This window comes from Schistocerca americana, chromosome 1, assembly GCF_021461395.2.
Source record: "Schistocerca americana isolate TAMUIC-IGC-003095 chromosome 1, iqSchAmer2.1, whole genome shotgun sequence".
NCBI classification, from domain to species: domain Eukaryota; kingdom Metazoa; phylum Arthropoda; class Insecta; order Orthoptera; family Acrididae; genus Schistocerca; species Schistocerca americana.
Window position 1 is genome coordinate 60,162,035 of NC_060119.1, and position 144,179 is coordinate 60,306,213.

Sequence of the window (144,179 nt, forward strand, 5' to 3'; positions counted from 1 at the left end):
AGTCAACCAGATGCATGACAATGCCTTACAAAAGAGCATGCACACCTCGAACTGCTGAACTAAACATGTTTTGATTATCTCAACAGCGGCGTACGGACTGCACAAATAACATGAACACCATTCTAATACGATGTAGAGGCTTCTAATCTACACATATATCTGTACTCAACCGGTCACCTTAAGGTGTGTGACGGGGAATACTGTTGGTGTCACTACCTTTTCTACCCTTTCCTTTCCCATTCGCGATTGGTGCAAGGGAAAGATGACTCTCGATAAGCCACTGTGCCATCTCACAATTTTCTTGCTGTGGTCACTTCGCGAGACGTATGTGGGAGGAAGTAATATGTTGACCGGCTCTTCTCGGAACCTACTCTCTCGGAATTCCAATAGTGATCCACAACGCCTCTCATGTAGCGTCTGCCACTTGAATTAGCTGAGCAGCTCCACAACGCTTTCCAGCTTTCTATGAAGGCCTCCGATTTTTTGTGTGCAAACTCTTTAGGCTTTTTAAATAAAACAAATTTTATTAACATTCTACATCTTTATTCTTCATCCCTACATATTTATTTCTCAACATAGCCATCCTGGTGAAGAGTATTCCTCCTAACCAGAGACCAGTTCGTTGATACCGTCACTGTAGAATGTTTGACTTTGTTGATGGAGGCACAACCCCACCTCTCATTGCTCCACTCCAAAACTATCAAAGCGAAATCCTCAAAGGTATTCTGTAAGAATCGGACGGGGCCAAGTCGTTACCGTATCGAGGATAACCGATGACGGTGAATCCAAGGCTTCGGATTATTGCAGACGTCTCAGCGCTCACGTGTGGTCTGGCAATGTCGTGATGAATGAGACGATGCTCCACGCGTGGACAAACTCTTCGAATTCGTGCTTTCGGTTTTCTGAACTGTCTCTCACGCATTGACACACAAGTTACGTTACACGCTACAATTCAGAACCCCTTAGCATCAGAGGGTTGCAACTTGCGTCAATGAAGCGGCAAAGTCACCGAGTAATATGCTTGACATCTAATACCTCAACCGATATTCAGAACCTAATAAAAAATTCGGAGTCATCACTTTTCAGCACTCACTCATAAATAATCCCATGACGAAACCCGCTGCTCCTCGTTGGATTTTCTCTATTCACTCTATTAACCCAATCGGACAACAGTCACAGACTAATGAGTAATCGCCAAGTATCTGTCTTACAACTTTTATGTAAGCCACTTGTTTCATGAACGAATTATAGTTCCTTAAAACTCTCAGACTTGCGTCCACTTTTGTCAATATTTGTTTTGTATGGTGATTCCACTTTAGATCACTCCAGATGGCTACTCCTAGGTATTGTACGGTAGTTACTGTCGCCAGTAGGGTAATAGAACACTACTGAATTTTTTCACCCGCTTATGCGCAGCCCGTTACATTAATTTATGTCCAGCTTCAGCTGTCACTCCCTGCACCAAACGCCAAACCTCTGCAGGTCTTCCTGAAATGTGCCGCAGTTTTTTGCTGTTACAATCCTGCCAACAGCATCGACCGCGAATAGCTTCACATTGCCTGTCACTTTATCCACTACATCAGTTTATGCATCGTACAGAGTAAAGACACTACCACACTCCTGTGCGGTACTCTTGAAATTACCTTCTCATCTATCGGTTTCGTTCCGTTAAGAACGACGTCTTGAGTTCTGCCTGCAAGGAAATCCTAAATCTGAGTCACACATCTGATCCAATACTCGGAAGCTTGTATTTTGCTCACGGAACGACAGTATGGAACTGCATAGAATGCCTTCCGGAAGTCAAGTAACACCTTTGACTACGATGGCCTTGCTGTCATGACGAACAGATGGAGATGAATTCATCAAGATAACTGTTTGCGGAATCCCTGGTGACTTCTATGGAGAAGACTTTCGTTCTCCGTACACGTCAGAATACCAGTGCACACAGCATGTTCCATAGTTCTACACCAGAATGATGTCAGTGACATACGCCCATAATTATGTTCAGAAGCATCTTAAACAATCTAAATCCTTCCTGGTTATCATCACATAAGAATTCTTAATGGTGCTCAATAAGGTATATACCATTCCTCGAACAGAAACTACAATTCCTCGAAGGGTACTTGGGAAATCCTTACGGGCCGTAATTGCTTTTGAAGTGCGGATTATAATGGACTGGCGACCCAACCCTCTGACTGTAGAGATAAGGGATGACGTATAATTTCATCCTCATCACCACCGATCTAATCTGGACATTACTTGTTGCGTGAGTGGACCATCATCCTCCAAAATAACGGCTTGCCGTGCTGGAGAGCAAACTTCCGCCACTGAATGCGGTCAGCTCCACCACCAGTGCGACCGCAGGATCCACTGAAAAGCATTACTATATTTCCACCGTGATTTTACAATTATAACTTCCCGCTGGTGTTCTGTATTCAAAAACCCGTCCTGTAGTAAGGAACATTAATAAAGTAGACTCAACGGATCGTACAAGCTTGCATTCGACCATGGAACATATTTTGTAAACGTTCCACAACTGAAACTACATTTACATGTTGTTTGACAGTAGAAACTTAAAGATGAGTATTTTACTAAGCACACTACTGAGGCTGTGTTTTATCAAGTACATTAAACTCAAAAGTCACATTTTTCTTTGAAGCGGTAGGTCTAACAACAATCTCTCCTGTCTGTCAGCGATAGTTCACACTGACATCCACTGTTCTTGATTGCCTATAGGTACTGTGGTGTCACCGCCAGACACCACACTTACTAGGTGGTAGCCTTTAAATCGGCCGCGGTCCGTTGGTATACGTCGGACTCGCGTGTCGCCACTGTCAGTGATTGCAGACCGAGCGCCGCCACACGGCAGGTCTAGAGAGTCTTCCTAGCACTCGCTCCAGTTGTACAGCCGACTTTGCTAGCGATGGTTCACTGACAAATTACGCTCTCATTTGCCGAGACGATAGTTAGCATAGCCTTCAGCTACGTCATTTGCTACGACCTAGCAAGGCGCCATTATCATTTGCTATTTATCGTGTGATGCATGTACCGTCAGACCGATGTTCACCAATTATGGATTAAAGTTAAGTATTCCAACAGCTACGTACTTCATTTGCTAGACTCAAATCCTTTAACTGTTTCAGACCTCACGCCAGCCTGAGTGAGCTTAAACGCGTGCCTTTCGGCTTCACCTCCTAGTGGCTTGGCTGTCTTGCCAAGTCACAACAGGTACCAGACATTGCAAGCATATTCTGGGAAGGGGCTCTGTTTGATTAACGGACAATTGTAATCCCTTCGTAGAACAATCATAGGAGAATTGCAATAGTAGACAAGCTTAGCTGCTTGATTTCGTAGTGCTTGGCTAAAAAGTTTCCCATAGCACATTTGCTACAAAAATTTGTCAAATATGTAACATTAATGATGCGTGAATTTCACATTCTAAATTGTTAATACTAAAACACACCAGTTTCAAGTGTATTTTTCTGGTAAAAGTACTCTATACAGAACTTGATGGAAGGACAGGTCAAAATTTCACGAGAGTACATTATATTCATATATATCAAATAACTTGAGTTCAGAAATGACTTCTTTTGTTTGAGAATTTGGAACAGTATTCCATATATTTTCAGTAGGCCTAACTATATGTACTTTGCAGAAGGGTTATACTCATGAAGTAATTATGGCAGAGATACTTTCGTAGGTAGTTTCGAAGAACAATAAACAATAATACCTATGAATATTTTACGTATAACATCTACTCACTGATTAACTTTCCAGTCGGAATCAATATCCTTTCCACCTTCATGCCCTTACGGTTACGGCTACTTGCGACCAGTAAGGTTTTGATGACAACACGATGTGGCATAATAGTTACAGGCGCTCCTGATTCGAGAACTTGCTAGTCGTCAAAGAACAGAGAAAATGCACACATTCAGTATGCTTTTATGTTGAGACATAATTACATAACCTTAAAACAACTGAATACTTTGGTACACATTAACGCGCCTCCCGCAGCTACCGGGTAGTTATAATTAAAGTGCAGCTATTCACAGAGGAGCAGTGCGGGCTGTAATTATCGTATGCAAAAGAAACTTGGTAGACATGCTAATGGGTCAATGCGGAAGCGATTTACACTGAAAAAGTTAATTCCAGTTTTGGCCACCAGGCGCAAATCTGGCGTTGTACGCTTTATGACGGTATGACTTTCACGCTGTCATTTGACAAGCCATAACCTGAGTGGACGGTATGGCTATCGAGAAGAGAGTCCGTGCGCTGTTAGCGGAACTATTTTATTAGAACGACAGCAATTACAGCGCTACATTGAGAATGAAAGTTCTGAGGCCCGAAGTCATTAAATGATTTAAACAAGATGGCAATGAAATTCAAAAACAAGGGTGAGCTTGGTGTGGCATCTGGAAGAGGAGGGCGTCCTATACCGGTGGCAGTTAATGACGAGTTTTTGTTAATGTAAGAGACATGGGTAATACCTCATGTCACTTGCCCGGTGAAAGGTCTGCATAGTGGAAGCTTAAAATGATTCATATTGCTCTGAAACACTATGGGACTTGACATCTGAGGTCATCAGTCCCCTAGAACTTAGAACTACTTAAACCTAACTATCCTAAGGCCATCACACACATCCATGCCCGAGGCAGGATTTGAACCTGCGACCGTAGTGGTCTAGTGGAAGCTTCTACAGACGTGTTATCTCCAGAGGTTTTTCAGATGCATGGGCTGTAAGATCACTTTATCTGAATCCATGTGGCTATTGGTTGTGGGGATATCTAATGGAACGCGTCTACCAGGGACATGTTCGGTCAGTACCTGATCTGAAGGCCAGTAGACAGAAAAACGTTGCTCAGATTCCACCCGAACTGCCGTGAGCAACTGTCGATCACTTGTTTTACGTACGCAGCATCTCGTCGAAGACTCCGGTGGTCATACTGAACAAATCGTATGGGCGTCGATTAATAGTAAAATCAACATTATGCCTTTCTCAGTTGTCCACATTTTTCTGCCCATGTCCTGTTCCTAATCAATTACATATGGAACCATTTCTGAATTTCTTTCTTGCATTCACAGCATCAGATTTGCACCTAGTGGCCAAGTTGGAACTAACTTTTTTCTAGCGTGAATCAGCTTCACCTTAACGCATTAGCATATCTACCAGGTTCCTCTACCATACGACAATTATAGCTTTCGCTGGACCTCTGCTAGTAGCTGCATTTCAATTACAACCATCCGGTACTTCCTATATTTCACTTTGCCATGTGCGCTCGCTCAGTACATCCGCATGTTTGAGTGCACGATAAGTTAAGTCTTCTTCCACTACTGTGTGAAGCAGACCAACTAATTTCATCAACTCTGTGTCACGTCTTGTCACGAGGCGCAGTAGCTACGGATGCCAGAAATTGGTATGCGATTGTTGTGGCGGATGCGCTAAGTAAACGGGCCCCCAGTACTCGTCATCTTCGGATATCTGTAGGGTTCGAACTCGGACGGATACTGCCGCAAGGATCGTAGACCTACTGGCAGCTCATCTCAGATGCGATCCAGAGAGGTTATAATGCGAGGGGCAGTCAGCGGGTCTCGAGAGGATCGGGAAACGAGCTCCGGTATTTACGCCTCACCGAGGCCTCCTCTTAGTGGTACGTACTGGCCGCGTCTTCTGCTGGGAGCCGGCGTGGGGCGTGGGCGGGCGGCGCGCTGACCCAGAAGCGGCCAGCCGCGGTCCACTTCCCTCCCCAGCCGGGACCTTCCTTTGTTCTGCCGCAGACAACTCTCGCTCTCCGCACACACACACACAAGTGTACTGTCCCACATACCAGCGCCGAAAACAATAGTCGACAGTTAGCGCCTCATTCTGACGCGGAAATCATTCTTGATAAAGGATTACCATGTACAGTAACTGTTTCCCTAATTACACTGCTGCACTGTTAATAACGGTGTGTAAAGTCAGTCATCTGATGTTTGTTTTCTCTCGTCGCCTCTTACCGTGTCGAGTGAGCGACGATCGACCACAAGTAACTGTGAGAACGCCTAAAGCTGCTCGCATAGGCTACCAGCACAGCGAGGCCGTCGCGAGAGTGGCGTGTATCGCAGGCATGTACAGTAGTTGCAGTCATTTGATCATGTAATAGGCAACGTCGCTCTCGAACAAAATTAATTTCTGGTAGCCACTGTACGAGCAGCTGGAGTCCAAGCGCCCGATTCGTACTACTGATGAAAGGTGAAAAATGATCAGAACTTTGGGTTGGCACATGTTGCCACATCTGGCTTCCAGTCTCGATCTCACAAAGGGTGACTACTGTGCGTGCATCTCACCCAAAGACTGAGATGCCACAAGCGAGTGGCTCGGACACCAAAGTCAAGAACTCCTAACAGCTGGGAATAAAAGGCTCACAGAGCGCTGGAATGAATTTTTAAATGTTGGTAATGATCACTTTTAAAAACTCTTAAATTTAATTTCACTCATAAGTTTGTGTTTTTAGAAATTACGCTCGTTAATTATTGAAATTCCGTCGTTACATAGTAATAATAAATAACAATAATTCTGGTGTCTAGGAAGCCTCCATACTCGGATCGTTAGACAAACATTCAAACAAATCGTATTAATGAGATTTATTACAAAAAGAAAAGATGCTATACTTAACTTTTGCAATTACACAGATGTGTCGCAAGCAAAGGGCGGCATACGAAATATTATATCTTCTTCTGTATAAACACTTCCAACTCTGTGCTACGTATAAGGTACAAGCGGAGTAACCGGTGTAAACGCTTCTATCTAAGTTGCTAGTCTTGAAGCTGCTATTCATCTGGGCCGTCAGCAGCCGGTCGATAGGAGCCGCTGCTGTCACGTTGTCGTCCTGGAGAGGGGTCGGACAGCGTGCGATTGGCTGACGACTTCTCACGGCCATATCTCTTCTATAGTTCCCTACTGGCGTGCCGGCTTTTGACTTTTCGCCGTAATAATAATAACAATAATAATAAATATTACAGAAATTTAAAAAAGGGAAATATTGAACCATAGGAGCGTCATACGAAGAAAACCGCAAAGCCATGGCGAATGTGTTAACAAACTGCTTGGTTAGAAATAAATCCAATAATATGTAATAAATTAATAGACCAAAATGGGCCATATCCTCCCCGGATTGCACAATATCTGCAGTCTAAAAGTCAACAGTACTGATACAGAAGACTACATAACAGTAAAATTACAGAAGCTTATGCATGAGTGATCAACAGATAATTTGCGTAAATCTGTAGCAAACGTATTTGAGAGAAGGACTACAAAGTTCATCCTCTGCATAAGAAAGGAAACAATGCAAAGGCGAATAATTATGATGGCCTCTCATTACTCCCAGCAACTTACAAGACCATTTCGCTACACCTCTTAACATGACCAGCCGAGCATAAACTAGTAGAACGTAGAGCAGGATACCGAGATAGTCAGTCGTCATCAGAAAAAGAACAGAATCTCAAAACAATAATACAATATTTATTGCCGAGAGGATAATTTTAAAAAGGCCTAAGACTCCTTCAACAAAAATACTCTACTCAAGATACCGTCAGATGTGGGTGTTGGTGAAAAACCTACTGGGGTTTATAAAAGCGACCATGACTACACAAGGTCTTAAATAAGTGGCGCAGTGGTTAGCATAGTGGACTTGCATTTGGGAGGACGACGGTTCAAGCCCGCGTCCGGCCATCCCGATTTAGATTTCCCGTGATTTCCATCAATCGCTTCAGGCAAATGTCGGGTTGGTTCCTTTCAAAAGGCACGGCCAACTTCCTTCCCCATCCTTCCCTAATCCAATGGGACTGATGACCTCGCTGTTTGGTCCCCTACCTCAAATCAATCAGCCAAATAAAATTTCAAGGATGTTTCTCGAAACTCTTTGAAATCACAGCAGGATGTCAGAAGGGAGAAGGGCTCTCGCCACTACTCTTCAGCTGCTTATTGGAATAAATAATACGTCAACGGCGCACAGAATTAAAACTTCGGGACACGCTCCACCCTGTACGGATTGTGAGTAAGTAGAATGGTGTGGGAATAAATTGCTTAGTTTTTGCAGACGATGTAGTCATAATAACATAAGATTTTGAAACAACAATTGAACAATTAATCTACTGAAAGAATTAGCAAAGCGAATTGACTTGCAAATATCTTTTGGGGAAAAAAGTAATGGCAAATATCAGGGACAATACGATGGCAGTTAGACACCAAATACGCAAAAATAAAACGTGTGACTAGCTTTAAATATCTAGGCGAGTGCATTTCAGCCAGTCGGCTATACGAAGAAAAGAAGTCTTGAAAGAGCCAGAAGAATGGAAATAGCTTTTGAAGACAGACGAAATATTTGCAGCAGAAAGTGCTTTTCTATATATACCAAAATTCATCATTCTAAGAATGTCGTAAAAGCATATGCATCCTTTATCTCACCCTCTCTGACAGACGTATACTATCGGTTTTAGAAAGAAAGGAGAGAAAGATCTTAGACAATACACTTGGCCAAAATGATTTTAAAAAGCTGTATCTGCATAAAACTGTCGAAATAAGAGATCTGTTGTAAAATGGAAAAAAATATGGAAAGAGTGCACAAACAGAGAGTTCGGTTTTGTAGGTACGTAAGAAGAATGAATTATTCATAATGGACTTATTTGAATCGAAATCAAAACAAGAACAACGTGGGACACGAAGGTCAAAAAAGATCTAGAGGAAATGTGTACACAGCCGGAAAACAAGCAAAACCGAAACATCTTCGGAACAACTACAATTATGTCTGACATAATCTCCGGTGGTACACACTGTGCACTGATGAAAAAGATCTGGCTGAACACAAGCGTCGTCATGATTGTAAGCTATATGCCCAACAAGAAAATCAGAACATAAAATTTGACCTTAAATTATGGAGATAAAGAATACAGGTGCTCGAGTAAACTGGCTGGTTTTCCCTTATTATCGTGTGTGGCAGTCTAACGAGTGCGGAGGTGCAAAGTAATCTCTAGGAAGTGGCAGCCAACAGAACATGCTTAAGGATCTCTGTAGGAGAACAAAATTTAACACAAACATAATGAATTCTCCAAAAATTTTGGCCACTGATTTTGGTTAAATAGTAAAAGTAAAAATAATTTAAGTATTTCAAAGAAATAATCCGTGAAAGGGATTTAGAAACATCTGCTTAAGAGGAAGAGGTTCAGAAAACAGAAACCATTTATGGTACCACCAAGAACATTTACAACAAAAAATGTTTCTGTAAGAACATTAATATAAAGTACTCCCTAGAGCGCTGAAACCAGGCTGTCTGTATGCCATAGAATGCCCGATACTGAATTACATGTTGGACAAGTAGAATCAATGGAGAGAAAAATTATAAGGAAAATATTCTTGATCATGTATACAGAACGGGTGAGAACAGATTAACTAAAAAGATCCTAAAATATCTTTGATGAAAGAAGTGAGCAACCAACTGGATTCAAGGGATCAAGAAACATTTATAGATCCTGAACATAAAAAAGACGAAAAAATTGATAGGAACAGCTTTAGAAAAAGAGATGTGTTAGTCCCTTTTGAACCTATTTTCTCTTTCCCTGCTGCTTTCAATCTCTGAGGAGAAGATAAAGCAACATAGTGAAGGATGAAGGAGTACTGAAGGGAAAGGAAGAAACGACAACAGGATAGGAAGAATTAAAATTGATCGTGGTCCTCTGAAGGCACACAAGAGTGAGAATAATATTAGTTTGGTGCATAAGTTCGAAACGCTTTTTTTTTTTTTTTTTTTTTTTTTTTTTTTTTTCATGTCGTGCTTCGGTTGCTATGGGTTTATGGGTTTATTTATTGACTGTCATTTTTTTTATTTGTAATTCTTAGTTGCTGTTTGAGTTTACATATTATCGTTTTATCATTTTGAGATAGTAAGTGGAACTGTGGACGCTGGAAAATGGAGTACCAAGTGGAGAAATCGGAATATTTCCAACGTACTATGTTTGAGTTCAGTAGAGAGGTGACAGGAGCGGTGACAGCCAGAAACATTTGTGCTGTGTATGGGGATAATGCTATGAGACAGAGCATACCAAGAAAATGGTTTTCTCCTTTTAAGGAGGTTCGTTTTGTCATTAGTGACTCTCCACGTTCAGGAAGATCTTCAGGGTTTGATGAAGATCGTTTAAACGTATTAATGCACAATGATGAAGGACAATGCAACATTTGTTTGCAATGGGGAAAAAAGTTAAAAAATCGGGTGTATAGGTCTGCATGCTCTAAGGCAAAATTACAGGAATCAGCGGGTGTCAATACGTGCGTCTCTCGCTGCTCGTCGTCAAATGGCTCATGAACAACACCGACCATTCGTATCCTGTGCTGTTAGTGCTGACGATAATCAATGTCTTTACGCTAACATCAGGAGAAGAAAGGAATGGTTGAGCCCAGACAGAGGAGAAACTTCCCGTACAAAGAACTGCGCGTCCACAAAAGATAATGTTACGCATCTGCCAGAGCAGCGATGATGTGGTGTTATACGAATTACTTCCTCGAGGCGTAACCGTCACTGCTGGCATTTGCTGTCAACAACTGAGACGTCTTGCAGGCGCAGTCCAGGAGCGACGACCTGGAACACTGAGCGGAGTGAGGCTACTCCACGATGATGCCCGCCCGCATTCTGTTAGACGGACAAAAAACGCTACAAAGGAAGTAATTCCGCACTCACCTTATTCACCTGATTTTGCGCCTCAGACTGGAGAATATTTTATTGATAACTAAGATTCCCTTATGTGTATCTGTTGTGTTTATTAGATTTATGGAAAAACGCTTCGAACTTATACACCAACCTACAATACTAATAATAAAATAACGATAATTATGATAATGATAATAATAAAAACCTTCAACAGTTGTGTGTACTTAACCTACAGGAACATATATTCAAAATAACTGCGAAACCGTCCGACTTGATCGGGATGCCTCATGAAACTGTGTATGGTGTCCCCCGCCTCCCAGGACGCGATGTAAGCGCACCGTGCTCAGGAGGACGTACGTCATCTTTGTGTTATCTACGAAATGTTTGCAACACGAGCATTCATCGGGAGCACAACAGTTCCTCTATGATGTAATTCGCTTCACACGGTGTTGAGAAATGTGTGCGTAATCTGATTGTGCGTGCAGTTGTTTGGGAGCGCGACTAGAAAGGCGCAGAGGGTTTACAGAGCCGCGCTGCCTAATTAGGGACGCCCGTGCAGTTGCTCTATCTGAGCGGAGAGCGGAGAGCGGAGAGAGGAGATCGGTCACGAGCGCGGCACAGTGGCAGCCGAGGCCCCTGGGAACGCTCCTCGTGACGAAAGCAGGAGCAGCAAGCATCCCGCGATGCTCGCAAGTCACGCGCCGCCCAGCTGCGGGAAGGCCCGTCCAGCTGGCCCTGGGCGTCACTTCACAGGGCGTTACTGCCACAACACGCGAGCACAAATTTCGTTCGTTTCGTCTTGTTTCGCTCACGAACCATAAAGTTACTTCGATGCAGTTCCCAATACCTACCACTTGCCAGCTATCATCTCCATTCTACCATAACTGCTGCATTCAACATAACCGATGACATGGCTTGTATGCGCACATCCAGGTATGCCGCCTATCATTCCTCCAGCTATACTTTTCAGTAGCGATTCGTGTCGTGACATGACCTCAACCATTCTATCCCTTCGATGCTTTATGATTTTCACTGGGGACTTTTTCTCTATGAAGCGTTTCAAGAATTCTTCACCCTTAACCCTACCGATCTGTCGAATATTTATCAGCCTCCTGTAACTCCACTTTTAAAAGGATTCTAATATTTTCAGTTCTGTCTTTCCCACTGTCCACGTCCCTCTATTATACAGACTGTGCTCCAAACATAGCTTCTCATGCATCTTTTCCTGGTCGCAAAGTTTATAATTTTTGGAGATTACCGGCTGCTTATTTTTATACGAAGTCCTTTTCCCTTTTGGAGTCTCTGCTACTGCGTCTGTCTCGTTCCTTCCTTCCTTATCTACACTATGTGATCAGTAGCATCTGGACACCTATTAGCGGACATTAACACGGGGTGCGTCCGCCATTCACCTTTATGACAACTTGAACTCTGCTGGCAACACTTTCAATGAGGTGTCTAAATATCTATGGGGGAATTGCAGTCCATTCTTCCTGAAGAGCCGAAACCAGCAAAGGAACTGATGTTGGGCAGTGCGATCTGGAACGAAGTCTATGTTCTATCTGATCTTAAGTGTTCCATTGGCTTCACGTCGGAACTCTCGGCAGGCTAACCCATTTCAGGAATAACAAACGATTCCCACGCAGGAGATGATTTATGACAGTGCATTTCCTTGCTGATACAAATAATCATTTCTCCGAATTCTTCCTCCACAGTAGACAGTGCACAACGCTATCAAATTTGTTCATATCCATCGCATCCAGCGTCTCCTTAAGCGCAATAACAGGATCACATCCTAATCTCTTCTGGTAGATTGGACCGAATCGAGAGTATTACGATTATGCTTCGTGTACTCAAACGGGAGTCCCTGGAATGAAGACGGCGCTCTTTTCGCGAGATGCTATTGACATAGGCATTGATATAGGAATTGACAGCTAAATGTAGAACGATTCTACTGCCGCCAACGTACATTTAACATAAGAACCACAAACAGAACATAAAATAAGAGAAATTAGGGGTCTTATGGAGGCAACTAGGCAGTCGTTTTCCCTTCTTTCTATTTGCGAGTGGAACAGGAATCGAAATGAGCAGTAGTGGTACAAGGTATCACGCGCCACGCACAGTGGGGGTGGCTCGTGCAGTGTGTGTGTAGATGCAAATGTAGAGGAAACCACACCCCCCACACCGTAACACCACCACCTCCGTCCGTCCTCTTTTTTTTTTTTTTTCTTTCTTGGTCATCAATCTACTGACTGGTTTGATGCGGCCCGCCATGAATTCCTTTCCTGTGCTAACCTCTTCATCTCAGAGTAGCACTTGCAACCTACGTCCTCAATTATTTGCTTGACGTATTCCAATCTCTGTCTTCCTCTACAGTTTTTGCCCTCTACAGCTCCCTCTAGTACCATGGAATTCATTCCCTCATGTCTTAGCAGATGTCCTATCATCCTGTCCCTTCTCCTTATCAGTGTTTTCCACATATTCCTTTCCTCTCCGATTCTGCGTAGAACCTCCTCATTCCTTATCTTATCAGTCCACCTAATTTTCAACATTCGTCTATAGCACCACATCTCAAATGCTTCGATTCTCTTCTGTTCCGGTTTTCCCACAGTCCATGTTTCACTACCGTACAATGCTGTACTCCAGACGCACATCCTCAGAAATTTCTTCCTCAAATTAAGGCTGGTATTTGATATTAGTAGACTTCTCTTGGCCAGAAATGCTTTTTTTGCCATAGCGAGTCTGCTTTTGATGTCCTCCTTGCTCCGTCCGTCATTGGTTATTTTACTGCCTAGGTAGCAGAATTCCTTAACTTCATTGACTTCGTGACCATCAATCCTGATGTTAAGTTTCTCGCTGTTCTCATTTCTACTACTTCCCATTACCTTCGTCTTTCTTCGATTTACTCTCAAACCATACTGTGAACTCATTAGACCGTTCATTCCGTTCGGCAGATCATTTAATTCTTTTTCACTTTCACTCAGGATAGCAATGTCATCAACGAATCGTATCATTGATATCCTTTCACCTTGTATTTTAATTCCACTCCTGAACCTTTCTTTTATTTCCATCATTGCTTCCTCGATGTACAGATTGAAGAGTAGGGGCGAAAGGCTACAGCCTTGTCTTACACCCTTCTTAATACGAGCACTTCGTTCTTGATCGTCCACTCTTATTATTCCCTCTTGGTTGTTGTACATATTGTATATGAACCGTCTCTCCCTATAGCTTACCTCTACTTTTTTCAGAATCTCGAACAGCTTGCACCATTTTATATTGTCGAACGCTTTTTCCAGATCGACAAATCCTATGAAAGTGTCTCGATATTTCTTTAGCCTTGCTTCCATTATTAGCCGTAACGTCAGAATTGCCTCTCTCGTCCCTTTACTTTTCGTAAAGCCAAACTGATCGTCACCTAGCGCATTCTCAATTTTCTTTTCCATTCTTCTGTATATTATTCTTGTAAACAGCTTCGATACATGAGCTGTTAAGCTGATTGTGCGATAATTCTCGCACTTGTCAGCTCTTGCCGTCTTCGGAATTGTGTGGATGATGCTTTTCCGAAAGTCAGATGGTATGTCGCCAGACTCATATATTCTACACACCAACGTGAATAGTCGTTTTGTTGCCAGTTCCCACAATGATTTTAGAAATTCTGATGGAATGTTATCTATCCCTTCTGCCTTATTTGACCGTAAGTCCTCCAAAGCTCTTTTAAATTCCGATTCTAATACTGGATCCCCTATCTCTTCTAAATCGATTCATGTTTCTTCTTCTATCACATCAGACAAATCTTCACCCTCATAGAGGCTTTCAATGTATTCTTTCCACGTATCTGCTCTCTCCTCTGCATTTGACAGTGGAATTCCCGTTGCACGCTTAATGTTACCACCGTTGCTTTTAATGTCACCAAAGGTTGTTTTGACTTTTCTGTATGCTGAGTCTGTCTTTCCGACAATCATATCTTTTTCGATGTCTTCACATTTTTCCTGCAGCCATTTCTTCTTAGCTTCCCTGCACTTCCTATTTATCTCATTACTCAGCGACTTGTACTTCTGTATTCCTGATTTTCCCGGAACATGTTTGTACTTCCTCCTTTCATCAATCAACTGAAGTATTTCTTCTGTTACCCATGGTTTCTTCGCAGCTACCTTCTTTGTACCTATGTTTTCCTTCCCAACTTTTGTGATGGCCCTTCATAGAGATGTCCATTCCTCTTCAACTGTACTGCCTACTGCGCTATTCCTTATTGCTGTATCTATAGCGTTAGAGAGCTTCAAACGTATCTCGTCATTCCTTAGTACTTCCGTATCCCACTTCATTGCGTATTGATTCTTCCTGACTAATGTCTTGAACTTCAGCCTACTCTTCATCAGTACTATATTGTGATCCGAGTCTATATCTGCTCCTGGGTACGCCTTACAATCCAGTATCTGATTTCGGAATCTCTGTCTGACCATGATGTAATCTAATTGAAATCTTCCCGTATCCCCCGGCCTTTTCCAAGTATACCTCCTCCTCTTGTGATTCTTGAACAGGGTATTCGCTATTACTAGCTGAAACTTGTTGCAGAACTCAATTAGTCTTTCTCCTCTTTCTCCTATCCGCTACTCCGCCCTCTTTGACAAGGCCGTTGGCAGAATGAGGCTGACTTCTTATGCCGGAAGTCTTCGGCCGCCAATGCTGATTATTTATTAAAATTTAGGCAGTGGCGGGGATCGAACTCGTGACCGAAGACGTTTTGTTTATGAATCAAAGACGCTACCCCTAGACCACGGGTAACCTCCGCCCTACGCTGTTGGAACTACCTGTGACGTAGATAGCGTTCTTCACGTATTCGCCAAACGCAGACAATTCCACCGTACCGTCGCAGGGTATAGCGTGATTCACCACTCCGTGTCACTCGTTTACAGTCATTCACTGTCCAGTGGCGTCACTGTTTACACCGCCTCAAGCGTCGTATCATTGACTACAGAAGTCCCTCGCTTATGAGAAGCTGCTAGACAATTCCACCCTATTCCTTGGGCATAGTCATTCTGCTAGTTGGACTGCTGGTAGATTTTGGTACTAACGACTGAACCCCTCCGCTGATTTCAAGCGATTTTTTACAACCACCGTCCGTAACGCTCGGTATCAGCAGCCTTTTCTTAAGTTTCGGCGGTAACAGTATAGATGGTGGCTGAGATGGCCTTGTAAAATTAAACAATTTTGTGTTGGTACTGCAAACGTCTGAAGCAAAGGAAAACAGCAGCCATTGTTTTTTCCACGGGCATCAGCTCTATTCTATGATTTAATGATGATGACATCCTCTTGGAAAAAATATTTCGGAGGTAAAATAGTCCTCCATTCGGATCTCCGGGTGAATACTACTCAGGAGTTCTCATCAGCAGCACAACCAAAACTAGTGTTCTACCGGTTGGAGCGCAAAATGTTAGATCCATTAATCTGGTAGGTAGGGTAGAGAACTTGGAAAGAGAAATGGATGGGTTGAAGTTAGATATATTGGAGATTAGTGAAGTGCAGAAGAAGGAATAACAAGACTGCCAGGCATGTGAGCATACGAGTATCGCCACATTTAGCACCCTGTCGATAATTCTTTCGGTGTTAGTTGTTTGTGTACATAGCTCTGAATGATTAAATTGTGTTACGAACAGGAAGAATACACTACTGGCCATTAAAATAACTACACCACGAAGATGACGTGCTACAGACACGAAATTTAACCGACAGGAAGAAGATGCTGTGATATGCAAATGATTAGCTTTTCAGAGCATTCACACAAGGTTAGCGTCGGTGGCGACACCTACAACGTGCTGACATGAGGAAAGTTTCCAACCGATTTCTCATACACAAACAGCAGTTGACCGGCGTTGCCTGGTGAAACGTTGTTGTGATGTCTCGTGTAAGGAGGAGAAATGCGTACCATCACATTTCCCACTTTGATAAAGGTCGGATTGTAGCCTATCGCTATTGCGGTTTATCGTGTCGCGATATTGCTGTTCGCGTTGGTTGAGATCCAATGACTGTTAGCAGAATATGGAATCGGTGGTGGTGGTGCTGGTTAGAGTTTAACGTCCCGTCGACAACGAGGTCATTAGAGACGAAGCTCATGCTCGGGTTAGGGAAGGATTGGGAAGGAAATCGGCCGTGCCCTTTCAAAGGAACCATCCCGGCATTTGCCTGAAGCGATTTAGGGAAATCACGGAAAACCTAAATCAGGATGGCTGGAGACGGGATTGAACCGTCGTCCTCCCGAATGCGAGTCCAGTGTGGTAACCACTGCGCCACCTCGCTCGGTGGAATCGGTGGGTTCAGGAGCGTAATACAGCATGCCTTGCTGGATCCCAACGGCCTCGTATCACTAGCTGTCGAGATGACAGGCATCTTATCCTCATGGCTGTAACGGATCGTGCAGCCACGTCTCGATCCCTGAGTCAACACTTGGGGACGTTTGCAAGACAACAACCATCTGCACGAACAGTTCGACGACGTTTGCAGCAGCATGGACTATCAGCTCGGAGACCATGGCTGCGGTTACCCTTGACGCTGCATCACAGACAGGAGCGCATGAGATGGTGTACTCAACGACGAACCTGGGTGCACGAATGGCAAATCCAAGTTCTGTTTATAAAAACAAATGGCTCTGAGCACTATGGGACTTAACTCCTGTGGTCATCAGTCCCCTACAGCTTAGAACCACTTAAACCTAACTAACCTAAGCACATCACACACATCCATGCCCGAGCCAGGATTCGAACCTGCGACCGTAGCGGTCGCGCGGCTCCAGACTGTAGCGCCTAGAACCTTCGACCACTCCGGCCGGCTTCTGTTTACAGCATCATGATGGTCGCATCCGTGTTTGGCGACATCGTAGTGAACGCACATTTGAGGCGTGTATTCGTCATCGCCATACTGGTGTATCACGCGGCGTGATGGTATGCCATTGGTTACACGCCTCGGTCACCTCTTGTTCGCATTGACGGCACTTTGAACAGATTTTTGATGTGGTACGACCCGTGGCTCTACCCTCCATTCGAGCCCTCCGAAACCCTACATTGCAGCAGGATAAAGCGCGACCGCATGTTGCAGGTCCTGTACGGGTCTTTCTGGAGACAGAAAATGTTCGACTGCTGCCCTGGCCAGCACATTCTCCAGATCTCACACCAATTGAAAACGTCTGGTGAATGGTGGCCGAGCAACTGGCTCGTCACAATACTCAAGTCACTACTCTTGATGAACTGTGGTATCGTGTTGAAGCCGCATGGGCAGGTGTACCTGAACACGCCATCCAAGCTCTGTTTGACTCAATGCCCAGGTGTATCAAGGCCGTTATTACGACCAGAGGTGGTTGTTCTGGGCACTGACATCTCAGGATCTATGCACCCAAATTGCGTGAAAATGTAATCATATGTCAGTTCTAGTATAATATGTTTACCCAATGAATACCCGTTTATCATCTGTATTTCTTCTTGGTGTAGCAATTTTAATGGCCAGTAGTGTAGAAACGCGGGTAAGCTGTTATGAACAGAATAGTGAACGTATTATCATAGTGAAGTTTGATACTAAGCCAACACACACGAAAGTAGTACGAATTTATATGCCTACTAGCTCCGTAGATGATGAAGAGATTGGAAGAATGTATGAGGAGAAAATAACTTATTCAGGTAGTTAAGGGGAACTTGAATTCGATAACAGGAAAAGCAAGTGAAGAAAATTTTTTAAGTGAATTTGGACTGAGGGTTGGCGATGGAGGAATGAAAGAGAAAGCCACCTGGTAGAATTTTGTAAAGAGCAAAGACTTGGATTAAGAATCATGGAAGAACGTATATGTGGAAGAGACCTGGAGATACTGGATTACGTGATGGTAAGAGAGATTTCGAAACCATATTTTAAACTGCAATACATTTCCAGGACAAATGCTGGCCGTAACTTACTGATTACGAACTGCAGATTAGAGCTAAAGAAATAGTAGAAAGGCACGAAATCAAAACGATTCCTGTATAAATTGGAAGAACCGCAGGTCGTTGAGTGTTTAAAAAAAAAACAGACAACAATTTAGTGAATCGTCCTTCCTAAGGCGAGTCTAATGCGCTAACCACTGCGCGAACTCGCTCAGTACTAGCGGGGATTTCTGCATCAGATCAGTCGTAAGACTTCAGACTAAAGGAACAAAAACTGTCTCCGTCGTTCCGTAAACACGTCAATGGAAGGGCTTCAAAGCCTCAATACCGAACGGTTTCTGTTCTCCAGGATCAAGCCCTGTACTAGCTTTGAAAGGATTCGCACGGAACTGAGGTGCTTGCACGAACCATTATTTCGAGTACTGCAAGTTGCCTTCGGTCCACTGGGAAGCCTGATTAACGGGATTTCCCCTCCGCTGGTCCTTGGCCTTTCGTAATGGTACTGCCCGACATTTGCTGCGATGAGTTAAGCCCGGAGAGGAAGCGGCGGCTTTGTGAAACAGCGTCCTTGAACTTTTGTCGCGGTGACCATCTTCACCAGATGCAAATCTCCTCCTGATGATGTATTTCTCGTTCCGCAACCTGAACGTCGTAGTGTGAGTCTGCGTGGGAGACGGCAAGGCTAATGTACAATAGCAGCTGCAGTTCCGTCGCTGAACGGTTGTCGGACTCCAGCGTTACCTCAAGAGGCGACGAGCGAGTGTTCAGCAGTTATAGTTTCTTAAAGGACTCATTCCCATCATTTTCCTTTAAACTGGTTAGTAGGTGTAAATCAACGGACAGTTTAAGAAATTGTTTGCATAGCTTGACACGTGCTCGCAAATAATAACTTAACCATAAATTACACGTAAAAAAAAATTCGCATAGAAATTATGCGTTCTCTGTTGCCTTACACTACACATTTAGCACCGTGTCGATAATTCTTTCGGTGTTAGTTGTTTGTGTACATAGTTCTGAATGATTAAATTTGTGTTACGAAATGTCTGTCGCAAGAACGCGGTGCATTTTGTAAGTATGGTGGTGAAAATCAAAACAGCCTGAAGTGCGAGTCGTATAGTTACAAAGCGTCTTCCCGTATCTTCAGCTTTTACACTGCTGATGACCTTATTTGCAGGACCATACAGCGACACAAATTTTGTCTTGTATGACTTCGGTTCTTCTTTCTCTCTTCTTCTTCTTCTGCGCAACTCTCTTCATCTCAGAATTGCAGATACACCCATCATCCTTAATTATTTGTTGAAGACATTCCAGCCTATGCAAAACTGCCACACTTTCAAGGAGGATAGCACTATCCTCAGCGAATCTTATCTCTGATATTCGTACACGCCAGTTCTGAACCATTCTTTCACTTCCTTCTTTGCTTTTTCGCAAACAGGTTGAACACTATTGGAGGAGGACTACATCCTGTTTTACGCCTTTTTTAATCCGAGCATTTCTCCGTTGGTCTTCGACTCTTGTTGTTCCCTCTTGGGTTTTGCAACTATAGTATATTACCCGTCTTCCCCTACAGTAGAGCACACATCTATGTTTTCTAAAGATTTCAGACATCTTCCACCACTTTAAATTCTCGAGCACTTTTTCTAGCTCGACAAGTCGGTTCACCGTATATTCATTTTTCTTAAGTCTTCCTTTCATTGTCGAGCGTAACGTCAGAACTGCATCTCTCGCACATTTAACTTTCTCAAAGCCGATCTGGTTGTCATCTAACAGAGCCTTAATTCTCTTCTTTATTCTTCTGCACATTATACTTGCCAGTAACTTGGATGCATGAGCTGTCAGCTGAATGTGCGATAGTTCTTGCTTTTGTTGTCTTGTTAATTGTGTAGATGATGTTCATCCAAAGTCCACTAATCTCTCCAGTCTCATAAATTCTATACCCTAAAGTGAATAGCCGTTTGGTTGATACTACAAATATTTTAGAAATTTGCGAAGGGCTGTAATGTATCCCTTCTGCCTTCTTTGATCGCAAGCCTTCTAAAGCTCCTCCTGGTCTCTAAATAGATCTTCGTTTCTTCTTATCACTTCTGCAGACAGTTCATCTCCTTAGCACAGGATTCTAATGTACTCTTGCCGCCTAAGCGCTACCAGTTCTGTGTGTAACAGGAATATCCTTCCGCACTCTTAAAGTTGAGTTCTTTGATTTTGAGTTTTATGAAAGTTATTTTCAGCTATATGTATGCTGAATCTGTCCTGTCCTTTTCAATTTCTTCGAATTTTTCCTGCAACTATTTCGGTTTATCTTCTTTACTGTACTGATTTCGTATCTAAGTGACTTACATTGTTGTGCGCCATATTTTCGCTCCAAATTTTCGTGTTACCCTCTTTCATCGATCAGCTACAGTATTTCTTCTGTTATCCAGAATTTCTATGTTGATACGTTTGTGATACCATAACCAATAAACGACAGAATCTTTAAAGCATCGAACTCGCATGTATAAAACAGATTCAACAGTCTGATCAGTTCAAGAATGAGTTAATGTGTTAAATAGTGGGATTTAAGCTTGTAAGCGAGAAAAAGTTTAGGCAGTTTGCTCTCCATTTTAAGCAAAAGGTAGATTTTCGCACATTTACATGTTTATGGAGTCATATGTTGTGATCTATATGTGCGTAGTTACTGTGTGCAAGGTGTGTTCCGAGTAGATTCGGTAAAAGAAGTAATAAGTGAAAACGTCGATTGTGATAATGAAGTTTTACTGTATAAACAGTGAAAGCGTAGCAGGCCAAAAACTATATTCCTTTTCACGATTTTGTGAAGGCCGTCAGCGAAATAAAGTTTCGTAAATGATTGAAATTGTGGAAAGTCTGTTGGAAGATATTAATCACTCTTAGTCTCAGACACTGGCTGAATACAGACGGTGTATTAGCGAGCCGTCTGTTACGTTGCCTCGAGGCAAACACACGTTTTGTAACTGTAATACTTCTCTTATTGAGTTAAACTTTTAACACAAGGTTATCTCTTAGAGTGAAGGTTATGACAGCATTTAAAATTTTTGAATTCGCTCAATAATTATGTGAAATATTGAATATTAATTTTTTATTGCTCCTGGAAGCCGTTGGATAGACATCCTGCAACTGGAAGCTGGTTCGTGGATAGCAGTTTAGTAACAGAGTCGTGTAACTTCCGTGATTACCATTGTCGGCCGTTATTCTTCACTTAAATTGCCTAATGTGAAATGAGGTTCTTATTCTAACATCCAAACTTCTAATCGTCATAGACTAAGATCGATACCAATGACAGTGTGTGGGTGTTATGTTGACGAGTTGCGCAATGGATTGATCTGACAAGTACCCTTTGGCTCGTGCAAGAAGCAATTTCCACCCCACACTACTACAGAAGTCAGACAGACGCTCCTAACGTACCAAAAAGAAATGCCTGAAAAACTTTCAGCAATAAATATCTTCTGGAGTCGTCCGCTGTAAGGAAAAGACACAAAAATATTCTATTTTCTTACGTAACTAGCGGGATACTTGCGTACTGGAGTATTGCTACTTAGTGTAAGAAAAACATTAAACGAATGGAAAACATTATTTATTGCAAAATTTAAGAAAAATCAAATGAAACTTTTATTTACAAACTGATACACAAATTTCCAGGTTCTTTTCGGAATAGGAGGTTACCTCTTGTGGATAGGAATCCTGTTAATGACATTTATACCGGGTGTTACAAAAAGGTACGGCCAAACTTTCAGGAAACATTCCTCACACACAAAGAAAGAAAATATGTTATGTGGATATGTGTCCGGAAACGCTTACTTTCCATGTTAGAGCTCATTTTATTACTTCTCTTCAAATCACATTAATCATGGGATGGAAACACACAGCAACAGAACGTACCAGCGTGACTTCAAGCACTTTGTTACAGAAAATGTTCAAAATGTACCCGGTAGCGAGGATACATGCATCCACCCTCAGTCGCATGGAATCCCTGATGCGCTGATGCAGCCCTGGAGAATGGCGTATTGTATTACAGCCGTCCACAATACGAGCACGAAGAGTCTCTACATTTGGCACCGGGGTTGCGTAGACAAGAGCTTTCAAATGCCCCCATAAATGAAAGTCGAGAGGGTTGAGGTCAGGAGAGCGTGGAGGCCATGGAATTGGTCCGCCTCTACTAATCCATCGGTCACCGAATCTGTTTTTGAGAAGCGTACGAACACTTCGACTGAAATGTGCAGGAGCTCCATCGTGCATGAACCACATGTTGTGTCGTACTGGTAAAGGCACATGTTCTAGCAGCACAGGTAGAGTATCCCGTATGAAATCATGATAACGTGCTCCATTGAGCGTAGGTGGAAGAACATGGGGCCCAATCAAGACATCACCAACAATGCCTGCCCAAACGTTCACAGAAAATCTGTGTCGATGACGTGATAGCACAATTGCGTGCGGATTCTCGTCAGCCCACACATGTTGATTGTGAAACTTTACAATTTGATCACGTTGGAATGAAGCCTCATCCATAAAGAGCACATTTGCACTGAAATGAGGATTGACACATTGTTGGATGAACCATTCGCAGAAGTGTACCCGTGGAGGCTAATCGGCTGCTGATAGTGCCTGCACGCGCTGTACATGATACGGAAACAACTGGTTCCCCCGTAGCACTCTCCATACAGTGACGTGGTCAACGTTACCTTGTACAGCAGCAATTTCTCTGACGCTGACATTAGGGTTATCGTCAACTGCACGAAGAATTGCCTCGTCCATTGCAGGTGTCCTCGTCGTTCCAGGTCTTCCCCAGTCGCGAGTCATAGGCTGGATTGTTCCGTGCTCCCTAAGACGCCGATCAATTGCTTCGAACGCCTTCCTGTCGGGACACCTTCGTTCTGGAAATCTGTCTCGATACAAACGTACCGCGCCACGGCTATTGCCCCATGCTAATCCATACATCAAACGGGCATCTGCCAACTCCGCATTTGTAAACATTGCACTGACTGCAAAACCATGTTCGTGATGAACACTAACCTGTTGATGCTGCGTACTGATGTGCTTGATGCTAGTACTGTAGAGCAGTGAGTCGCATGTCAACACAAGCACCGAAGTCAACATTACCTTCCTTCAATTGGGCCAACTGGCGGTGAATCGACGAAGTACAGTACATACTGACGAAACTAAAATGAGCTCTAACACGGAAATTAAGCGTTTCCGGACACATGTCCGCATAACATCTTTTCTTTATTCGTGTGTGAGGAATGTTTCCTGAAAGTTTGGCCGTACCTTTTTGTGACACCCAGTGTACAAAGTTTGGGGAAGCTCTTTTATCCATTTTCTTTAAGAATCTTATTTACTCGGCAGAATGGCTGAGAGCCGTGCCTACTCAACTTGAATAATTATCCGACTGAATTTTTCTAAGTACGGTCGAGGTTCTCGCATGAGAAATGTAATGGAGTGACGTGAATGAAGTATGTTATTTCTAATGGAGAAAAGATGGGGCTCGTCTACGCTGTAGCGCACAATACCGTGAGCTGCGACGACTGCTGCCTGCGTCGTTGCCGCTGAAAAATAATAAAACTATATCTTTCTATCTGGATTGACCTTTGCCAATCGAACTCTCACTAAGCCTTGATCAAGCCAAGGACTCCTATCTGCCCCTAGTGTAACTATTGGTGTGGTACACCGGTCACATAACCAGTCCACCTCAATGCCACTCAATGTTCGCACTCAGGCGCTAACTAATACTCTGTCTGTGTTCACACCACACATTAAGTGTTGCTGCCAACACAGTGAACAAACGCTTAATCGCAAGCGACTCAATATAGAGTATCACTCCAATTCGCTAGCGACAGAGGTGATCTCTCAGTGCAGTAGTGAGTAGAGACTTTGTTCCTCGCTCTCTGCATACACGCACGAGCGCACTCGCTCCCGCTACAAGAGCGTCACCGGAACGACATCCCTCCATGCAAAAAGCGAAAGGGTATATCATCCTCTGTCCTTCCCTCACTCCTCTAGCTCATCGCGTCAGAAATAGTCCACCAATCAGCGTTGCTCTTACAAACAGGAGAATGGCTGAGCCAAACAATCTGGGAATATGTAGCATCTGCGTTAGGCATTTACTGTCCACTAGTGAGAACTCTGAAACTGCGCACTAGGTCCGTCAAAAAATGCGTATGCTGGGGCTCTCCCAAATAATACAGCGGGTTTTGCTTTTAAGGTGAACACGCAGGCCATTATCCCTTTTCTCTGGCGAAAACTTTTTTGGTCTGTGGGTGATTGGCTGGTTGTGTGCTAACCCACCCTCCTACGGACTTCCCAGCGGGCTCGTTGCCTCCACCAAACAAAAACTCCTGTGGCCATCGTGTCTTGAATGTTTGTGTACGCCAGCCTCGACTTTTTAATCTCGGAGTGCACTTGCGATTTATGTATTAGATTTGCATATCGATTAATAGGAAATACGTAAAATTGACTCTACCCCATCGAGTTTGGGCTCGAATGAAACGTATTGATACGCAGAATACAATGGTGAGGTGGGAATATGTAAGAAATGGTCAGGAGACCACGCCACCTTACACCAAACGTTGTTTGTCGATAGAGTATCAACCAAAAACTCCGGTTTATTTCGTACTAGGTGCTCTCGTTCAGCAGAACGGGCGTAAACGTTAATTAAAAGCAATCCCAGAACTACAGAGCACAGGAGAAGCATAACTGTGGGTGAATAATATGTATAGTTTCTGTCAGGAAGTTGGTACAGCGTTAGGTCGTCGTACCAAGGGTGCTTGGTTCTACCCCAATGATGACCATTTTTGCTGTATTATGCGTGAGAGAGTTACACGGGACTGTTAATACTTCCGCAAGTGTGATGTAATTGTTACTGTATTCTACATTCCACTGATTATGTTTATCCTGTGAAACTAAAAATGCACCAGCTGTTTCATCACAGGTGCTGTCTTGTGTTGCACACGTCAGACAAAACAGCACACCTATCTAGACAAATGTATTCTATATGTTTGCTACTTTTAACTTGTTGTTGTTGTGGTCTTCAGTCCTGAGACTGGTTTGATGCAGCTCTCCATGGTACTCTATCCTGTGCAAGCTTCTTCATCTCCCAGTACTTACTGCAACCTACATCCTTCTGAATCTGCTTAGTGTATTCGTCTCTTGGTCTCCCTCTACGATTTTTACCCTCCACGCTGCCCTCCAATGCTAAATTTGTGATTCGCTGATGCCTTTTAACTAACGAAGTGAAAGCAGACTGCCAAAAGAACAGTGCTACAAACACCGTAGCGTCCTTTTACATGCCAAGAAAATGTCCTCCCATATAAGAGTTTCATGCGTAAAGAGTTAAAACAAATTTTCATCAGTGCCGTACGAACGCGAGACTCTCGGTACGACGACCGCACGCTCTACCAGCTCACCCACGCGAAATCTACGAAACAGTGTCTCAGAAATACGGTTTTTCTGTGCTCCGTAGTTCTGGTGTTACTTTTAATTACCGTTTACACATGTTGTACTGGACGACAGCACATAGTACGAACCAAGTCGGTGTTTCGGTTAATACTGTATACACATACAACGTTTGGTACCGGTCTGAGTGTCTTACACCTGCAGGTTTGGGTGTAAGATCGAGCACTGTGTGTTTGTCTTGGCGACGCCTCCGCGGTGCAGAGCAGCGGGTGTACAGACAGGTGGTGTTGCAGGTGGCTGCTGGTGGTGATGGCGGCACTGTGGCCGCTCCCCTTGGCGGGCGCGTCTCCGGGCCACACGCACACGCAGCACCTGCACCCTCCCGTGGAGATCGCACCGCTGCCGGCGGCGCCGCGCGTCCTCATGCCGGCCATCCCCGCCGCCGAGGTGGCCGGACACGTGGCCAGGGCCGGCGCCGCGCTCGCAGACCGCTTCGACCGGCTCGAGCCCGCCATACACTCCAGGGGTGAGTCCGCCTGCGGCTGCCGCTACACCCAAGCTCCATCGACAAATTATAGGGCGGCTCTTCACAAATATTACACGATGTCTAGTAGTAATGGACATTAAACTGCCTCTCGAAATTGCCCTGATTAAACATGCCCTCTCTACAAACGGCTACAACCCAGAGGAAGCAAGACTGTTACGTGATCTGACTACTCTCAGTAACGATTCGTCACAGCCACGCATACATAGCTCAACGGTAATTCTCTTGACATCTGAAATGATCTACTACTGATTATTGTGACCTAAAATGTGTCGCTGTCGTGGAACATAATGGGGACACATAATGGGGACTCAAATATATACCAAAAGTCAGGCGTTTACAAAATAATATGTAATGACTGTGAGAAACAGTATATCGGCCAAACTGGCCGTAACTTTCTAACACGTTTCAAGGAACATTCTACTGATACTGCACGTACCAAATCAATATTTGGCCAACATCTTGATGGATACAAACATTCTGAGGGTTGCATTTCTAACAATTTGAAAATATTACATACTGTGCCAAAAGGACTACTGCTAAATACTTTAGAAGAAATTTAAATCTTTTCACTTCACAAAAGTAATCCATTCTCTGTTTTTAAAGAACAACTTCAATTCAAAGACAAACATTTCCGATGATCTACTTTAAAATGTTCACTCTTCTGTCCTTTGTTTTTTAAAATTTTTTAAAATTATAACGACTTTTAGACTGCATAATTGCTATTTCACACCCTTTTATTTTTGACACTATGGCTCATAGTATTATAATTTTAAATTCCTTCCATTTTTATTATTTTATTTGTTTATAAGACTGGCATACAACTTAAGGAATAGCAAAGCTTTTTAAAAATTGTCACATGTATTTTACATACGAACTTCATAGACCATATTTCATTGATATGGACAACTACTTCGTATTGTATTTGTGCAGCATTTAGTATACATGTCAGCTAAAGATTATTGCAGCCTACTCATTGAAAATCGTTTCATGACATTTGCTGCTCAATAATACATCGTCTCACGTGACAGTCTTCACCATTCCACTTTCGCAACAACTTCATTAGAAAGAAGCCTGCTGCCACATCTTTGCACTGGCGTTTGTCCTCACAATGGCAACCACTAGTTTGCCTACCGAATTTACAACAACTTCAGTGGAAAGAAGACTGCTGCCTCATCTTTGGAACGGCGTCCAACTTCACCATGGCAATCAGTGGTTCCAAATGGATCACTAACAGGCCTTGAGAGGGCAACCCATGTACTGCCAAACCGAAGTTCATTTATCTTACATATTTAAATACACTCCTGGAAATGGAAAAAAGAACACATTGACACCGGTGTGTCAGACCCACCATACTTGCTCCGGACACTGCGAGAGGGCTGTACAAGCAATGATCACACGCACGGCACAGCGGACACACCAGGAACCGCGGTGTTGGCCGTCGAATGGCGCTAGCTGCGCAGCATTTGTGCACCGCCGCCGTCAGTGTCAGCCAGTTTGCCGTGGCATACGGAGCTCCATCGCAGTCTTTAACACTGGTAGCATGCCGCGACAGCGTGGACGTGAACCGTATGTGCAGTTGACGGACTTTGAGCGAGGGCGTGTAGTGGGCATGCGGGAGGCCGGGTAGACGTACCGCCGAATTTCTCAACACGTGGGGCGTGAGGTCTCCACAGTACATCGATGTTGTCGCCAGTGGTCGGCGGAAGGTGCACGTGCCCGTCGACCTGGGACCGGACCGCAGCGACGCACGGATGCACGCCAAGACCGTAGGATCCTACGCAGTGCCGTAGGGGACCGCACCGCCACTTCCCAGCAAATTAGGGACACTGTTGCTCCTGGGGTATCGGCGAGGACCATTCGCAACCGTCTCCATGAAGCTGGGCTACGGTCCCGCACACCGTTAGGCCGTCTTCCGCTCACGCCCCAACATCGTGCAGCCCGCCTCCAGTGGTGTCGCGACAGGCGTGAATGGAGGGACGAATGGAGACGTGTCGTCTTCAGCGATGAGAGTCGCTTCTGCCTTGGTGCCAATGATGGTCGTATGCGTGTTTGGCGCCGTGCAGGTGAGCGCCACAATCAGGACTGCATACGACCGAGGCACACAGGGCCAACACCCGGCATCATGGTGTGGGGAGCGATCTCCTACACTGGCCGTACACCACTGGTGATCGTTGAGGGGACACTGAATAGTGCACGGTACATCCAAACCGTCATAGAACCCATCGTTCTACCATTCCTAGACCGGCAAGGGAACTTGCTGTTCCAACAGGACAATGCACGTCCGCGTGTATCCCGTGCCACCCAACGTGCTCTAGAAGGTGTAAGTCAACTACCCTGGCCAGCAAGATCTCCGGATCTGTCCCCCATTGAGCATGTTTGGGACTGGATGAAGCGTCGTCTCACGCGGTCTGCACGTCCAGCACGAACGCTGGTCCAACTGAGGCGCCAGGTGGAAATGGCATGGCAAGCCGTTCCACAGGACTACATCCAGCATCTCTACGATCGTCTCCATGGGAGAATAGCAGCCTGCATTGCTGCGAAAGGTGGATATACACTGTACTAGTGCCGACATTGTGGATGCTCTGTTGCCTGTGTCTATGCGCCTGTGGTTCTGTCAGTGTGATCATGTGATGTATCTGACCCCAGGAATGTGTCAATAAAGTTTCCCCTTCCTGGGACAATGAATTCACGGTGTTCTTATTTCAATTTCCAGGGGTGTATTTTTAACGCTTCTTAATTGACAATAGTTGTTTGATAAGCTAAGCTTAGTGTGTATTTATTTTTAATTCTTGACAATGATCTTTTAACTAAGAAATTTTACATTGTTATTCGACTTATAACTCATTGGTTAGTAATAACATCACGCCGTCAAAAGTGGACGAATTCTCCTGTAACTCTTGCGTCTTTACTAGAAAGTTCCAATCATCCAGGCCATTACATCTTTTTGTCTCCTTTTACATACTGAATTATCTGTACAATTCCCTCGTTCACTCATTCTATCTTGCTATCTGCTGATTGTAAAGTAGGACTGTACAGCTGATAATCTTCCGCTTGGAAATCCCCTCCTGCAGATCCAGATGGGAGACCAATCAGCGATCTTTTGCCAAAAAAGAGATCAACCTCACAGTTCTTGAGCTACAGGCCACATTTCCTGAGACACGCTTCACATACTCTGCCTGACAGAAAAAAGTGAAGCACCCAGAAGAGGCGGAAGAAATGAAATGAAACTTCACAGGTAGAGAGGGTATCTGATGTTCTTTCAGTGATTAAAAAATCGAGTGAAATTTACAAAGAACTAGTCAGTATGCGCCCGCTTATTAGTATGGCGTTGTACACACTCTAGCTTAGATGCGTGCACTGTTTCGATTGTGAAGGGCGCCATAAAGCTATTGTATCCTCTCTTGAGGCTAGCTGGCCCACAACTGTTGTAACTGGCCCTTGATATCCAGGATAATGGCAATGGGAAGGGCTGACGTCGGAACTGGTCCCACACTCGATCAATTGGGGACAGATCTAGAGATATTGCTGGCCACAGGAGTACCTCAACATCACGCGCTGTTCAAACAGACACATGCCATGGGTGGGACTGCATTCTTCTGTTGAAAAATGGCACCATGATACTGTAACACATGAGGACGCAGGAAGTACGTGAAGACGTAGCGTTGTGCCCTCAGCACTACCAGCCGTGTGATCTGAAGTCTTACCCGATGGCTCCCCACGCCATGACACCAGAAGTTACACTGCTGTGATTTTCCAAACATTGAAAAAAATTGGGCCGCTCCCCGAATCGCCACCATATGCCACAATGATTGTCATCCAGAGTAGAGCAGAACTTCGATTCATTGCTCAACACAGTGCGACGCCATTCATCAACAGCCCACGCTTCCCTGTCACGGCAGCACTCCATATGCAGTCGTTTGTTTGTATTTCATGTTAACAACAGCCTATGGATGGGACGGTAATTCCCTCTACCGGTTGTTACTATCGCAGGATGATACCGAAAACTGCAGCGAGTCCATTACTTGCTCTTGGGTGACAGATGCAGATGTGAAGGGGTTACGATGAAATTGGTGCACAACACGATGACCCTCTCTTGTGGTGGTCAGACGTGGTCGACTGGAACCCTGACAACGAGTACACCTGTCACCACGTCCCGAGCTGTCCAACATTGGGCCACTGTCACATCTGAATGCCCCACAAATACAGATATTGCACGTTCGACCAGCCGGCTGAAACGAGAACACAATGGATCGCCTCTGAAACTTTGTCTGGTGCTGTCAACACTATCTCACAGGAGTAGATGGCATCTCCGTGTCCTTCGCAGTGATCAGTCAATATCTGACGCTGTTCATGTCCCTTGTATACCTACCAGGCCTTGTAACAACGCGAACAACATTAATGCACTCATGTGACCGTTACATCTGTCACAGAGAATTGCAGCTCTAATCATTTATGTATCTGGTGATGATGTGTACGAGTCCAAAGTTATATTGACAAACAAACATGTCTTCTGGATCCTTCACGTTTCTTATCAAACAGTGTATATATAATACAGTGGTTTCCATTGGCTTCTGCAAACTCATGCCGTAGATCATTGCTTTTTCTTCGTCCTTTATGGGTAGTTTCCCCGCCAAAGAGCAAGTAAATTCCCTGACAAGGCGTTGGTGACTGAGGATGGCCCCTTGTACTGGCAGTAATGGTTTTTATTCAAAATCTAAGCAGTGGTTGGTACTCAACCAAGGATCCACGACTTTGTTTCATTGTCAACGACCCTACCCCTACACCATGGTTACCAAATATATCACAATACACCCCAATACTTGTAGTTCCTTTCTGCCTGCTTCTGAGACATTACACTGGTCCAAAAGTTGCCTTCAGGTAGACAAAAAATGCTTTTATATTGTTCTGTACCAGAACGTATATTTTTGAAACGTATCATGTCAGAATAAATTTAATGCTTATCAGTATACAGGATGTCTCTCCTAAGAGTAGTCGGGCTGATTTTTCTCTGGTGTTTCGGCAGATATCTGCAATTTAGTTTTTACAATGTGTAGCTGGAGCCGGCCCAAAAAAATACTGCTCGTGACGCGTTTCATGCGACCGCTAGTGTCAGTGGAAAACGTCAATTTGTTTCCAATTACAAACAACATGATTTTTAAACCGCAATTTTATGCCCCCATTCGATAGAGCGATCCTAAATTAGTCTAATGCGATATCTGGTTTGTCGATACCTAGCTATTAACAGGGACAGTACAGCACGAAGAATAAAGAGCAATCCAGCAGCGATTCTGGACCGCTGCATGCTTGGCGGTAGCAGTCAGCGCTATCCAGCGCGGTGTCTCGCTGCTGGAGCACTGGACACTCTCTGTGTTTTAGTGTCCCTATTAATACATATCTACAAAACATAAATCAAAGTAGACTAACCTGGGATCGCTCTATCTTAGGGGCACGTAAAATTCCGCTTTAAAAATCATTTTGTTTGTAATTGGAAACAAACTGACGCTTTCCGTTGACACTAGCGGTCGTATAAAACATGTCACTAGCAGTATTGGTTTGGGCCGGCTCCAGCTACACGTTGCAAAAACAAAATTGCAAATATCTGCCGAGACACCAGAAAAAGTGCGCCTGACGATTTTTAGGAGAGGCCAACCGAAAACTGAATGTTGGGAACATTTCAGTTGTTCTAGTTTTATGAAACAGGTTGGATGATGATTGAAATGATGATGATGGTGATGATGGATGAGAGTAAATTAAATCGTTGTGGCAAGCAGCAGACTAGTTTTGAAGTCCCCGTTACGACGTGCGCTGTATTTGCAGGTGTGAGGCAGCTGCCAGGAAGCGCGGCCTGGTTCATGGGCGCCTCGCACGCCAGCAAGAGCTGGGCGCGGAACCTCACCAAGGTGGCGCTGGTTGCCGAGGAGGCCACCAGATACGTTGCGCATGCGTAAGTACCGCAGCCTTCGTTTGTCTCTCTGTGACTGACTCCGCCTGCACCTCGCAGTTTACGTGTCATTATTGCTGATGTGATCTTTCCGGTACCATATTTGTATTACAGTATTTTTTAGGACCTATAATTAAAAAACGTCTTTCCATTAACAAAGAAGCGAAAGCAAAAGTCGTTCACCCACTGGATGATGTGGAAATGTAAGGATGTAGAACAATACAAGAGCTTATTTCCAAACTGTCTTCAATTAAAAATCTTGAATTCGTCTATTTTTTTACATTATGCATTCCACATTGTGTTCAATATGGTGTTACTCGCCGAATTGTCCCATTTCGCGTGTTATATCTTTTAATTTTTAATCCAACTCGAGCAACCGCTACTTTTACTTTCAATGTGTCTTAAACCCACTTGAGCAATCTATGGGCGCACGTAAATAACAGTCGCCCTCGATCACCTACTAAAAAAACTGCTTAAGGAATTTGATATTGTAACTACAGTATCGCAGTACGTACACTGATAAGTCAAACATTATGACCACTGCCCACCGCGACATCTTTCAACAGTATAACTGTCCACATCTCGGAACCAGAACCGTGCTACACTGGTTTGAGGAGCATTACACTGAACTCACGTTGGTGTCTCGGCGACCAAATTCGACTGATATAAATCCTAAGGCGCTCATCTGGGACGCTATCGGGCGCTGCCATCGCCTACACAAATCAGCGTGTCCTACGAGTTGACGTCTAATGCCACACATCCCCACAAACTTACCAATAAACTGTCGGATCCCTGATACACAGAGTCAGAGATGTATTTCGTTCCAAGACGGACAAACTAGCTATTAAGCAGGTGGCTCATCAATGTACTTCCTCTCGTCAAATTTGATTCAAATAATCCATTTAGAGACCACATTCATAATTCCAATATTAGAAGAATAAATGACCTTCATTACTCTTAATTCAAAACGACTTTAGCTCAGAAAGCAGCGAATAACGCTGATGGTGATATTATCAATCACTTACGCAATGATATTAAATGCTCACTGACAGGAAAGTTAAATTTGAAAGTAAGCCCTAGCAGTTCCCTCTGTAGGACTCGTGTTATTCCGTAGACGAATTTTCATTTAGAACTTTTACCTTTTTAGTGCACTAAATATTGTTTTCTGTTACGTGAGTTCATCTCTAAATGGTCAGCATGCAGCCACATTTAAATACCAACTAAGTTAACATTCGATAAACTAACTAGTTCCATGTCATTTTTATATAACGTGCAGCGTGACTAATGCAACATGTAACTGCATACTAGCAAGTGTCCTGACTCAGCATTGCTGCCCCACCGTCTCTCGTTAGTGTGTACTGTAAACAGGTGGCGTTGTACTGTTAGTGCACTGACTTATTTTCTTTATTTACGTACGAGGGGGAATCATAACGTTTTGATTATCACTTCGAAAAAAACTGCTTTACTGAACTTGGCGGTTCTCTAAATGTTCACATTGCAATGCAACACATTTTTGACAACGATGGATGGCTCGGCCGGTTATTATGGTTGTACGAGGTTGTACTGAAAAGTAATGTCTCCGAATTGTTTGCATGAAAACTCTTAATGCTTTTTAAATAAAATAAACGTTTTTAACACTTTACATCTTTATTCTTCATGTCACCATAGAGAGCTCCGAATTGTAGAGTGTAACATGGCGGTGTGGAATGTAACTATGAGTGCTGTAATCGAGTTTCGAATTTGAAAAGTTCGTCCACACGTGGAGCACGCTGTCCTTCAGCATGACAATGCCACACCACACGCGAGCGCTGCACAGCTGCAACAATCCGAAGGCTCGGGTTCACTGTCACCGATCATCCTCCATACAGTCACGACCTGGCACCATCCGATTTTCGTTTGTTTGCAAAACTTAAAGAGCATCTTCGAGGACTTCACTTTGCTAGTGATGAAGTGGTGCAAGCAGAAGTGAGAGTATGGCTCCATCAACAATGTCAAACATTCTACAGTGATTTATCAACAAACTGGTCTCTCGTTGGGAGAATTGTGTTCGTCACAAGGCCAATTTTGAGAAATAAATTCGTAGACATGAAGAATAAAGATGCAGAATGTTGATAACGTTTGTTTAATTTAAGAAGTTGACGTCCTGGCACTCGCCCCAGTTGTACAGCCGACTTTGCTAGCGAAGCTACACTGACAAATACTCTCTCATTTGCCGAGACCATAGTTAGCATAGCCTTCAGCTACATTTGCTACGACCTAGCAAGGCGCCGTATTCAATTGATATTTATTATGTGAAGCATGTATCATCAAGGGAGATGTTCTACAATTGTGGATTAAAGTTAAGTATTATATCAACTACTTACTTTATTTGCTACTATTAATTCCTTTAACTGTTCCAGACCTCACGCCAGTCATCGTGTAATTAAACGCGTGCATTTCGGCCTCCTCTAGAAAAACAGTGTTGGCTTTTCTGCCAACACTACATATACACCGTTCGTGGACGAACCGGAGAACTTATTTTATTGCCGTCACGCCTATATATTGCGCATAAAATATTGATTTCCTTTAAAGCGTTCCCGCATAATACAGAGGAGTCCAAAAAAATGTATCCACTGTTTAAAAGTCCATAACTTGCAAACTAATTGACGGAGTTGTCTCATTTTTGGTGAAAGTGTACCTTAAAGTTCAACTTAAAGATATCACTGTAGGTGTTCGAAATGGTCACCATTAACATCCGCACACAAACGATGCCGCCGAAATGCAGCACGAACTACTGACTGCAAGGTGTTCAGTTGGATATTTGCACTTGAATGTACGATGGATTCTCGAAGTTTATCCAATGTGCGTGGCTTTTGTCGATAAACGACGTCCTTTAGTGTTACCCACAGGTAAAAGTCCAGAGAAGTTAGGTCTGGGGAACGTGGTGGATACTCCACAGCACCTCTACGGCCTATCCTCTTCCTGGTTGATTGTCGTCGAGATATGCCCTGATACGATTTTGGTAGTGGGCTGGGGAACCATCTCGTTGAAAGTAAACTCTTCCGTCTCCATATAAGTCTCGGATGGCATGTAAAATGGATGTTTGAAGCTTCTGAATTTACACCTCACCGGTAACTGTGCCGTCAAAGAAGAATGGCCCAATCAAGCCCCAGTAGGACAACCCACACCACACATTTACTCCTGGCAAATGCACGGCTTTGTCTACATGGACGTTCGGACTTTCGTCGGCCCTGTAGAAGCAATTGTGGCGATTTACTGTACCACTGAGTTTGAACTGTGCCTCATCAGACCACACAATCATCTCCGCAAATTCTTCATCGTTGTGCACCATGTTAGTAAACCACTCGCAGTACTCCATTCTACGATCTGGGTCGTCCTCGTTCATTGCGTGTAGCAATCGTGGGGCGTAGCACTTCCACTTTGCTGTCTTCAAAATTCGCCAAACACTTGAGCGACTCACTCCAGTTTCACGGGCACACTATCCCACAGACTTCTGTGGTGAGCGAGTGAATTGTTGTAACACACGACGGGAGTTACTGTTACCGGTCGTCCAGATCATTGTTTGTGTACATCTTTAACACAGCCTTCGGCTTCAAATTTGTCTCGAATGCGACGAATCGTTAAACGTGTCGGTGGCTCTGTTTGATATTCATTTCGCCATTGCCGTTGAACCTCATTAATGTTTTCGTACTCAAAATACCACTTCAAAACTGACTTCCTATCATCGAATGTAAGCCTTGCGCCAACCATGTTTACTCGAGTAACTAGGTGCGCCTAACAACGAAACACTACCTGGCGACTGTCATCTGACAAAACAAAACAACGCAATACAACGCTTGTGTGGCGATTGCCGGAACTACAAACTATTACACTGGCAAAGATGAGACAACTCCGTCAATTAGTTTGCCAGTTATGGACTTTTAAACAGTGGATAATTTTTTTTGGACCCCTCTGTATATGGCTGAGAAACGTGTAATACCTCTATCATTTTTGTTACTGCCAGTGCTCTTTTGTTTTATCTGTCACTGTAGTTTCCACGATTATGGAACCTTACGACAGCATGAGATAAACTGCAATAAAACTCTTTTTCGTTAAACAACACAAACAACGTCCGCCATCTTGCCACATCTGTTGCCAATCAAAATTTTTCTCCATCACTTCAACCATGATCTATGGTTGGCAAACCCTTCAGACAAAGCGTCAAATATTTGACAAGATTAGTGAAGTTTGACAAATGGTTTGATATTTTACAGAAGCCAGAAGACAGACTGAAGACAAGCCCTACATCTGAACTCTGCGAACGACAGAAAACTGCATGGTACAAGGCAGTCCGATTGTACTCCTTATTGCTAAGGCTTCTTCACGTTTCACTCGCGTGTGGAACGGGTATTGCCGTTGTGGGCGATATTAATCTAATCCATTCTTCACGGTCTCCACAAGAGTGGGGAGATTTACTTCGGGGGTTGTAGTATATTGTTAGATTCCTCACATAATGCAGGCTTTTAAAACTTTGTAAGAAGACTATCGTGCGATCGTCAGCGATCATGGGCATGCCATTTTAGGTTTTCAGCGTCATCCTGACACTCTCCCGTGGTTCAAACAAACCTGTAACATATTGAGTTGCCCTTCTTTCCATAGATTAAATAAGGCTTGATAGTCCTATATGGCATGAGCCCGACATATTTAACCAATTTTCTAATAATGGGCTGTAACGCGTCCTCTTATATTATTATGTTTTGCTATTGTTGTTGTTTGAAAAATCTTTATTCAGTCGGACGTCGAAATTTTGAAATAAAAGTTATTGTGGATGTTGTGTCATAAATATTTCGCGTGAAGCGCTGTTGCGACACAGGCAAAGATCAAGTGTGGAAACTAACCCACTGAATATTACAAATAATATTATTAAAGAATACAGCCGACTGCCTACATCAAATAAGAGGACACGTACATTCGCGAATGAGTGCTCAATAATAATAATAATAATAACAATAATAATAATAATAATAATAAACGTTAATACTGTGTAGGAAATATAGATGCGCTTGTACATACTCAAATGTATGTGAACATAACGAACGGGATAGAGGCACGTACATTTTGAGTGTAATGATCCCCGTGGCCTGGATAAAAAGAACTACAGTTAAATGCATTTATTCATCTTAAAACGTACATGCGTGGACTTCGAAATTAAATGAAAAGAAAGACTGCAGGTTCTGAATGTCGCGGCAAATATATTGAAATTGACGGTAGCGGCCACGAAAGGAAAAAGATGAACACATTCACGTACCTCTACTGTTGAGCAGCGTCGCCGTGAGGATCGTCGCCTCCATCTAAATCCTCTACATAAAATTAAAATAATAGTAATAATTTTCCAGAATTTCAGAAGCTGGGACTCATGGTATCACAAAAGACGAAATCGCTCTGCTTCAAAATCACTTCATTATTTAACCTAATGTTATCAGTAAGAAATGGCACAACACTTCTTAACACTAGGACAGGATAACAGCGAAAGATAACTTATTCTAACACTAATAAACGAAGAGCGTAAAGCTTCTTTTGTTCAGCAAATGCTTTACGCATTAATCTCTGGTAGTTGAACTAGTATCTATATATTCATAAAAAAAATTTATATAATTCCTTTACATTGCCCCCTTGGGCGAATCGTCCGAAGAAATGTCGAATTCCGGGCAATGAGCCCAACCGCTTTACACACTGGTAGTTCTTGACTCCTCTACACACGTACTTAAATGGCTTTGTTCACTTCTTTAATGGAGTTCTCTTCATCACTTAGTTTATATAGTTCTGCTGTTGGCACTGGTACTTAGCAAGGAAAACAAAACGTACACACTAGGGCACACAAAATACTGACATACTAGGTACAAAAATTACAACATCGTCCTTTACATTAAATACATGGATGTTACGTTACATCACCTTTTACATCGAATACATGGATATTACATTACATCGTCTTTTAGATACAAATACATGGATATTACATTACATCGTCTTTCACATCAAATACATGGACATTACATACATCGTCTTTTTGATCAAATACCTGGAAATTACATTACATCGTCTTCTAGATCAAATTTATAGTTCAGTTCTTTACGACGATTCACAGTGTCATTGTTCCTACGTACAAAAAACATCTTCAATCGCACGTTGACAATAACATTACATTTCACAAAGTTTTACAAGGACGTCATATATTTTAGTGTATCGATCCAGGCTGTATGGCTGCAGGGTATCTGGAGTAGTAAGAGGGGGAAATTCTTCCTTATAGTTGCTTATGCTCTCCACTTCCTCTTTTATACCAGGATCTATTTGATAATGCCCTTTCTGGGTTTCATAGTTGTCTCATCATGGGCAAGATCAACATGTAACAAATGAGATTCACAGAGATTAGTACTTATTCTAGCTTAACACTAACATGAGTACTGTTCAATGAACATGGGTGTCGTTTATTATATTTTGTTTTGTAACGTGGGACTTAAAGCATGAGCTGTAGTGGTAAGACTTTATTTAGAAGGTCAGAAAATCGAGTGTCTACGCCTCTTTGCACGATGGTGAGCGTCCATTTGAACGTAGATTTTTGCTTCCTATTCAAATTGCCCTCCAGCTTCACGCTGTCAGTCAATAATGTGTCAGTTATAAGCAACCGCACGCACAACAATGAGTCTGGCGGCAGGCTACGCGCCGATTGGAGTCTGGTAGACCTGCAAACAGCGCCGGATAGCGATGTCGCACGCGACGAACAATACATTTCCGTGAAGCGTTTTGTACAGCGTTCGTAGAGTTTACGAAACTACCGCGCTTTATCATTTAGCTTGCCAACGGCACACTGCCCTATACTTTGCACAAACACTCGTGCCGTAACAGGCTTTCTCGATTTACCAAATCTTCTTTATTTCGAAGGAGAAGGCTTGTGGTATAATAGTATTCGCACTGGTTCCTATGCGTGTATCTCAGATGTCACTGACACTGAATAACTCACTGTCGTTGGGTAACTATACACCGTCCCGTTGATTTTCTTTCTGTTCCCCCCTCCCCCCCCCCCCCCCCCCAAAAAAAAAAGAAAAAGATTATAGCTCATTCCTCAAAATATTTCGTTATAGAAGTTCGTATGTGAATGTGTTCACAGGACATCGTGCCTCTAGTACTACAGTTCGCAATCGCGATACTATCTGACATCTCACAGGGCATAAGAGAGGCAAGAAGTGCTTTTAGAAATTGTCTCCAAATGAGGCAAAATCTGTTCATTTACTACCTGCGAGTTACTGTGGGGGGGAGAATTTCATCTTTACGTCACCCAAGATTGTAACAACGCATGGTACACATCAAAAACAAGTAGAAAGAAATTAAAAAAAACATACATAAATAAATCACTATACTAAGGTTCATACATAAATATAAAAATTAAAATGTTAGGCAGTACGAACAACAGATTGATAATGAAGCTTGGCCGTAATACGCTATACTGATTTCAGAGGCTATGTCTGTGTTTGTTCATGTTTACTTGTGTGCATCATTGCATCACCGGCACGTGTACATTATATATCGAACGTGACCTAAGTCCTTTCTTTCTCTAATTCTTCACAAAACGTTTCCAACTCGGATTGGACAAAATATTGCAAACATAAGAGAAAATCAGTGCATACATTGCTCTAAAATCAGCATAGATTCTTGGTACTCTCATGCCAAAGATAAGACCAATTATTAAAACTTTCTGGTGTTGCTGAGCGACAAGTAGTGTACTTCTAAGTGATCTTGGTAATATTCTGTAACGTAGATCGTAAGTCGTAGTGACATAAGAGTAATATAGTTGCTTCTCTTCGCCGGTTGAAGTCTCGTAGCATCTCAATGAACGCCGCCTGTAAAGAATTAAGGTTTTTTCGGCATTTTCCAATTTCTCTGCCCGTCAGTTTCCTTTAACTTACCTCGTACATATTTCTTTTACTTTATTCTAGAAGACACGTTATTAAGTATGCCTCATATCATGTTTACAAATCGTACCTCAGCAGTGTACTTGCACTCAAACGTGTGTATAAAGTTGAAAAATTATTTTTATTTCAGTAAGATCACTAGTTTTTTTAAAATTATTCCTAAACTCTATCTTTGGATGCACTTTACTTAGATCAGGTTGTCGTGCGTATGGTGTATGACACGCTAAACTTTCATTAGCAGCCAGAAATCATATTACCATCGGCACATAAAAAAATTAATATCGTTTTGCTCGATATATTCATAAGTAAAGCCTAGTGGTGTAGACACGTAAAAAAAATATATACATTCTCTCTGCAACATGGCATGTACTTGCGTGGCCGTATACTTATGTACCTTTGGGAGTCCAATATTTTCTGTAACTTACCCTCTACCTTATGATCATGAAACAGAAGCAGCAAAAAAAAAAAGCTTACATCTACTTCGTTCCGAGGTCTGTGATAATTGTTCGCTCCAGAAGCCCTTGTACATAAACTTAAAACTAAAATACCACTGTGATCAGAAACTATTCAGTCAACCTTCCAAGTACATCCTATGTTAACATTGATAGTTATCAATTGACGTGTATGTCCTAGTCTACCGTATCTTTCTTCGTCGTCGGCGTTGTCGTTGTTACCGTGAGGCACCGTTATACCAAGTGGAAAGGCGCGTCGATCTTAGAGCATGAGATATGGTAACACTAAGTCATTGACAACACACAACGGTCACGGTAGCACCCGATTCCAGAATAGCTGCAGTAGTTAGGATCTACGAACTACACCTTCTTGACCAGGTCCCCAAAACATAACTCGTGACGAGATCCCTTCGAAGCAAATTGTCATAAAGATCATCTATAAAGGCTTCGTACAACGGTAAGAAATGTTGCAGTTTATGGAATAATAACAGATACGACCAAACTGTCTTGTTTCTTCTGTTTTATTTAACGCAACTTTGTTCACAGTTTCATTTCGCATTGGAGTATATGCGAAACCCTTTGATGAACAGTTTTGGTTGCTCGACACCAACAGTCAATGATAATAATACAGCATTTTGTAATTGACACTTCTAGTTTAGCCACCGCCTCCACGAATGTTTGTTAGGCGTAAGACAATTACACACTTTTCTCTCCGATCCGCAATTATTGAGAGTTCGCGTAAAAGTTATCGCGTCCCTCGTGGGATGCGTATAGATTTATCCCGGAATTGACCGCCCTGTAGATGTACTCAATTTAATGACCACACTTCACTATCTGCGATTTCGTGTAACTAAATGTCCTTTTGTTACTCCGATTGTATACCATAGTTATTTAAAACTCGCCCCTATATTTTTTCACAATGCACAATTAGCACTTCTTTAGTTGTTTTTTCTAAGAGTAAACGAAAAAAATGACGCCGTGTCATCGGCTTCGTCGATATAAAACAAAAGACCTCAATGCGCCCAATTTTACCTCTTCTTATAGGATCGGCTACCTTACTCATTAATTTACTACATATTATTTCCAATAACACTAAACAGGTATCGCCTTTATATTTTAATTGTATTCAAAAGCATGTTATTATTATTATGACCGAACAAATCGCTCGGCGTGCGTTTTTAACGATAGCTTTACACTCGCCCAGCCTTTATTCATGCAATATTATATAGAAATATACAGACAGGACCGAAAGATCGATCTCTCTACCGTTACCAATAGAGGCAAATACGCTATTCAAGTTCCGTTACATCTATCTTGACTCGTATTGTTACACTAGCTTGCTTGTGTATTGAGTCCACAATCACTGACAAATGTAAACAGAAGTAGTGAAATGCTCTGATTCACCTAACTGCATAGGAAGATATACCTACTTTAACCTAATCATATTTCTTCTTTTTACCATAGTTTACTTATTTCACTCGTGTGCATAGATAGATATAAAGTGTGATACTTAAACATGGTGGAATTTCCTCAAGTCTGTGTGCACAGAGTTCTTTGATTTTACCATTGTGAGGATACGCAAGTAAATAACATCCGTCATGCGGAATATGTACAATAATATACGGAACCACAAATCTGGTAACACCATGTAGCTGTTTGTCAAAATGTTTCTTGTGGCGTTGAGCTTGTTCTGTAATAGAGATCAATACCTGTCTTACCTTTTCATTTAAATCTCCAGGTTGTCTTGGAACAGATGGGATGGGGTTAACCCATACATACTTTTCTTTCATATTGTATATTAATTCCGACCGTGTAACTGTTGTTTCGTAAATCGGAAGATTATTTACTACCTGTTCAAAAACCTTTACGTATTCAATCCATTTAGACTGTTTGTTAGCTACATACGTCCTCATAAACCTGTTCAATTCACGAAAAACTCTTTCTATGAGGTTGGATTGCGGGCTATATTTGGATATCAAAATTTGTTTCACCTGCTGCTCTTTTAGAAATTGTTTCCAAGCATGGCATGTAAAATTGGTTGCATTATCCGATAAGATCGCCTGCGGTTTCCCAACAGACGGAAAGTAGTCATTTAGCATACGCCTAATAATAGGCTTAGCTGCGGTTGTTTTTGTGGCATACAGTTTCACATAATTCGAAAATACATCATATACACCAATTGTATATTTCACCCCTCCTCTTGCAGAGGGTAAAGGACCCATAGCATCTATGCATACCAGCTCTAGAGCGTTTTTTGGTAAAATAGGATGTAACTCTGTCTCGCAGTTCAGATCGACAGGCTTAGCTTTTTGACAAACAATACAAGTTTTCAAAATTTGTTGTGTGCGTCGAAGCATATTGGGAAAATAGCAGTACACATTCAACTTTTTACAGCACTTGCGGGCACCGTAGTGTCCCCAAGTGAAATGAGTATGCCAAATTAAACTTTTCTTACACGCTTCGGGTACACAAACACACCACACATCGCTGCTTAGGTTTCTCCTATAGAAGAACACATCTTTATACAACTTGTAATGCTGTCGTACAGGTGCAGGTGGGTTATTGTTTAATTGAAATCTGACTTACTTCCACCGCTCATCTTCTTCCTGCAATTTCGCCATGTTGTTACACATGTCCAACAAAATATTTTCTAATTTTAGTCTCTTTTATGAGCATACCCTCAAATTCTGTGTTTTGTTCTATCAACTCTTCAAACTGGGTAATCCTTGGGGTAACCGTGACAGTGCATCGGCGATTACGTTGTCTTTGCCCTTCACATGCGTTTAAGCTCACGCAGGCTGGCGTGAGGTCTGGAACAGGAAAAGGTAATTCATATAGCCAATAACGTACGTTTCTGCTGGAATACTTAACTTTAATCCACAATTGGTGAACATCGGTCTGGCGGTACATGCATCACAAGATTAATAGCAAATGATAATGGCGCCTTGCTAGGTCGTAGCAAATGACGTAGCTGAAGGCTATGCTAACTACCGTCTCGGCAAATGAGAGCGTAATTTGTCAGTGAACCATCGCTAGCAAAGTCGGCTGTACAACTGGGGCGAGTGCTAGGAAGTCTCTCTAGACCTGCCGTGTGGCGGCGCTCGGTCTGCAATCACCGATAGTGGCGACACGCGGGTCCGACGTATACTACCGGACCGCGGCCGATTTAAAGGCTACCACCTAGCAAGTGTGGTGTCTGGTGGTGACACCACAATTTCAAAATCGTAAGAGTGCAAAAACAAAGTCCACCGCACATGGCGATTATGTAGTAACTTACATGTGAGTAAAAAGCTTAAGCCTAGTGGTCACTGTAGACTCTTATATGTTTGCCAAATAGATAATAATTAAATTTCTTGAATGCCCACACAATAGAAAGGGCTTCTAACTCTGTGGTGAAATATCTGCGTTCGCATTCTGATAGTGTGCGGCTAGCAAAACCGATAACTTCAACATTGTCTGTGCCCCCACGTTCGTCCAGCTGAAACAGACAGGCTCCTAATCCCGAAAATGAATCATCTGCCGCTATACAAAAATCTTTGCTCATGTCAGGATGTTCTAAAATATGGGAGTTTACCAAAGCATGTTGTATAGTATCAAAATCAGCTTGGCACTGTTGCCTCCAGTTCCACTGTTTGTCCTTCTTTAATAGGTGTAATTATGCAGGGCTATTGAGCAATTGGTTCGGAACGAACCGGCGGAAAAATGAACACAAGCCTACGAATGCCTTTAGCTATCGCTTTGTGCAAGGAACTGGAAAATTTTTTATCGCTAATAGTTTCTCAGGGTCAGGCTTTATTCCAGCGGGCGAAATTATGTGACCGAGAAATTTGATGTCTTTTCTTACAAATTTAGATTTCTTAACGTTATCTGTAACACCAGCTGCTGAAAACCTCTGTAACATCCTGTCTAAAAGATCTACATTTTCATCGCAAGTAGGTGTTGCTATTAAGATGTCTTCTATATATACTGTGAGTTTGTCTAAGAGGTCAGGCCCTAACACGGTGTCGAGTACAGTAATGAAAACACCAGCACTCACGTTTAACCCGAAGGGCAAAACGCAATACTGGTAGGACCTGCCTGCAAATATGAATGCTGTGTATTTGTTACTTTCAAGTGATAGAGGAATTTGCCAGTACGAACTATGGAGGTCGACACTAGTTGATAATTGTACTCCGTGGAACCGCTGCAATTGTTCTTCTAGGTTTTCAGGTCGGGTGGTCGCTGGATCAATAATCTTATTGATTTCCCTGGCATCGAGAACAAGTCTCACCGATTTATCCGCTTTCTTTACTGCAAGCAATGGACTGCAATACGGCGATACGGAGGTCTCTATAATATTCCATGCAAGCATCCTCCTCATCTCCTGGGCCACTGCCTCTCTTTGTGACCACGATATGGAATAAGTGTTTTTGCAGAACGTGTCGTGGGGCCGGACATTCATGCTATATTGATACGTTCTAATAACTCCAGGTTTCCTGTCGAACACGCGTACATAACGTAACAATACACTTCTGAGGTCGTCCTTTTGTTGCTGAGAGATTCCTGTGCATTCTGATATTTTATCCTCAAATTCGTGCTGCTCTACTTGCTGACACCACATTCCGTTCGAGTCATAGCTTCGAAAGGTGTTGACTTTTAAAATTTGGATGTGTATAGCTTGACAAGGTTTGGCGTAGCTAATTTTGACTTCTGTCAAATCTACAGTACAGTTCTTCTCATTTATAAACAGATAATACTTCCCAGTTTTTAGGTTAATTTTTGCGCATTTTTCCCTTAAGAAATCCATGCCAAAAATACACCGTTCCGTCAGTCGTTCCACTACTAGAAAAATTGCCTGAAAAACAATATCTTCCATTTGTATTTCGACCATGGTTTGTACCTTAATTAATTTAGATTTTCCACCTATGGCTCCTAATACCCTGCAGTTCTGCAATGGATAGGTCGGTAAAGCTTTGTGGCTGTCAATCTCTTTAAACAATGCCTTCGACATAACACTAATTTTTGCGCCACTATCCACAAGGATATGAGTGGGTATTTTTCCTACTATAGCCTGTATGCTAGCTTGCACTAGACCACTGCACTATACAAATGTGGTTCTCCCTCATTGGTTAACAAATCACGCATGTCCGTTTCATCTTGATATCTTAGCAAGTTATTGTCATGGTAGCATGGATAGCCCCCACGATTATTCATGGCCAACATTGGGGAGCATAATGAAGCCACGTTTAGTTTAACGCCCCTTATTACTGTTTGTAGGTGTTTCGTTCGTCACTTCTATAATATTCACCCCCGACGTGTTGTTACTCCATTGCACATTGCGATCATGATTTTGTTCGGAGATTACAGGCGTAGTGTTATTTTGAGCTTGGGACTGATAGTGTTGATTGCTAATCGGGTAATGCCACTGCACATTTCGTGGGTTAGTCGTGTTGTTGCTAAATTGAGGCTGAAAATTACTGTGAGCGTTACCCCACTGATTTCCGTTGTTGTTCCTATTCCAGTTTCGCTTCCGGTTACCGGAATAGCCAAAATAGTTTCTGTCCCCATTTTTTTCATTTTCTTTTAAATCCTGGATTAAAATTTTGATTTTCAAATTGTCAATATCCCGAGGCCGGCCGGAGTGGCCGTGCGGTTCTAGGCGCTACAGTCTAGAACCGGGCGACCGCTACGGTCGCAGATTCGAATCCTGCCTCGGGCATGGATGTGTGTGATGTCCTTAGGTTAGTCAGGTTTAATTATATCTCAGTTCTAGGAGACTTATGACCTCAGAAGTTAAATCGCGTAGTGCTCAGAGCCATCTGAGCCATTTGAACCAATATCCCGATTCATACAGTTTAGATCTTCACGCACCACTTCTATTACTTGATCCCCTACCCCTATTTTTAGTTGTGTCAGTTGTGTCGTCAGGTTATTGTGCATTTCAGTAAGGGTTTTTACATCACTGTCTAGCTTGTTCATTTGGTCTGTTACATTCCGTATCTGTGTGTAGCGAGCACGGGACCCCGAGCTAATGTGGCCTTCCTTCCTTTCCGGGCTGCATACCTTCCCTTTCCGTATCCTTCCCCATCCCCCATCTTCGCCCCCCCCCCCCCCTCACCTCTGGCTCTTTCCTTCCCTTTCTCCCCCTCTGGGAGTATGGTTTGTGCCTACGTCCGGAGACGGACGCTTGTAAATGTACCGCACTCTTCGCCTTCCTTGCTTGTATGTCTTCATCTTTCTTCGTCCTTCCCTTTTTCATTACCTCTTCTCTTTACCTCTTCTCTTTACCTCTTCTCTTTACCTCTTCTCTTTACCTCTTCTCTTTACCTCTTTACCTCTTCTCTTTACCCTTTTCTCCGCTGCGGCGTTTGAGACCTCTCTTCTTTCCTTTCCCTGTCTCTTTCTTCCTCCCTGTGCGTGTCTGAAGGCCGACCCACGCACTTCCATGCGTAGCCGGTGACGGGGTAACGCGTAATTCCCCGCCCCGGGTAGACAGGTAGGACACGTACGTACCCCCTGGTAACGGCCAGGCCCAGGGAGGGGTGATTACCCGAGCTGATACCTTCCGAAAGTGCCGATTGGTCCCTCCGTCCGTTTGTCGGGAGGTGTGACCTGAGATGTGAACAATCACCTAAGGCGGGTGTGCCCTCGGTGAGGGCCCCCACAAGGGAGGAGCGCGCCATCGGAGACGCCGGTAATCATGGGGGATTCTTCCGCAGTGGTTTCCTCACCTTGCTAATCGGGTAATGCCACTGCACATTTCGTGGGTTAGTCGTGTTGTTGCTAAATTGAGGCTGAAAATTACTGTGAGCGTTACCCCACTGATTGGTCCCTCCGTCCGTTTGTCGGGAGGTGTGACCTGAGGTGTGAACAATCACCTAAGGCGGGTGTGCCCTCGGTGAGGGCCCCCACAAGGGAGGAGCGCGCCATCAGAGACGCCGGTAATCATGGGGGATTCTTCCGCAATGGTTTCCTCACCTTCCACTATGTCTGCTCACAAACGTAAGTTCACTGAGTCTCAGCCACAGACGGTTCTTCCATCGTTGCCACAGTTCCTTGTTGTTTCTCGGTCTGACGAAGGTCACGACTTTTCCACGGTCAACCCTTTCATTATTCAGAAAGGTGTCGACGCAATTGCGGGTCCTGTAAAGTCTTGTTCCAGATTACGGAATGGCACCCTGTTGTTGGAAACACACAGTGCCCTCCAGGCTCAAAAATTGCTGCGTACTTCTCTGCTCCACACCTTCCCTGTCCGGGTGGAACCGCACCGTACCTTAAATTCCTCGCGTGGAGTCGTTTATACACGCTCCCTCGATGGATTGTCTGACGAAGAAATTCAGCACTACCTGTCTGACCAGGGCGTCACAGCTGTTCATCGGGTTATGAAAAGGGTTGACTCGAACATCATTCCAACCCGCACTGTCTTCTTGACATTTGACAAAGTTCAACTCCCATCAAAAATCAAAGCAGGCTATGAGATAATTTCCGTTCGCCCTTATGTCCCAAACCCTACGCGTTGCTATCGATGTCAGCGGTTCAATCACACCAGCCAGTCCTGTTCCAATCCGGCCAAATGTGTTACGTGTGGCAAGGATGCCCATGAGGGTGCTTGTCCACCTCCATCTCCTCGCTGCATCAACTGTATGGGTGACCACGCTGCTTCCTCTCGAGATTGCCCGTTTTTAAGGACAAAAAACTCATCCAGGAAATAAGAGTGAAGGAAAAGGTGTCGACCTTTGCTGCTCGAAAGTTACTTGCCAGTCGACAGCCCACTGTGCCTCAGAATGGAAAATACAGCACTGTCCTTGCTTCTCCTCGGCCAACAAAGGAGGCGGCCACGCAGACTTGCGACCTCACCTTTAGTACCACGGTCGTCAGATCGGCCAGCGCAAAGATCGCCCGTTCAACCTCACCACTTTCGCCTGCCCACTCTATGGCTCACCCTTCGTCGGGTTCTGCTAAATCTCGAGCCCAAAAGTCAGACGCCAAGTCTTCGAAAAAAGAGCATTCTCGTGAAGAGTTTTTACGTACCGCAACTTCACAACCATCGGTTCCTCCTTCATCTAAACATCATACTTCCAAGAAGGCTACGAAGAAACACAGTTCCTCTCCTTCTCCGCCAAGGCGTGTCCCATCTACAGCACCACCTGGCGGAAATCGCCCTCGGCCGTCTTCTGTGTCGCCGAGGCGCACTGCTGGTGGCCGGTCAACTGGCCGATCGTTGGTGGCTGGAGCTGCTCCTGACCAACCTATGGATCAGGATCTTCTGCCTTCGACTGAATGCCATTCCATGCTGTCGGTCGCAAGCTCTGAGCAGTCGTTGAGTTGACAGCACCTTTGGTCACGTTCCTCCATTTTCTGTTCACCCTATGTCCATTATCCACTGGAATATCCGCGGCATTCGAGCCAATCGGGATGAATTGTCGATCCTCTTACGATCCTACTCGCCGGTCATCTTCTGTCTTCAGGAAACAAAGCTGCGTCCCCATGACCGCTTTGTTCTCCCTCATTTTCAGTCCGTCCGATATGACCTCCCCTCTGTTGAAGGCACTCCAGCCCATGGAGGACCCATGATTCTGCTCCACGATACTCTCCATTATCACCAAATCCCCTTAAACAGTTCCTTCCAAGCTGTCGCCGTCCGTCTTTCCCTTTCTGGATACACGTTCTCTCTTTGTACGGGATACATTCCATCGTCCACACCAATGGCACGAGCTGATCTCCTTCATCTTCTTGGTCAGCTTCCACCCCCCTATTTGCTGGTTGGGGACTTCAATGCCCACCACCCGCTTTGGGGATCTCCACATCCTTGTCCACGTGACTCACTATTGCTAGACGTCTTCCACCAAGCGGATCTAGTCTGCCTCAACACTGGGGTCCCCACATTTTTGTCTGCCTCCATGACAAATTTATCTCATTTGGACCTTGCGGTCGGTACTGTTACGCTAGCTCGGCGCTTCGAATGGTTCGCCCTTGATGATACACACTCGAGTGACCACTTTCCATGTGTTCTTAGACTGCAGCCTCAACTGCCATATATGCGCTCGCGACGCTGGAAGTTTGCCCAAGCCGATTGGACACTTTTTTCGTCTCTAGCGACATTCGATGACCGTCGCTTTCCCAGCGTCGACGATGAGGTCACACATATTACCGACGTTCTCCTCACAGCTGCGGAACGTTCAATACCACGCACCTCCGAATTGCCCCGGCGCCCCCCAGTTCCTTGGTGGAACGAGGCATGCCGTGACGCAATACGTGAGCGGCGACGTGCTCTTCGCATTTTCCGTCACCATCCAACTTTGGCAAACTGTATCCGATATAAGCAGCTCCGTGCGCGATGCCGTCGCGTCATCCGCGATAGCAAGAAGGCAAGCTGGAAATTCTTTATTAGCTCATTTAACACCTTCACTCCCTCCTCGGAAGTTTGGAGTCGGCTTCGACGGTTCTCAGGCGCGCCTAGTTTCTCCCCGGTCTCTGGGCTCACTGTCGCGCATGATACCTTAGTGGACCCCGTCGCAATTTCTAACTCATTGGGTCAGCACTTTGCTGAGATTTCGAGCTCTTCAAATTACCCGCCAGCGTTTCTCCCGAAGAAACGTGCAGCGGAAGTGCGACATCTTGCTTTCTCCTCTCAAAATCACGAAAGCTACAATACTGTTTTCTCCATGCGGGAACTCCAACATGCCCTCTCTTCTTCTCGTTCCTCCGCCCCAGGACCGGATGGTATCCATGTCCAAATGTTGCTGCATTTATCAACCCATAGCCTGCGTTACCTCCTTCGCCTTTACAATCGAATTTGGACCGACAGTACCTTTCCCAGGCGATGGCGGGAAGCTATTGTCGTTCCCGTTCCGAAACCTGGAAAGGACAAACATCTCCCCTCTAGCTATCGCCCCATTTCTCTCACGAGTAGTGTCTGTAAGGTTTTGGAGCGTATGGTGAATTACCGTTTAGCTTGGTGGCTGGAATCCCGCAGTCTTTTAACACCAGCCCAATGCGGATTCCGAAAGCATCGTTCTGCCGTTGACCATCTTGTTGCTCTCTCCACTTATATCATGAACAATTTTCTCCGGAAACGCCAAACGGTAGCAATATTTTTGATCTGGAGAGAGCATACGATACCTGTTGGAGGACAGGCATCCTCCGCACACTGTTCTCTTGGGGCTTTCGAGGCCGGCTGCCCCTTTTTCTTCGCGAATTTATGGCAGAGCGCACATTTAGGGTGCGGGTGAACACTACTCTCTCCCGTACTTTCTCCCAAGAAAACGGGGTACCCCAGGGCTCCGTGCTGAGTGTTGTACTGTTTGCCATCGCCATTAATCCAATTATGGATTGTCTCCTTCCTGATGTCTTGGGCTCCCTCTTTGTGGACGATTTTGCGATCTACTACAGCTCTCAACGGATCAGCCTGCTTGAAAGACGTCTTCAAGGATGTCTCGATCGCCTCCACTCGTGGAGCATCGAAACCGGCTTCCGTTTCTCACCCAGTAAGACCGTTTGTGTTAATTTTTGGCGACGTAAGGAGTTTCTTCCGCCCTCCTTACATCTAGGTCCTGTCAACCTTCCGTTTTCCGACGTCGCTAAATTCTTGGGTCTTATGTTTGACAGAAAACTGTGCTGGTCCTCCCACATTTCCTATCTTTCGGCTCGCTGTCTGCGTTCCCTTAACACCCTCCGTGTCCTGAATGGTACCTCCTGGGGAGCGGACCGAGTGGTCCTTCTCCGCCTCTATCGCGCCTTAGTGCGCTCGAAATTGGATTATGGAAGCATAGTCTACTCCTCTGCTCGGCCGTCTATTCATCGGCGTCTCGACTCTATCCACCACCGTGGTTACGTTTAGTGTCTGGAGCTTTTTACACCAGCCCTGTGGAAAGCCTTTATGCTGAGACTGCTGAACCTCCGCTGTCCAATCGGCGGGCAGTTCTTCTGAGTCGTTATGCTAGCCATCTGTCTTCCATGCCTGCTAATCCAGCCCATGACCTTTTTTTCGACACCTCCTTTGATGTCGGGTATGCAGGCCGCTACTCCTCCCTACTACCCCCGGGAGTCCGCTTCCGTCAACTGCTCCATTCTCTCTCCTTCCGCTTTCCTAAAACCTTCTTGACAACTTGGGGTACAGCACCGCCTTGGCTCCGTCCCCGGATCGACTTGCTCAGAGACCTATGTCAATTTCCCAAGGATGGTACCCCTACACTTGTTTACCGTCGGGCATTTGCTGCTCTATGTGCACAAATGACGGAAGCCACATTTATTTACACCGACGGCTCGAAAACATCGTTAGGTGTAGGGAGTGCCTATATTGTTGGTGACACCCCAAATCACTTTCGGCTTCCCGACCAGTGTTCGGTTTATATAGCGGAGCTTTACGCTGTTCTCCAGGCTGTCCACTACATCCGCCGCCATCAGCGGATACAGTACGTAATCTGCTCAGATTCTCTCAGCTCTCTCCTAAGTCTCCAAGCTCTTTACCCTGTGCACCCTCTGGTCCACCGGATTCAGGACTGTCTGCGCTTGCTCCACCTGGGGGGCGTCTCAGTGGCGTTCCTCTGGCTCCCGGGACACGCTGGTATCTGTGGGAATGAGGCGGCCGATATAGCGGCCAAGGCTGCAGTCTCTCTTCCTCGGCCAGCTATTCAGTCTCTTCCGTTTACCGATCTACGGAGCGGTTTATGTCGCCAAGTTGCTCATTTATGGCATGCGCATTGGTCAACACTTCCCCATAATAAATTGCGGGAAGTGAAAGCCCTTCCTTGCGCTTGGACCTCTTCCTCCCGAACGCGTCGTCGGGAGGAGGTAATTTTAGCTAGACTCCGGATAGGGCACTGTCTTTTTAGCCATCGACATCTTTTAAGCGGTGATCCTCCCCCACTCTGTCCCCACTGCTCTCAGCTGTGGACGGTCAGACACCTTTTAATTGAATGCCCCTATTTTAGTCCGTTACGCTCCCGTCTACAGCTATCGCCTGATCCATCGTTGATTTTAGCAGATGACACGCGCTCAGCTGACCGCGTTCTACAGTTTATTAGTGACAGTGAAATGACGTCAGTCATTTGATTTTTTTTTTTTTGGGGACAACCAACCCCTTTCTATAGTGGATTTTTAAGCATTCCTTCTGCCTTTAGTTTCTCAAATTTTATGACTTTGTTCCCCTTGCTGCTGATTTTAAATTTCGTTTTTTTCCTGTTTCCTACGTCACGGGCTGGGCGCTAATGACCATAGAAGTTTTGCGCCCTAAAACCACAAACAAAAAAAAAAAAAAACAAAAAAAAATTCCGTATCTGTGCTGTGACATTTTCTATCTGCGTTGTGATATTTTCGGCCTGTGTATTCATTTGGGCTGTTACATTCCCTATCTGTGCTGTGACATTTTCTATCTGCGTTGTGACATTTTTGGCCTGTGCATTCATTTGGGCTGTTACATTCTCTATCCGTGCTGTGACATTTTATATCTGTGTATTCATTTGGACTGTTACATTCCCTATCTGTGTTGTTATTATTCTAAACATCTGCATAATGCCTGTCTCTGTTGGACCTGGTACATGTGCGGAATCCAGAATAGTTTCTAGAGTTGATATATTTTCGTCTGTCGCTTGCGTCTGAGTTCCACTAGTCGCTGCGTCTGCGGTATCTGTATCTGCAATGTTTTCTATCTCTGTGTCAGGTATAGGTTGACCAACTGATTCCTCATCTGACGAATTATCCATCGTTTTGGTTTGTGATCTTAATTTCACCATAGCTGTATGTAATCGTAAACCAACGTGCAGCCGAACTTCACTAGTATTGCGACTCGTACGACACGTAAACAAATCACAGATGACGTCGCGATCTTTCGCGTAATTCAATGTAGTAAAATATGTGTCTGGTAAAACAGTAGACTGATAATTGACTTTTACGCGCGCAATCAGTGAAAATGATCCGCCATCTTGTGACGCATTCACGTATATTTTACTAACAGCAATCTACAAATTATCTATAAAAATTGAAATTTTGAAAAAAATGCGTGCTACGCTGTGGGTGTAGGAAAAATGCTGTTCAGTCCCACATTTACGGTCAGCTAAAAGCGTAGTAGTGCTGTTGCTCTTACCTTAAGTATTTCCTTTTGCCGGTCGTTTCCTTAGTGGTCGCTTAAAAATTTGATGTTCCAGAAGTTCCGCCTTTTTTTCAAAATTTTTATTTTATGGATATATGTGAATTTTATGGGCTGATTTCGTTAGTAAATTTGGTGATCTTATACGCAGCTAGCGTAACATGTAACAGAAACAATTGGTTATAGTCGCAATAATGCATGGGAAAAATTACTTAAATATTTCCACTTAAAATATGTACTAATTTTTTCTGAAAATTAACAAGCGTCATGGCGCTCGGTCGCCATTTGTAACGCGTCCTCTTATATTATTATGTTTTGCTATTGTTGTTGTTTGAAAAATCTTTATTCAGTCGGACGTCGAAATTTTGAAATAAAAGTTATTGTGGATGTCGTGTCATAAATATTTCGCGTGAAGCGCTGTTGCGACACAGGCAAAGATCAAGTGTGGAAACTAACCCACTGACTATTACAAATAATATTATTAAAGAATACAGCCGACTGCCTACATCAAATAAGAGGACATGTACATTCGCGAATGAGTGCTCAATAATAATAATAATAACAATAATAATAATAATAATAAACGTTAATACTGTGTAGGAAATATAGATACGCTTGTACATACTCAAATGTATGTGAACATAACGAACGGGATAGAGGCACGTACATTTTGAGTGTAATGATCCCCGTGGCCTGGATAAGAAGAACTACAGTTAAATGCATTTATTCATCTTAAAACGTACATGCGTGGACTTCGAAATTAAATGAAAAGAAAGACTGCAGGTTCTGAATGTCGCGGCAAGTATATTGAAATTGACGGTAGCGGCCACGAAAGGAAAAAGATGAACACATTCACGTACCTCTACTGTTGAGCAGCGTCGCCGTGAGGATCGTCGCCTCCATCTAAATCCTCTACATAAAATTAAAATAATAGTAATAATTTTCCAGAATTTCAGAAGCTGGGACTCATGGTATCACAAAAGACGAAATCGCTCTGCTTCAAAATCACTTTCATTATTTAACCTAATGTTATCAGTAAGAAATGGCATAACACTTCTTAACACTAGGACAGGATAACAGCGAAAGGTAACTTATTCTAACACTAATAAACGAAGAGCGTAAAGCTTCTTTTGTTCAGCAAATGCTTTACGCATTAATCTCTGGTAGTTGAACTAGTGTCTATACATTCATAAAAAAAAAATATATAATTCCTTTACAGGGCGTACCAACGATTTCTAAATTATCATATTTGTAGACTGATTTTCCCAGTGTCCTACCAGTAAACCGATGTCTGCCACATGCTTTACCTACAACTGAGATCGTTCCATTTCATATTCCTACAAATTGTTAAACCCATATATTTGTCATAAATTAATAGTCTACGATGAGTCGCACAAACGCCGGCCGGTGTGGCCGAGCGGCTCTCGGCGCTTCAGTCTAGAAGCGCGCGACCGCTACGTTCTCAGGTTCGAATCCTGCCTCGGGCGTGGATGTGTGTGATGTCTTTAGGTTGGTTAGGTATAAGTAGTTCTAAGTTCTAGGGGATTGATGACCTCAGATGCTAAGTCCCATTGTGCTCAGAGCCATTTTTTTGACTCGCACAAGTGTTTTGTAAGCAACTACTTTTGTAGACCTACTTCATTTTCTCAGTATCCTACCAATGAACAAAAGTCTGCTACTTACCCTACTACCTACGGCTAAACCTCTCTCATCATTCCGTTTTATACCTGAACACATTATTATACTCAGTTTTGAGTTTAATGATTTCAGCTGTAACTCACTGATATTGCGATCATACGACACTACATTTCAGCGTTTAGTGAAGCACGCAGTTTTACATTTCTGGTAGTTTAAGGAAGGTAATAGTCTTTTTACCACTTTGAAATCTTACCAGGCTCAAATGGTTCAAATAGCTCTGAGCACTATAGGACTTGACATCTGAGGTCATCAGTCCCCTAAAACTTAGAACTACTTAAACCTAACTAACCTAAGGACACCACACACATCTGTGCCCGAGGCAGGATTCGAACCTGCGACCGTAGCGGTCGTGCGATTCCAGACTGAAGCGATTAGAACCGCTAGGCCACCACGGCCGGCCCTTACCAGGATCTGACTGAGAATTTGTCAGCTTTTTTTACAAATTACAAATAACTGCATCATCTGTGAAAAGTCTGAGGTTACCATTAATATTGCGCGCAAGATAACATTAATAGCAAGGGACCCTACATACTTCCCTGGGGTACACCCAAAGTTACTCCTGCATCCAAGATAATGAACTGCGTCCTTCTTGCCATGAAATCCTCAGTTCAATCAAAAATTTCGCTTGATACCCCCTCAGAGTCCTATTTTCGATAATAAATGTAGGTGTGGTACTGAGTGTAATGCTAATGCTGCATCTCGCTGGCTGCCGTGAGCCATGGCTTTCAGGATGTCACGTGAGAAAAGTGCATGTTGCGTTGAACATTATCGATATGTTCGAGATATGTCATTTCATTTGAGCTTGTATGTTCTAAGATTACGTAAAAATTGGATGTCAGTGATATTCTACAGTAGTTTTAAGAACTTTTTGTAGGTGGGTGTGACCTGTGTTTTCTTCCAACTACTGGGCACATTCAAATTCTGTATCATCCAGGAATGTTTGAACATTTGACTTTACTGCCAGTGACAGTCTTTACACATGACCAGAATTTCTACATGTTTTGTTTGAGGCGTCATGCATTGCCCTTTGACAGTCAAACGCATTTCATTTACCAACACCCTGTCTATATCCCTAAGCTTTGTTTTCAAACTATTGTGCAGTAGTCACTGATACTTTAGAAGTTTCTTTACAGATTCTGTATACCGTGTACGGTCTCTCCCACCATCAATTGTTCTACTAGTACCTGTGTATCCAGTGATAGTCAACCATTCTTGTAAATTCCACAGCCACAGTCTCTCCACATGCTCTTGACTAGAGTTAAATTTTCTGACTTTCTCACTGAGAAATAACACTACTGCCTCTTTATCTAGCTTGCTTAATTTGTAAATCTTTGTAATTCTTCTAATCGCCCTTTGTATGTTGGCAATCACTGTTGTAAAAACCGTTTTATGGCCACTGATGTGGGCATCCTCAAACAGTGCAAGTTTCCTTGTTGCTTTGGATATAGAGTTAATATACATTTCCATCACGATGGCGTTTACGGACTGTCCTTTCTAGGTCGTTTTCAGAGAAGACATCTAGCCCTGTTTCACAGGATGTTATCTTACATCCAACACTTACAAAACTGTAACTGTCCAATCAACTGTTAAATGGTTAAGGTCTCTTCCAACGAAGATAGTATGAATGAGGAACATAGTTAACTAGCGAGATGAGGCTTTCTCTTAAATTTTCTACTACATATGTGGATGATCTGTTGGTCGACGTTGATGCAAAGTTTGTCTGCTCATAATACTGAGTCTTGCTCAAAACAAACTCGCAAGCTATGTCAATTTCTGTCTCGGTTGATTTGCGAACGCCTTCAACGCCACTCAGAATCTGAGGCCCACGATCAGTTCCAGGAACAATACTACGGGTTGTAATCATTGTTGAAATTATGTGGGAGAGGTTGGTCTTCTCATTCTCTCTTATATGGCCCAAGTGTGACCTCAGAGTATAGATGACAGGAAACGTCCGTTCTAATTGTGCACCACAGTCTGCAGTTTGTTGCGCCACGCTTCCTCTGTACCATTATTCGCCAGATGTTCGAAATTCCGGCGATTGACGTACGCCTATCCTCTCCCTGACATGGGAGACGATAGGTCTCCCAAGAGGGGAAGTGTGCCTCAGTGTTCAGTCTCAGTGGGGAGCAGTACCTCCAACTTGTTGATTAGGGGATGGGTGTAATACCGGGAGTTATCCTGATCCCTGCTTGTCCTGTACAGGTGCCCTAGAACCTTCAAATCACAAGCCACTCACAGTCGAAGTGGATGAGTGGTGATAGGTCCCGTACTTCATATAGAGGAGATGGATAGTCTAATAGCCTATACGCCCCTCGGTAGTTCGTCTAACATACCCATTCTCAGCAGCTTTCAGTCAGAATGATTTCCACCTGCTTACGAATGGCAACTTTTTCATTCTGTACACACAAGAACAGCATTCGCAGTGTAGTTGCATTTAGTCTGGATAACTGGATCTGTTATGCTGCAAGTATTACAATGTCCCTTTCAGAATTGAAGCAACTAACTCCAAGAAAATGATTGTTGTTATGGCAAAATAAAAATCGGAGATACAGTTTATTGTTCCCAGAAGCCATTTGGAACTTTTGTAACCTGAGTTTTCTTCTGGTTTATGATTACAACTCAAAAATAGAGGAAATTTACAAAATATTCTAATGTTGGAAGGGAAAACTAAATGTAATATGATATAGCAGCTATAATAGGCGCAGAACACACTATTATGTAATAGCATTCGACTTTCTAAGGACTATGTTTACTCTGATCATAACTGTCAAAATCTTTCTTGGAACATACTGGTCAATGAGCGGGAAAGAATGTGGAGATGTGGCACTTTTTATGTAAACAGTTACACTACGATGTATATTTATGCTGATATTTGTAGTGTGTGTAACTGTAACTCGCAGGTGGCGATCAAATATAGATTACGCAGCTGATGCTGTAGAAAGAAACACGTTTCTCCCTGCGCTCAAAGCCCAAAAATGCACAATACACTTTGTGAAGATCTCTTCCAAGGCAAATATATTTTACGTCTATTCGACTGATTTATTTAATTGACAAATCATTGCGGTATACTGCCCTCAAGAATTTATTTTCCGTGTCAAAGACTGCCTTGTGGCCTAAGCATTAGTAACACTTATATTTTCGATGGTTTTATTTTTTCCATTCATTCACTAACACTGATAGTTTTGTGTCAAGAAAGCATTTACGGCTGTCGAAACAACTAAATTTACATTTTAAGAGGGAGAAGGACCCGCTGCTAGTTATTTATAGAAAGTTAGTAACCAATTACGACTAGTGCTTACCCACTTCACTGTTATTTAAGGGATTAGCTATAAGTCAGACTATTGGAGATTAGAGTCAATCTTCCAATTAATCGTACTTGAAATCCCTAAGTTTCCCGTCACAGAAGCACCACCATGCACAGGGTTATTGTCATGAAGAAATATTTATATTTTTTCTTTTGCAATCCATTTCCGTTCTTATCGCATTTTGTCATTTTGTGGTCCGGAATACTTAACGCAGTATTCGTTGTTATTGTGTTACCGTTTCAAGATAATCAACAAGAAAAATCCCTTTTGTGTCCCAAGAGAACTAACTATAACGTTTTCGGCTGATGAAATCGCCTTCGCCTTATTTCGGTAATGGCTACCACTTTCTGCTCAATGGTTTGATTGCCGGTCCGTTTCAATTCGCTACAAAAATCAGTTTAAAAGGCAGAAAAAAAGATTTGGAACTGGTAAGTATAAATGATAGCTAACCTGTTTCGTAATAGTGGTAACAAAACAATCACAAATCAGAAGTCATTTCGTTCGTCATTAACAGAACTGAAATGTTCTATTAGCGCTGCGTGTATCTTCTTCCGTAATTGCTGAGCGAAATGTCGCAGAAAAGATAAGGGTTTTAAGCAAGCTTTCTAATTGATCTTTGAAAAAAATACGAATCATACAACACTTGGATTTAAACTGGTTACCTCTGTCGTAGAATGAACATTAATCACTGTGATTGATGATCAGGACAATGTGAAATTTATGATACATCTTTCAACGATGATACAGGAAACTAATTAACATCTCATACTTATGCATCACCCTGAAAAGAGCACAAAAATAAAAAGATGAGAAGAGCTATAATGTGATAACGCCACTTCAAGCTGCGTTCATGTGAAAATCTTAAATCAGAGAAGTGTCTCTCCGAAGTATTTCTGCATCATTTTCTGAGCTCAGCCCGAAACACATCTGCCTTGGACAATCCTCGTAGGACACACGTGGGCTGTGGCTGTTCGACAGCTGGTCAAGCACCCTCTCTCTAAATTGGCAGTGATCTGTTGATCCAAGAATCTCAGAAGGATGTCAAGTGTTTCTTTGCGGTCATAGTTTCGCAAAATTTGTAAATATCTATTTATTTTTCTGTTTCCCATTTACGACAGCAGCGTCATTGTCATCTTTTTTCCCGGCATGCGCAGTACTGAAGAAACGAGCGTCATAGAAATAGTTTCAAAGCAAAGCATAATTGCTGAACAGATAGCTCTGTCAACATGTATGTCTATGAAAAAGACAATAACGACAACTATTCCACCTACAGGTACTTACTCCGCAAACCATTGTGAAGTGCATGGCAGAGGGTTCTTAGCATGGTTCCACGTGGTAGTAGGATTTCTTCTCGTTCCAGTCATGTATGGAGCGTGAGACGAATGACTGGTTAAATACCTCTTTGTATGTCGTAATTAGTCTAATTTTGCCTTCGCAGTCCTTACGGGAGTGATATGTACAAGGTCGAAGAATACCTCTAGATACTTCACTTAATATTGGTTCCTGCAATTTTATAAGCATGCTTTCGCTGTATAATAGGCGTCAGTCTTCTAGAGTCTGCCAATTCAGGTTTGTTCAACATTTCCGTGACTCTCCCCATAGTTTAAAGAGACCTGCGACCATTCGTGCTACCCTTCTTTGTATATATCCAATTCCCTTGTTAGTACTGTTTGTTATGTGTGCCACAATATCCTATGACCGATCTCACAAGCGATGTGTAAACAGCCCTCTTTGAAGCCTGACTGCATTTTCCCAATACCATACCAATTAACAGAAGTCTGCCCCCGGCCTTACCCATGAATGAGCCCACGTGAACCTTCCATTTCACATCCTTACAGAGTGTTACACCCATATATGTTAGCATGAGTTAGCTGATTGTAGTTGTTCATCATTGCTGTTTAGCCATAGGATACCATATTTTTTAATTTTTTTCTTAAACAGCGATTCTTTGCTCTACCTTGAAATCTTATTGAGATCTCTTTGAATAACTCTAAAGCTTTTTTTCAGAGACTACTTCTTTATAGATAGCTGCAGCATCTGCGAAAAGACTGATGTTGCTATTAATATTATTTTCCAGGTCATTCATACACAGCGTAAACAACAAGGGTCCCAACACAGTTCCCAGGGGCATGCCTGATGTTACTTTTACTTCATTCGATGAGACATAATTCAAGATAATATGTACCGTTGTGACCAAGAACATCTCATCCCAGTACAAATTTTAACACCGCATATAGCCTAATCGTATTTTTGCTAACATACGTTGGTCTGGTACCGAATCAAAAGCTTTTCGGAAGTCAATAAACACGACATCCACGTGATTCCCTTGATAAGTGGCCTTCAGTATCTCATGTGAGAAAACCGCTGTTCAAATAAGTGTAGTAGAAATGAGGGATGAAAGCAGCAACAGTCAAATCAAAAATACTTTCCAACGTTACTTCACAAAGGAGCCTCATCGCACTGGTGGCATTTTGCAGAACATGAAAATGTGAGACGTGAGCGTCAAGACTATATGAAACACTCAGATGTTACGCCAACATAAAAAAAGAACAAAATCGTGTGTATAAGATCCTTGTTTGTGGCCTTCAAACGAAACTTTAATGTCATGAGCGACCCATAGCTACTCATCATCTCACAAAGAAAGACGATGGTTAAGTGCACGGCCGACTAGAAACACGTCGGCCGTGTTTGAATGAGTACGTTAGAGGAGGGAACGGTAAAGTCAGCCTCGTCAACGACGAAGGCGTCAAGGACGGAGCAAACGATGACAAGCAAATGATGTAGTGTTAACGACGTATAGTTTTTCGTTTGATATATGTATGACCATGTGCAGACTTCGTCACCCACGTCAGTTACAACCCCCTTCAAAATGATTCATATTCCTTTTTTTAAATTGTCATAGAATGGTTCTTGAACGAAACTGTAAAACATCAGTTGAGTCGTATGCAAAGAATTACATCACTTGGGCCAATTGGTTTTTGTAAACCTTCCGATTTAAATTTCGTTTGTTTCTCCTCAGAAATTATATTGACACACGTTATCTTGATCTAATCGATATCAGAATCACACATTAAATAAACTTTTGAGATTCAAAGTTTCGGTGAACACCGTAAGAATCACTAATCTTGTCAAATATATTATTAATCCGTTCACATAATTCTTCATAAATAAATCTTCAAGACACGTGTTTCAACTTTAGTAGCATACACTATTTTATTAGCTTCCTACACATACAGATGTGAACTTGAGCGTTGAGAGTTAGTGACTGACTTTTCAATAAGATTAAGCTCTATATGACGTCATTGTTGTACAAAAAGAGTATAAAAATTTATTTTTAATTTTTAGAAGCACGACGCAACAACTCGGTTCCAGGATCTTCTGTTGCTCCTTGGCTGTCGACCCGCGACGTATAGCGGCCAGCAATTTCCTCTCTGGTCGCGGCAACGAAGATGCTGTCCCCGTTCGTTGCGCCGCCCTCTCCGTACATGAAACACATAAAAAAATACAAAACTTTTAAATAATTCACATCTATTACAAATAATAAGAAAACACATAAACAAAACTAAATTAAACTTATAGTCACCTGCAAACTGGGCTGACTTTGGTGGATGGGTGACGCTTAATTTCGTCCCACTACAATGATCGTGGTCTATATGACGGAACCACTGCAACCTCAACCAATTTGGATTCGTTCTCGTGACAGTCTGCTTATTTCTCGTATTAATCACGGGCTTAAATACCAAAGTATTGATTTAAATCGATAACGGCACTATAAAGCCCTCGAATTGAAAATAATTTGCGCACAGTATTTTTTACGCAGTTTGATGAAATGTTTAAATAATTCTCTTAAAAACTTAGTAATAACACTATCTGACGGCTGTGTTTAAAATTTCTCCTTTTGTGGGGGCTATAAAAAATAATTAACAGGGAAGACTTCCCTGTGACATTAATTAAGCAGGAACATTACATCAGAAAATATTAATTTCTTTCAATAAAATTTCAGTTCTCGGCTATGTTTGATAAATGATATTCGTTTAGCAACATTTTCCAATGTAATCAAATACACACTATAAAAATAAATTTTTCAGCAGCTTTTCTGTTTTATTTTACATACGTCACGCGAAAAGCCTGTTAGAAAATATGCATATCTCGTATTTTTATTGACATCAATGTGACTTGCCACATAAACTGTTACAGTTAAAATACACATCCGTCGTTTCTACTGTTCTGTTCCCCTCCCACATCTTTCACGTACAGTAGGCGAGCTCAAATTACCATAAAGGAAACATCGATTGTTGGAGAAGAACTTGAATATTTCGTTTCGTTTGGCCTTAGGTGAATGTGCATTTCAATTACGTTACTGTCTACATTCTCATTAGATACAAGTCTACATGTCGCCAATATCTTCTCAAATCGAAAATCCATTTGGAAAATCTCGCCGCTAATACTGTAGACAACCTTCTGTGATTTCAACAAAAGTGAGAGAGCTCACGTGCAGGTAACGTGATGTTGACTTGGTTGACTTATATCTTCTACCTGCATGTAAAACGTCTAAAAAGTATTTTCTTTCTTTCTTTTCAATCGCATGTTTATTGCATTTGCCACATTGCGAATTCATCTATAACGGAAACAGTACCAGAGAAAAAATAATGGTAATTATTGTAAAAAACTTCATCTTAAGTGAGGCAAAGTCAGGATTAAGCTAAATGTTTTGCAGTGAGATACCTGTAAACCCTGACCAATTCTTTATCAATTACAAAGTACTTGGTTCTAAAAATGTTGCCTAATTCCATTCTTTAGCAATGATAACACTTCTGTAGTTGGGTGCCAGTTTAGCTTCTTATTACTCATACAGGGTATTCTTTTGCATCGCGAGATTCGCAGAATCCAGTTTCAGACCTTTATACTACAGAAAAATCTTGAAACGGCCTTTAGGAATTGAAGCAGCATAATTGGACAATTTGTGTACAGGTATCGAAACCAGAGTGGCATTCATTGCATCTACATAAATAAGACTGTGTGCTATACTAAAACCTGAGTCATAATTTCTACCTCTGGAAGGCATCTAACCAGTTCTGAATTCCAAGTTCTAGTGAGCAGTTAAGGCTCATTTCAATGTACACTCTTCTGCATAGTGGGAGTCTTCATCTTGGGACTGGATCAGACATGACAGAAAGGCCTAATTCTCTTCTCCTCACAATCAACTGTCTCTTCCCAACAACTTTACCCGAACTATTTGACATCTGAAGAATGATTTCAGCCCTGTACTGTGCCATATGACAAAATCCACTACTTTTTTTTCAGAACGTACAATAATTGTTTCATAATGTCATTAATATTGCTGTGTGTGGCATTGAATTTAAAAAGGTAGATAAAAATACCTGTTATCCTATACATTTTATACATTGTAGGATTACTTAGATAAAACAGAGTAGGGGTTTGATAAAAAACATTGCACAAATAAATAATAATAATAATGATTATAAAACATCCAGCATACCACATAACACCTTCACTTTATGCTTTTTCCTTTCTAGAAATACTTACCCTCAAGCTATGTGTAGCACAATACTAACATTTCTTCCTCTCTCTGAGCTCAACATCTCACTCATTAGGGAGGGATGCTGTCTCAGTTTTGCAGGATAGCAAATGGGAAGTTGTGGTACAGAAGATGACCCAGAGATCACCAGTGTGTGTGTGTGGGGGGGGGGGGGGGGGGGGTGCAAGATGTTGAGCTCAGAGAGAGGAAGAGATGTTAGTATCGCGCACGCCTAGTGAGTGAAGTCCTATGAAACAATGTGTGTATAGTGTGTGCAGTGACTCATAGTGAGATATGAGTGTACAGTGAGACATTACATTATTTAATGAGTTATTTATAAAAAAAGTATTGTATACCAGGAGTAAATTATGTCTTACTAGAAGTCTGTAAATATATGTGTGTACAAATTAGCTTATTTTAAATTGATCTAAGCTTGTAAATACTTTGACATGTAAAAAGAGATCTACAGATGAATAAAGCTGCTACTGCTACCATACAGATTAAATAACACTGGTGATAGGCTACAACCCTGTCTCGTGCCCTTCCCAACCACTGCTTCCCTGTTATGTCCCTGGACTCTCAAAACTACCGTCTTATATCTGTACAAATTGTAAATAGCCTTTCGCTCCTTGTATTTGATCCCTGCCACCTTCAGAATTTGAAAGAGAGTATTCCAGTCAATATGGTCAAAAGCTTTCTCTACGTCTGCAAATGCTAGGAATGTAGGTTTGCCTTTCCTTAATCTACCTTCTAAGATAAGTCGCTTGTTCCAGCATTTCTACAGAATTCAAACTGATCTTCCCCAAGCTCAGCTTCTACCAGTTTTTCCATTTGTCTGTAAAGTATGCAATATTTTGCAGCCGTGATTTATTAAACTGATATTTTGGTAATTTTCACACCTGTCAACAACTGCTTTCTTTGGGACAGGAATTATTACATTCTTCTTAAAGTCTGAGGGTAATTTGCTTGTCTCATACATCTTGCTCATCAGATGGTAGAGTTTTGTCATGGCTGGCTCTCCCAAGGCTATCAGTGGTTCTAATGGAATGTTTTCTACTCCCAGGACCTTGTTTTGACTTAAGTTTTCCACTGTTCTCTCAAATTCTTCATGCAGTATCATTTCTCCCATTTCATCTTCGACTGTGTCCTCTTCTATTTGCATAATATTGCCCTCAAGTACATCACCTTTGTATAGAACCTCTATGTACTCCTTCTACCTTTCTGCTTTCCCTTCTTTGTTTAGAACTGGTTTTCCATTTGAGCTCTTTATATTCGTACAGGTGGTTCTCTTGTCTCCAAAGGTCTCTTTAATTTGCCTGTAGGCAGTATCTATCTTACCCCTAGTGATATATGCCTCTACATTCTTATTTTGTCCTCTAGTCATCCCTGCTTAGCCATTTTGCACTTCCTGTCGAACTCATTTTTGAATTGCTTGTAAAATATTTTCTCCTTTTGTCAATTAAATTCAGTATCTCTTCTGTTACCTAAGGATTTCTAGTAGCCCTCATCTTTTTACCTACTTCATCCTCTGCTGCCTTCACTATTTCATCTCTCAAAGCTACTCATTCTTCTTCTACTGTATTTCTTTCCCCCGTTCTTGTCAATTGTTCCCTAGTGATCCCCCTGAAACTCTCTACAACCTCTGGTTCTGTCACTTTATCCAGGTCCCATCTCCTTAAATTCAAACCTTTTTTGCAGTTTCTTCGGTTTTAATCTACAGTTCATAACCAATAGATTGTGGTCAGAGTCCACATCTGCCCCTGGAAATATCTTACAATTTGAAATCTGATTCCTAAATCTCTGTCTTACCATTATATAATCTATCTGAAATCTTACAGTGTCTCCAGGCCTCCTGCACATACACAACCTTCTTTTACAATTCTTAAACCAAGTGGTGGCTATGATTAAGTTACACTCTGTGCAACATTCTACCAAGCGGCTTCTTCTTTCATTCCTTACCCCCATTCCATATTCTTCTACTACTTTTCCTTCTCTTCCTTTTCCTACTATCAAATTCCAGTCCCCCATACTATTAAATTTTCATCCCCCTTCACTATCTGAATAATTTCTTTTATCACATCATACATTTCTTCAATCTCCTCATCATCTTCGGAGGTAGTTGGCATATAAACTTGTACTACTGTGGTAAGCGTGGGCTTCGTGTCTGTCTTGTGTACAATAATGCATTCACTATGCTGTTCGTAGTAGCTTACCCACACTCCTATTTATTTATGTATTATCAAACCTACTCCTGCTTTACCCCTATTTGATTTTGTATGTATAGCCCTGTATTCACCTGAGCAGAAGTCTTGTTCCTCTTGCCACTGAACTTCAGTAATTCCCACTATCTAACTTTAACCTATCAGTTTCCCTTTTTAAATTTTATGGATACATAAAATGTAAAATGGAAGGAACAAATTTTATGGTGTACTTTGTATATTTTAGTGATAATGTATTTTGCAAGTACCCTGCATGTTTAAGACAGAAAGTTGGAATCTGATAGATACTATGGGAAAAAATGAAAACTAAATAATACATATTCCTGGTAAAGACTATTTCTGCAGACATTAACAGTGCTAAAAATAATTTTCAAAATATTGTCTTTTTTCTATTATATTATTCAAGACATCATCAGTTGGCAGCTAATTAATTTTCATTAAGCGTGGAAATCATTTGTCATTCCTTCCTGTAAGAAGCCTGATTTTTCATGGTAGTCAGTGTGCATAGGCAATAAATTTATATTGTAGCTCAAATTGCTCATTGTGTTTACCTAATCTTCTGTGTGGTTCAGGTTCCGCTTAAATGGCAACCAAATAACCTACGGTTTGCCTCTCATGGACATACGCAGCACATCACTTGGGGAGAGATGTCCTCTTGAAGTTGATTTTCCTTGTCAACCTCGTAAATACCGTGCATTTTCTGGATACTGCAACAACGTTCAAAATCCACACTGGGGCAATGCCAATACTCGATATCTACGTTTTCTACCTGCTGAATATGCAGATGGAGTATCACTTCCTAGAGGGGGTGCAGCAGGTAAATATCTCATTCCAAAATTTAATATCAACATGAGTAGAGGAAAAGAGACCAAATTACTTTGTTTTTGTGAATTTGATGAACTAAATTGTCACTACCAAAGTTTCTGAATTTTGAAAGTGAGAACATATTTGTATCATACATAATGTTTTTGTTTCTTTCAGAGCTTGAATTAACAGTCTGATACTTTTCTTTTACTTCACCTCCATTTTTTCTTCCTGTGCAATTATTCATCCTCCAACTTATCTTCCACTCTCTCCACTGCTTTTCTGGCACTCTTATCCTTCCCCTGTCTGTGCTTTATCTGCAATACATGCTTGTCACTTTTTCCTAACTTGATGCTCTTCCTAACAGCTTCAGTGATACTTTTTTCTCCATGTTAAATGTGCATCCTTTCTAATATTCTTTTTCTTGTTCTGTCAATGTGTTATCTGAAATTATTACCTGCCATCACTTTTTTATATTTTCTTTTCTTTTTTGTGTCTTCCATGATATATTTGTCACATACAATGGCGTTTCTTTGTGTTCACTGTGCTGGCCACCTTGTCTCATAATTTTATAGCAAGCAATTTTATTTCATAATTTTGTAACCAGCAATTCTATCATAATTTTACAGGTTTGTCTACCATAGTCACACCTTACTTTATATTCATCTAACCCCTTCTGATTTTATTTTAAGTTTACATTAATTATTTTTCATACTATTATATATGTTTTACTGTTTCCTTTACTTTTATTTACGTTATTAGCCACTCCAATGCCTCATTACTACACATGCTTAACTACCTGATTACCAATACCACTCTTCAAAGTGCATTGGAATTGGGAACTGAAATTCTTCATTTTATATCTATTTCTAATAGTGTATCACACTATGTAAGGATCCCAGCTGCATTAAGATTACATTGTTTGTGAGGACAGATAAGGCTCACACATTTAAAATATATAAATGAATAAATGTCAATCAGAGTGAAGGAAAACAACCAAAGCTGAATGTTAGATTATGAATTGATAACTGGCATTGTATGGCTAACAATATGAACAATTGCAAAAATGTTGATGAATAATGATTTCAAGCACAGCTTGATCCAGTAACTAGTGATGATGATGAAGTCCCATACTCCTTGACAGAGTGTAGGGGAAAGATGTGGGAGACCTGCACCGCCATACTAGGCAAGATCCTAGTGGAGGTGGTTTGCCATTGCCTTCCTCTGATCGTAATGGGGATGAATTATGATGATGAAGACGACACAACAACATCCAGTTAATCTCGAGGCAGGTGAAAATCCCTGACCCTGCCGGGAATCGAATCCTGTACTCGGGAAGCGAAAACGCTACCGCGAGACTGTGAGCTGCGGACATTAACTAGTACAACAGTACAAATTCAAATGGCAATTGGTTAGTCAAGTTCAGTCTTACATTAATCCTCAAGCAGACACACTGGGATATAGAGTTTTTTACTAGTGGCAACACTGCTTTTTCTCACAGTTTACTGTTGGTTCGACTGTTGTAGTTAGTTTCACTTTGTCACTTTCTGTGTGCCTGTGGTTCCGAGAATCTGTTGGCAGAATGCTACCGATGTGCAAAGTACTCCATCTGCTTAGTCCTGTAAGAAAATACATATTTGGTATATACATGTAGATGTGCATGGATATTTATACCAGATCAGTAGCTTTGAAAAAATTACTTAGTTTATCACTTATTCAGGGAATTGTCACCAGAAGAAAGAGCCAAAATTATGCAGTAGTTGTCGGACATGTCAGATGGGTAAATCATGAACTGTGCAGTAGTGGCAGTGGGGAATCGGACAAGAAGGTGGAAATAATTCAAGAAAGTGAACATGGCAGTTATTCTGAACAAGACATACTGACTGTGACTGAAGGTGACAATAGTGATTCGAATGAGAATGGAAATTTGGAGTTGTTATTGGCAAAGATAACGATACAAAGTGAAAAAAATTGAATACTTCAACCAGAGTAAAGTTAGAAATAAGAATAAAGTGAAAGTGTTTCCTGGTCCTAGAAGCAGTGCAGATGATCTGAGTACCGAGATTTCTGCTTCTCATAAAACAATGGACAACTGTATGATAGATAATATAGTCACTCATACAAATCTACAAATACAGAAGAAAAGTGAATCATCACAGTACTCTCTTTATAGAGAAGCAAAGGAGACATCATGATTGGTTGGTTGATTTGGGGGAGGGGACCAAACAGCATGGTCTTTGGTTCCATCACATTAGGGAAGGATGGGAAAGGAAGTTGGCTGTGTCCTTTCAAGGGAACCATCCCAACATTTGCCTGAAACAATTTAGGGAAATCAGCATGGCCGGACGCGGGTTTGAACTGTCGCCCTTCTGAATGCGAATCCAGTGTGCTAACCACTGCACCATCTAGCTGACATCACGATCTGAAATACTTGCTTTACTGGGATGTCTACATCTTATTGGAATAAAGAAAGGACATTGCAATAATGCACTGAAGCTATGGAACTCAGACGGAAAAGGAATGCAAATCCTAAGATCACGTACAAGTCAGAAGAGATTTTTGTTTTTACATCGATGTATGCAATTTGATGACAAGAACATGTGTGCTGAAAGAAGAAAAACAGACAAACTATCTGCCATTCATCCTTTCTTGCAACTGTTTGTTCTCAATTGTAGAAATTCATGCAATCTCAGCCAATATGGATGAGAAATTGGAGGCTTTTCACAGGTGCTGCAGTTTCATACAGTATATTTGCAACAAGTCAACAAAATATGGGATTGAGAATCAATATCATTGCTCTGTTTGACAAAAAACATTTTTTTACAAGTAGTCTGGAATTATACTGTGGGAAACAAGAGGACGGCCCATATTAGACCTTAAACAAGCCACGTGTCGTAGTGAAGTGCCTGATTGCTGACATCGAAGGAAGCAATAGTAATGTCACATTACATAACTGGTACACCAGTTACTCTTTGGCGACATCTCTCCTAGAGAAGCAGCTTACTGGTATAGGCACACAGAAGAACGACAAAAGAGAAATACATGCTGAATTTCAGGCAGGCAAAAATTGAAAATATGGGTCTTCAATTTTTGGATTGCAAAAAGATATCACTCTCATATCACATGTACCAAAGAAAAACAAATCAGTGATATTCCTTTCAATGATGAATGAACTGTGAAAACTTGATGATAAAACAAACAAGCTTGAAATAATAAAGGACTATAATGTGACAAAAGAGGGGTTTATACCATGGATCAATTATATAATGTGTACAGTGTCTTTCGCATAACAAGGTGATGGCCGATGTGTCTTTTACTCTCCCATGAATGTGGCAGGAATCAGTGCACAGATTTTGTATTCCTGAAATAAAAGAAAATCACATCATATAAGAAATTTTTTTTTGAAGAATTTATCAATAATGTGTCTGCCTATTAACTTTTGACTTTCTTGATTAAACATTGAGAACCTTTGGAACAGAAAGGCATATGTCCATCTGCTTCCCAAGAATTAGCAAACAAGAAACATGAAAGTTGTGTAATTTGAGGCTGAGCAAATGATGTATCAACAACCATTATATGTGATATACACAAAAAGTTTGTTTGTAAGAAACATTTGACAGTTGCTTTACACTTGCAATAACTGTAATGACTTAAAGTCTTTTTTTCCATCTGTGGCTTATCTTCATGAGGCTTAAATTGTAGGGGACATCTAAAAAGCTGTAAAATAAAGTAAGTAAACCACAAGTGAATTACTTTGTATTAACTTTTCATGAAATAATTAAATTTTACCCTAAAAAGTTCAAATAGTCAGTCAGTTCACAAAAAAATATAGAATTAAAATGCTCATTAACTGTATTCCCAAAATAAACATGATTTTATCAAAGTTTGAGACTGCGTTTTGTAAATTATGTACAAGGCTATAAAATAACCCACACGCCTGCTCAACTAATGGAAATATGGTGCACCTGCTCAAGGGCTAAGGCCTGACACCTGTAATATAGACATATCCTACTGTGCATAACAGTAATTTACTATGAATTGTTTGGAAAGTTGCATATTTTGCTTCATGAGTGACAGTTTCTTTACAAAATAATTTATTTCTCATGTAGCAGCTCAGATATCTCTCTGTCTCTCTCTCTCTCTCTCTCTCTCTCTCTCTCTCTCTCTCTCTCTCTCTCTCACTCACTCACTCACTCACTCACTCACACACACACACACACACACACACACACACACACACACACAAAATCGACGGTGAGTTGCAGATCTTTTCAGCTGACGCCACATTAGGTGACCACATGTCGATGATGATGAAATGCTGATGAGGACAGCGCTACATCCGGTCCCAGAGTGAAGAAAATATCTGACCCACCTGGGAATCAAACCTGGACCCTCTGCGTGGCAGCCAAATGCACTGACCCTTCAGCTAAGGGGCAGACAGAAATTCAAAGATTTGGAGTTATGAAGAAAGACCTAAGAGAATTGTATCGTCTGTTGATAATGCCCTACTTTATTTTCTCCTATTCCCTCTGATTTTCATTTTGATTTATATTAATTATTTCTCATCACCAAATCCCTCTGATTTTCATTTTGATTTACAGTAATTATTTCTCTTCACCTAATTCCTCTGATTTTCACTTTGATTTACATTAATTATTTCTCATATTATTAATATCTTTGTGCATGAAAACTCTTGAATACTATACACATTTAAGAATATGACTACCAGCACTACTTTGAAAGGCATGTTGGAATTCGAAACCAAAGTTCTTCATTTTACTATTATTCCTGGTGTGTTCATGGTGACTTCTCCTTTCTATCTTTGCTTATGTCTCTTCATCTTTTTTTGCTCCTCCTCCTCTTTATTGTTTATTTGACTTCAACTCACAATAAAAAAATCATGTTTTATCAAACATAATGACATGCCATTGCCAGCTATATGATACTTACTTCGATCCTTGTGCATTGTGTGGAAATGTTGTGTCTACACCTTCATAACACATAATTTAATTCTGGATTTTATCTTTAGAGTATACATTTCTGTTTTCCATTTTGCAGATTCCAGTTCACTGCCGAGCCCACGTGAAGTGTCTTTAGCTGTTCACAAAGATGCTGATCTGCCACATCCTCATTTAATGACTCTGTCAGCTGTATGGGGAGAATTCATAGCTCACGATATGTCACATACCCCACAGATGACAGGTAGGGATCCTTATCTCATTGACTTTGTGGGGTATTATTACAGTATTTTTGCCTGTTATGTTCATTTATTCTGAAACAGAATACTTAATACTTATATAGATGTTTAGTTTTTCATAACTGGTTAATTCAGCAGAACATCTGCAGTTTGAAATAAGACCTTGCTAACAGATATGTATGTTGTTTCAGAAGATACTCTGCTTCTGTCTCCCCATGAAACAGCAACAATTTATGTAGCTGTAGCTGCAGCTTGTGCCTGCAGCCCCCCCTCTCTCCTCCCCTAGCATTAAGTACGTGGGTGGTTAGATTTTGGTACTCCTGTTAAAACAAACATTGAGAAACAAAAACCTGTAGCTGATGATGTATGGCACACAACAGAGGCTTAACTAGCTTTCGAGCTACCACTCTCTTGTAGTGTAGCTCCACATGTTCACACAATGAATGATTTCATCCATGTCTGATATTTCCTATGTCAGGAAGATTACATTGTTTGTGAGTGCAAATAAAGCTCATACACTGAGAACAAGGGCATTTATAAATGTCAGTCAGGACGAAAGAAACCAAATAGCAGAATATGAAATTATGATGTGATAGCTGCCATTTGAAGGTTAACAGTATAAGCATTTGCAAAAAATGTTGACAGATAGTGATTTCAAGCATTACATGAAACAACAAGTACAAACTAAAATGTCATTTTGTTAGTCCCCGTCCACTTTTATGATCAGCCATAACATCAACAACATAGAATTATACTATGGCACATAACAGTAACTTAGTATGAATTGTTCGAAAGAGGCATATTGTCCCAGTGATTCACCCAGTCTTCTCATAACAGATGCACCAAGGACCAGTAGATGTACCTCCTTTCATTAAGTTCTCAATGATGTCACCCACATGACACAACATGACTGAGGGAATCAGAATAATGCACAGATGCAGGAAAACAGATACACATCAAATGCCATATCAGGCACAAAGAGTCAAACTCAAACTGTTAACATGAGTATGACTCCATCCATACCCCACAGAATGGCTGGAATCCAGGCAGTGATCACACTTATGACACTGTTTACAGTCCCTCAGAAAACATCTAGAAGAATAATTGAAATATTTTGTATTTGTATCTTTAATGCAGTGGGAAATTCAGAGGTACGCCATCAGTCTCTTATTTTGATGGTATAACTTCATAGAATTTAAGAAATGGATAAGGTAGTGTAGGAATCAGTTTATTTTGCATTGCATTAGTTTGCAGCCAATAAATTCCTTTCTGCTCCAGATTAAACTTAAGGGCTTCTGCTATATTTGTGTAATGATGTACAGTGTGTAACAGAAATGTATGGCTCAAATTGCAGGACACATTCCTCACATATAGATGAAGAAATGATGTTATGTGAACAGGGGTCTGAAAATACTTTATTCCCCTGTTTCAACTCATTAATCATGGGTCACACACATGAACAGAACGCACCGGCATACCGCATACAACTCTTTCTCACAGGAGATGTTCAATATGCTCTCTGTGTGCATTGCTGACGTATCCCTGGAGTATAGCATGTGGTTTCACAGCTTTCCACAATACTGACGTATCCCTGTAGTATAGCATGTGATGTCGCAGCTTTCCACAATACGGCCACAGAGACTCTGAACATCTTTTTCTGGGGTTCCATGCACAAGGACTTTCAAATGCCCCTGCAAACAAAAGCCCATTGGGTTTAGGTCCAGAGAGCGTAGGGGCCAGGCAATTGGTCTATCTCTACCTATCCATCAGTCACCAAATCTGTTATTTAGAAGCCGATGGACAACCATTGTGTCTGAAGTACATGTTTTGTTGCACAGCTAAAGGCACATCTAACAGATCAAGTACCGGTATAAAATTCACTAGGAAATTATGGTAACTTTGTCTGTTGAGCCTGTTGTAAAAAAAGTCACCAAAATGCCGGAAAACACTTTGGCAGAATATTTTTGTTGACATCTGCCCATGCAGAAATTTACAATCTTGATCTTGTGGAAATGACACCTATCTGTGAATAGCACCCTTGCACTAAAATTAGGGTTGGCCCTTTGTTGAATAAATCATTCGCAGAAGAGTACACATGCAGAAAAATCAGCTGCTGATAGTACCTGTAAGCACTGTAAATGGTATGTATACAGCTGGTCCTCATCTAACGCTCGCCAGACAGTCATGTGGTGAACATTCAGTGTTGCAGCTACATGTCTTGTACTTCGTCATCAACTGTATGAAGAATTGCTGCCTCCCATTGCGGTGTCTTCGTCCTTCTAGGCCTTCCCAGTTGCAAGTATCAGGCTTAAATGCCCCATGTTCCCTAAGTCGATGATTAATTGTTTTAGATGTTTTCCTGTTGTGGCACCTTTGTCCTGGAAATCTCTCTTGGTATGAACATTGAGCGCGAGTATCATCACTGTCAGCTAATCCATACATCAAATAGGCATCTGCCATCTCTGTGTTTGTGTACACTGCCACTGCATGAGCCAAATCTATGATTATGTAGTAATCCATGTTCTTGCAACCATCGTATTGATCACTAAAACAGTTGATGTTACCAGCAAATAAGCAATGACATACGTCGCATGGCAACAGCAACATATAAAACAAAACACTGGTGGTGCACAACATAACGAGACGTCATCAAGAGTGCATATGCTCCATGATTTTAATGTTCCTGTTCTTGTGTTTTCCCACTGTTAATGAATTGGAGAAAATGAGTTGTAACATGGAGACAAAAAGCGTTTCCAGACCCATGTTCATACAACATAAGTTCTTGGTCTACCTGTGAGGAATGTGTCCTGCAATTTGTGTTGCACATTTCTGTTACTCCGTGTATAGCAGAAAAAAAAGTGTCAAAATTTTAAAAATTGATATTAAGTCCATAGTATGTTATCAATTTCTAGAAAATGTTATCTTGTGCCTTCTGCCTTGTGTAGAATATGAGAGATGTAATTATTAACAATAATCTGTGCATGACACATTTCAGGCCTTTTCAGTTAAATATTTTGGATTGTTTACTGATGTGTGGACATTTTCTTTATAATAATATTTTATCTTTACTGAAGGAAGTGTACATATAATATGTAAGGCTGCTCCCGTGTGGTTCTGTAGTTCTATTTTTACATGGCTCAGACGACTAATACGTACTGATGTGTACATCTGTAAATGTACATATAATATGTAAGGCTGCTCTTGCATTGTACTGTAGTTCTCTTTTTACATGGTTCAGAGGGCTAATAGTTGCCCTTCTGTAAATTAATGTTTTATATCCTGTTAAATACAACATTACTAACTTTGTTTCCAAGGAGAAGAAACTCAATAAGTTGAGCCACAACCCAAGTTTTTATATCCCAAGTCATAGGCTAGCAAGAACTGCAATTCAAACAAAGTGAATGCCTTTAATATCTGTTATGAATTATGATTTTTTGTTTGCTCATGTCATTTACAAATTTGATAGCATAATTTTAACACTACCTGTCAGAGAGCCCATTTTAAAATATACTTCAGCATGCCCAATACTGACCTTCGTTTTCAAAATTATAGCTGTACTCAATGACTTATCTGTACTGTTCAGTCAAAAATGTTCACTTCATTTTTAAAGGTTACCAAGGTGAACGTCTGAAATGCTGTGGTGTGAGTATCAGTGACTTTCATCCAGAATGTTTTCCCATTCGCCTTCCTGACAATGACCCAGTATATAGTAAGACAGGTGAAAAATGTCAAGAGTACTCTCGTTCAGGAACTGCACCACGAATTGGCTGCACACTGGGTGAGTAACAGATTCTCAAGCCTGAAACAGAAATTTCTTCACAAAGCAAACTGAACAAATTTATACAAATTTTAACTGCATGCCATATAAAATCATTATGATTTAACATAAAGAAAAGCAAAGCAGTTACTAGGAATGAACTGAGAGATAAATAGAAGCTCATTAGAAAATTAATATAAATTTGTTGTGGCTATAGTCTACAGTCTTGTTGGCTTGTAATGATTTTAGTCTTCTAAACAGGAAAACATTTGGTCCATCTCTACTAACAGTGGTGTCATCATGATGTTAAACCCCAATCTCCCTTCTCCTCCTCCCAACATTTGGTCCAATTACAAAATTTATGCTGTTTTAATTCAAAATGTGTTAAGTGATACACCTGGCACAATTGTATCTGCTCAACAGCTCAGCTGAAGTGAGGGGTTGTGTCCTGTGAAGTACAAGGGTTGCCCAGAAAGTAATGCACTGCGTTTTTTCTTCAACAATTCTTTATTGAACATAGTGAGAATTACACACACAAAAGAATGGTGTTTTATCTACAAACCCCATTTTTCCAAGTAATCTCCATCCCATTCTATGGCCTTTCTCCAGTGTGAAACAAGGGCTTGTATGCCCTGTCGGTACCAATCCTTGTCCTGGTGGCAGAGCGAGTGCTTCACTGTGTGAGTCACCTCCTCATTGTCCTCAAAATGTCTTCCATGTGTGGCATTATTTTTAATGGCCCAAACAAGTGGAAGTCTGAGGGGACTAGATCAGGGCTGTAGGCTGGCTGGGGTAACACTGTCCAACCCTGCTTTGTGATGTGTTCATCAGTCCTCAGACTTGTGTGGGGCTGAGCACTATCATGTTGCAGCAAAACATCCCCTGGGTTGCCAGAAGCGTGTCTTGAGTTTTGTTAATATGTTGACATATGCTTCTGGAAGCCTCTTGGCATCACATCAGTGAGAATCACACCTTCACATTCCCAGAAAATGGTGATTATGACTTTACTGGCGGAAGCAGCTGCTTTGAATTTTTTCTTCTGTGGGGAGTGGGAATGGCACCATTCCATCAACTGTTGTTTTGTTTCGGGATTGAAATGGTGAACCCAGGTTTCATAACCCATCACAATCTGGGACAAGAAGGCCTCCTGCTCAGCTTCAAAACTTTGCAACAAATGAAGACAAATGTTTTTTCTGTGCGATTTGTGATCTAACATTAGACACCATGGGACCCATCTTGCATACGGTTTTGAATATTCTGGAGTGGGGATAATTGCATCCACACTTCCTTTGCTGATTGACAGATGCAGCACTAACTGCCGAGTTGTAACACATCTGTCCTTGTAAATGACATCATCTCAGTGCAACATGTAAGATGTGACAGCTGTGGATGGTCTCTCAACCGCTGCAAATCGTGGAGCTCTGTTGAACTGCCTTTTGATGACCTCACCCTCCTTGCCCAGCGACTAACTGTACTTCTGTCAACAGCATATATTCCATAGACTTTTCACAAGCATTTGTAAATATTCCCCACAGTTTCTTCCTCTGCAGTGAGAAATTCAATGACAACACGTTGCTTGTAATGTACATCACCTACAGACACCATTTTGAAACTATCCTGCAGCTATGCTATCTGCCTGAAGTGACAGGCACTTGGCACGCTTACTCAGGAGACTTCATATCATACATATATACCCTTTTGCATTCATAGCATTGCTTTTGGCTGAGAAAAATATTCGGTGCTTTACTTTCTGGGCAACCCTCGTATGTAAGAGAAAAATGGTGGGGAGAGGAGGGAAGGTTCATTGATGCATGGGAAGGAGAGGCAGCAAGGGTTAAGATAGTGATTTGGCTACAGTGAGATCATCCTGGCTGAGGCAGGGTAGTTGCATGTGGCATGTGATGAAGCAAAGAAGCCGATTTGAAGATGGAGATAGAAAAAAAGGAATAAAGAGACTGTGGAGAGGAGAGAGTGAATGTAGGATGAGGGATGGGAGAGGAGGGAGGGCAATGCTACAGGGGTGAGTGTGGCGATTTTGAGGGATCGAGCACAGATCAAGATCAAGAGCACTGTGAAGTGAAAGTACATGTTGTAATTCAGATAAGTCTGGTTAGGGTGGGAGGAGGGTGGGTGGAGGATCCGCATGAGTGGTGAAGCAGTCTTTTATATCAAGGATGTTGTGTCAACAGTATGTTCTGCCATTGGACAATCAGCTATGTTCTTGGGCACAGTTTGGTGTTCGTCATTTATTTGCCTGGACAGTTAGTTGGTGGCCATATGCATATAAATTACAGAAGAAAAATTATAGCTAACCTAGTGTATGATGTGAGTGTTTTTGCAGGTGACCCTGTCTCAGATCACGTAGGATATGCCTATGATAGTATAGGAATGGAATGTGCTGAATGCATGCCTAGCAGATGCCTTGCACCTGGATCTTCCACAGAAATGATTCATGTGCTAAGGTGTTGGGAGTAGGTACCGTATTTACTTGAATCTAAGCCGCACTTTTTTTCTGGTTTTTGTAATCCAAAAAACCGCCTGCAGCTTAGAATCGAGTGCAAATTAAGCGGAAGTTCTGAAAAATGTTGGTAGGTGCCGCCACAACTAACTTCTGCCGTCGAATATATGTAGCGCCACACAGGCATGATTTGCAGGCACAAAGATAAATACTGGCGCCAAAACCTCTGAGTCAGTAAATAAATTTAAAAAAAGGTGGAAGACGAGCTTTTTTCTCCACCCCGAGTTTCGACCACTGCATTTTCATACATTATCCAATGAAGTAAATACAAATTCTGTATTGTTCATCTTCGAATGTAGCAGCATTTCAATGTACTAAGAAAATCCGACTGGCAACACTGTTTGGGATGTTTGTCAATATGGCCAACTCTACATTCCATAGACTTACTAAATAAACTACATTCTTAATTTTTTCCTATCTGTGAGAAGACATGGTTGCTAACAGGAACTTTTATGAATTGTGAATCATATGCAGTATTCTCTTCACCATATGAGTAATACGAATATAAACATTTTGCCATGTATTATTTCATGTTTGCTGCTATCTCATTTAAATCCTGTCTGCCTAATAAACTATGAATCTAGTGTGAGACATCAGCAAACGCGGAAGAATATACATATCATGTCATGTTTATATTCGTGTTATTCTTATGCCTAATAGTGATACAGTCAGAAATGAAGCACGGCAATTGACTAGATTTTTAAATCTAAGATGACTCTAATTTCTGTGCAGAATGTAATGTACAAAAGAGGCGTCTGCAAAGATTTTCAAACGGTGAAAAATTTTAGCTAAACTCTCGTTCAGAACATCTTCTATCATACGTAGTCTATTATTTGGTTCTTGTTGATCATTATCAAAGAAAGCAGCAGCGTAAGTAACAACAAATAGCAGTCTCTTGCCATTGTTTCGCTAATGAGACAATTCCTCTCTTTTTTTCTTATCATAAGCGGCGGTAGCGCGCACAAAAGCAAGCCATGCCGCGAGCAGCGACAGGTCGTAAACACACATTATCAGAATGCGACAAACAATGCATGACACAGTACAATAACGCATTTTCAGCTTAGAGTGATGTAAACACCTATAACAAAGAGAACAGCACTTACCAGATCAAAGAAAAATAAGCAATCAATTCTCTCCCATGAATTTCGAGTCTCAAATTTCAGGTGCGGCTTAGATTCGGGAAATTTTTTTTTCCTTGATTTCAAGTCTCATTTTTCAGGTGCGGCTTAGATTTGAGTAAATACGGTATAGCCTAAGGCTGAACCAGGTTATTCTGTGGAGTGGGTGAGCAGTGAAATACCAGATTAGGTGAGGTGGGAGGACTGTGGATAGGATATTCCTCACATCTAGGGCCCAGTGATAGGTTGGCAAAGCTCTGGCAAAGGGTTTGATTAAGTTACTCAAGTTTGATATGATATTTCATAATGAGGATGGGTGTTTCTTAGTGGCTGATATGTGCCAGTGATTGGAGGATTTCGGGACTGTGTGGTTATGGCAGAGGAGATTTGTCTGCTAGTTTTCAGCAGCAGCAGAAATCTTACAGCTGTATCACAGCAGCAGAAATCTTGCAGCTGTGTCAGTCCAATCTACATAGTTAAATAATTCATGCTGATTGGCTTGAGACATCTGCAGCATCAGCACTACTGCTAAAAATGAATTTCCATGCTGTATACCCTTTCACTAGTAAGCTGCACCATTATTTTGGCTTTTCTGGTGACATGCTGTGGTACTGTGGCATGGGGTTCTCAGTGGGTACCAGGATTGCAGAGTGTACCTCCTAAGAAATAAATTAAAAAATAATTATGTAACTTATTTGTTGGGTATGGGAATTAAAACTTTGTGAGTACTACTCATATATAGGTGTAAAGGGAGATGAAACATTTTTTGGGACATAAAAACATAGGAAAATAATTTATGTAATGTATGGTTCCTTCTAGAGCCTTTGCCAAATTTTATTCATTTCTAAAAATTTCAGTATAGATCTACAGAGTTATTTTCAACCTTACCCCATGTCTAGGATTAAAAATCATAAGAACTGTCATCAGTCGGCCTACAGAACCTGAACATTGTGATTTTGACTTCAATATTGTCTGGTTTTGCTTATTTTTGTATATCATCCAATTCCCACTCTTACTATATTTCCCTGCATTAACCACCCCTCTCCCTCCCCCAATCCCCCTCAACTCTAAAGCCCACCACCACCACCCCAATATTTGTTTTTCCCACAATGGTAATAAATTAGCACTTCCATAGTCATGCTTTATTCAGTGGCTAGATTTTTTATCTTTATAAGTGTAGCTCTGTATTTTTATTGTTTATTTTAAAGTCCATTTTTTCTAACTATACTACAGTCAGCGAAATGCTGAAATGTTGCAAGCATTTGCTGCATGTAATAGGAATATAAATTAACTTCAAAGAATTTCTATTTTTTGACTACAAGTTGTACAACTTTGCTTCCACCGTTTGCAGATAGGTGGTAAAAACGGTAAGTAGCGGTCGAAAGAAACAGATCACAGACATCAGGCAGTTAGCGTGGACATCAGTCAACATAACCCCATTCAAACATTAGTCGATTTGTGTCTGCATCACAAGGTTGTTGTTGATTGCAAATGTCAGTTTATGAGCCTAATTCTCGTCATTTGTGGGAGGTGTTACTGTTTTGTTTCAATATGGAGAAAGCAGTGGCTGAGTCTCATCGAATGCTCTCAAGTACATATGGTAAGGATGCTATTAGTGAAAGAACGTGTCATGAGTGGTTTCAATGCTTCAAGAACAGAGATTTTTACTTCATAGGCTGGCATAGTGGTGGAACAGAGAATGTTCCCGAAGATGCAGAATTGGAGGAATTGCTGAGTGAAGACTCACATCAAACTCAAGAAGAATTGGCACAATTAATGGAAGTGACACGGCAAGCCATTTCAAAATGTCTCAAGGCTATAGGGATGCATGATTCAGAAAGAAGGAACTTGGGTCCCATGTGAGCTGAAACCAATAGACTTGAATAGTGTTTGTGTGTTTGCAACAGTTGCTTCAGAGGCAAAAACGGAAAGGATTTCTGCATTGCATTGTGACTGGGGACGAAAAATGGGTTCATTATGATAACCCTAAACGTAAAAAATCATGGGGATATCGCGGCCATGCTTCCATGTTTACAGCCAAAACGAATATTCACGGCTCCAAGATCATGCTCTGCATTTGGTGCAACCAGCTTGGCGTCATGTACTATGAGGTGTTAAAACCAAATGAAACAATCACAGGTGCTCATTATCGAATGCAATTAATGTGTTTGAGCAGAGCATTAAAAGACAAACAGCCGCCATACAGCAACAGGCAGGATAAAGTGATTTTGCAGCATGACAATGCTCGACCGCACATTCCAAAAGAGGTCAAAACGTACTTGAAAACGTTAAAATGGAAGTCCTACCCCACCCGCTGTATTCTCCAGACATTGCTCCCTCTGACTATCACCTGTTTAGATCAGTGGCGCATGGCCTGGCTGACCAATACTTCCAATCTCGTGAAGAAGTCACAAATTGGATCGATTTGTGGATTGCTTCAAAAGATGAACAATTTTTTTGATGCAGGATTCGTACACTGCCTGAAAGATGGGTGAAAGTAGTGGCCAGCGATGGAAAATACTTTGAATGATACATGTGTAACCAACTTGTTTCATTAAGGCCTCAGATGTTTGGAGAAAAATGGCAGAAACAAAGTTGTACACCCTGTAGTAAAAATTGTAACATTTCAGACCTTGTACAGTAATTGTTATGGCTCTAAGTAGTTATAGATAACTAGTAGTAACATCATAAGTCACTGGTTTTCAAGAAACTGCACTTTTTATACAATTTGGGTATTGTGAAAAATTGTTCCCTCTCTTTCATTGGTAGCAGAATTTTTGAAATGAAATATCAATGTCAAATTTATCTCATATCAGTTGCTGAATTGTCATAACATACCCAGGAATCATCCACTTTTATTATTACTGTATAAGATTAATAATTTATACCTGAAAAGACAAATAAAATGTTTAAAAACTCAATTAGGACCACGAGAACAGGTGAATCAAGTAACTGCTTTTATTGATGGCTCCATGATATATGGTAGCTCAAGAGAGGAAGCAAATCAGCTGAGAACATTTAGCAGAGGCCAAATGAAGACACAGATCAGCAGAGGTGGGAGGGCACTTATGCCATCTGATGAAAGCAATCTGGACTGTCGTAATGAGGGTCTGTACAAGTAAGTTATGACACTAAAATTTCTATTATTATTTGTTCTAAAAACAGTTGAGCATATAACTAATGTAGCTAGTGTGTACATATTTGTTACTTAAATGTTTCATAGTTCCAATAGACATTCATTTCAGAAAATACTGTGTGAACGCTATGATAATAATCATAGCCATTTAAATAAGAAAACAATAAATATTATTCTTTTGGTAACAGTATTATTAAGGATGAAACCCACTAAGATTCCATGGATGGATAATAAATACGCATGCCCAGTGGTGTCATTAGGGCAGGCGATTAGGGGTTTAAACCCTCCCCCCCCCCCCCCAAAGTTTTCACAGTTCTTGCAGATTTTTCACAGTTCTTGCAGATGAAACAACTGATGTTGATGGAATAGAGAAACTTTTTCTTTCAGCTCTTTATATTTCCCTATATCTCAGTATCTGTGAAGATTTCCTGCAATTTGTTCCAGTGTTTGATGTGAATGGAAAAGGATTAGTTAGATCTATAATTGAAAACATGTTAAAATTTGTTGTTGACGTGTCATTTTTACGATTACAGAGCTATGATGATGCTGCATCCATGTTGGGAAATGCCTTTGGGGCTCATCCATTCATATAACACAACAGTCCTTCAGCTGTATATTCTCATTGCGCAGTTTGTAATTTCTATTTCATACTCACTGACACATCCAACGTTCCACTTATCAGAAAGTCACAAGGAACACTGGAAGTCATACGTAATTTCTTTGGCCTCCAAATTATAGAAAAATATTAAATGATGCCCTTGAGTCATTAACCAATGTTTGAGTCAGTAATTTGAAACATGCAACACTTACTAGATGAAGATTCAAGAATGTGACAACAACACATCTCACACTGCCATGATTCTGTTAGCAGCCATCACCATGGGAGATTTTGTCATCTGTTCGGCTATACTTTCTGAATTGTTTGTGTTTGGTGAGTCCATCTGCCTTTAGCTTCTGCACCAAGATATAGATTTTGCAGAATTAACCCACATTGCCAGGGATCTGAAAATGAAACTGCTGGCAGTCAGAGAAAAATGGAAAAATTGTTTACAAAACAACCGTATCCCCTTCAAAATATTCTCCATTATGGCTAATACATTTGTCCCACTGGTGTTTCCACTGTTTGAAACATTTTTGGTAGTTGTCTTTAGAAATAGCCGACAGCTCCTCCTCATTTTTTCTTGACTTCTTCAATGTTATCAAATCGGTGTCCGTTCATGCCGCTTTTCATTTGTGGAAATAAGAAAAAGTGGCATGGAACGCCGTGCCGTTAAAGGCGCCACAGTCTGGAACCGCAGGACCGCTACGGTCGCAGGTTCGAATCCTGCCTCGGGCATGGATGTTTGTGATGTCCTTAGGTTAGTTAGGTTTAACTAGTTCTAAGTTCTAGGGGACTAATGACCTCAGCAGTTGATTCCCATAGTGCTCAGAGCCATTTGAACCATTTGGCATGGAACCAGGTCAGGTAAGTAAGGTGCATGGGGCAGTGGAATCACTTTTTTTTGCCGGAAACTGTCTAACAAGAGAGGGCTGTGTGTACAGGTGCATTGTCCTGATGGAAGAACCAGTCTCCTGTCTATCTCAAATCAGGTCTTGTTTGATTTACACTGTTCTGCAATCTTCTTAAAACTTCCAAATAAAATATTTGATTGAATGTCTGACCTGGTCAAACAAACTCTGAATGAACTTACACCCTTGACATCAAATAAGCAAATCAGCATTGTTTTGATGTTTGATTTGACTTGACGGCACTTTTTTGGATGGTGTGACGACATCTTCCGTTGGCTTGACTGTTACTTTGTTTCTGGGTTGCAGCCATAATGCCATGACTAATCACAAGTAATGAACTCTGACAGAAAACCTGGATCAGTTTCAAGCTGTTGTTTCAAAGCAAGACATGTTTCAATTTGACATTCCTTTTGATTATAAGTCATAACAGAGGAACAAACTTGGTAGCAACCCTTTTCATTCCCAAATCTTCCATTAAAATTCACTAAACCAAGCTCCAAGATAACCCACTAATCTCTGACAGTTGATCAACTGTGTGTCAATGGTCTGTGAGCACAAACTCTCGAATCTTTTCAATATTTTGGCATTTGATGGATGTCCAGAACAAGGTCTGTCATCAGTCAAAATGTCGCCATTTTTAAATCAAGCAAATCATACACCTGAGTTTATCCCATAGCATCATCTTGGTAAGCTGCTTTCAACACTGAATCAGTATCAGCAACATTTTTACCGAGTAGAAAACAAAATTTCACAGCTGTATGTTGTTCACTTAAAATTGCCATCACAAAAAACAAACAAGAGCAAAACAGTGCTATCAAAAACAATCACTGCAGATGAATAGAACAAGCCAAGTCAACAACACAGGCGACACTGAATTGACGATGAGTTGCGCTATACACGCCTAGCAGCAGAAATGCATACTACACAAGCTCAGCCCAGAGCAATGTTATTCCATTATTTATTTATGTATTTATTTATTTTTTGGGTACCCCCTTGTAGTTCAAGCTGGCTTTGCTTAGAATCCAAGGAATTAGTTCTGGCCAGCGGAGCTGAAATCAATTAATCACACATTTCTAATGAGCAAGGACATCATGCAGGTGAATATACTGATAATGATGTTGAGAGTTACTACAAAGTGTCAGTGTTCATACCCATTCTGGATGCCTTCGTTACATCACTGCAGGATTGGTTCTTGACACTGCGTGAACTTTTTAATAGCTTTAATTGTCTTCTACCATGAAAAACTGAAGACATTGGTACCGGTATCATTGATGGAATTACAAAACCCCGTTCATTTTATGCTTCAGATCCATTAGTCACTGATTTAACAATGACAACAGCTAAGTTGAAACTCTTATCATCAATTTCTGAATCAACTGCAGTAGTTGCCTCAGAACACAATGGAAGCTTTGTCTCTCTGCGACCATAAGGTCCTTCTAATGTGTTACAGTTTTTACAGCTCTTGGCAATCTCACCAGTGACAGTAGCCATGAATGAGCACAGTTTCTCCACCCTTAAGAGAATGAAAACATACATAAGGAATACAACTAGCGAGGCACGTCTTAATGTGCATGCCAAGATGACAATTCATTGAGAAGAAAGGATTGATGTCGAAACTATGACAAGTGATATATGGCAAAACAAAGAGACTGCCTTCTTCCTCTTGTACTTTGAATTTCTAGTAAATGGTTTAATCATTTGTGTTATTTATGCATATTAAAGTATCAGACAAAAGCATATTTTTATGTACTTCAATGTAAATTAATGGGGGCCTAGCCTATAAAAATAGGCACTTAATAGAATTAGTGCAGAAAATTCTCTTAGCAACTGGATTATGTTTTATTAAAATTGTTAAAACTTGACAAGCTTATAAAATTAATTTCATAACATAATTCACGACTTCAATAAACTGTCTTTGTAATGTCATTAGTGTTCTGATAACACAACTGTAAACCAATGAAAAACTTAATTTTTATTATTTTGTGCATTAAATTACTATGGATCAATAAAATTAATTTTTAGCTACAGTAAAATGAAAGGCAGAGGCCTCCCCCTCCCCCCCCCCCCCCCTCAATCCTACTCTCCCATCCCACCCTGATGATTGTTAACAACAAGTACCGGTCACAATGAGACAAAAACAACTCAAGTCTTGTGTACAATTAAGCTTAAAGCCATTTTGTTTGCTTTCCAACACAGGTGTTTCAAAACTGGGGACAAACGTGCAAATGAACATATTGGCCTGGCAACCCTGCACACAATATGGTTACGTGAGCATAATCGCCTAGCAGCTGAACTAGCCCGGCTGAACCCGCACTGGGGTGATGAGACACTTTTTCAGGAGGCCAGGAGAATTGTTGGGGCAGAGATACAGCACATCTCATATACTGAGTTCCTGCCTATGGTCCTCGGACAGGTTAGAATGATTTTGTATTATCTTCATTGTAATAAAATATCATTGCTATATTTCAAATGACAAATGAAAATTGATATATTTCCAATCGTAGCTGTACATTGAAATTAGATGCTTAATCTAAATAGCACGAACCTGAGATTTTGCTGTCTTGCGTAACTAGCCAAGAAATAAACCAAAGTTAAAAGAGGCAGAGTATTGCTACAATTACTAAAATACTGATTGTAAATTCACATTTGTTTCCTGTGTCTCATTCCTGGAAGAGAGAATTGCAGATTTGGAAGCCAAATCTTAATTGGTTCACATTTATCAATTTATTCTCTGCAGTTTCGATATTCAATTTAATTTTCGTATCATTACTTCATAATATATTTATTACAGTAACAAAGAGTATTAAACCATCAAATATAAATGTATAAAAGTGGTATTGTTATCTGTTGTACATTATAGTATAATTTTTTTTGACTTATAGTAATATATTGTTGTAGGACATCATGGACAAATATGGGCTAAGAACTCAAGCTTCAGGACATTTCACAGGTTATGACATCAATTTGAATGCTGGCATTGCCAACAGTGTTGCCGCAGCTGCAATGTGGTTCATAGCTTCCCTGATGCCCAAGACTATGAAATTATTTGATGAGGTTAGACATGGTATCTATTGACACGTTCTTTTAGCTGTAAGACTATACACCAAAACTACATTACCAGTTGACAGCTGTGAATGTAGTATAAAGCACTTTGTTGAAAATGTACCTTCTATGAACAAGAATTGAGGAGGAAACGTCACTTAATTGAGTTTACCTTGTTCTTTATTACAGTCAGGAAGGAGAATTGGAGAGAAATCAATAGCATCTTCATTTTATGCACCATTTCAGTTATATGAAGTGGGAGCAGTGGATAAAATGTTGCAGAGTATGCTACATGGTGCTGCACAGAAAGAAGATGAATTTATTAATGAAGTGATGACTAATCATATGTTTCAAGATCCAAGCAAAGGTCCACTTTTTATTAATGATTACATATAAAATAGTGTCATTGCTTATTAGAGATATTTAATTTTTTCTGTGCTCTATATCCGATAGGTCCAGGCCTAGATCTGGCTGCACAAATAATACAACACGGGAGAGATCATGGATTACCTGATTACACGAAATGGCGAAAGTTCTGCAGTCTTCCTGATGTGAGGTCTTTTCGTGACTTAGCAGATGTAATGTCCCCTGCAGTTATTTCAGCTCTACAGAAGGTTTACAGGTTAATTTACACATCATTTAATTTACATGGGTCCCTTTGAGATTTTTGAAGTAATCTTGCATTTTCTGTGGCTGCATACTGATTTTCACAGACAGGAACATTTTGTGCATTCACAGGAATGTAACTGACATTGATCTATTTACGGGTGCCCTTGGTGAGACTCCCATAGAAGGAGCTGTTGTGGGACCAACATTTGGTTGTTTATTGGGACGTCAGTTTCACTATCTCAGGCGTGGTGATCGTTATTGGTATGAAAATGACTTGCCACCATCATCTTTCACAAAGGGTAACTACATACCTATGATGTATTACTGTTTTCCTGTTTTCATGTTGTGAAAGTAATTATGCTAAGACAGTAACTTCTTTGCTTTACTAGAACAACTGAATGAAATTAGAAAAGTGAGTCTTGCAAGAGTTATTTGTGACAACAGTGATGGCTTAAGAGAAATTCAACCAGAAGCTTTTCTAGACAAAGATCAATTCCTGTAAGTAGTAACAGTTACCTCATTCAATGATGATATAATAGTCACATATAAATATGTTATCTAAACCAGTAAAATTATCTTATAGGAATGCCATGTGTGGGTGCAAAAGTGATGTAATGAACCACATGGATCTACGTGCTTGGGGTACCACAAGTCCTCATTTTGTTGTCTCTGGAAGACTCTTAGCCGAGTCGGTTGCCAGGGCAAAGAGAGATGTTCAGAAGATCATGCAACAAGAGATTGATCTGTGGGAACAAAGTGAGTAAAATATTTTTTGTAACAAAGGCAGCTCTGACTCAACCAAGGAACAAATCAGTCCAGTGCTTAACATTCTAGTAAATTTTGAATTGATTTTTGAGCAAAGCTTCAGACATATGCGTCAGGCATTCTTAATCTATTTCAAGGGCGAGTAGCAGATCCACTGTCACCTGTTGGCACAGCCTATGGATTTAACCGGCCAAAGAGGCAAGCAGCAGAGATTGCAAATACATCGCTGCTGTTACAGTTTGCATCTACCAGATTTGTCAATAGTTTTCTTCAAGGGTAAGAAGTACATTACATATTTATGTATTACTAAAATAAATGGAAAACTAGAGGAACTACATCACTGCTGTTACAGTTTGCATGTAGCAAATTTGTCAATAGTTTTCTTCAATGGTAAGAAATACATTACTTATTTATGTATTACTAAAATAAATGGAAAACTAGAGGAAATGAATGGAGAACTCTGTAGTTACTTTGAATAATATCAATGATAGTGATGATTCAAGTCATTAAACAGAAGTCTCATATTCCTGTTTTTGCAGAAATATAGTTCCCCACATTCCTCTAAATACAATCAGTATTTAAAGGAGCTTCAGTGACACACTGTTCCATGTCAGCACAACAGCACAACACACATGTAGCAAAAGTGAATTCAGTCTTTTATCTCTGTATGAAGGGAACTGAATGTGATACCCTTCACATGGAAGTATTGTTTTTTCAGAAGAGTGCTAGAGAGATGCTAAGATGCAAATGTTGTGGCTGAACGACATCGATAATTTTTTGAGTGTCAAATTTTCAGTGTAACTAATGAGCACCATTCAGACAATGTTCACACAACATGCTGCTAATTGCCTACGTCACAGTCATCTGATATGACACAACACTGAAACATCAGGGGCATTATTCACTTCATTTTCTCATACTTGTATATACTCTGGTCCCCTGTAAGATGTTTGTGAGTGGCTTCTCCCATATTGGCTGCTGCCGTATTGGAGATGATATTAATATCAAATTTCTCATGGCACTTCAAGTTTTTCTGGCAGATCTATCGAATACATAATTCTCAAACATTACACCTGATAATATTGTGTAAGTTCGACAAAATTTGCTCAAATTAACACAACTGCTTGTGTCAACATTGTCGTAATCTTTATGTGAAGACCTTGTCCAGAAGTTGTCCACATGTGACAGAGTTGCATGTCAAGGGCTCTTTACTGGGAACTGAATTGTGGTCTTCTGCATTTGCGTAGGATCACTGGTGCTACTCCGAGGAATCACTGTGTTTGGTTGTTGTAACAAAATTGGTAGTTATTGGGAACATCTGTCATGCTGTGACTGTGCCACTGTCAGAAATTCTTGTTTTTCTTATTGCAACCTGATAGCAGCAAGCACAGTACTCCAGAGTGTAGTTAGCTGGAATCCCAAATTCCTATTGATAAGCTTATCTGGCATGCAAATGCAATACCAGAAGGACAGACTAGAAATCTTGAGTTTCTCATTGATTGTGTGATGTTCAGTTCTTCAAGAATTATCACTGAAGTATGGTAAGAGGGCTGTGGTAGTGACTGTTTGTTTCCTTATTTTGTTCACTGGACTAGACTCATTACGTCTGGAGTGCATGATGAATTTATTTAATTGAATATCAGTCTGTTCAAAAACCATCTTCATTGCTGAAGCTTGCCTGACAGGCTGTCAGCATAAGAAATGATGTGCTCTATATACCAGTGTGTGCAACACATTATCAATTTGTATCATCATGACAACTCATAGCCTTCAAATGTAGAATGATGTGAGTTGTCATATGCATGATGAAATTGCAATGAAATGAACACCCTTAGCTGCTTACAGGCATTGACATACGTCAACAGGGACAGATGAAAATGTGTGCTCCAACCGGGATGCATGATGCCCTCGAGTTCCATTGGCTTTCCTTCATATCAAAACACCAAGTAATGTGTCTCCTTTGTTCCATCTCCATCACAAATTGAACAATGGAAACACCAGGTTGGAATGTCAGTAGTGTAAGGAAAAGGACAGATTGCTAATTACCATAAAGATAACACATTAATTTGCAGATAGTCACAATTATAAGACCCTTACAGATTAGATTTTGGCAAAAAAGAAAGAGAAACACAAACTGCTCATTCACAAAAGCTAGCATACCTCACGCACACATGACTGCCAGCTCCAGCAGCTTGGACCAGAATGCCGTTGTCGTCTGAATTGCTGTAGTTGGTGATCATGTGTGTTAGGTGTGCTTAGCAGTCTATCCTTTGCTTACATAGTTGAAATTCCATCATCAGAAACTGAATATCTAGATGGAGTAAATTTAACTGCTAAAGGAGTGTGGGTAGTGTTTCTGCTCCATATTGCCACACTACATACTTGTCATTCATTCAGGCATCACCAACAGCAGGAAGATTTTAAAAGATAACTTACTCAGAATATTATTGGCCACTTTGGGAGACAGAATGACCACATAGCAATCTAGTCTACTTGCTCAAAGTACTGGCTGTTGAATAAAAAACACAGTGGAAGTAAGCACATGTTTGAAAAGTGCCATAATGTTCTTCTCAGAATTTGTTGCCTATGAGTGTCCTATGAAGTAACTTATTTAGAGAACAATGTTGAAACTAAATAAGTGATCTAATGGTAGTAGTTTGACCACCTTCTATTATATATTTAAATTAGAATTTAAGATTTTTGATGATAATTACTTCTGAATACAGCTATTTCTCATTTTGTGGTACTGCATAGGCCTTATCACCATTAAGTACGTAAGATGTCCCATACTCTGAGGAGCGTAGGGGACGATGCGGGAGACCCACACTGTTGTACTAGGCAAGGTCCTAGTGGAGGTGGTTTGCCATTGCCTTCCTCTGACCGTAATGTGGATGAATAATGATGATGAAGACGACACAACAACACACAGTCATCACGAGGCAGGAAAATACCCTGACCCCGCCAGGAATCGAACCCGGGACCCATGCACGGGGAAGCGAAAATGCTACCACAAGACCACTAGCTGTGGACTTATTATCATCAATAAAAATAAATTGTGGGCCTTAGCTTGTGCAAATAACTAATTTATACCTATTATAAAAGTGTATGTGCGCATGTATGTTTCACATCTCATCATAAACCACTGCAGCAGCTTCAACAAAACTTCATACATAAATCACCTGCTGTATCTAAAGAACCACTATGGTGGTAAGAATGATCTATATTTGAAAACAGTGTGGAGTGGAGATGACAAAGAAGCATAACTCATGATGCATAATGAGAGCACTCAGTGACATGCTACAAACTTTGTGTTATTTCAAATATTTACAAGACCTGCTTTCACTCACACACCCCACAAAATGGTGAAAGGAAAAAGCCTATAGCTTACTACGTTTTCACTGTTCATACAGTAAAACTGTCACATCAAGCATGACTTTTTAATTAATTACTTCTTTACTAATAACTCTGTCCAGAACATATTATGCAGATAGTATTCATATATATTACTGAATGTACCTTATTTTATTATACGAAACATTTTATTATACAAAACATAGTTCAGGAGATATGGCATCATAAACAATGAGCTGCAGGGTGAAATTCATTAGAGATATAGGTGAAATATGCTTATAAATATGTGTGAAATATGTTAAAATACATATGAGAGAAGGAAAGTTGCTACTCACCATATAGTGGAGATGCTGAGTCGTGATAGGCACAACAAAAAGATTCACACAATTAAAGCTTTCAGCCATTAAGGCCTTTGTCAGCAGTAGACACACATACACGCATGCGTGCGCGCGCACACACACACACACACACACACACACACACACACACACACACACACACACACACACGCAACCAGTGTGGTCTCAGTTCTCTGAGACTGCAGACGTGTGCAAGTTGCGTCTATATGTGTGTGTGTGTGTGTGTGTGTGTGTGTGTGTGTGTGTGTGTGTGTGTGTGTGTCTACTGCTGACAAAGGCCGTAATGGCTGAAAGCTTTAATTGTGCGAATCTTTTTGTTGTGCCTATCATGGCTCATCATCTCCGCTATATAGTGAGTAGCAACTTTCCTTCTCTGGTATTGTTACATTCCATCCTGGATTTTCCATTGTTTGAAATACATATGATGTGTTTGTATGTGGGCAAAGCTGTGGGTAAAAAAATACTTCAGAACCCCTGTATCGATTTCAACCAAACTTGGTACACACATTACTTATTACCTGGAAAGAAATACTGTGGGCATGAGATCCAGCAACCTCCTATTAGTGTGGTGGTGATAATGCGGAGAGGGAAAGGGGGGAGAAAGAGAGGGAAAGATGGAGATGGGCAAGGAAGAGATTGACACAGGTATGGGGGAGAAAGATATTGACACAGGTATGAGGGAGAAAGAGATTGATACAGGTATGGGGGAGAAAGAGATTAACAAAGGGAGGGGAGGGGCAAATGGACAGAGAAAGGGAGAAGAGGGGGGAAGAGGAGATGTGCAGAGAGGCGAAGGGGGATGAGGAGATTGGCAGAGAAAGGGATGACTAAAAGATGGACAGAGACAGGGGGGAGGAGTAGATGGACTGAGAGTGGGGGGGGGGGGGGGGGGAAGAGAAGATGGACAGAGAGACAGGAAGGAGGAAGTGGTAAGAGAAAGGGAAGAGGAGATGTATAGACCAAGAGGGGAAGAGGGGCTGGACAGAGAGAGGGGAGAGGAGGAGATGAACGGAGACTGGGTGGTGGAGAAGATGTACAGAGAGCAGACATTCCTGTAATGTAACTGATCCATTACACTTTCTGAACATGGCACATAACTGACCATGGCCTAAAAAACATAAACATGTGCAGTTTAAGCAAATGCGCCTGTGTCTAGTGAAGTCCTAGACTATTAAGGGTGGCCCTGCAACTCCCCATTTCACAGCACAGCTCAACAAATCTGCATGTGAGGTCATTGCAGAATCACCTGTGCCTGTGGTTTAAACTCTTCACCCACCTCCAAACCAAAGGATCGTAACCTGCTGTGGGTGTGATGGTGCGAACTGAGAGCCATAAATCCATCTCATGTGAACTCGGGCATCAGGCAACATTCATGGTGACATGATCAGCATTTTTCTGCCAACTATTTTCTTGACAGGCTGCATGTTCCTTAACAATCGAGCTCCAAATGTACATGATATCTGCCTTTTGAGTTTGTCCAGATCTTTCAGGAATCAGTACACTATTCTGAGTTTAAAATAATGAATTATTGTACATTCATTTCCACTGCAATTTTTGCATGCTAGATGCATGCTATGAGGGTCATTAAATAATAAAACAGAAAAACAGCTTTACCAGCAGGAAAAGAGTCTATTAAATCAATGCAGTTTTGTGTGTATTTATCTATGTAATCCTTTCCTACATCTATGCATTTTTCCCATATTCTTACAAGTCTCCTTAACCTCTAAATTAAAATACTCCTTAACTTTGGTATTGAAGCAAGTTATGTACATTTTTCTTTACCTCTTTGTTACTGTTGATGTCATGCGTAAAAGCTGCTTCCATTAAATCAAATGATTAAAAATCTAAAGGGGCAAGGACAGCACTGAAAGAAGGATGAGGTAGGAGCTCCCAGCCTACTTCACCAGTAGTTTCCAACATCAATTGTGTCATATGAGGTTGAGTGTTCTCTTCAAGGAGAAGCATGCCTTTCCTCTCCATCTTTGACATTTTGTCTTCAGAGCAGTCTTGATGATTATAAAAAATTTTGGGAGAACTGCTGGATGTCTTGTAACTTGCTGGTATTTCATTGCAGAATCTTCTGGCTGTCTTCAGGTAAATATTGATGAGCAATGCACTAAGATCCCCTATTTAAGATCCCACCAGTACATGTGTAGTATTCCTAGTTGGCATTGCACATGAATTGCTTGAAGACATGCATTTCCACTGTAAGCCTGTGTGCTGCTCTGCATGCGCACCATAGTAAAAGCTTGCCTCTTCAATACCAACACAAGTTTTCTTCACACGATAAGATTGTAGTAGGATGACACAAACACCATCAGGTGTGGCCAGTACTTGGGTGGATGACCGTCCAGGTAAGCCATGCGCTGTTAATATTTTCCCCTTTACATTTACAGCAGAGGGAACAGGAGGGGTGGTGGCGTGAAGTCGTTGATAATCAGTCTTTGCACCAAATGTCCCGGATTCAATTCCAAATCTCTACATGGCGTATCATGAAGTGAAGGCATGCGACACTGTCAATGATGATCCATCTATCAGATTGGGACATTAAACTTGGGAGCCACCTTCAGGCTCTTTCATCATCTTAAACACAAATATGACACTACACACACACTCATCAGAGTCACTACACTTAACAGATACTCTTTCATATACAGCTTTCATACTTCATTAGGGAAAGGTGCCTACGGGTGAAAATGATAGGTAAAACCTATCCTGCCTTTCAGGGTCTTTCAGCCATTCGTACCATATGACTTTACTACTAAAATGATTTTGAGCTTAGTGCAACTGTAGTGTTTGTGTTCTTTGTGATGAATGATAAACTCTCTGGGAATTCATGTTTCACAAACCCTATGGTAGTTCAGTTTGTTTTTAATGATAAAATGAGTTGTACCGACACTAACTTATCATTTATAGCAGTATGTTGAACTGTAAGTCATTGGTCTTCTTCAGTAAGCGAATGAATACGAGCTAGCAATGCCAGGGTTGGTATCAGTACTGGAGTAGTATTTGTCAGTTATGCTTTTGCCACCATTTCTAAACTTTTTCACCTGCACATAAAAACTCACATGTGTCATGCAACTGCTCTCATATTGTTTGTTCATCTGAGAGAATGTTTTTGATAGTTCTACACTTTCCTAAAGTAAAAACTGGATCACAGAAAGCTGTTCTTCAAAAGTATTCTCTTTGAGTGAGCATGAGCATGCCATCCTAAGACATTAGAATTTATGTTTAAATAAATGTTAATTGATCAAACTACAGCATTCTTCACTGGGTTGCCAACTAACATTTACAAAAGTTTGAATTCTCTGTATCATGTACTGCCTTCACTATGTATGTTAGTCCATTTAATTAATGAATGAACATCATATTTTTCATCCTGTTCTCTCAGTAATCACTGTAAAACATTAAAATACAAATTAATTGCACTCCATCTAAATAGAATTCTTAATTTCCTACAAGTAATTTTGCCCAAGTGTTTGACACTAATCTCACTAAACCCAACATTTTTGTTTATGTCCTTTTTTCTTGTTTTCCAGTCAGTCCATTCTTTCTTCAATTTGATGTCCATGGCATTGAGGGAAATTTGGATTCTGTTTATCTGTTTGGTATTATCCTCCAAACAACAGTTATATTTTATTTCATATGAGCTGATTTCCAGATTAATTTTTATCCCATTATGTATCATGTAGGAAAAAGGAATGAAATGTCAGTCCCATAGGCTTTTTTCCAGACAATAAGTCATAAGTTGTCTGATGACGCTCCAAGTATTCCAGATTGATGCTTTACAGGTCACCCCTTGGGGTTAAGCCTCATCATAACTATCACCGATCCGCCTATAAACTCCTGACACTGTGGATTTGATACTAATATTATTCATTCTCTGTTTCTTTTATATGTCCCCATTTCACACCCCTAGGGGTGCTAGAGGTTTCGTACTCCAGGTGTGTCGAGTCTGGTTGAAATTGCTTCTGATGCTCCAGAGATATGTTCAAATAACACATTTTCCACCTTGCTCCTAGGGTTGCCCTACTGCCACAGTATTTTTCCTAGATTTATAACCACAGGTGTTTGATTGAAATTGCTTCATGTATTCCAGATCTATGCTTACATATCACCCTTTTCTCTCCCTACCCCCACCCTCATCCCTAGATGTCGTAGGGGTGTCCTAGCTTGTATGTACCACATTAGTTTGAAATTGTTCAAAGCACTTCTGAGCTATGCTGGAAAACACACACACATCTCTTTATAATGTTTTAATTTTTCAACACTTATGTATTGTACTGTAAGACACAAACAACAGCACGGCCACAATGGACCAAAGGTTATTCTTCTTCCACATACTTGCGAACAACAGTTGAGAAGATAGACACAAACATAGAAACAATCTAAGTACTGATATAAGCAGCTGCTTGCAATATGTGTGAACACAATATGAGAGTGAGTGCGTGCCCTGCACTGCACTTATAAAGAGGACGGCTCTGGTAGACAGCACGCCAGATGCTCTGCCATGTGGACAAGTCATGTGGCCCACCACAGGTGGCCTCTTGTTGCCAGCCAATGCAGGTGCCATTGGCGGAATATTTGAAGTGGCCTAGTGCCATGATATATATCCAAGTATTATGTACTGGATTACAGCAACTTACACCGAAGTCCCAACCCAGTTACATATTCCATAAGCACAATTTCTGTCACCAACTTTTTTCCCACTCATTCTCTTCCTCCACTCTCAGTTATATCTCTCTCCTTCTTCCCCCCCCCCCCCCCAAAGACTGTTGAGTACTTATCAGGATAAACAAATATTTCTTTGTGAGCCAGGGAAAGAACACCTACTAATCGGCTGCTGAAACAGAAACAGTTCAAGTGGACCTAACAGGCATGTAAATGAAAAATAAAATGTTAACTCTCTAGATTTTGGAAACTTCTTAGCAGATTCTTCATTGATAAAATAAGACGGATGGTAAATGGGGAAAAGTAAAGAAATGTTATACAAGATACACAGACAAATAAAGAGCATACAAAATCCTAAACAGAGAGAGAGACAGAAGGTGCAAGAGAGAAAACAGAAGTGTCACTAGACTGAGATTAAATAATGAGATGCAGGCAACTGATAAGTGAAAGAAAGAAGGAATAATCAGAAAGAAATTACAGGAAGCAAGTGGAAGGAACCAGTTTGAGAGGTTCACACGGCAAGCTACATAGTAGAGCTGCTAAAAAGGTAGCTCATACAGCATATCTTATTTTATACCTATTTCTTAACTGGAGAGTAAGTTGTTTCTACACTCATCAAAACAAGTTTTGCATCACCTCGGTTCTGAGAATTCCAGAACCTGTACAGAAAATTGGAATAGAGATCAACAAAAATATCATTTCTGCCCTTCTTATTGCCCATGAAAACCACACATTGCATGTTGTACCACCATACAGAGACATTCAGAGGTGGTGGTCAAGGTTGCTGTACACACCAGTACCTCTAATACCCAGTAGCATGTCCTCTTGCATTGATGCATGCCTGTATTCGTTGTGGCATAGTATCCACAAATTCATCAACGCACTGTTGGTCCAGATTTTCTCCCTCCTCAATGGCAACTTGGTGTAGATCCCTCAGAGTGGTTGGTGGGTCACGTCATTCATAAACAGCCCTTATCAATCTATCCCAGGCATGTTTGATAGGGTTCATGTCTGTAGAACATGCTGGCCAGTCTAGTGGAGCGATGTTGTTATCCCGATGGAAGTCATCCACATGTGCATGATTGGGCCGCGAACTGTCGTAAATGAAGACGAATGCCTTGCCAATATGATTGCACTATCGGTTGGAGGATGGCATTCACGTATCGTACAGCCGTTACAGTGCCTTCCATGACCTCCAGCAGCATACGTCGACTCCACATAATGCCACACCAAAACAGCAGGGAACCTCCACCTTGCTGCACTCGCTGGACAGTGTGTCTAAGGCGTTCAGCCTGACTGGGCTGCCGAAAAACACGTCTCCAACGATTGTCTAGTTGAAGGCATATGTGACACTCATCGATGAAGAGAATGTGATGTCAATCCCGAGCATTCCATTTTGGATGTTGTTGGGCCCATCTCTACCGCGCTGCACAGTGCCATGGTAGCAAAGATGGACCTAGCCATGGACGTTGGGAGTGAAGTTGCACGTCATGCAGCCTATTGCGCACAGTTTGAGTCGTAACACAACGTCCTGTGGCTGCATGAAAAGCATTATTCAACATGGTGGTGTTGTTGTCAGGGTTCCTTCGAGCCATAATCCATATGTAGCGGCCATCCACTGGAGTAGTAGCCTTTGGGTGGCCTGAGTGAGGCATGTCATCGACAGTTCCTGTCCTCTGTATCTCCTCCATGCCTGAACATCACTTTGGTTCACTCTGAGACGTTTGGATACTTCCCTTGTTGAGAACCATTCCTGGCACAAAGTAACAATGCAAACATGATCAAACCGTGGTATTGACCATATAGGCATGGTTGAACTATAGACAACATGAGCCATGTACCTCCTTCCTGGTGGAATGACTGGAACTGGTCGGCTGTCAGACCACCTCCATCTAATAGGCACTGTTCATGCATTGTTGTTTACACCTTTGGGGGGTTCAGTGACATCTCTGAACAGTCAAAGGAACTGTGTCTGTGATACAGTGTCCACAGTCAACATCTATCTTCAGGAGTTCTGCAAACCAGAGTGATTCAAAACTTTTTTTGATGTGTGTATTTCAACAAATGTTCCTCCATTATTTTCATATTGTGAATAATTATGAGCCTTTGATTAATTTGAAATACAAATACTAAATGCCTTACATTAGCTTTGTGAGTATTTAGAAACAATCACTTTAAAAGTTAGATCCAAACTACACCTCTGCTTCCTTTCTTAAATTTAATGAAATGCATTTCTGAAACTTGGCATTTTTGGGGTAAAATTAATAATTTGTGTGAATTACAGACAACTTCAAGATCAGGAGTCAGGGCGCAGCTTGGTAGCACCACATGACTTGCGAGAGTTGATGGCTGTACTGCCAAATGTTGACCTCTCTGAGACTCTGGAGATACCACGGGTATTCCGCTGTGATGAGCAGACTCTCCCATGTGATCACACAAGCCGATATCGCAGTACTACTGGCTGGTGCAACAATCTCCGACGTCCAGAACTTGGAAAATCCTTAAGGGCATTTGCTCGCCTACTACCTCCTGCTTATCATGACGGTATTTAAAGCAGATATCTATTAATTTTTTGAAATGGGGGCAACATTTTAAGTAGTGCAGATGGAAATGTATAACCAATGTAAACAGGAAATATTCTTCTGACTTGGGAGAAATCATTTACGGGATGCAACAAGGCTCAATCTTAGGTTCACTATTGTTTCACATATATGTAAATGACCTTCCATCTAATATACAACAAGCAGAATTAGTTCTTTTTGCAGATGACACTAGTATATGTACATAAATCGGTGTTCTTAAAAGTATTACTGAGTGATTTTCTAAGAATGATCTCGTTCTCCATATCAAGAAGGCCCAATATATTAAGTTCTGCGTATCTAGAGGTACTAACCAATGATAAAGTGTAACACATGGTGAAGAAATGATAACTTGGATCTGCGATTATGTTTTTCACAGAAAACTTGGAATGCTATATCTACGTGCAGCAATTGCTCCTGGATATTTGATGATGAATAAACTCCAAAATGCATCACTTGAACAATACAATAATTGCTTGCCTGATGTTTGACTTTCACCATTGAGATTCACTCATCCTGAATACAGAACTACTAACTGTTTCAAGACTGACGACGGATAACAAGAGATAAATGAAATATTTTTTTGTGCGTGATATAATTACAAATTAGCAGTTTTTGGATTTTTTCTATTACTTATACAGTGAAACCTTGCTTCTTGCCAAATTTCATGATTCTAGGTCAATGGGAAGTACCCTGCAGTTTTTGATGGGTGAATTTGCGAGTATCAAAGTATGTGACATAAATGACCTTACCTTTTGATTACATTGACTTACCACCAAGGGAGTACAGACCTTAGTAAGTGACATAAATTTCAACTTGATACATCTTTCTGTTTCTCAGAAAAAGGGATCGTAATGGATGGACGGACTGACAGTGAGTCTAGTAACAAATTACAGAAAATTTTTTTCATGTGATATAATTTCAAATTTACAGTGCTAAGAGTTTTTCCTTTGACTGCACTGCAAAACTTTGCTTCTTGCAAAATTTCATGATTTTGGGTGAACAGGTAGGTTTTGATGAGTGAGTTTTCAAATATCAAAATATGTGACATAAATGGCCCTATCTTTTGAGTGAATTGATGTAGAAATTTCAAATGTTTATACAGCTAAGGGACCATATACCTTAATATGGACATAAATTTAAACATGATACTTACACCTGTCCCTGAGAAAAAGGGTAACATTTATATGGTAGTAAATCACCAGTACAGTGTAGGGGAGTCTTTCTGACAGTTATGTCTCTCTTTTATGTATACCTTAAACTGTCCTGCATTCTTGAAGGTTTTCCTCCAGAGTGGGTTCTTTATACATTAACAAATGAATTAATAAATATTAAAGCAACTCATTGTCACATTCAGCAGATTAAGACCATTATTTAATAAGATAGCAAATTTCACAGTTGAGTTGCAACATAACTTTTTTAATGAATCTCTAAATATGATTTACTTTTGTATATCTTTCAAAATGGGTTACACTGTTCTGAAAGAAAAACAAAGTAAGGTTATTGTTTTGGCTTCAGGTGTCGGAAGTCCTCGAGCTATGTCAGTTACTGGAAAACCATTGCCTAGCCCACGACTTATCTCAGTGAACGTTCATCCTGACACTAGTCAACCACATGTTAAATACTCTCTGATGTTCATGCAGTTTGGTCAGCTGTTGGATCATGATCTTACTCACACACCTGTCAACAAAGGTGAGTGCCTGTAGTACAATAGTTTCTACACCAAGTTATGGATATTTTATTCTTCTGTAAATTTTTTTCTTTTATTTTTATCTCCCTGTTTTTCCCATATTATGTTATTAGTTTATGTTCTAGTTCTTATCATATCATCATCACCCGTTTTAAAAAGATATATTGCATCAAATGAAACATTCAAACAAGAAAACTAATAAATTATGAGACAGGACTGTTGGTGAGTTCTTACCTTTAGGAGATGAGGTATATAGTACTTTCAGTACACATGTAAAAGTACATGTCACTACTGAAAATATTTGTTATTTCCTCAGGGAAGAGAGAGGGACAGGGTATGGAAGGTCAGAAATGAAGGGCAGATCACTCACACCTCAGGACGAGAGTGACCCACCTGTAGTGAGAACAAGGGTAGCCAAAGGTGAAAGGGGAGGTATCAGAGCGAGTAGCTCAGAGATAGTACACTGGTGAGCACTGTGCACAGTCTTTCTAGGGATGCTGAGGACAGAGTAAGAAGTACAGATAAATTAGGAGGAAGAGAAATGAATAGGGTAATTAACAACTTGGAGGGACAAAAAAGACCAATGAGAAAAAGAGGAAGGAGGATAACAGAGATGAAAAGACAAAAACGGTAAAGAAATTAATTAAATGTGACATAAATGAAATGTATTAAAATATAATGACAAAATAATCGTAATGAAAAACAAGGAGGAAGGGTGTTAATCCTTTGCACTCTGTAATAAGGACATGCATCCTTATTTAAATTGTCACTTCCCTCCTCTCCCCTGGACAGCAAGCACATCACAGAGAATTGCGCGAGTCTCTTTGTGGAAACGTGAGGCCTCTGACCAACCATTAGGCTATAAATTAAAAAAAAGTACTCGTTCATTCAAATTTACTTACTTAAGCAGTACAATACAAAACTTTATTCTGTGATATATTTTGAAACACTTCAGGGTGGATTGTTTTGATCATCATTTCATTCTAATAATTTACAAATGAATATAAGGGGAAAGGGAATATCCAAAACTGTGGCAATTATAGAGGGATAAAACTGATGTCCAACACAATGAAGACCCGGGAAAGGATAATTGAGAAGAGGGTGCATCTAGAAACTGAAGTATGTGAAAAACAGTTTGGATTTATTCCAGGAAGAGGAACAACTGATGCAATATTTGCACTAAGGCAACTGATAGAGGCATAGAGAAGTACAAACTGAACTGCATATGGCCTTTATCAATCTTGAGAAGGCATATGACAGAGTGCCAAGACAAGAGATATGGAGATGTCTGAGAAGTAAATGCCTGCCAGAAAAATATATCAGGGTGGTAGAAGACATATATGAAGGTGCAATGACACAAGTCAGGAGCAGTGTAGATGCCACAAAGGCATTTCCAGTGAGAGTAGGACTACATCAGGGATCTGCTCTCAGCCCATATCTCTTCAACCTTCTCATGGATGTACTAGTCAAAGATGTGAAAAAAGAGGCTCCTTGGAGCATGATGTTTGCCGATGATGTTGTAATCTGTGAACCTACCCAGGAGGCACTTCAAGACAAGCTTGAACAGTGGAGAAAAGCTCTAGAGGAAAGGGGAATGAGAATTAGCAGGGTGAAAACAGAGTACATGTGTACAAAGGATGCCAAAGATCTATATATTAATCTGCAAGGAGAACAACTGAAGCTGGTCAAGAAATTTAAATACCTAGGCTCTTACATAAAAAGTGGTGGAGGACTGGAGGCTGAAATACAGCACAGGATAAGTAGTGGATGGATGAACTGGAGGAAACTGAGCAGAGGACTGTGTGATAAGAAGGTAACCTGAAGAATGAAAGGAAAGCTTTACAAGTCTGTGGTGAGGCCTGCGATGCTGTGTAGTACAGAAACGTGGCCAGTTACAAAAGGCCAAGATAAAAAGATGGAAGTGCCAGAAATGAGAATGTTAAGATGGATAAGTGGGCTGACATGAAAGGATAGACTAAGGAATGAGTACATCAGGGGTACAGTGAAAGTGGGGCCCATAGGGAAGAAGATCCAAGAAAATAGGCTAAGATGGTATGGACATGTGCAGAGAAGAGGGGAGTACTATGTGGGGAGAAGAGTTGAAGACCTAGAAATTGAAGGATCAAAGAGAAGAGAAAGACTGAAACTGAGATGGAAAGACAAGGTAGCAGGGGACCTACGGGATAAAGGATGGCTCAGAAAAGAAGCACTGGATAGGCATTTATGGAAGAGAAGGATCCAGCAAAGCAATGCCAACCCCACATGACGTGGCTGAGATGATGATGATTTCCAAATAAATCACTATCATTATCAAAATCATTGTTGTCAAAATCATTCTCATTTTCATTTAGGCATCAGTCCTGTAAAAGCTTTAGAATCTGTACCTCAGAAAGGGCTCTGTGTGAAGAACTAGCCACTTCCCATCTATTACCTTGAATGGAATAATTACAACCTTTCTCTTGACACAACTGTTACCGTTTGAGACGAAGTTAACACAGGCTTCCCTAGATGGCACTACCATGCAGCATTGATGCTTAGTACAGTCTAAGCAGTGGAGTATATGAGGGATAGAAAAAATCTTATCAAATGATGCTCAACATTGGAATGGAAAACAAAATTCACAGTGCCATTGGAATGGAAAGGGTTAATAGAGGTTAAGTCTCAGAGGTTGTTGGAATGTGAAGAAGTGTTGGAGTGAAAGTTCATATCTGGGTCATTCCATATCAAATCACCCAATAAAAAATAAATTTTACACGCACCTCCTTAGATTGTCATGAAATTTGGCTCAAATGGTTCTAATACCATCCTGACAACACCTGAAATTTTTTTCTGTATCTCTTATAGTTTTTTTTTTAATAAATTTTTAAAGCTTTTATGTTTTCCATTTTCTGAACCTTCGGAAATGGTAAATTTAATTTGTATTCGAAACTTTAAAATTGCTTATCTTAAAAACTCTTTTAGATAACATCATGAATTTTGGCAGCAAGTTTATTTATTATACATATTTGAAGATAAAAATGATACTATTAAAATATATTAATATTTTCTATGAAAAAAAATATATGTATTTTTTTTCTTTTTTTTTTTATGGATGTTTTGTTTTATAAGAATTGCAATATCTAGAGTCTCAAACCTGATAGAATGCTCAAATTTGTTTTAATTTACTCTTAAACATATAGGCTACTTGATAAAACAAAAATAATGATGGCTTTTTAACATGTTTATTAATTATAGTAGATTACATTAGAATTATGTACAAAGATAGTGTACTTACGACACTTATGTATAACTCAATTGATTGCTTGAAACATTGAATTTTTTGAGTAATTTTGCCTTTTTAATAAACATTAATGCTGATTTAAACTGTTTTTCCACTTCATCCAAGAGCTTTCAGTTCTTTTGATACAGTCTTTTTTGAAGTAATACATTTTTCCAGTGCCGCTTGATTGAGGTGCGTGTACTACACAGACTATGTGCTCCAAAGGCACTATGCAAGAATCTTCTCTTTCAGGACAATAAAATGATGCAGCTGGTCCTGAAGGATGTAGAAATAGAATTTCTGCATCTTCTTCATCATTGAATATTGTTTTTACCAGTCCAAAGTACCAGTTACCATCATAATTTGCAGCCACATAGCTATTTATGGATGGTTCAACACGAACCCAATCAGAAGAAGAATGGAAAGAAAAGACTAAGGAGGGTTTTACACTATCTGTAGTCCTTCTAATTTCAAGGTTGTTTGTTGGAAGTGGTTTGAAGTTATGAAAACTTCTTGTTCCAGGAATGGTTCGGGTTGCTGAAAAACGTTTTTCTAGTTTTAACCATAGCAAATCAGCTTCTTTTTTGTCAATAAAGTGAAAATGAATGTTTTCAATATTTTTTCACAAAACTTGTACACATCGATTGCTGTCATTATTTGTTCTTCGTCTGAAAGCTGTAGACTGGCTTTCCTTAAAATTCTTTTAATAGTTCCTCCTAGGCCATCACAAATTGACTTCCCATGACTTGTTGCAAAAAAAGAGTGTTGGGCCTTCAAATTAAAGTCTCTCAAGTGTTCAGTCAAATTTTTAAAACTGTTTCTATTTCTGTACTGCCCAGCACAACCATCTGTAAAGTAGTGAACTGAGTCAATGTCAGTATGATGTAATGACAACCACTTTGTAATTTCTTTTTGTACAAAGTTAACAAAACCAGTGTCATGTTCTTGGTCATCACTAATAAAATAGTGGTTGGAAACAAAAACATTGTTTTCCTCATTTCTTAGAAAAACTCCAACTGGGTGTAGAGTACAACCACTTCTATTCCAGTGGTAACTTTGGATCTCATTTTGTATAACAAAGGAATAATTTTCACTGAAATCCATCACAATAATTGCTGTTTTGGGTGGTAGGTCTTCTTTCAATCTTTTAAAGGCTGCTGATTGGGATTTTGCTATAAACGAGTGTGGGGTGAGCTTTTCCAATGGCCTAACCAATAAAGAAATGTAGTCTTCAACACTGATAGACTGTTTGATCATTTCTGCCCTGTCTGTGTTAACCCACTGACTGATTACTATTTCTTCTTCTAAATCATAATCTTCACTTAGTTTTTCAGTTAAGTACTCAGTTAGTGCAGTATTTGCAGGACAGCTGTCGCAATGATGTAGCATGCAGTTTTGGTTTTCCGTGTTACACACAAGCATCTTAATTAGGTCTTTATAAGATTCTTCAATTTTCACGGCATCCAGTAATAGTTTAACATTCTGGTGGATACTGCATACACATACAGTGTGTGTGCCTGCAGCACCAGCAAGGATACACCATTTAGGTCTCAAGAAACAAAATTTTGAAAATCCTACTTCTACCTCGGGATTCTCCCATTTGAAAGAATAATAGAGTTCTCTCAAGTTACACAAAATGAGTCTTTTTTGCATGTACACATTTTTTTGAACACTTACTTTGTCTTTTGTTCCAGGTAGCACTCTGGAACTTTCATCCTTTTCATAAAAATCTGTTACAAGTCTTACTGTATTTTCAGAAAGAGTTTTACCTTTTTTTGGAGCAGGAGTTTCCAAAATACCCTTTTCAGATTTTAGCTTTCTAGCTTGTCACACCATGTACTCACTTACATTAAATTCTTTCATCACTTTATTTCGACTCCAAGAATCTGGACCCAAGGTCAGAATCTGGATTTTTATAGACCTCCCAACAGATGAAATCTTCTCTTTCATAAGAGAAATAATTACATCAAAATCCTTTGCTTTCTCAGCCACACTTGTATGTTCTTCGTCATCATCAGAACTTGGTGCATCATATTTTAATGCTTTTGAAACCACCTTTTTTGCAGTCTTTTCAATACTGCTAACCTTCCTTTTAAAATAAGACCCTTTACTTTGTTCTGACAAGCCATGAAGCTTTATCGGTGTTAAACCTAAATTATCAAGAGCAATGTTTGTTTGTACGAGGGATTCATTTCTGGATTCCAATGATTCTAATTCAACCATGACTTCATCATCTGTTTCACTTTCATTGACTTCAACTCTTAATTTTTCCTCACAAAAGTTACGGCATATTGAGCAAAGCTTTTGTCCAGGTTTTATGCTAATATTTTTTTGGCAGTAATTGTTTAGAAAGATCCAAGCCTACACTTCTCAACAATTTTTTATGGGCTTTTTGTGTTTTTTTTAGTGGGTCTACACATGTTGTTTGATACTTTTCAAAAACATTTAAAAAGTAGTAGCTGTGGTGTGAACATATATTCTTAAATTCACACAGATTTATTTCAGTTCGTAAGTGGATCAAATCTTTTTCTTCCTCTCAATTCAGATACCGGTTGTAACTTTTTTGAAGGTGTGTAGGTTGTTTGGAAACAGATTTTTTAAATAACCCTACGCTACAGGTTTGAATATCTCGCATACTGATTTCACTTTTGGTCTGATTACTGTTCTGGTTACTTTTATAGGATATTGGAAAAGAATCTCTGTAAACTAAGTAACAGTACTTACTGAAAGTTGGAATAAACTTAATAAAATACTATCCAAGCACTATTTAACACTGTAATAATTTTTTACTTCAAAACACAGGAGTAACAAAACAAAATCCAAGCATACATTGTTACTCCTAGAAGACAAAAACTTATTTTCGGTGTCTAAGTCACTTGGTACTTTTTATTTTTAAAATATAATTAATATTATTTTAAAAATTAGATAACTACTAAACAGGTTAAAAAGCCAACATAATTTTTCTTTTATCTAATAGCCTATACAATTAAGAGTATTTTAAAACAAATTTGAGCTTTCTATAAGGTCTGAGACTCCAGATATTGCAGTTTTTGTAAAACTAAACATCTGTTAGTTAAAAAAACAAAAACAAAAAACAACAACAACAACTTGAAATTTTTTTTTCATTTGGAAGATTTTAATATATCTTTATGGTATTTTTTTTAACATTTAGATATAATACACAAACTTATTCCAAAATTTCATACTGATATCTTGAGTATTCTTTAATATACAAATTTTTTTAGTTGTGAGGACACGTTTAAGTTACAATTTCCGGCTGCTGAAAGAACGCCAAATCTAAAAACTTTAAAAATTTATTGAAAAAAAAACTATAAGAGATAGAGCAAAAATTTTACAAGTGCTTTCAGGATGATAAAAGAAGTAATTGTACCAAGTCTCATCAAAATCTGACATGGTTGGTGTCAAGGCCTGGGTGACTTGACTTGGAATGACCCATCTTTGAAATTCATGGAAATTAGTACCAGACGGGAAGATCCAGATATATTGTTAGGGTTCATCTATGGTTGTTGCTAATACTTGGAAATTTAAAATCAAATGAATAATGGCTTGATTTTTACAGATTTTGGATCCTAAATCAACTGACTAGTTTTAATGAAAGCTGTGATTAGGTAGTGTTAATAAAGGGCATTGATTTTTGTAAATTGGTATTTGAAAGCATTAATTTAAAATAATAAAAATAAAGCACCTTATTCAGTAGCTGTGTTCATCCACTGTTTATGATGAGATGAAAACAATAAAGGTATGTAGCAATATGTACAATGATACCTGTGAAAGGTAAAGAAGTGTCACCAAAATTATGCATGTTATTGTAATGTGTGTTTCAAGGATTTGTTGGAGAATCCATTCTTGACTGCCAACCATGTGATGCTATGAAGACCGTCCATCCAGAGTGTTTTCCCATACCAGTACCTGAAGGGGACCCATACTTTCCTAAAGTAAATATTACCACTGGGAAAGCTATGTGCATTCCTGTTACACGCTCAATGCCTGGACAGCTAACACTGGGTATTTACCTACACTTCTCCTAATGTTTAATATTCTCTCAATATTACATAATGAAAACAGAAGAATTTGTTTGTGTGCAAACAGGGTACCGAGAGCAGCTGAACCAGGTGACGGCATACATTGATGCTTCCTTTGTATATGGATCAGATGTCTGTGATGCTAATGCTCTTAGGACATTCACTGGTGGTAAGATGAATGTAACAAAAAATCCAAACCGAGGTAAACCACTCTTACCACAGATCACAACACATCCAGAATGCAAGTCAACAACAAAAATTTGTTTCCGAGCAGGTGATACTTCTTTACTCGTTAGCTTACAAAGTTGTTTGATTTTTTAGTTAATTCACAACATACAAAAGTGTATTAAATGCACAGTTTCAAAAGAGTAGTTTGTAAAAAGTGAAATCCCTTATCTCGCTGTACACTGCAATAATGATGTTAAATGTACATGCAATGGCTAATTATTTGTGGTATTGAACAGGTGATGCCAGGGCAAGTGAACAGCCTGGACTTGCAGCAATACATACACTTTTCTTAAGAGAGCACAACAGACTTGCTGACCGACTTGCTATTCTGAACCCACATTGGAATGATGAAAAACTCTATCATACTGCACGACGTATATTGTCAGCCATTACTCAACATATAACATTTAGAGAATTTCTTCCACGTCTCTTTGGATGGGAAGGGTTACATAAACATGGGCTTTCCCTTGAACCAGAAGGCTATTTCAAAGGTAGGAAAACACAACAAAGTGAACACATCATAATTGCTAATTATAACTTTAAATGGTAAGTAGAAGTATTTACAAAGTATCATATATCACCTGATAACTTAACGGTCTACAAATTTCAGGTTACGATCCGACATGCGATGCCACAATTGTGAATGAATTTGCGGCGGCTGCTTTCCGGTTTGGGCACAGTTTATTACGGCCGTCACTTCTCAGAATGGATACAGGCTATGTGGAGAGGAGACCCGGTGTACGGTTAAGGGATACTTTTTTTAATCCCGATGTACTGTATCAAGCTGGAATGATTGATGATCTAATCAGAGGCCTAGCAGCAACTCCCATGGAAACACTTGATCAGTTCATAACAAATGAAGTTACAAACCACTTATTTGAAGACAGACGTATGCCATACTCAGGGATGGATCTAGCTGCTATTAACATACAACGAGGTACACACAAAGTTACTGTTTGTACTTTATAGAGACTACAATACTTTTTCCTGGCTTAAACGAAGAAAAAAGCTCTCAACAACTGTAAATATGCTTTCTAATACTTTTCAGGTAGAGATCATGGTATACCTGGTTACAACCAGTATCGACAACTATGTAACCTGTCATTAGCACGTGATTTTGATGATCTGAAACGGGAAATACCATCTCCAGTAGTCGAAAGACTTCGTCGGCTGTATCTGCATGTGGATGACATCGATTTATTTCCTGGTGGATTGGCTGAGACTCCTCTTGTTGGTGGAGTTGTAGGACCCACTTTTGCCTGTATTATTGGACACCAGTTCAGATTACTTAGGCGGTGTGATAGATTTTGGTAAGTCATGCATTTCCAGTAATTATAATACTAATGTCTGCTTGTGTCTGTATGTGTGGATGGATATGTGCGTGTGTGCGAGTGTATACTTGTCCTTTTTTCCCCCTAAGGTAAGTCTTTCTGCTCCCGGGATTGGAATGACTCCTTTCCCTCTCCCTTAAAACCCACTTCCTTTCGTCTTCCCCTCTCCTTCCCTCTTTCCTGATGAGGCAACAGTTTGTTGCGAAAGCTTGAATTTTGTGTGTTTGTTTGTGTGTCTATCGACCTGCCAGCGCTTTCGTTCGGTAAGTCACCTCATCTTTGTTTTTATATATAATTATAATACTAAAGTTTATAACCAACATTTTTATGGTAATTTTCATTAACATTTCCAGGTATGAAAATGATGATCCCTTAGTGCGGTTTACAGAAGCCCAGTTGTCAGAGATCAGAAAAGCAACACTTGCTAAGCTGATATGTGATAACGCTGAGAATACTGACTACATTCAGCGATCTGTACTTGACTTAACCGAACCTTTCTTGTAAGTATGAATAACTTGTGCCTCTAACTGTAGTAAAATTTAATGAATTTTCTTTGTAAAAGGCAAACAAATAATATGTACAATATTTGTAACAGGAATCCCAGGGTTAAGTGCAGTGCATTGCCATCTGTAGACCTGGAGCAGTGGAAAGACAGACTTTCATGCAATGTTGGGCACACTACAATAGATGTTGGGACAGCTGAAAGAATATCTCCTTGTGTCATGTGCACATGCACTACAGAAGGGGTATGTCTGCATGCATTTCTACTTAATTGCAATAGGTTTTTTTATGATTATACCAGTTATAATACATATCTGGGCCACATCCAACAAGAAACACAACAAACATGACTTGTGTCATTCAAAATCTTGTCTGTTAATTAACAAAGTATGGAGGAAAATGCCATGGATTCAAGCTGTAAATTGATCTGGATACACTCTTTCACCAAGAGTATTATAATAATACATTCATTGCTCATGTTCCATATACATGACAAGTTCAAGAAAATTTCACCAGCCTGCATCTACAATATTCCTGCCCATTAAGAGACCGATATCTTGTAACCCCCCACTCTCACAATGGAACAGTAAAACTTTTTATTAATTCAATATAGATTCATGTTGATTTCCTTAGATCTGTACTTTTTTCTTTCCTATACTATTAGATAAGTCTAGCACTTCGACAAAGCAACTGCTTGGTCACTATGACACTCTGCAAAACAGATTTTTTTGAATACAGTATGGTCTGCCAAGTGTTGTTCATTATGTGTAATGCATCATACACATCTACAAGAGGTTCCCAGTTGTGCCACATGAGGTTTTTGGCTTTGTTGTACTGTGAGGAAACTATGGTTTAGTCAGTTTTGCTGTTTCTGCATCCTCTGCCTGGTAGATAACAACTGGACTGGCACAGCCAAGCCACTAGTAATGAAGACAGAACTTTCAGAGGAGCGATTACAGCTGCTTAACTTTCATTTTTGGTAATGAAAGAGTGTAAAACTAGCTCCTTTACTTGGTCAGTTTTTCATGTTTGTTGTGAACTCTAGTTGATCCTAGATACTAGAATTACTAAACATCATCTGCTCATCAACAGATTTACAGAAAAAAATTAAATTAAACTTCACTGAATAGCCATCAAGTCCATGAAAATTCTCTCTCTTAAACACAGACAATTACAAGTAATATTCTTTTTAATTGATGTTTAGTTCCAGTATGAATTTTTTTTGGATAACTGTAATGGATGATAGAATACATATGCTAGAGATACATCAGTTATTTCATGACGAAAATGACATGTATATTTCAGACAATGTAAATGTTTTATTTATTAGTAACTCTGTGTTTAAACTGCAATTACATGGCCTTGAAACAGTATTTTTCATTATTACTGTTGATGCCTGAAAATGGAAACAAGTCCATAGGGTTATAGAGTTTGTTTCTTGCTTAATTCTATAGTCTCACTGGTGATGTCTTAAACATAATGAATCAAAATGCTAGAGGGTATCGTAACCATTTGACTTATTTGTGTCATGGAAGGAAATGAAATCCTGTTTTTACTTCTGATTTTTTTGTTTCAGTCATGTTAAACAAGTTGTTTTGGAATTCCATTTATACTCATAATTTGGTTGATGTTCTCCCCATGCATGTTATCTTCTTTAGCCTAGATTTTGAGCTCATTCTACTAAGAGTATTCTATCACTTGCATCATATAAAGAACAAAGTCCCAGACAGACTTAGTATTCGTGTCTGAGTTTTTCTGCCAAGCAATCACACTCTTGTGAAGATTATTTTACTTATCTTTGTCTACATCTAGTTTCTTCTCCTTATCACACAGTGAAGAATGGATGCTATGTTACTTAATCACAACCACACATGATGTGCATTATGAAAAACTATCCCAAGCAGTTGCTGCTGTACTAGTTTGACCTGCTTTTTGTCTTACAAATGAGACTACATTCTGTTCATTTCACAACACACGACAGTTGAATGTGCTTAACTTGTTCACTTGTGAAATAGAATGTAAAGAAATTAAAATATCTGCAGCTTATTTGATAACTCTTCCACTGAATAATCAACACTACTTTGCATTGTGTGTCTAATATTACATTTATTTTGACAGCCAATTTGCCAGTCTCTGAAGATTGGCAACTGCTTCAATCTCGCAAGATCTTTCAGTCATGCAGCTGTTCTTGGAGACCATGTGTGTAAAGTGCAATGTGCATTTGTCTTCCGTGCTCTACCTCAAGTAACAGAGCCAACAGACAACCAGTTAGGTTTCAGTTAATTTTACATTTTGCCATCAAAGAAGACTGACAATTTCCAAGTTAAAAATCATGGTGCATTATAGACACGTGCAGTCATGTAGTTAGTCAAAGAAACTATGTGAAACATGAAATCAAAACTGTATTCAATACATGGCTGTGAAAAGATCTTCCTCTAAAGAGCTTCAGAACAGAGGAATGTGCAGCAGAAAGCATGATGACAAATGTGGCTGAGCAGCAGAAAGTTTGATGAAGTTACCAACATTATTACTTAAGTGGTTTAACATGTGAAACTCATAGACAGTCATGTGTTAATTTTAATTTGTATATATCTGCTGTGTTGAAAAACAGACAGAAAAGCAGAATTGTGATATTTATTAAAGCTGTAAAATAAATATTTTACATAAATAAGTGCCTTTGCATCTCTTTTTGCAGAAAAGTTCATTCGACTGATGTCTTTCTTTTATACATAGTCACAAAGTATAAACGGTTTCATACCGTAAATATGTTGATTGTTAATGTAATATTGTATCCATCCTAAATTTTACCTGGGACCTCAAGATGTTATTCTTTATTATGCTATACAATGGCCTGGTAGTTTCATGAATCCACAGTGGGTTACTGTAGATACTAATATTGTTAGCAAAGTACTAACACAGCTTCTTCAGTTTTAAAACTTTAAAAGACATTAGGTGCCAGGTCAGTATTATACGAAAGGGGCAATCTCTGGGTATAAAGCCATGTCAGTAGTTCATATTACTTTTCAGTATTTCAACAATTAACTAAATCAGTCCACTCAACTGATGAGAGTGAGAGTGGAGATTTTACAGGGGATACACCTCAGTCAAACAGCTAAAAAGGAATAAAAATGCTTTTAAAATATGGCAGTAAGTCTGTCATATCACCTGTCAAAGTCAGTTGTGTGTAAAATTCTGTATTTGTGTACAATAAATGTTTGAAAGTTAACAGGTCTAATGACTGCAGCTTCATATGTCACTGGAGAAACAATATTGTGTAATAGACAATTATATACACTGATTGACCACTTGCTTAGTAGCATGTTGGACGACCTTTCGAAAGCTATACAGCAGCAGTATTGTGCAGGATAGATTCGACAAGTAGTTGGTATCCAGAGGTATGTGGCATAAGAAGACTATGCACGAGTCATTCATTTCCTGTAAATTATGGGCCTCTGGTTTGGGGGTGCGGAGCTGTTGCCCGACACCATTCTAGATGTGATCCATCAAGCTTAAATCAGATAAATTTTGTGGCAAAGACAGCAACATGAGTTCCCCATCATGCTTCTCAAACCACTGTAATGCAATTATGGCCTTGTGAGAGTTGTTGCCTTATAATGTTGGAAGATGCTATCACTGTCATGTGAGACATCAAGCATGAAGTGATGCAGGTGACCCATATTAACTTACAGTTAGCCCACTGCTGTTATGCTGTCGTCAATTACTACCACAGGTCCTGTGGAATTCCAAGTGAAAGTCCTTTACAGGATAATAGTGCCCCAGCAGCCTGCAACCATGGCACAGTACTTGTTTCACGCAGCTGTCCACCTGAATAACAACTTATCCAGACATGACTATCGCCCTGGTGTAGCAATAAATATGATTCATGTGACCAAGTGACATATTTACATTAATCCATGGTCCAGTCTTCACAATCCCACGCCCACTCCAATTGTGATTGACAATGTCACCAGGTCAACATGGGAAGACGTGCTCCAAAGCACTTGTCTTTTTCCTGCACCAACATTGTACTTTGTCGAGGTCTGTCTCAGTTCACTGCCTATCTTACTTTATAGCATGGGCTCATCACATCGTGTAATGAGGTGGAGGACATAACAACACCTTGTTGCCTACTCATGGTTTCACCATCTTTCAACCACTTTCCATAGATACTCAGGACAGCAGCAGCCAAACAGCTTCACCATTTACAAAATGCCCATTCCTGGGCACCAATTCATAAAATTTTGCCCTTTTTCAAAGTCACTTAAGTCAGTAGATTTCCTCATTTCCAGCCTCTGTTGTCATTAAAATGGGTTTGCAGACCAAACAGTTTGTTGGTGGGTGATATTTTACCATCCGTCTTCACCCTGCTACCTACAACCAACCTGTTGCATCATGATGTACAGCTATGTTGTCACATGCATAGCAAAGTCTGGCCACTTAGTAGACTTTTATGTAGCACCAATTCATAATGTGATCACTGTGGGTTTTGATATTAGACTCCTGCAGAATGGATCTACCAAAATGTATGAAGCATTTTCAGATGTTGCTCTTGCCAACTGTGCGCACTGTTCCCTTACACTGTTTTAATCGTTCAATTGAAACTTCATATTTACATTTCAGTGACAAGTAAGGGAAGAATATATTATAACACAGAAATTTTCGTTTTGTCAAATACAACTCTTTTAAGTGCTGCACGTGTTAACATATATAATTCTATCAAATATTTAGATTTTGCCAAAAATACTTCACTGATATCCCTTGAGAATCTGCTGGTCACACAGTAGTCTTTGTCCAGCAACTTGTGCTTCTGAAGTTTTCACATCAAACACTGACTGTACACAAATGCAAAGTTTCACAAGTAAAGACCTTGGTGGGTGGTAGAACAGACACATATCCATACTCAAAAATAATTTTTCCCCATTTTAGCCATTCAATCTGGGGTACTTCCATTGTCAGATTTGCTCACTGTCTTTGACTCTTGACCACTAGATCATTTTTGGAAATACTATGTCCAAAAATGAACTGTTAATGCCACTGTACTTATGGATGTATGTTTTCTGTGGGGATGATGAGCAAATGTGCCCATGTGGAATTTACCATTAAGGAAGATTCTGATGTCCTTGACACTACTTGAGCATGAATATTTGTATCTCAAAATTGTTATAACCATGAGGGACCGGTGAGCGGCGCACGGCAGAGAATGGAGATGTGCAGGTGCCAGGCAGCAGAGCTGCTGGAGGTATCGCTAACAACAAACAGACAGGACAGACAAACAAGTAGGGGACGACAGACACTATGACTGACCAGAACACAACTCTTGGCAAGCAAGCAAGAACTGAGGTGATAAACATGGCGAGACAACAACAACACTCCAAACAATGATGGTACGTATCTCAACACATGGAACTGGAATGCAGTACGACCGAGATTCACATGTGAACTATGGCGAGTACCAGACTGCCAGGGTAGCGCAGTGTGGCCACCTAAATACACGATCGTGGGAAACACGACTGGCCATGGACTTCATGTGGTATGAAAGTGGCTCACTCGCACAGCAAGGCTCATGGTGCAGGCGCGCACCTGAGCACAGAGACCCCTAGTGGGTACCCAGGTCCATAACCTCTAGCACGCATTCAACTTCCACGCCTTCCGACACCAGATCCCTCCCCCCTGAAACCTGTGTATAAGGGTGGGGGAGCCAGTGGATGTCAGCAGTGGGGCTGACTCAAGGGCCTCGTGCACACCAGGAGGAGGTGGGGGATTGGAGGATGTGAGGTGCCACAAAGGGGTACGAGACCAAAGTTGGTTATGGTGGTGACACTCGAGCCCCTTCTGTGTCTGTACTGACATCACATGCTGCCCATGGGTCACGGCTACTGTGGCAGGAGTCCAAGCAGCCTTGCTCCTATACAAGCAGGCACACACAGCTGTGCCCGGGGTGTAGCACTGAGAAGGTCGGAAGTGGGGCTCAGAAGGTGACAGAGTCAGCAGATGGAGCAGAGTCCTCAATTGCCATCCATGGAGGAGTTTGGCTGGACTATGACTATCAATCAGTGTGGTGCAATAAGTGCTTGGGAAAAAGGCAAGGACCAACATGATGGCAGAGGATTTGACCGCTCTTGTCAGCTGATGTTTAAACTTCCTGACTGGTTGTTCTGCTGTGCCATTGAAGGATGAATGGAATGGAAGGGCACGGATGTGTTTGATACCGTTGGCCTCACAGAATGTGTGGAAGAAGGCTGCCATGAATTGGGGGCCATTATCTGAGACCAAGGTAAAAGACAGGCCTTCGAGGTGAGAACCTGAGCCAAGACCTTGAGTGTGGTATCAGTCATAGTGGATGCCATGTGCACCACATATGGGTATTTGGAGTATGCATCCACAATGAGCAACCACAGTGTTCCCAAGAAAAGGCCCGCAAAATTGAGATGGATGCAGTCCCAGGGCCAGTGAGGTGTGGGCCAGGGTGGAAATGATTGCGAAGGGCTGGCTTGGTGATGGCACACTCCGTGCACCCGCAGACCAAGCATTCGATGTCACCATTGATGGTGGGCCAATAAACATGCCGGCGAGCCAACGTCTTCATAGCTGTGCCCAGGGTGTAGCACTGAGAAGTCGGAAGTGGGGCTCAGAAGGCGGCAGTGTCAGCAGATGGAGCAGAGTCCTCAATTGCCATATATGGAAGAGTTTGGCTGAACTATGACCACAATCAGTGTGGTGCAATAAGTGCTTGGGAAAAAGGCAGGGACCGACATGATGGCAGAGGATTTGACTGCTCTTGTCAGCTGATGTTTAAACTTCCTGACTAGTTGTTCTGCTGTGCCATTGAAGGATGAATGGAATGGAAGGGTGCAGATGTGTTTGATACTGTTGGCCTCACAGAATGTGTGGATGGAGGCTGCCATGAATTGTGGGCCATTATCTGAGACCAAGGTAAAAGACAGGCCTTCGACAGTGAGAACCTGAGCCAAGACCTTGAGTGTTGTATCAGTCATGGTGGATGCCATGTGCACCACACATGGGTATCTGGAGTATGCATCCACAATGAGCAACAGTGTTCCCAAGAAAGGGCCCACAAAATTGAGATGGATGCAGTCCAAGGGCCAGTGAGGTGTGGTCCAGGGTGATGGCACACTCCGCACACCCGCAGACCAAGCATTTGATGTCGCCATTGATGGCGGGCCAAAAAACATGCCGGCGAGCCTTCGTCTTCATGTGGGATATCCCCCAGTGCCCACAGTGTAGCAAGCAAAGGACGTGGTGGTGCCAATTGGGTGGGATGCTCACCCGATAGGCGTCAGCCTCCGAGACCAACAGAAGGACACCAACCACAACCGAGAGCCTATTTGAGAGGTGCCACCTGGGTCTGAATTCAATTTTCAACCAGCAAGTCAGATAGGTGGGCCAACTATGGGTCACATAGCGGAGAACCTGTTGCAGAATGGGGTCCCGGCGTGTCGCAGAGGTGACCTGTGCAGCCGTGACAGGAAATCCATCCAGTGTATCTTAGTGGGCCGTACCAGTGTGAAAGCTGGTCAAACTTGGGATCAGGGCCCAAGGGGAGATGTGACAAGGCAGCTGCATTGGAGTGTTGAGAGGTGGGCTTATATTGGATAAAGTAAGTGTAATTGTGTAAGAACAGTGCCCAGCACTAGACACATTGAGCAGTTTGCTCTGGGAGGTGTGTGTGTGGGCCGAATAGTCTAACCAAAGGCTTGTGATCAGTGAGGAAAGTGAGCTTCATCCCAAACAGTTAGATGTGAAACATCTGAACACCAAACACAATCGACATAGCCTCATTCTCAATGTGAGAATAGTTCCTCTGTGCTGAGGATAGTGTCTTGGATGCATATGCAATGGGCTGTTCTGAGCCATCCTCATTTCTGTGAGCCAGGATTTCCACAGTACCATAGCCACCACAACCAAGGGGCAGTCTGGAGAGAAGGGATCAGGCAAGGGGCAGACTTGACCATAGTTTTCAAGAAGAGAAAAGCTTGATCACAGGCAGGTTTCCAATTGAAAGGCACACCTTTGTGACGCAAGCTACTGAGGGGCTCTGTGACATCAGCAGCCTGGGGCAAAACATTTAAGTAGTAGTTAACCTTGCCCAAAAAAACCTGGAGGTCAGATAAATCTTTGGGGTGAGGAAGGGAGTTGATGGCCACAATGTACACAATCCGATGGATAAATGCCATCTTTATTGAGCCAGTGCCCCAGGTATTCAACTTCTAGTTGAAAGAAACTACACTTTTCCAGCTGTCAGCATGAACTTGCAGCCTGCAGGGCATGAAATAAGATACCAAGGTTTTCCAAATACTTGCAGTGTGTACAGCCAGTGACCAAGACGGCACCGAGATAACTGACACAAGCTGTGATGGGTTGTGTGAGCTGCTCCAGGTACCTCTGGAAAATGGCCGGCACTGAGGAAATACCAAATGGAAGGCACTTGTATATATATAATCCAAAAGGTGTGCTGATGACAACGAAGTTCTAGGATTCCTCATGTAAGTGTAATTGGCGATAAGCCTCCACCAGGTCAATCTTAGAGAAGTACGCACCACATGCAAGTTTGGCAGGAAGGTCTTCCTGCTGGTGAATGGGATAAGTTTCAACCAGGGACTGTGCATTGATTGTAACTTTGAAATCCCCACATAGGTGAAGGGAGCCATTGGGATTCCTGATCACCGCTAATGGGGTTGTGGGGTTGCCCGAGCACTCACTTTCAAGGGCTCGATGATGCCAGCAGCTTGCAGTTGATCAAGCTCTTGCTTGACTGCCGGACATAAGGTCACCGGAAAGGGTCAAGCTCAGAAGAACTGTGGCTGAGCATCTGGCCGGAGAGCAATGTGTGCCTGGATGTCCAAAGCACACCCTAAGTCAGACTGAAACTGACAGGCATAGGCCAAGCACAGATCGTTGAAGTCCTGGAATGAGATGACAGTGGAAATGACCTTAACTTCAAAGAAATCGAAAAGCCAAACAGTGTGAAAGCATTGAGCCCAAAAATGTTTGAGGCCGAGGGGTGGCCAACCACCAGTAGGGTCAGGAGCTGGGCAACATGTTTATAGGAGGCCAGGACCAAGAACTGCCCATGGAGTGTGATGGAACCATCACCATATGCAACCAATCACTGAGACATGGGAGACAGATCTGGGGAACTCAGGTGTGTATACGTCGCCAGCTGTATGTTTTAGAGTTTTCTGTGCATTGAAGTCATTTAGTAAATTTTGTTCTTTAGTTTTCAGTTGATGTTTCTCATTGTTTCTAGTGAAACATTTCAGTAAAATTTTCATTCACTGTTTTAACTTTGTTGAATGTTCCAATGTCTGCTTGAACTTTTGGTTTGAGCTAACATATTTTGTGAAGTTTTGTTGGTACTGATATTAGTTGTGGTTTAGTTGTATTAATAAAAGTTGTTGCTTTCTTAGTAGAGAGAGAATTTTGAGACTGCTATTGTTAGTTCTATAAATAGTTCTACTGGTGTAATTGAACTTAGGTAACATAGACATTTAGTTTTTTTCAGTAGCTGTAAAATTTCTCCATGAGTGACAAGTGTGGGCTTTGTCATATGTTTGTGAGAAGTGGGTTACAGTGTGGGATGTGTTCAAAGTGTTTCCATTGGGGGGAATGCAGTGGGAAGCCAGAGGGCATTCTAGCAAGATCCTCTCCTGGGAATGCAGAATCTGTAGTAGAAATAAGTTGATAGAGGAGCAGGAGTGTAAGATCTGTGCCCTTCAGGTGCAGTTACAGTACGCAAAGGAGGAACTAGATATGTTGAGAAGGGTGAAGGGTGTTGGGGAATGGAAACTGGCAGTTGGCACGAAAGCAGCTAGGAGGAGGAGGTATTCAGACAGTTGTACTTTGCTATATATGCAACAGATTTGACCACCTGTCAAAGTTGAGTGGGGAGAAGCCTCTTGCAGCTGTAGGTGTAGGAAACATGCAGCAGTCCTCAGCCGTTAGGAGGCCTAAGTCAGTTGCAAAGTTTAACAGAAAGAAGGTTCTGCTGCTAGGCCGTTCACATGGTAGAGGTGTGGGCCAGCAGTTGCAGAAGTGTTGGGAAGTGATTACCAGGTCACCAACATTGTGAAGCCTAGTGCAGGGTTGGCTCAGGTGACTGACAGCATAGGGACATTATGTAGAAATTTTATGAAGGAGGATCATGTAGCGATACTGGGTGGAGCAGGGAATAGTCTTGATAGGGACAGGTAATATGATGTAGTTGGTGACCTGGTAAATATAGCTACTCAAACTGGTGGCATTAATGTGCATTTCGTGCAACTGTTTCAGCGTCATGATCAGCCTCATCGTAATGCGGCTGTTAGGTGTGTTAACATGGGGCTGGAGAGGGCACTCATAGCAGAGGGTGCAGTGGTGCCAGTTGAGTCTATCAGTAGATCAGGTTTCACTAGGCATGGCCTGCACCTCAATAAGTATGAGAAGGGAAGCTGGCAAAGCTTATAGGTGACAGTCTAGTGGATGGTGGTGGGATCACTCATGGAAAAACTCCTGTAGTAGTCGGTGTTAGAGCTGCATTTTTTTTAGATTAAAGTCAGCTGATAGGTATACCTGCTTAAAGTAAGTCTCTCTAACTAAGGAATCACCTTCAGAGGATGTCATGTTGCCAAGTAGAGAAGCAATTAGCATGTTGCATCAAAATATAAGAGGTATTAGAAATAAAGTTAGTGAACTGATTATGGATATTGACTCCACAATTAATTGGTATATCAGAGCACCACTTACATAATTTGACAATTCAGAGGCTTCCTTTACCAGGATACAGATTAGCTGGTTGTTTCTCAAGGAGTTGCTTGCGGAGTGGGGGAGTGGCCGTGTACATAAAAGACAGTATTCCATTTGAGTCCATACACATATCATGGCACTGCACTCAACAGATATTTCAATATTGTGAAGGGATAGTTGAATTTAGTGAAACTTAACTTCTAATTTTTGTTGTTTATAGGCTAGGTCCCCTACTGTGACTTCAGAGGATTTCTGATCAAGCTAGAGAGGGTTCATGATTCACTTTATAGGAAGTACCAGAAATTAGTTATATGTGGTGACTTCAATATAAATTTTGTATATGATTGTGCAAGAAAAAGGATGTTGGTAGAGCTCCTAAATTCGTATAATCTGATGCAGGCTGTGTTTTTCCCAACTATGATGCAGGGGAACAGTAGCACAGCCATAGACAATATTTTTATTCATTTTTCATTACTAGATGGGCATTCTGTTAGTAAAAGAGTGAATGGCCTTTCAGAACATGATGCACAAATTTTAACACTATAAGACTTTTATACTCAAACAAATGTCACATATAATCACAGACTATGTAGGAAAATTAATCCAATGTCAATAGAGAGTTTTATTAAGCCTTGTCAAGGAACAAGATTGGCAGGATATTTATAGTGCCGATAACACAGATGAAAAATACAATGCATTCCTTAACACATTTCTCATGCTCTTTGAGAGTTGCTTTCCATTAAAATGTTCTAAACGGTGAACTAGCAGTAAAAAGCAGCCTGGGTGGCTGACTAGTGGGATAAGGATATCACGTAGAACAACAAAATGTTAGAAGTAGTCACAATCGAGATACAGTTGCCCATTACAAACAGTATTTTCTGAGCACTGCTGGCGAATTAAAAAAAAAATTCGTTTCTACAGGGAATCATGTAACTCTCTTGGCAAATGCCTTTCAGAGATTGATGTCTGAAATACTTCTCTGTGATACAGACAAGGGGGAGATTGAGTCAATAATTAAATCACTGAAGACTAAGGACTCTCATGGATGTGATGGAGTGCCTAGCAGAATATTAAAGTACTATGCTGCACTTGTTAGCCCTGTCTTTAGCCATACTTGTAATTTTTACTTTAGGAATGGTCAGTTCCCTGAACATTAAAATACTCAGTAGTAAAGCCGCTTTATAAAAAGGGAGAAAGGGGTAATGTAGACAATTTTGGACCTATTTCTATGTCATCAGTGTTTGCTAAAGTTATTGAAAAAGCTGTGTATGTAAGGGTGATTTTTCATTTTGTATCACATAATTTCCTATCAAATGTACAGTTCGGCTTTAGAAGTCATTTAACAACTGAAAATGTTATACTCTCTTTTCTCTGTGAGGTACCGGATGGGTTAAACAAAAGGTTTCAGACACTAGGCATATTTTTTTTATTTAACTATGGCATTTGATTGTGTTGATCACAAAATATTGCTCCAGAAGTTGGACCATTATGGAATATAGGGAGTAGCTCACAATTGGTTCACCTCTTACTTTAATTGACAGCAAAATGTCATTTGTGGGGTCTGAGTGGGGTATGGTCAAATGGGGGGTGCCCCAGGGATCAGTGTTGGAGCCACTCCTGTTCCTTATTTATACACTCCTGGAAATGGAAAAAAGAACACATTGACACCGGTGTGTCAGACCCACCATACTTGCTCCGGACACTGCGAGAGGGCTGTACAAGCAATGATCACACGCACGGCACAGCGGACACACCAGGAACCGCGGTGTTGGCCATCGAATGGCGCTAGCTGCGCAGCATTTGTGCACCGCCGCCATCAGTGTCAGCCAGTTTGCCGTGGCATACGGAGCTCCATCGCAGTCTTTAACACTGGTAGCATGCCGCGACAGCGTGGACGTGAACCGTATGTGCAGTTGACAGACTTTGAGCGAGGGCGTATAGTGGGCATGCGGGAGGCCGGGTGGACGTACCGCCGAATTGCTCAACACGCGGGGCGTGAGGTCTCCACAGTACATCGATGTTGTCGCCAGTGGTCGGCGGAAGGTGCACGTGCCCGTCGACCTGGGACCGGACCGCAGCGACGCACGGATGCACGCCAAGACCGTAGGATCCTACGCAGTGCCGTAGGGGACCGCACTGCCACTTCCCAGCAAATTAGGGACACTGTTGCTCCTGGGGTATCGGCGAGGACCATTTGCAACCGTCTCCATGAAGCTGGGCTACGGTCCCGCACACCGTTAGGCCGTCTTCCGCTCACGCCCCAACGTCGTGCAGCCTGTCTCCAGTGGTGTCGCGACAGGCGTGAATGGAGGGACGAATGGAGACGTGTCGTCTTCAGCGATGAGAGTCGCTTCTGCCTTGGTGCCAATGATGGTCGTATGCGTGTTTGGCGCCGTGCAGGTGAGCGCCACAATCAGGACTGCATACGACCGAGGCAAACAGGGCCAACACCCGGCATCACGGTGTGGGGAGCGATCTCCTACACTGGCCGTACACCACTGGTGATCGTCGAGGGGACACTGAATAGTGCACGGTACATCCAAACCGTCATCGAACCCATCGTTCTACCATTCCTAGACCGGCAAGGGAACTTGCTGTTCCAACAGGACAATGCACGTCCGCATGTATCCCGTGCCACCCAACGTGCTCTAGAAGGTGTAAGTCAACTACCCTGGCCAGCAAGATCTCTGGATCTGTCCCCCATTGAGCATGTTTGGGACTGGATGAAGCGTTGTCTCACGCGGTCTGCACGTCCAGCACGAACGCTGGTCCAACTGAGGCGCCAGGTGGAAATGGCATGGCAAGCCGTTCCACAGGACTACATCCAGCATCTCTACGATCGTCTCCATGGGAGAATAGCAGCCTGCATTGCTGCGAAAGGTGGATATACACTGTACTAGTGCCGACATTGTGCATGCTCTGTTGCCTGTGTGTATGTGCCTGTGGTTCTGTCAGTGTGATCATGTGATGTATCTGACCCCAGGAATGTGTCAATAAAGTTTCCCCTTCCTGGGACAATGAATTCACGGTGTTCTTATTTCAATTTCCAGGAGTGTATAAATGATATATCCTCTAGTATTTTAATTTCACAGAATGGGCATACGATTAGTGAAACTGAACAGTTCAAATTTCTGGGTGTTCAGGTTGATAGTAAACTGTCGTGGAAAGCCCATGCTCAGGATCTTGTTCAAAGACTTAATGCTGCCATTTTTACTATTCAAATGGTGTCTGAAGTAAGTGATCCTTCGACACAAAAATTAATCTACTTTGCTTATTTTCATTTGCTTATGACATATGGTATTATATTTTGGGATAACTCTTTCCATTCTAAAAGGATATTTTTGGCTCAGAAGCGGGCGGTTCGGGCAATAAGTGGTGTAAGTTTGCGAACCTCTTCATGACCCCTGTTCACTACTCTAGGTATTTTGACATTGGCCTCTCAATATATACATTCTTTACTGTCGTTTCTTGTTAACAATATCAGCTTATTCCCAAGAATAAGCAGCTTCCACTCAGTTAATAATCCGCAGAAATCCAACTTGCATTTGGTTCAGACTTCCGTAACTCATGTACAGAAAGGTGTGCAGTATAGTGCTACGTCCATTTTCAATAAGTTACCACAAGAATTCAAAAATCTTAGTAGTAATCCATGCTCTTTCAAATCAAAACTGAAGGGTTTCCTCATGGATCACTCCTTCTATTCTGTTGAGGAGTTCCTTGAAAAATTAAGCTCATTGTTATGTTATATTGTTGATAGTGTTTACTTAAACTTATGGCTTCACTTTATTTGCGCTCATAAACATTTTATTTTTATCTGTTATTACTTTTATGTTGTAATTTCATGTACTGACACACTCCATGACCTTGGAGTTTTGCTCTTCTATTTGGTCCTATGGAACTTGATGTGTAAATAAAATAAATAAAATTTATCAAGGAGACAGTAAACCCCATATCAACCTAGAAACAAATGTCCATGTTAAAAATGCAGAGCATGAGGAACAACTTCCGCATCATTGGGGCATCCAGGGGGTGACTGATTACAGCGTGTGCATGGTATCCTGTTGCCCCATGTGTGAGGGGCGAGAGCAAGTTGAGTGGCTGCGACAGACAGATCAGAGATGGCCGTCTTTATGACAGAGCATGCATGTTGTCCAGCGATGGGGACTGCCTGTGTGAGAGTAGTTGTAAGAGCACTGCAGGCAAGATGGAAGTGACCCACCTGACCACAGACGATGGACAACCGAAGACTCCGAAGCCATAGAAACATTGGACAAGGAGGAGTCTTGACGACGTTGCTCTCTGTGGGCCATACCACACTGACAGCGCAAGGGAGTTGCCTGCAGGGAGGACTCTAATGCTGCCACCTGTGGCTCCACCATGAGAAGCTTGTTCTCTGCTTGTGTGATTTCAAAGGAGTGGGGTATGCGCAGAATGTCTTCCAGTGAGGGGTTATTGAATTTCAAAGCAGCCGTGTGGACCTCTGCATCGAGTGCCAGTTGAATGACAACATCACAAATCAAGGAGTCTACATAAAATGCCTTGTAATGCTGACTGGTGCAAGTGAAGTCGCATTTGTGGCTGAGACCTAGCAAGTCCGTGACCCAAGAATGGTATGACAGACCAGGCTGTTAACGGTACTGGTGGAACTCAAGCCAAGATGCCAAGACATGGTATCGCTGGGAATAGTAGTTAGTCAGCAGCACACATATCTCGTAAAAGGAGAGAGCCATGGGGTCTGACAATGGTGGCAACTTGCAAACTTGCAGAGCAGAAAGAACGTGTCCAATGATGCCCAGGACAAGAATAACGACCTCTGCTTATTTCACAGTTAAGTTGATGCATTGTTGTTGATCTAACCAATACAGGTTTCTCATTTCCAAACTGGCCGTGGACTGACTGTCTCAGGACCAAAAATCGGGCCTTTATATATCTTCACAATATTGGTACTGAAACTATACACTGTTTAATGTTTAAGTTACAGAAATTACAATTAAAACATAACTCATTCAATTAACTGAATACCTCAAAAACTTTCTTCTTTTTAACCGTTTCTTCTACTACAAGGGTTAGTCTGAATTATTTGTTTAAATGATGAAATTAATAGATATAGTTATACAAACAATACTTAAGTTAACAATAGCATTTAAGTTATGAAAAAATTACTAATTTTACCCTATAACAAAAGTATTAGCTAGGAATGGTCAAAATGAATTAGGGAATTTATTACATACACAAAACTACGCACAAAATTAGATTTGGTGCTATATTTCTTAATACTGAGGGCCAACCTTTCTCTTCTATGGAAATGCAAATTATACTCATATATGTTAATGGTAATTAGTCAAAAACTGAAAGTATGGCAAAACAAGAGTGGAAGTAAAAAGATTCCCAGCTTGCTTTGTCACAAACTGAGGTGATAAACATGGCATGACAACAATACAGGAACACTCCAAACAAACGGAACTGGAGCACAGTACACCCGAGATGCACAAAGGAACTACAGCGAGTGCCAGACTGCTGGGGTAGCACTGTGTGGCCACCTAAATACGTGACCATGGGAAACGCGATTGGCCATGGACTTGACATGGTAAGGAGAGTGGAGCACTCACATGGCAAGGCTCATGGCACAGGCACACGCTGGAGCACAGGGACCCCTAGCGGGTATCCAGGTCCATACTCTCTGGCGCGCATTCAACTTCCACGCCTTCCGACACCATAAAAATCGTAATTTGTGACAAAGTCTTTTCTTTGAATCCCGTCCACTAAGTCTCTCCTGACCTGGGTTTCTGGGTGATTTTTCCAAACTCTCGCTATTTCCTAAACCTCATCAGTTCTTTTTCTTAATCCCTCTTCCTTCCTCTTCAACCCTTCTGCAAGAAGAAGGGGCAACTGACTCCAAAAGCCTGGAAATGCCCTTAACCTTCATACTTGTGTTCTCGTGCTACAGCTTGGTGAGTAAAATTTTATCAATTCAGATACATTTGTATCACATAGATCATGAATTTGCCAGTATATAGACAGCTAATAGTGGTCTGTGTGGACTTAAAATGCTTTCTGTGAAGTATCAGAGAGTAACAGCAGCTGAGCAGTATAGGAGGAGCAGCAATGGATTATCTCAAAGTAGTTGTTTTCCTGGAAGGTACTGACAGGGATGTGGAGCTATGCCATGGCTAGCTGCACTAGGTTTCTCAATTTGAGGATCCATGGCGTGAACAGCTCTTGAGGTGGTCCCACAGTTTCTTGATTGCATTTAAATTGAGAAAGTTTGGTGGCTAGGGAAGTGTGGTAACTCATCTAGTACTCATCAAACCATGCACGTGCACTGTGAGCTGTGTGACATGTTGCATTGTCATTGTGGTCAATGCCATCATGCAGAGGAAAAGAAAACTGCATGTAAGGGTTAACTTGGTCCCCAAGAATAGATGCATACTTGTGTTGATTTGTTGTGCCTTCCAAAATTATGAGATCGCCCAGGGAATGCCACATAACATTCCCCAGACCGTAACACATCCTCTTGGTTGCAGGGTGTTTGCTTTGAAATGTTTCACGGCATACATGCTAGCATCCATCTGTCTAATTGAATATAAAACGTGACTCATCTGAAAAGACCACCCGTCACCACTCAGTAGATGACCAGTTGCAGAATTGGCATGCAGATTTCAGCCTTCATCACCAAAGAACAACAGTCAGGTTGAGTGTATGAACCAGGTGCCTGCTGTGGAGGCACATATGCGGCAACATTTGCTGAATGGGTGTTGAGGAGATACTTTTGATAGCCCCTTGGTTCATCTGGGCAGGCAGTTGCTCAACAGTTGCTCATCCATTCATCCACACACATCTCCACAACTGTCATTCACCCGTGTCACCTATGCACAACAGTTGCCTTCTTCGCCAGTTTTGGATAGTGCCATTTTGTCATTCATGTTATACTTTAACCACAGTGGCATTTGAACAGTTTTCAAACTTAGCCATTTTGGAAATGCTTCCATCCTTGGCATGAAAGCCAATAATCAAGCCATTTAGGATGTAAGATAAATCACTCTATTTCCACATTATGATAATGACTGCACTGTTTTCCACATGCTCCGGGAACACTTTATTTACCATCCATTGCTAGTGCTGCCGTCTATTGCGTTTTCAGGTCATACACATGCAGTGGTCACATAAATATGACTGGACCATGTATAGGGGGCAGGCAAATGAAAACAAGACAGACTATAAAACGAACATGGCACAGATGTTGGTAGTGTAGTTAGGTGTGTGTATAAAAGCTCCCTCTCCTGGGACTCAGGAAGGAACAGTATGGATGTTCACCATTGTGTCATTTGTCTGTTAGATGTGCTCGACATGAGGTCAGTGAATTGTGTGGGCATCTGAATTCACTGTGGAGGCTGGGAAGGAGGAACACTGAAGCGAAATATGGTTTCTGACTGAAAGGAGTGTCAGGAAGTGAAATTTGTGCTCAAATATCTGCAGTGTATGGTGAACAAGTATGTCCAGTATATGTGTGTGTATCTAGAATGAACGATTTCAAGAAGGTTGGGGGCCATCGAAGGACAGCAGTCAGCCAGGACAAGCTCATTACGTCAATACCCCTTCTGCCATTGCTGTGGTTGATGTTGCTATTAGAAATGAGCAAAGGCGATTGGTGAAGACATTCAGCTCATGTTGGGCATCAGTTGCAGTACTGCTCATGCTATCATGATGCAACATCTGAAGTTCCAGAAAAACTACACATAGTGGGAGGTGAAGCTGCACATGCTATCAACAATACTGCAGCACCTGGAATGTATCACAATGAAGAATACCATATCCTGTCTCATTTTCTGCAGGAGATGAAACATAGTGCCATCATTTTGCATCATAGAGCAAGCGGCAGAGCCAACAACGGGCACACACAGATTCACTCCCACTGAAAAAATCCATAGCTGTGTATGCCAGCTTCAGGAACGCCATGATGTCCTTTTCCTTTGGCTGCAATATCCTCCTGCTCAATGACTTTCTGGAACATGGTGCAACAAGTAACACACAGTGGTCGTGGATACTTTGCAAAAATTGTAGCTCTGGTTTCGAAATGTGTGGAAGTTGAATGCATGCCAGAGGGTGTGGACCTGGATACCCACTACGGATCTCTGTGCTCTGGCACGCACACGTGCTGTGAGCCTCTCTGTGAGAGATACATACTGTCATTGTTTTGAGTGTTCCTGCATTGTTGTTGTCCCGCCGTGTTTATCACCTCAGTTCTTACTTGCCTGCCTCGTGTTGTGTCCTGGTCAGTTGTAGTGTCTATCATCCTCTACTTGTTTGTCTGTTGTGTCTTTTCGTTGTTAGTGATACCTCCAGTGGCTCCCCCGCCCGGTGACTTCACATCTCTATTCTCTGCCATGCATCACTCACTGGTTGCTCACGTCTATAACAGAAGCATGCCATAAAGACCAAACACTAAGGAATGTTCATGAACAGCATCATTCTGTTGCAGGATAATGCTCACCCTCATGTTACCAAGGTTGTTTTGACTATGCTGCAGAAGTTTTGCTGAGAAACCCATACACAGTCTCCATGAAGTCCCTATCACTCCCCCTGCAATTTCCATATTTTTAGAGCCCTAAAGAAAGACACTTGTGGCCATCAATTTGCTTCAGATGAACAGGTTCATGCCTGGCTACAGTCATGGTTTCATAGTGTAATAAATGAGGATCTGAGAGAACTTTTGCTCTGTTAAACTATGCCATACCACCTCAATCCTGGCCACAGGCAAGAGGGTTGCCATGGGCCACCGCCTCCGGCAGACAACTATGGTCTGAAGATGATCTTATAATAAGATTTAAACCGGTCACCACATTAAAAAATTTATGCGATCTAGACTGTTTCCAGTTTACTTATGAAAAAAGACTCGGACAGCATTATTTGGCTTTCGGTGTGACACACTTGAATTTGTGTAAAGCCTTCTTCCTCTCATGGATTCCACCAAAAGTGTATAAATTACTGTGTCAGCTTGCACCTTAACAAGAATCAGCAGCTCTTACTTTCAATCACATGTGCAGTTTATTGTCCAACTACCATCACAAAGGAACGCGTGTCATAGCAAAGTGAATTGAATTGTACCAATGCCACAAGAAACCAAACCAGTCATACAGGGCCTTAGCAGCCAAACATCAGGGCTTAGCTGTAAGTGTCAGTTCATGACTGATGCCCATAATGACTCTTCTGCAGACTGTGATGTGCAATGCCATTATCTATATAGCTCTGGACAAGGAAGTGCACCAGAAGGCTTTACCCTATGAAAACCCCCCATTGGCAGAAGTTTTGCAAATAGTACAATCTTTTGAAGTTTCTCAGGCAGTGGGTGACCAAACTGAGGTGTGGGTGAGGTGGTGTCACAAGATATGCTCACTAGTATGACAGAGAGCTTGCACAAGGAAGCGGCAATGGCAGCAGTAATCATGAGTGCTCAGCACTGAGCAGACCAAGGCCGGCCCAAGGAGCCGTGATGCCACAGCACTAGCATCAACATTCTCTGTTTCTGTCTTTTCCTTTCTGTTTTGTCCAGCACAAACAATTGGCATGCCCCAAGTGCTGAGCTACATGTAATGCTTGCAAGGAGAAGGGTGACAGCACCTCCATGTGTCATTCACTGAAGGTTCCTCAGTATACGAACATGGACATAAACTGTGTGTCTCCAATGCTTGTGACTTCTCCCAAGTTGTTTACTGAGTTAAGTGTTTTTCGCCAAGTGCTCTGTCGACACAGGTGTTGCAATGACATTGAATTCTCAAACCCATGTGAGTTCAGGCTCACTTCCACTGATACTGGTCACGTGGAAGCTGGTCAGTTATAAGAAACAAAACATTATGCTGTTGGGACAATTTACAGCATCTGTCTCTTACAAGTCAGTGGTTTGTTCCCATAGATTTTTGATGGTTGAATATGCCAGTGTTGAGAACTTGCCCAGGATGGACAAATTTCAGGCACTTAGATTTTCTAACACCAATGATGTCTGATCAGGCACCACATTCTCAGTTGGAAACACTGTGTGAGGAGTTTCTGGACATATTTTCGGAAGATATAGGCCTGTTCAGACAGTGTTTGTTTTTATAGAGTGCGCTCAAATTTCTTTTACATCCATGGCTTGGCCTCATTTTTGTCATGTGCATCCTATTCCTGTCATCCTGCAAGATCAAGTGAAAGAAGAATTGGACAGACTCCAATCTCTAAGGGTGGTCCAACCTGTTATTGCTAGTGAATGGCCATCTCTGCTGATTGTAGTTTGGAAGCCATTGGGAAACTTTGCCTCTGTGGTGGCTGCAGTACTACTGCAACATGCATCTGGTCGCAGATGCATATCCTCTCCCATTCCAGGAAGAACTATTGGCGAAAATATTGGGTGGCCAGCACTTTTCTGAAATTGAATTGTCTGAAACATATCTGAGGTTCATGTGGATGAAGAGTCTTGGAAAGTTCTGATTTTGAATACTCCTTTTGGTCTCTACCAGTATTTGTGCCTTCCTTTTGGTGTGACTAGTGCCCCTGTCATTTTCCAGTTATTTTTAGAGCAACTGACTATGCCTGTACTGGGTTCCATTAATTATCTGAATGATATTGTTGTCACGGGCTCCTCCACAGCCAATCACTTGAAAAATCTGCACATTTTGTTTTTGTCTTGCAATCCACAGGCTTATGGAGTAACCTCATGAAATCTCAGTTTTTTCAACCTTCTAGTGTATGTTTGGGGTTCGATCTCTGCCAAACCACATCTCCACTATTATGTCTGTGCCTTGCCCCTCATCCAAGAAGGAGCTTCAGTCCTTCCTGGTGAAGGTAGCCTACTACCATAAATTCCTGCCAGGGGTGACCACAATGGCCCACCTGTTGCACGCCCTGTTACACAAGACTATCTTTTTGCTGAAGCCCAGATTGCAAATGTGCTAATAAAATGTTTAAGTCCAAAGTATTCTTGGCCCTTTGTTTATCTACGTTCTCTCAAGACCAGAACATAGTTTTGACAACTAACACCTCACAGTATGGCCTTGGCGCAGTCCTAGCTCACTGATATGGCAATGGCTCTGAACAACCTGTTGCTTTTGCTTCTAAATCTCAGACACTGGTGCAGCGGCATTACTCTCAGGTGAAAAAAGAGCCTCTTTCCATAATTTATGCTCTCAAGAAGAATTGTGTCTTTTTGTTTGGCTCTGAGTTTCACCTTATTACTGATCATAAACCCCTGGTTTCCTTCTTTAAACCTCACACTTCCTTGCCTGACAAGGCAGCACACCACCTACAATGCTTGGAGTTGTTCTTGTCTTGCTACAAATATGAAATTCATTTTTGACCTATGTCCAAACGTGCCAATGCAGACACCTTGTTCCACATTCCTGTGGGTCCAGACCCCTTCTTTGATCATGAAGAATTGTTTTGCTTGCTTCCATTGTAATACTGAAATGCTGGCTGCAGTCAAGGTTTTTCCAACTACAAGGTCGCGCATAACAGCTGCTGTTGCCACTAACCCAGTTCTCCACCAGGTGGTTTGATTTGTTCGACAGTGCTGGCTAGATAAACTGCCAGGTCAGGTTTCAGACCCACTGTGCAACTATTTTTCCTTATGGTATTGCGTCTCTCTTTTTGATGGTGTTTTGCTGTTGTCTATGGAAAACTGCACTCCCAGAGTAGCTGTTCCTGCCTTGTTACAGTGCAAGGTTCTGTGCCTTCTCCACCAGGGCTATTGGGTAGTTTTGTGCACTAAACTGTTATCTAGGACACATGTTTTTTTATAGATGGCAAAATTGTTCATTTTGTCATGGCTTGTGAGTAGTGTGCAAGATAACAGGCAGTTACCATGGTGTCTCTGTCCATCTAGCCTAATTGATGCCAGTGATGGGAATGCATTTGTGTAGACTTGAGGGTCTCTTCTTGAGTTCCTATTGGCTCTTCACTGTGGATGTATTGTCCTGGTTTACCTTCATTCTCCGGTGTGCATCAATGTCAGGTGTTGTCACAATTTTTACAGTTTTGAAGGTTTTTTCTATTGGGTGGTTGCGTTGTACCTTAGTTTTCAATAATGGGCCCTAGTTCATTTCTACACCTTTCAATTGTTTTGCTCCTGTCATGGTATTCATCATGTTATGACTCTGCCATTCCCCCCTCAATCAAATGACAAGGCAGAACAACTTGTGCATATGTTCAAGTCCCAAACCATAAAGTTTTTTTGTGGATTCTTCACCAGATGACGTCCTTGTGCATTTTCTGATCACCTGTTGCTCCATGTTTATGGGGGAATGGAGCCCGGCTGAGTTGCTTCACAGCTGGCAGCCACCAGTCACTATTGTCCACTGCCAGGGAAACCATCTTTGTGATGTGCACCGTTTTGATAAGTAGCACCCTCACTCACTGCCTAAAGCTACGAGTTTGTGGGCACGGCCCCCCTCACAGCAGCCCACACCACTGTCCTCCAACCTGGAACCCATCATCACCTACTGTGGAGGCACCCTCATCTCATTGGCTGCCTCATCCACACGTGGCGCCCTTGGGTCACAGCTTCCCAGCACTGGGCCCCCTCATCATCTCAGCCATTGTCACCAGTGGGTCCAGCCCTGTCTCCTCCACATTGGGACATGCCTGCTGATGACGATGCAGAGATGGCAATGACACTCTCTTCCAATGTGCTGTCATCAGCACTGCAGCACTGCATGGGGCCACCACACTCACGCCTGCCCGCATATCCACATGTTCCAGCCCTACACTCCACTGCCTGCCTGGAACACAGTTCCAACCACACCATCAGCACTGGCTGCCACCACACTGGATCCAGTGGATGTGTCTTTTGTCATGCTGCTGGCATCTCCTCCATCACCTGGAGGCCCATCTTTGCATGAGGCAAATGTGTACCATATGCTGCTACTAGTGCATATGAGTGTGACTGCGTTGAGTGTAGTGTTGCCATTCATGTGTACTTAAATCAGTTGCCAATTAAATCAGCATGGGCTGTCCTCTAGGGGCCATGCCTATATATGCATGGAGCAGTGCTGACTCATTCTCATGGAGTTCTTTTAGTTTGGACTGCTCACATCAGATGTTCTCTGTATCACTTATGTTGCACCTTCTGTAGGATTCTTTTGTCTTGTTGTGTAGGGAGTCACAAGACACTTATTTATGTTACTGTTCAAAGGTTTATGAATAAAGCCATATTAATGTTACTTCGATTCGATCATGTATCACTTGGTTACTACAAACATAGGCACAAATTACAACAAAACCAAACCACTCACACACACAGCTTTCAGTGTGCAATTCAGCTTGTTATTGTGGTCTTCATTGTGAGGACTGGTCAGATACAGCTGTCCATGCTAATCTATCCTGTATGTAGCTACTACAACTACTTACATCTGAACCTGGTTACTATAGTGAAGCCTTGGCATCCCTCTACAAGTTTTATAATCAGCTCTTCCCTCCATTAGCAAATTAACTATTCCTTATGCCTCAGGACGTATTCTATCAACCTAACCATTCTTTTAGTCAAGTTGTGCCATAAATTTCTATTCTTCAGCATCTCTTCATTACTTATCTGATCTACCCATCTGGTCTTCAGCCTGCTTCTGTAGCACCACATTTCAAAAGTTTCTATTCTCTTCCTTCCTGTACTGTTATTGTCTATGTCTCACTTCTGTACAAGGTTATACTCCAGACAAATAGGCCTACTGTCATAAAACTTTTGCTAACACTTAAAATTATATTCATTATTGACAAACCCTTCTTGCTCAGAACTATTAATCTTAGTATTTTCAATTTGTATCTTTCATAAGATGGTGGCTGAGTGACAAGTGTGATTTTTAATGCTCATCAAAACATGTTTTGATCATTTGTTATTCTTTTATCTGTTTCACATTTTGATCACCTTTTGCAGTAGCCCTTGTTTAGTGGTTATTATACTGAAGTTTGCATGTACACTAAATTTCTGATAGTCATCTTGGTCTGACTTTTGTCTGCATACTGAATTCATGCTCGTAACAAAGTGCACATCTGCATATATTTTTATATATAACTTTTCGTGTGAATGGCTGCAATAATGTTTTTTTCTTTCTTTTTTTCTTGCCACATAAATGAAAAATTCAGCATCTTTGCATTACATTCAGGAAATATCTCACATTATTTTGAATTCTTCTGTATAAGGTTTTTTTTTATGTCTGTATGTCTGACATTATTGAAGTCACACTTAAAGCAGACTCCAAAGGTTACATTCCTTTTTAGTGAAATAAACATAAGACATCACATGATATTGTTTTTAGTTTCACATAGAGTTTTTTCCTTTGGTATAGATATTTTATTTGACCATGAGTGGAATGTTTCCATAGAAAAGTAAATAGTAGAATGCATTGTGGGAGCTGTAGTAAATGGTTTCAGTGGAAGGGAATGTTGGGGGGAGAATTCTGGGGAGGTCACTGAGGCCCCTGTCTTGAAACTGCAGAATATGCAGCAGGAATAGGTTACTAGAATAGCAAGAAAGGAAAATCTGTGGCCTCAGCCACATCTGGATGAAATTGTGAGAAATCTGGTGAGCATGAGGGAAGACAGTTGTGATGGAGTGGTTGGGAGCTGACACCTGTAGGACATGGAGGACGAGGAGGAGGTTGTGGTCTGGCAGGTTTGTTCTGTCTACCAGTACCAAGTTCCAGCTGCTGGAGATGAGGGGAGAGGAGTGTCTGATGGTGCAGGAGTAGGCAACCTGCAGTAGACTTTACCATGGGTAGGAAGAATAGGAAAAAAATTGTAATGAATAACAGAGTATTGCTGCCAGCTAGCAGTGATGCCAGAGGTCTAGACCCTTAATTACAGGAGAAGTTAGAATGGATGGATAGATGGATATAAAATGTTGGGCACTATGGAGCAAAGTCATCAGTGCTGTTTCTCAAGATCATAGCACTATTATACGAGTAGTCACTCTTGTTAAAAAGAAAAGTATAGGCTATATAACTAGAGCCACAGCCATAAAAATTTCTATACAGACTCCCCAGCATATCTGTCCATACTATTTTCTGTATTAATATTATTAATAAAACACGGGTAGCGTTTATCAGGATAAATCATCACAACAGATTCCATCCCTTTAAAAGCATCTAAACCAGTTTAAAGATTTCATCAACATGTACACAACAGATAGAACATAACACTAGAGTTCACAAATACCACAGACATTTGCTCAAAATGTGCAATCTATTAAAAATGAAGTACACCATCTTGAAGTTGAAATCTGCAGCTGACTGACCATTACACAGTCTTTGATCAGCGTGATGGTATGCACCACAGAGCACTGGTATAGAGATAAAGAAATAAAGCAAACCGTCATATTATCATATTAATGTACAAGTTGTCACTGTAGAACTACCTTAAAGGGTGGGGGAGTATGTATTTATATCAGAGATGGCACACATTCTAAAGTTGGAGAATATCTGTTGATGGTTAGTGAATATAAACATTTTGAATTGGCAGCAGTTGAACTCGCAAAATTAGACATCTATAAGCAGTTAATCATTATGTGTGTGTACCTTTCGCCTAGTGATAGTGTGGACACACTCTTCAACAAATTAAGTGGAGCCTTGGAAAGGGTCCCCCCCCCCCCCCCCCCCAGATCTGACATAATAACATGTGAAGACATGAATATTAACACAAGTGTTGACGATGAAATTAGTAATAATTTCCTAAGATTTCTGAGCAGTTTTGGTGTGGCACAAATGGTAAACACTGCTGCTAGGGTATCGGCAGAGAAAATTGTAAAGTATTTGTAAGAAATCTTGGCCTTCTGACCATTACTGTCAGATAAAAAGCTAAAGAATGCTTGAAAAAACCCAAAAAAACTGCAGGTCTCCAAAAACGATCTTTTTGGAATGTAAAATATGTACTTTTTCTAGGGTGCTGTCAAATCAAACCTGGGATAAAGTATAAATGGACAATGTAGATGCAAATAATATTATGAAAAGGATAATCTCAACTCACCATACAGATGACACACTGAGTTGCAGAGAGGAAAAATGAAAAGCTTGTTAGACACTGAACTTTTAGCCAGGCTCTTCCTCAGAAAGGAAAAGAAAAACACACTTTCACACAATCAAGAACATCTCACGCTCAGATGACCACAATGTCCGGCTGCTCCAGCCAGAAAGGTACTGTGTCGGGTGGAACAGAGGCAGCTGTCCAGAGCATGGCAGGGAAGGGGAAGGGATAGCAGGGGATGCGTGGGGTTTGGGGGGAGAGAGAAGTCAGTGCTGCCACGTAGAGTATGCAGGGACTAGATGGTGGCGGAACAAGGCTGCAAGGTGTAGTGCCGGGAGGTGTGGGTGAGGTACAGGTGGAAGGGGAGAGGAGTAGAGAAGGGGCAAAGACTAGTGGGCACATTGGCAGAGAGCGGCACACAATGAGGGTGAAGAAGTGATGGGACAGAAAGGGGTGGAAACTGTTGGGTGGAAGATGTCGGGACAGTAGGTTACCAATGGTTCAGGCCAGGATGATTTTGGAAGTGGAGGATGTGCTGTAAGGGTAACTCCCATCTCTGCAGTTCAGAAAAGCTGGTGGTGGAGAGGAGGATCCAGATGGCACAGGTTGTGAAGCAGCCATTAAAATCAAGCATGTTCAGTTCAGCTACATGTTGTGCCACAGGGTGGTCCACTTTGCTTTTGGCCACAGTTTGGCTGCAGCTATCCATCCTGGTGAACAGCTGGTTGGTAGTTATGCCAACATAAAAAGCTGAGCAATGATTGCAGCAGAGTTGGTAAATGACATGGCTGCTTTCAAAGATGACTTGATCTCTGGCGGAGTAGGAACAGCCTTTGACAGGACTGGAATACAAAGTACTGGGTGGGTGGATTGGGCACGTCTTACAACTGTGCCTCCCACACCTTTGGTAAGAGGCTGGGATTGAGATTGACTAATCGTAAGATGTTGCAGAGGTGGGTGGGTGACAGAACATCACTTTGGGATGGGGTGGGTGGGACGCCCCTAATTTCAGGGCATGATGATAGATAATCAAAGCTGTGATGCAGGATGTGGTTCAGCTGTTCTAGTCTGAGATGGTATTGGGTGATGAAGGGGATGCTCCTCTGTAGCTGGTTCTTACGGCTGGTGGGAGGATTTGGTGTATGTGGGGATATGGCGTTTGCAGACTATTGCTGGGGCATAGTGCCTGTGTGTGAAGGCCTTTGAGAGACCTTTAACTCACTGAGCAAGGCTGTTCTCATCACGGCACATACACCATTGCTGGATGGCCAGGCTGCATGCGAGGGATTTTTTGGTGTGAAAGGAATACCAGCTGTCAAAATGCAGTTTCTCTTGTTGGTTGGTAGGTTTATTTGTGGACAGAGATGTGGATGTAGCCATCAGAGAGGAGGAGGTCAATGTCCAGGAAGGTAGCACACTGTGTTGAGGAGGACCAGGTGAAGCAGATGGGAGAGAAAGTTTTGAGGTTGTGTCTGGTGGAGTGTATAGGGACTATATGGTGGGGATATAAGACTACCAGGCACAGCATCAGTAGACTATGAGGAAGGAAGAAAGGAAAGTGGGGAGGGGGAGGGGGGAGGAATGGGAGCGGAACAGAGTACCCTGCCATCCCTCCCCCTTCCCCGTCACACTCTGGAATGCTACTTCCGTTCGAAGCGACACGGTTCCATTCTCGCTTGAATGGCTGGAGACAGTAGTCATTGTGTGAGGTTTGCTTGCTTATGTGAATGTGTTTTTTTTCTTTTCCTTTCTGAAGAAGCTCAATATGTAATAGCTTTCTTATTGTGCCTGTCTGCAACTCAACAAGTCAACTTTACAGTGAACAGCAATGCGTCCCTTTCATGATATTAGTTATATTCCAACGTGGGCTTTTCATTGTTTAATTCAGATGCTAAGGTCTCTAAATTCTGCACATGGGTTAAATTAATTTTTGGGCAGACCTTTTCCCTTAAATAGCCTCTTCAACAAGAGCAGCTAACAAAAATAAAGGGATAACTGTGGGAATTAAGAAGTCCTCCCAGAAACTTAAATTTCTCCATTCTTTAGAAAAGCACTATACTAATTCACCACTCTTAGATTGCTATCACAGTTATCAAAAATAAACAGGAAGGTACAGCTTGCTGCGAAATAATCATTCAATGACAAAATAATATCGCAGGTATAAAAAATGTTCAGAAGGGTACTACTCGCTGTGAAATAAATCATTCTGTGAAAAAACAATATACAATGTAGAAAATGAAAGCAAACTAGTGTGGAATATCATAAAACAACAAACTGGAAAAGGCAGGGAGGGACAAGTGTAATAACATACATATCAAAGATGGTGGTAGAGTAACAGAAAATCCTCATGAATTGAAAAATTTTATAAATGACTAATTTTCTGGCATTGCAGAGAAGTTGCGACAAAATCTTCTTCACAGATATGAAGCGTCCACAATGACTTTACAATGACGTTATTTCCAACAACAGAGCTTGAGGGCAAGTAGACGACACAGAAAATAAAAAATTAGGCATCGGCAGGAGTAGAAGAAGTTCTGAAAACGTGCACAGAAAACACACAAGCCCCTTTGACAAATATAATAAATGAGTTCTTTAGCTGACTACATCATGTATGAATGAGCTGTGCCCTTACTAAAAAAAGAAAATGGTAATGCAGAGATTACTGAAAACTGCAGACCAATTTCACTACTGTCTGTATTTTCAAAAATAATTTAATCAATCATGAAAAATAAACTAATGAATTACATGAATAAACACCACCTTTTTAATGAGACACAGTTTGGGTTCTGTAGTGGGAGACGTGCAATATCACCCATTAAAAACGCTTGAAGTTCTTGACAAGGATTATTCTCTTGTAGGCATATTCTTAGACTTGTCCAAGGCTTTTGACACTGATGACCACGAAATATTACTGATCAAGTTAGAAGCTCTAGGTGAAAGAGGAATAGCAAATGAGATGTTCCAGAGATTCTTTAGCAGGGATTAATTTTTATGACTTGATATTTTGGATTACGTTAGTAAACATTGCACAAATGTAAAGACATGATCTCGGATATTCAAACTTTTTCTTTTAACATTTTTGTTTTCATTCAAACTAAATCGGTTCATCGGGGGCAAATTTAATTTAGTTTTTTAATATTTCATCCCTCATAGGCTCCTAATGAAAATATTTATTATTTCAGAAACAAAATATCAGAGTGAGCCGGAACAATAACTACCAGCCCATACTGCCTACGAGCAAGGAATAAAAATGTTCATGGCTACGATCTGTCGGTATTTATTAAGATTTTTGCTCCGCTACTTTAAACCAGAAAAGAGATTTACCGTATTGCTTGTTTCACCTACAGTTATGATGTAGCACTCTGAGCGATAAAATATTCTATTCCCAGTTCTACCTATTGCCTTTGTCTCGTAGCTGCCCTACAAAACAATATAACAAAGATAGTCGCTAATATTAGATGCCATTTTTCTCCTAGCGAACAAAATCTTACTTTTCATTTCAGGAGCGATCTGACTATGATCTCATCCCAGAAACACACTTCACAATTAATCAGCTAGACGCTACCAATTCAAAGTTGGAGTGGACGAAGTGTTGTACCCAGGATCGTTACTAGGCTGGGGCAACAGGGACATCGTCCAGGGGCCCGCGAGGAAGCGGAACACGGACACCGGAAACAAAGAATCTAAAGAAAAGAAATAATCAGAATGGAAAAATTAGTAAAATCACTCAGTCAAGGGAAGTTTTTTCCTATATTAAAATAATCAAAATTATCTTTGCGAAACACTGTGACATGAAGATATGTAAATCATTGCAACTTTAAGCTGGCAGATGATGCTGTGGCCTTTGCATCTATATATTCGTAAACGAAATCAGATGTAACACATGTAAGGTAGTTAAAAATCACAGAAATTTTATGTGTAATTAAATTTGAAATGGTTTTAATTTATTGATACGTTCAATGAAGACATCCGCCACACACAATACTGAAAGCTAAGATTGATAGCGATTGCAACATTACCGCATAAAAGTCTTAAGTCATACTCAGTCGTTCGACTTCTGTCGAAACGGCTACTCCCGTCAGCCACTTCTCCAAGAATCTTCTCCGAATAAACGATAAGTAGACTACTCGTTATATGGAATCAGGGTACACAATGGCTAAGAAATGGCTCAAATGGATCTGAGAACTATGGGACTTAACATCAGTCCCCTAGAACTTAGAACTACTTAAACCTAACTAACCTAGGGACATCAAACACATCCATGCCCGAGGCAGGATTCGAACCTGCGACCGTAGCGGTCACGCAGTTCTATACTGAGCCTAGAACCGCTCCGTCAAAACGGCCGGCAATCGCTAAGAGATCCTCTACAACGATAACCGGTATTCATTGCTACAAATTACTTATCATCGAGATGAAACACAGTATTAAATAAAGACGACTATAGTAGGCCTATTGAGCACAGCATTATTTCATCACCGTAGTTGGCAGCGAGAAGAATCAACAATTAGCAGCTCGAATTCCAGCGACCTCTACCGATTCAGTAATTGGGAGATGAGAAACGAAGAAAATGTAGGTGTACTCTACTGGGATTGAGGATACGAACTGCACTGGCACAAAGACGAAAACTGATCCACCATATTTAATTATGCGCAAGCAGATACAACAGTTTCAAATCGTGTTTCATTCCGTTTTTGAGGCGCCTATCATGTAAAAGGCATAGTGGTTTTCTCGCAGAAATTCAGCTTAATGTTTGGAATTCGTTTGTACCCAATAATAATTATAAATTCTTATAAAATGTGTTATTTTTTATATGGGAAATTTAATATTAAAATTAAAATTATAGGAAAATGTATAATGAGTAGTATTCAGAGTTTCTGTAACTACAAGATTTATAAAATTCGTGCTCCTCCAACACAAACCGCCTTAGAAAGCCCGGATGACAGGTTTGCAACACCAAATTACCCTGAATTTAACTTCACTGTCGAAGATTTTCATATTCATTAAGTATGTACGTGCTAGTTTGAATTTATGTTAGGCGTCCGTAGAAACGTGCAGTCGATTTGACGCCAGTGTTCTGAGTGCCATGGGTAGGCGGAACTCAAACGTTTGTCGATGACTTACCTCGTGACTGCTGTGGTTGCTGAGAGCTGTCACTGCATCGCACGGTTTTCTTTCGTTTACGCTGATTGAGGTCCGATATATTTATCTTGCTCGCCAATCGTCCCGTCTCATACTAATGCTAGGCAACGGCGTGGCCATCTGCAGAGGCCCCTTATTGTTGATACGTTATTTACTCCAAGACGATATGCAGTTAAGGGGAATATCAAGAGATAAAAAAGGAAAAAAATACGGTGGAAAGGAAAAGTAAAATTTAGTAAACTCGATCAACTGAGTGAAGCGTTTCCCTACGGTACGTTAAAAAATTAAAGATTATTTTCGAAATCATTCTGCCGTAAACATATGCAAATCACTTATCTCTTTATCCAGGTCAAAGATTAATCTGCATTATGACAGTGATGTGGACAGTGAATCGTGCGTGTAATCTAAACTCTCTGATACTTCGCGCTGCCTCGGAACTACAAACAAATGGTAGATACAGATTACGATTACGAGTTGTCATTAATCGCTTATGTTCAGTTGAACAAATAAACTGTTTTCGAGCACAAAATCTGGTACCTCGACTTTCCTCATCACGCGCCGCAACGATCGCATCGCACGCCAGAAAAACTGAATCGCGCGCCGAAACGATGAAGCGCATCTTACACAAGTTTTCGAGTCAGCCGAGCTGCGCAGAACCATTCGTGAAGAGTGGCGAAACGTCATCAACGCCTACCATGACTAACATACAGAATTTTGCAAGCACTCACCTAACAGCGGTAAACCTGATCCCTAGTCCGAATGCGGTGAAACCCCTACCCTTCTTGTCGGATAATCCAGTATTGTGGTTCACATAACTTGTCCCACATCACGTCAGACGAAAATAAGCGCATTAATGTAGTAGCTGCGCTTATTGAGAAAAGGGCTACGGAAGTAGACATTCTAACTTCGCTTCTAAGCACTAAAGAATACACATAGATCAAGCATGTGCTTGCAACGCGCTTGCCCCAAGTCAGTGGTTAAGCGACGTGAAAAATTGCTCCGCACTGAACAACTTGCGATCGCACATCATCTCAATTTCTTCGTCGTCTTTCACGCTCGCAGGCAACGTAATTAATGACGACTTAATTCGACTACATTCCATTATCCTAGTTTTGCTTTTGTTGATGTTCATCTTATACTCTCCTATCAAGACACTGT

General features: G+C 41.3%; 1 protein-coding gene across 1 annotated transcript; it reads left to right on the forward strand.

The window, feature by feature from the left end:
• Positions 1–26,284: 26,284 nt before the first annotated feature.
• On the forward strand, positions 26,285–113,826 carry LOC124596979. The gene is made up of 24 exons (XM_047135913.1): positions 26,285–26,501; positions 32,340–32,466; positions 67,264–67,508; positions 72,554–72,697; positions 76,303–76,470; positions 83,011–83,203; positions 86,927–87,143; positions 87,629–87,784; positions 87,962–88,139; positions 88,226–88,394; positions 88,511–88,680; positions 88,771–88,879; positions 88,965–89,137; positions 89,284–89,422; positions 99,812–100,071; positions 101,625–101,798; positions 108,902–109,081; positions 109,166–109,372; positions 109,563–109,817; positions 109,937–110,263; positions 110,375–110,636; positions 111,011–111,157; positions 111,253–111,403; positions 113,277–113,826. Exons 1-24 carry the CDS (start codon positions 26,285–26,287, stop codon positions 113,439–113,441), a joined length of 4,533 nt encoding a protein of 1,510 aa, XP_046991869.1. The 3' UTR covers positions 113,442–113,826.
• Positions 113,827–144,179: the final 30,353 nt, after the last annotated feature.

Coding starts and splice junctions, on each gene's coding strand:
- LOC124596979 (XM_047135913.1), top strand. CDS start 26,285: ATGGCGGCACTGTGGCCGCTCCCCTTGGCGGGCGCGTCTCCGGGCCAC. Junction 83,204..86,926: donor CGTAATGAGGGTCTGTACAA/GTAAGTTATGAC, acceptor TTTCCAACACAG/GTGTTTCAAAACTGGGGACA. Junction 109,818..109,936: donor ACCAGAAGGCTATTTCAAAG/GTAGGAAAACAC, acceptor TACAAATTTCAG/GTTACGATCCGACATGCGAT.